Genomic DNA, 101,209 nt, shown 5'->3' on the forward strand with positions numbered 1-101,209 from the left:
TCCAGAAGGAGGGCGAACAAGGTATGCGGCTCGACTCAGGGAAGAGAATGCCCCTGCCTTGCATGGTTTTGTGGGCTGCGCCATTTGAACAACCAGGCAATTTTCATGATTGGGCATGGAACACAAGCTCAGGCTTGATCACCCTGTAGCTGGCCAACTTTGAGGAGGGTGTCTAGTATTGAAAGGCTGAAACACCCCCTGATTCATAGGTACACTACTGATTATGTGTCCCTAAATTTACATCCTTCCCATGTCTGAGAAACAGCTCCCACGCCACTCTTAATATCAAGGCAAACCTCATGTGACTACCATCCATTGGCACAACAGACAGTTTACCATCACGTCCCATGTTTCATGATTCTTTGAATTATATGAGTAACAGAAGAAAATTCATCTAATATAATATTTGTACAAAAAGACATTAGCTAACCGCTAACATCAGCATATCAACATGTCCAAAGTGACAATGCAAACAAGCTGATTGCTAATAAGCATTAACCATGGTGCAAAGCATGATGGTAATATCATTTTTTTTTTTAGGTACTCGGTCATAAACTGAAGTATTGGACAAATTTAAGTTTTGATTTCATGATGGCATGACATGAAAAGTCATGCCACTGTCACCTCACAGCTAGAGGTCCCAGTTTGAATCCCGCTGTGGGTGGTGGCGTGTCCTCCACCATGCCTTCGGTGCCTGCTGCTCGAGGAAAAAAGGGCCTCTCTGTGTGGAGATTGCATGTTCTCCCCGTGTTCACCTGGGGTCTTCTCCTTAAATAACCCCCACTAAACCCCCACTGCAAGGGCTTTCTTTTGCGACAAACTCACATACATTGTGTGTAATAATTTACAAACAACAATTAGCTTTCCGGAGTGAGAGGAATACTTGCGTTGCCTAGCAAATTTTTTATCATGTGAAGGCCCCTTTACTTTGGTTCAGAGCAAGATAGCTCAACAACTGCTGACCACTGACTTTTGCATGGGGATTCATGGTCCCTGCAGGATAAATCCAAACCAGGTTTGCGACCCTCAGAGCTGTCAATCTCATACTGCCACTTGACCAACACCCTTGGATATCCATGGTACCCACCAAATGAAGCCTAATGATTTGACCCTTCCTCTAGCATCAAGATTGTCACAGGAAAATACAGGATGTCTGAGTTACCAGACGTACCATAGCTCACATTAGAACCACTTTTCATTTTTACAAGGACTCAGTTAAGGTGGTTGGGGCATCTGAATAGACTTCCTCCTGGAAGCCTCCAAATGTAGGTATTTCAGGTAACTCCAACCAGGAGAGGGAATTATATCTCCCATCTGACTGGGAATTACTGGGATTTATGTCCATAATGAGCAATTCTGCATGTCATGGTTTACTTTCAATGCCAATGATCAGTGTCAGTGCAGGAAGAAGTGTTCCCTTTAGTACCAATGTAAAAAACAGGGTGTGAACATTGGGGATTCATTTTCCTTTGTATCAAGACCTGCACACAGACCTGCAATTAATGTTCACCTTTTTATTAAATGTTACCACAATGGTTCCCATACCTTAACCAAATGTTTTAATTGCCTATCTAACCCTACCTTAACCAATGCTTGCAGGATTTTCTAATATTAGTGTACTTGGTGATAATGTTGTGAAAAGGATACTATGACAAATCAACATTTTATTCACCACTAAGATGTTGTGATTGCTGTTTGGGACAGACCAACAGAGTCCTCAAGTCTCAAGTCAAAAAATTTTAATGGCTCAACTGTCATTTTTGAGGGACGTTTCCCACAAGCTGGGATGTAATCAAATGGTAATAAGAAAAAGGAGAGGAGAGGGTAGGAGATCATGATAGACAGACAGAGATAAATGGTGAGGAAAGTCAAGAGAGGGAGAGAGTCAGAGTGCAAAGAGTCAAGCAGAAAAAAGAGGAGAGGAATTCACAAGAATCAGCAGGTGAGTTTTGCCCAAGGTGTGTAACACTGTGAGATGTTAGTCAATACCTGGCCAGCTCTTCCATCATCCTGACAGCAAATCATCTTGGCATTTGAGCTGCACCTCGTTCTTCCCAAACCTATATCAGGATCTATCTTGATGAGAAGCTGCTTCTCTCGGACCTGGTTGCTCTTTTTTTGTTCTTTCCTTTCTCATCAACTGTACAAGTGCCTTAAAAGAGGAGTGCTTTCCGTTGCTCATCAATTCCTTCTTCTTTCCCTTGCTCTATTTTTCTCTTCTCAAGGCAACATATGTGTAGATTGTTATACTGACCCTAACTTACAATAAGCCACAGCACTGTAGTGTTCTTAATCTTCTTGCCATTTAAAAGTTTCACCTGATGACCTGGTCCCATGTCTGCACTGTTACACAGGCATATGAGGATCCATCTCGAAGAGGCTACCTGGAACTGAAGTAATATAAGAAGTTTCCACACTGGAAAAAACTGCTCAAATCTAAAAATCTAAAGCCATACTTGCTAGATCAATCAATGTCTATTATACCACTAATTCCTTCAGGACAAATTTTGATTTATTTCAATCTGGTGTACATCAACTTGCCTACTCACCTACTCTATTTACCTCAAAGTCAGGGGTACCAGGCCTTTATCTGAAGCAGGTTTATATTAGTAATAAGAGTTAATATATAGCCTGTGTGTCAGTTTTCGGTGTTTTAAACTTTAGCCTGCAGCTGTTCATTTAACAGCTCCTTAGGGCAGCTCAAATAAGGACGAATAAGAGTTTAAGCATGTGAAACGTAAAATTATTTTATTGTATGTCACCTTTGTGAGCCTGTGAAAAAACTGTATGAAAGACTCAAGTTTGTAAATGTGCACAGAATATTTGTAGTTGCAGAAGTTTTGTGCACAAATTAAATACAGAAACTAGGACTGAGATTTGGTGCTACATAGGAAAGCAGGGCCAAATTTTCACATGCACATATACATTTTTTATATGCGTATACGTAAATATTTGTGCACATGTGTAAATTCAGTGCCATACACAATGTCGGAACTGAGTGCAGAGTTTCACACACAGTTGTGCGCCTTTGAAAATTCACAAAAGTTTTTTGTGCAACCTTGCAGTTTCTATTATTTCTGGACATTTAGATGCGAAAAGGGTGATAACCACAACCTTCAAACCATTTTGAATAATTTCTGTGCAAAATTGTATTTCCTTATTTGAGCCCATAACATGGTCTTTATTTGACCATGACTTACATCTACAGTTACCAAAGTTTTAGCTACATAGACCTAACTTTAAAATTTGTAATGTATTTAAATTCTAAACCCCAGCCTAATCCTTAAGTTCCCTCATTTTCTGACCCTTGTGACACTTGATCCTTTAACAAATATAACACACACCTGCAGGTCCGCTCTACAAAGATCCATCAGCTACACAGCCCTGACAGGTTCTGCAAACACTGTCACCTCAGATTTGAATTTAGTATTTTCTGTAGTGTGATTTCTACTTTAGAGCTTATTCCGTGTAGATGCACATGATGTATTGGGGTCACTAAACAGTACACCTAGTCTACCTTCTTCTGGACTCAGGTTCATGACTGACAGACGGCAACAATATTTACCCACCATGCAACAAATCCCTTCCTCCTCTTTGTATGAGCTGTGAGTGAACATGAGTGGAATAACTTTGTTCCGCCCCGTCAAGCTGCTGGGTGAAAGACAAACAGCCGCCTCTTTGCCAAACAATTGATCATAAAAAGTGATGCATAGACACAGCAGCACACAAAGACAGCTCATGGTTTGAGTTCAGTCAGGTGGAAGACACAGAGTGAAACAGATGTCAGTGGCTTTATGCACGATGAAACCTGCCGCCCAACAACGTTTGGCCTCAGTGTTACCGGCAAACATTTCCCGGGTGATTCAGAGGCCAAGGTGACAAAACATGCTCACAGCACTCACTCACTCACTGGGCTTTCATCAGATACCTAAAAATAATGATATGAAGAAAAGAAGAAAGTTATAGAAAAGTGCTTCATCAACAACAAACAGCAGTAAGTTAAGTACAACATAAGCAATGAGAAACTCTAAGGCTCCGTAGCCACCCTAACAGCTCTGTAAGGTTATACTGGTGCTTCAGGGAAAAAGAAAAAAAGAAAAAAAAAAAACAGGGAAACAGTTATTTTGACTTGAGAGTGTTGAGCACTATTTTAAATAATTGCCCTCACTGCTAACCTCATAGTCACAAAATAAAAATAGCCTATATTATCTGTTTTTATCATATTTGTAGGAATCCAAGTGAAACCAGACACAAACAAAGAATGTGTCCCTCCTGAATCAACAGATGATGCCCTGTGCACTGCTATTAACTGTGATGTAGTGGAGGAGGGAGGAATTGCCAGTGATCATCTGGTTACATTGATCATTCAGAATTTTAACTAGGAGGCTGACATGAATGCTATTTCACAATCAGTTACTCATAATTACACCTGAATGATATGGCATGAACACTGCATTAGGCACAGTGGTGAAATGCTTGGATAAGTTGGTGAGACACTAACAGAAATGTGATCTTGTTGTGTCCCCTGCTACAGCGGTTTAATGGAACTGAATGGAGAATTAGCTCTACCAGCAGTTTATCTCCATGAGGGGACTCCTATTATTCATACAACAATATGGAGGAAAAACACATCAATTTGCATTTTCTTTTACATCTCTTATATTGTGGAAACAGTTAAAATTTGAGCTACATTTGGATAGAAACTTGACTATTTTGACTTTTCAGATAAATGAAAAGAACATGTTTAATTAGAGTATTAATGGCTCGGCTCAAGTGTCTCAATAATAATCATGACAGTGTGACAGTGAGAACAAAACCAGGATCCTGAAAGTGAAGCGGCTAAAGGCATTCAGACATCATTCACACCAAAATTATCTTACTGTAGTGCATCTATTCGTCATAGTCATGTAAAAGGGTATACCTGAGAACAGAGACCACCAGCCCTTGAGGATTGACAATGAAAGAGCGGAATGTGAATACACTGAATACAACAGAAAAATAATGAGTAAATAAAAACAATGTAGCAAGTCTAGGCCAGTTTAGCTAGTCATTTGTTCCAGATCAGCTTGTTGGTGATGCATTTTTTAACACTTAGTTGAGTTATGAGTTGATAATGTGATTCAGTCAAGGTCCTGCCCAGCTTCTGTGCAATGACTCTTCAGTCCAGCATTTTAAAAAAGGCAACAATCTTTTTATTTGATTTGAGATTTAGAGGTGATTTAGAGAGTTTTGATTTGATGTCATGACTGTCAAACATCTTCTAAACTTCAAAACTGTATTTTAAGAAGGAATTCCAAAGTGATTGAGGCATAAACATATGATTTTGTTTGAGACCATGTCAGTTATGAACCTTACAGTACTACATATCCATGTTCTTTATTTTGTGATCTGAAAAACATTCTGTAGCAGGAACATTTGGTGCAGTTTGTGAACACGACACATTTCATGCCAAGAAGTATGGTGTCCTGACATAAGATTTGAAAGAAAACCTTTATTACATGATGTCACCTTTAGACTTTTTTGAATTATTTTGTGATTGACAGACACTCTTTCTTTCAATGTATGGCATTTCATCCTGTGGCAGCGTGTCAACCTGTCAGAATGTCAGTTTATTTGTATGTGTTAGAGAAGATTAAACGTTAATCTTCTTTGGATGTGACGCTCAGAAATAGAATGTTGAAGAGTTTTGGAAATACATATACAGGGCTGTGTGTCGCAGTGAAGAACAGGTGAGGTTTGCTTGTTAAACATGAGTTAAAGCAGCTTCGCCTCCTCACACGTCTGTAGATTTGATCTCACTTACAGGAATGCTAATCCTCACACATGCCACATTCTTGGTACTCTCATGTAAATATGAGATAAATAGTGAGTGTCTGTTGCTGGTGTCCTCAGGGCTCCACTCGGGGCCTGCTGCACTGAGCTGTGAGATAGTTTCTGACAACACAGCATTTCTCTGCGCCTTATCACCGTGGTAATCTACCATCACAGGTGTGAATGAACAGAGCAGTCAATCTGGCCAAGCTGCCACTCATGCACAATTTACTTCTCTACCCTGAGGACAACTGTGCTGTCAGAAGCAGCCCTGTTGGCTGAACCTGAGCCAGTGGCTGACACTTCGGTTTCCACAGATCCAGGAGCAAACTCAATTTCTGCTCAGCTCTGTAACCTGTTGCCCTCAGTCACATTACTACCATAGTTTTCCTCACCTCAGAGAGAAACACTTCGTCCTAATTGAGAGAGAGTCTAAGGCAGATGAACAGCTGCCAGAGGGCATGCAGGTAGTTGTGCACACTCTCCAAGTTTGATGGCTTTCACCCCCTCTTCTTTGAAACCAGAGCTGTCACTCTTGACACTTCTTGTCAGACTTTTTTTTACCTCTTTATGCACAAAGTGGTAGACTTGAAAAGAGGCTGACTGCACTCTCTAAAATAATGTGCCAAAGCTTTATCTTCACATATTATTCACACCGATTACTTTCAATAGTTAAATCTGTTATTGAAAAATGAAAATGAAAATGAAAAAGAAAAAGAAAAGATTATTATTTTAATGATAGAATGTTCACTCTATTTGTACCACAGATGTGATTTGTTACAAAATTCCAGGATTGATTTAACATTATCCCAACAGTATAAATTCCTGGAAAAGATTTGGAAATTTAGAATTTGTGTTAAAGTTTTAAGACTTTTGCTGGACTGTTTGCTCACTCCATCTTTATTAAGAGCCAGAGAACCAGCTGCGCTATAAGAGTACATTCACTGAACCAACTCATGTTTTAGGTGATTGGCAAAATGAATGTATCCATTTGCAACTAATGAGCATGAACATACGCATTGTGTTTTACAGCACCCAGCATGGCTAGTGCAACTGGCAGCTATGAATATTTGAAAGAGTTTTATGAAATGTGACTTTGAACTTCAACATTCAAAATTGTTAACTACAAAAGTTTTTATCTTATCACAGATGTCTTCTGTGAAGTATGAGCTTGTACAACACTGATGTTAGCACTGTGAGACTGTGGAGTGTATGTGTATGCGTTTATGTGACAGCTCAGCTTCTGATCTCCAAATCTGAAACTGACCAGGACCCACAGTTCTTCCCTGCAGACCCCTTAACTTTTCTTCTTGTCTGGATGTGTTCATTAGCTGGAGTAATACAGCCTCAGGATCAGCATAAAATTGTTGAAACAATTGTTGAAACATTTTCAACTTGTGTGGATGCGTCTGAACACATTATTTCGCCCAGAGCAAATTCACATCTGTTCATGTCCACTCACATCTGATTTTGTCACTTTATCAGTCACACCACCTCCACAGTTTTAACTCTTTCAGACTCTGATAGCTTTTGTAGTTTAGAGATCTCCACCTCCACTCTACTTCTCCCTCTCAAGTTTATCCAAAGTCTAATTCTAGTCTTTATCAAGAAATGTTCAGTCCTGTTTGTTGTTTGATAATTTCTCTCAGAAATCTCTCCAACTCTGCAACAGTCCCACTTGAATCCAAATTGCCTGGTTCACAGTCTGTATGAGGGCTGGCTGAGATTAATATTACAGCTGTTCTATTTGTGTTCTGTTGACGAACTTTCACAGATGAATTTCTGTGAGAGCTCACTCACTAAAATCTAGCTGGCTAACATGCTAATAAACATTAATTAATAGACTTAAAAGGATGATCTGGGTTAGAAGCAGCTCTGGATATATCAAACAAAACATCACCAACAGAGAATTTGCTAAAATTCAGACTATTTTCTCATCTTAATAGAACAGTTTTTATTGTTTTTGTTATTCTCTGAGGTTTGTAGTGACCCCCTGTACTGCCTTCAGGTACTCATGAAACAATAAAGAAACAACCAGCTTACTAAAAGCCCCCAACTTGCCGCTGCCACCTTGTGGTGACGGTGCTATGTTTCATATATACAGTATATCATTTTAAAGCACTACCTGACTTTAAAAATATGGAATCTTCATATAAACTCAAAAAGGAAAGAGACGACATTATTTGAAAAAGCAAAACTGAAACCTAATGAAAGGACACAAGGATCTGGGGCATAAAAAGGAGGATAACCATGAAAAGAAAAAAGAATGATAATCACTTGCCCCAAAGTCAGTTCAGTAATGCTATCAGAAAATATGAAGTCACTTGCAGAAGTAGCTATATATGCACATTTTAATCTTTCAGATCAAAAAGACAATTATTACAAAGAGACATCTGTGAAATTACTATTTTTTTGTAAACGTCACAAATACTCCAAAATGACTTCTTATCCAAATTTTAGCCGTGATGAGAAGACTCTGACCCAAAAAAGCCCAAAGAGCATTCTCAGTGTCTGTACCAGGTGAGGAGCTTCACCTGGTGCAGCTTCACCCTTCGCCGTGAAAACATCAGACTTGTGAGTAAAGGTATCAGCTCCCCCCGCTTTAACAAAATTAAGATTTTCTGAATCCTAACTGACACTCATAGAAAAGATCAGAAATCCAAATCCAACCATTAAATATCCCTTCAGAAACCTGAACTACAACATATTGAAAAGAATTACACATAATTTCATGTTCTATGTGATTTTCATTATTACTGCGACTACTGCAGAAAATTGAGAATGAAGATTTATTATGCAGGATTTCATATTTTTGCCAATTTAAGACATTGACCATACACAGTCCAGCCATATGGGTTCTGACTTTGTCTTTTTGTTTTTAGCAAAGGATGATGCATAGAAGTGTTTTCTGATAGGAGGAGACGTTGGGGCGGGGGTACTCTTCAACAAGTCAGAAAGGCCATTTGATCAGAGCTGGATAACACATGCCAAGAGCATCAGCAGCTGACTGACAGCGAAACTACCAATCACAGCAGCGAGTTTAGATCGTCCCTCCGGCTGACCCAATCTAGCACCAACCCACCTTACACATCTATAGAATAAACTCTGGATGGCCTTGGGTTCTGTCCAATCACAAACAAGAGGTGTTGTGCCAACCATTCCTACCAACCATCCTTTCTATTCAAAGGCATTGAATTCCATAAACCATAAGTCTCCCCTCACCACTGCTGATGGGTGTTCAGCATCAGACCAATATCGAACAAAATAGATTCGTATATCTCTTAATAAACATTTTGCATCTGCTGGTAACCTGTGACTCATACAGGACCCTCTCTGTCCACTCCTGGTCCTGACACTCAGGTAATGCCATGGCCTCCTGTTATGTTACAGCTGTTCTCTTCAGTGACAGGGCCAATGCACGCTCTACTCTAAGCAATCAGACTTCACAGAAAAACACAGCACTGTTACTTCTGCCACTCCTGTTTTAAATGTCATTATTTGAGCAGAGGATGATCCTGCTTGCTTTTAAAAAGACTTCACAATATTGGATTTGATAAAATTGCTTATAAGTGGTTTCAGAGCTCACGTATAGAAATCAGTGTGTCATTGTTGGAAATGTTAAATCCGAATTTGTGTAAATTCCCTGTGCATAGCTTTGTCTAAATGTAAGAGATATGTAGACAGTGGTAAGGCTGGTGGGACGGACCAGGGCGGGGCATTGTTGACAGTGTTGACAGGGATGATACTCTCATCATCTGAGTGGTATGACTATTAAAAGAGTCACAGAGTTCAGGTATCTTGGAATTTGGATTGATGAGAAGGTAATTTTTAAATATCATGTGACTAAACTGGTGAGCATATTAACAATTCTAAACAATTTTCACTTCCACAAAACATGTTTTCCTCTGCGTTGTAGAAAGGCATTTATTGACACGACTTTCCTATCACTCTTGGACTATGGTGACATGCATACATGCATGCGTCAGCTGTGACTCTGAAGCCCTTCAATGCTGTTTATTAATGGTGAGATTTATGATACTTGTCATTGTGAGCTATAAGATTTTTCAGTTTTAATTGCTTTGTCTGCTCTGAAGGTTTTATTATTTTAAATTCTTATCACTGCTTTAAGCTAAGCTTCCTGTTTGCTTTTCTTGTTGTCTCTGTCTGTTTTTTACTCAGTTATACTGTAAAAGACATCTCTGCCTTTCCAAGTTTAAAATGCACTTCCAGAGCAAACACTGCTGTACTATATGAACCTAAGATCCTGGCTGATCAGCAGGGCCCATTCTACAGTCTGTCACTGCATGAGGCCCCTGCAGCCCTGTTGTGCCCTGTAATATGAGTTGTTTCCCCAACTTATGAGACTGATTTGTTTATTGTTTTATAAAGAGCTACTTCTCCCCCTCTAATGAGTACATTTGAATCTGTGGAATCATTTTAGGCCAGAACTTGCACTGAAACCTAAGCCCCCACTGTTAAACATTATTCATTAATAACAGCAGGCTCCTGATGACATCAGCAGCACACAGGGAAAAGAGCTCTGTCATAAACATTACAGATGGCTGACACCTGTCCACAGCTACATTAGCTACACTGCCAAGATTGTATATGAGCTGCTTGTCCCTCTGTTACCCCCTGCTTCAGGTGAGTCTGAAAGACATCTGACACACTGGCTGGTGGTTTATACCATGTAAGCTGTAATTATGTGTTTCCTGTATTCCTTAGCAACCAGGTCCATATTTGGAGCACAAACTAATGCTGAAATCCAGAGCACCCGTAACTATCCACTGAGGTAGTTGAAAAAGATCAGAGCCTACACTACAGGAATTTCTTTAGACACATGATTACAGTAGATTTCGGGTCTTAAATTGTTTATTTTATTTAAGATACGTTGGAACAAAAAAAAAACTTCAAGATTGTTCAAGTGTCATTTGTTTGACACAGTGGCAGCAACCTGCTGTCTGGTTTCTCCTCCTGAGAACAGGCAGTGGGGCAATCCAAAGCATAAACCAGCTCCAGCCATGTCTGTGTCTGTTTCTGTCTGAAGGAACTGTTGAAGTGATGTGGTCAGGGAGAGTGAGTGTGGGGAGCAAACAGAGTCTTGGTCAGAAGACATCAATGGCAAAGAGTGGAGTGATGAAATTAGGCAAGGGAGGAGGTTTCAATGCAACACCGGTGGCTTTATTGATCTGTGATTTGATGGATTTAATTCAGGAATATCTTGGTCATGGCTTGTTTGCATGTGCTGCTTCAGGAAAGAGATAAACAAAGAGACAATATGATTAAATTAAACAACATAGTGGTCAACCAAGCAAGAAGAAAAAAACCAAATAAGTCTATGTGTAAATATATACGATTCACATCTAAACAGTCAAACGGTCAAGCAAAAACAATCTTCTTACATGGCTTCTGGCACGTCTGGGAACAAAGAGATTAGAGCAGCAGAGCACATGTCATCAAAGCAAACTCAAAAGGCCTACAAATAACAATCAAAATGATGAATTGACCACTCACATTAACCTTGAAGACACACACACATCAGGATATGTACTGGAGGGCTGACAGGGAGTGCAAAAGGATGAATGGCAGGGTGAGCAAACAATTTATAGTCTCCGCCCCCTTACCCAGCAGGTGAGGTGGGCGTGGTCAGGTGCTAGGTTTCCTTTAGGTTCACCATATTTGGAAACAAAGGAGCTGAGAGAGCACATGGCCCAGGGAGTCTTTTCACTGTCACAATGCCACATACAGTGTCATTCCCAAGTGTGGATGAAAGGATGAATGGATCAAATGATTATGTCTGATATGAAAAGTGGAAAGTGGAATTATCACCATCTCTACGGGTTGTTTCATTTAGTTCTTTTTGTTTTGTGTTGTGTTGTTTTTTTCATTGCTTTGGCTCTGAAACTTCCAGCAGAAACCTCCAGCAGAAACAGGAAGCTGCTTTAACTGAAAACACCTGCTCAGCAGCAAACAGCAGACGGCCAGCTGGTGAACACTGTCGATCATTTAACACGTGAAGAACCAGATCAGTTGGTAGAGACCAAACTAGAGCTAAAAAGAGAGTGACTGTTGGCTGACATTCATCAGGTGGACCCAAATGAGCGCTCATACTATTGCAACTGTTTGCCAGCACACTTTCATAGCACTTTCTACGGGTGATAATATGTCAGTGTTGTCTTTGTAGCTTGCTCTGTTACCCCCAAGTGAAAAAATAAACTTTTTTACCATTTCTTTTAAATTTCTGAAACTATTCCATAAGTGGAACATTTTCGACAGCTAAAGGTACCAAATTTGTCTTATCACCTTTTAAACATCACGTGTAAACACATCAAATTTATGAATTGCGTTGCAGTCAACATTCATGGTTAATTCATAGGAGGCTGTGGCTCAGGAGGTAGAGCAGTCGTCCACCTATCAATAGGTCAGTGGTTTGATTCCTGGCCTTGGCAGTCACATGCTGAAGTATCCTTGGGCAAGATACTGAACCCCAAAACCGCCCCTGATGCTGTGCCATCAGTGTGATCAGTGCTTTGAGTGGTCTTCAGACTAGAAAAGTGCCATACAAATACAGTTCATTTACCAATTTCAGAGCAGAAAGAATATGAGGCTCATTCACATTTTCAAGCTGATGGTGATTTCTAAAAGGAAAAGTGAGACCAAGTGTTCATATGCACAGTCTGCATAAATAAACTGGGAGCATTTTTTGTCTTTTGTGCATGTGCACAATAAATGTAATTAACAACTTGATTAGTAGGCTGCAGTAGTGACTTCTTTGTCAGTAGAACAACCCTACCTACAGCTTGGTTGTGAGGCATGTGATAACAGAATATAGTCTGATACGTGGAATGAAAGAGCAATCTGCACCATCTTCTTCATATTTAATCTTATCTTCTAGTCACGAGTAAGCACAGATGTGGAACAATGTGTACAGCAGTTCAGTCAGTCTCAGCGCTTGCTCTCCTCAGTCACTGTTGAGGTGAGGAAGTAATGAAAGCTCTGTAATGATGCAAGTATCTTATGTGTCATCCTGTTTTATGAAAGTTTTCCCAAAGATTGCAAAGGTGGAGAAATCACTTTCAATAAGTTTTCACTTCAAGCACTTGTGTCTCCTCTCACAATCCCAGAGCGGTCACATTGTGCAAAGGCATTACATTTGCTCCATGTATTGATTGGTTTGTTATTAGTTGGGGGATAAGTATGGAGCTCTAGAGAGGAGAGGGGAAAGGTTTTCTAATAAAGATGTGAGCTATGAAGACTGAAACATGTTCAGTCTTCATAGCTCACATCTTTATTAAGACTGAAACATGTTGACTAAAAAGACAGAACTTGTAACTGATAAAGTCAACTTTGATGTTCCTACAAAACTTTCAACTGCCTACAGTTAAAGATTGTTTTGAGCCAGTTTGCTGTTACCTATGGAAATCATACCACCTGTGACAGATTTTTCATCATCAGTAAATCATTATGGTCAAAACAAGAAAATTGAGGATTAAAGTTGGTTTGGATTTATTATGTGCTCTGGCCCCCAGTTTGTCTGTCTGACCAACACTTTGGTCCAAAGTCGACGTCTCGACATCCATTCATAGCCATTACATTTTGTAACATTTTGTTACATTTTGTTGGATATTCACTGACCTTTATTTTAGCCTAAAATGTCCTTGAACAGTTTTACTATTCACAGAAAAATACTGTGATTTTTCCAAAGGGAAAAAAAATTGTAAAGAAAAATAATATTTTATCTGTTTTTCAACAATTAAATAAAAGAAAATTAATGAAATGGGGAAAAAAGCTAATGATACCTGCTCATATAAAACCTGCTTATTCAACTCCATCACCACTCAGTAACCTTGATATTAGACAATTCTCCAAATCACAGGATTATATTCAATTCTAACACTTTTTAATATTTAAGCAACATTTCTTAAGTTTTTTCTTTCTACAAAATCTATGCAGTGGAAAGACAGGTTAGCAAAAGCTTGTGGTTATGGCAAACAGAGGTAAAGATACATGGTACACAGTTGACTTAGCAGGACACATGTCAATCAAACTGTACTTAATACGACATAATTTATCACACCCAGATCTATAAACATCAGAATGAATGTGCTGTCCTTATACTGATTTTTAGTGAAAGTGTATTTGATCCAAAGATTTCATTTTGATCGGTGGATCTCATCTAATTTCTTTGTTGGCTAAATCAATAAGGGGAATTATGAAGTTACTGTCATGGATGTCATCTGCCAATCAAACCTGCACCCAAATGGTTTGTTGGACTCATGAGAGAAAATCAATTTAACATGTTTTTTAACGATTAGCTGTCACTCTGTGCTTTGTGAATGTGATGAGTTTCTGACAAGGCCTGAACAATCACAAGTCATTGGAGATACTTCCATGGAACCCCCCTCCAAAAAAAGTAACGTGACCCTGAGGCTACATAAACAGAAGAGTTGAAGTGAAAGTTGGATTGCACAGTGCTCTTTCATTTGAATACACATGGTCCATATTTTCTCCTCCAAATCCCACTTAGGTGCTTCTCAAACAGAGTTCTTCAGTGTGGAAATCCCGAGTTAGATACACAGGGAGGGTCCTTCCTGAAGCCCTTGTCCCCCAGACAAACTCAGCCTCTTATTAAAGCATTAAGGACATGGTAGCAGTGAAAGCGTCCTCAGGCAAAGAGTTTGGCTTTGAAATGAAAATATAACAAAACAATAGAACAAAACTGAGGGAACATGTCACCCCTTGTATCATTTGGAGAACTGGGGAAGCATCAATATGAGTCACTGTACAATATATTAATTGCATTTTACAGTTTGCTAATGAGCTAATTAGATTTTATTGGATAAGGAATGAAAGGCCAGCATCTATCCAACAGTTTGGTCCAGTCCAAGCAGTGTTGGCTGGGGCCTGTTGCAATAGATGAAGTGTCCCTGCCTACACACACACACACACACACACACACACACACACACACACACTCACAAAAAAAAGAAAACATAATAGACTGGGGTGAACCTCCACCTCACAGAAATGACATTGTTTAATGCAGTATCTATTATGATAATCATTTGTCTTACTGTAATGAGTAGGTGATTCGTCAGTCCAAAATAAATAAAGACAAAACAAACAACAAAGGAAAAAATCAGACATCCACAAACAACAAACAGATGCATCCACATACAGTAAGTACACAGACACACAGAGACAGTATGAGGACAGAGAGAAGAAGACAGTCAGACAGACGTGGAAGTGCCAGAATGAAATATGAGGTAGTGTAGTGCAGATTGTGTGTGTGTGTGTGTGTGTGTGTGTGTGTGTGTGTGTGTGTGTGTGTGTGTGTGTGTGTGTGTGTGTGTGTGTGTGTGTGTGTGTTGCAAGTGTGTGTTTAGAGGGATAGAAAGAGAGTAGAAAGGAAAGAGGAGGGAGAAAAAGAGGGAGAATGAGTGTTAGTGCACAATATAGAGGTATGCAGAAGTGGTCGAGGGAGAACAATGGAGTTTATAAAAGTTCCTCTCCAGACATGGATTAAACCCCTAAAACCCATGTCTGTTCATCATACATACATTTTCCCTGAAACAATCCCTTCATGCCTTAGACTGGCTTGGGTGTAAGTCTACACCTTTGCCCTCATGCAGTATGCATGAATCTAAGTAGACTCTCTATCTCCACCCACCGCTCCACCCTACAGGTTCCAGTCTCCTCATCAACCACACAAACCTCATCAGCAGTTTAGCTATCTGACAAACAGGTTTGAGTAACGTTTGCTGTAACTTCCTTTATCAACGCCCTCAAGCCATATGAAGTGTCCTGTCAGCACCTGACATGAATCATCATATAACTGGGCAGTCTGACATGGGCCAACATATTTCAGCACACTGTAATCACAAGATGTGAAGTTATAGAATCAGGGACTAACAATTCAAGATCCTAGAAAGAACTTTTATTGTAGTTATTTTTTTAACTACTGGTTAGCTATTTGCCCTGCGATCAGCTGGCGACCGGTTCAGGGTGTACCCCGCCTCTCGCCCGTTGACAGCTGGGATAGGCTCCAGCCCCCCCACAACCCCAAAAAGGGATAGTCGGATATAGACAATGGATTGATGGATGGTTAGCTATTATCACAGGTTTGTACAACTTAATGTGCAATAATTTTGAGTTTTGGGAGGAATTTAGGGAGAAATTGTACTGCAATTATTAATTACTGCGTATCTATTCTGTTACGATTACAGAGTAGGCCACAGTATGACCATAAAACAACAAATACCCACACCAGCAACTGCCACACCATCTGCTGCTGTGGCTTCATACAGAGAGGCCCGACCTGGGAATTGAACCTGCAACCTTCTTGCTGTGAGGCACGTGCACTACCTGCTGCACCACCGTGCAGCCCCAAATTAATCTTTATTAACATGCTAATCACTAATCATGATGGAAGCTAATTGCTAATCATCCACCATGCCATACAGCAGTTATGCCTCCATAAAATATGGAAAAAATGGGAGGGTCTGCACCATGTTAGGCACTTTGGCAAGAGGGGGAGAATATAAACTCACATGGTTTTTGCTGTTTAAAGTTAAATGCCAAAGAAAAATGTAGTTTTAGATGCATAGTTTTACTCTGTATTTTAGCAAGTAATGTGTGTCAGTGAGTTTATATTCTGTATTAATTCTAGAGCACAGTACTGTTTTTTGTTGAGCTGCAAGTCATGCTCAGATGGCTGCAGCTGTGAAAGCCAGTTGACCACTCGCTGCACTCACTAGCCTCAAATCCTGTTTGTGTGATATTCTCCTGCGAGCTTTGACATGCATTTCTGATTAATATAATACAATATATGTGTGTGCATATACACATATATTCTTGTAATCCCAATACTGCTAATATGCTAAGTCTCTAGCTGGACTCTTTTCTTCTGTGGTTCCCAGGTGGTTGAACGAGTTACCAAACTCCATTCGTTCTGCACAGTCCCACGCAATCTTTAGAAAAAGACTAAAGACCAAGCTCTTCCCTGAACACCTTGTTCTTTAATTAAAAACAAAACAAACAAACAAAAAATCGACTTTTTGCACTACTTCGTAGCATTGTCTTGTAGCACCTATGTCCAGTTGGACCAGAAAGTTGTGTTAGGGCACTTATTCTTGTTGTTCTCTCCCGTCTAGAGCCTTGCTTGTGTTGTATGAAAATCTCATATGTACATCACTCTGGATAAAAGCATCTGCCAAATGGTGAATTGTTATTGTAATTGTAATTGTCCCTTGTAAATGTATGTTGACGATGCACCTCAGCTGGACGTTTTCTAAGATAACAAAACAGCCTTCATCCTTCATACATCCTTTGTACGTACAGTGACTGTGCAAGAGCTGAAGCAACAAGCTGAGATTCCTCCTGTCTTTGCACATGGATCACACACACTTGCCAAGGGATCTGGTGAGTAAGACTGGAATACAGATGAAAAGATGTGCTCTTTCCAAACAGGTGGAAATACTTTAAAAAATTATTGGTTTGGATTGTCTGTTCTGTTACCTTATTTGACAGAATCCTAAAGTAAAATGAAATAGCTGTAACATATTCCTTGAACTGAGATGCCTTTAGGAACCCCTCTGCACAGCTTAACCTTAGCCATGTATAGTATTTAAATTAATAAGGATTAATTAATTAACCTAGGACTTTGATTAACCTTTAAAAGCCATGATAAAGTACAAGGTTTTTACTTCAGCATGCTGGTTGCAACACCATGTTTTTTGCTTGCATTTGACACTCAAACGGGAACTCAAACATTCACCTTCGTCCATAGCCAGTGCTGGTAAAGGAGGCCTGGATATGCTTTCTGCAGGGACCCTGAGCAGCCTGGCTACCTCAGCTCCTGCCAGAAGTGCCTGCAGTCACCCTGAGCTCCTGGATCACGCAAAGCTTCCCCATATCCCAGCAGATGCTCTGACCGCCTGTGAACTCCATCCAGATGCTCGAGCTCTCAGCTTTCCTATCAAGATCCACACTGGAAGGACCAAAAGTTCAAACATCTACTGCTGCCTGATCTTCTTTGTATCTTTGCTATTCCAGCATTTATGAATCTCTTTGAAGTTTGACTATGGGTTCAACACCATAAAAGAGGTGTTTTGATGTGTTAGAAGAGCAGGAACTTGTACAAACAATGCTAACTTCGAAGGGTTATCATGATGAAATGCTAAAGTAGTTCTTGAGTAACCCTGAATGGAGAACTATGTAGAAAATAAGTTGAGTTATTAGAGAACAGACTGGGCAGTCCTATATTAAGTCATTCAGTAATGATTAATTCATAAATATCTGTGAATCAACATACAGACCAATTTCTTCATGAGTATTTTATGATCAATATCACCAATCAAAATTTGCTTTAATAATACTTCCAGTTTCAGAATTTAGCTCGTAAAGTAAAAGTTTGAAATAGTTTGGGAGCTGGAAAAGCAAACATTTGGACATCACAAGGGGGTCTATCGACAGACTTGAAGAGCTGAGACTGTCAACCCCAGACAGACTAGAGACCATCCTGCAGTGAGATCTCACCAGCACCCGTCAACATGTTGACACGCCCACCCATGAGTGTTCAGTGGTCATAACTACATTATTAGAAGAGTACTCAGTACTCGTTGGTTGTACCACAGCCATCATTGAACTCAGCCTTCATTTTGATCCCAATGACACACCTGTACAGTTTCATGACTGCATCTTGTAAAATTGTGATGCCACTGAGTTGACAAAATCTATCCCAAGACAGACAGACAGACAGACAGACAGACTCATGTTCTTGCCAACAACTAATCATTTGTCTCTTGCAAATAATGACACATGCTACCTTCACAACCAACCATCTTTAATGTTGTATCAAAGGACACAGATGAAAACATAGATTATAAGATGACCATGTGAGGATGGTTAGGTAGACAGTTCACCTGTTTCACCTGTTTCACCACGTTCACTTCTCTCATGTCATGTGTTCCTTTGTACCATACACACAGGGTTTTTCCACAGCGACATGGAGCAGCCAGCTGGTGGAAAAAAGTTGCCAGCTAGAGGGGTCCAGAGGCTTCTCCCCCCGGAGGAAAATGTTGGCTATAAAAGCCCAATTTTGGTGGCCTCTGGCACACTGTAATGCCGCATCATACACACTGATCTTAATCACTGCATATTGTAATGAGTTTGGCTAGCTGATTGTTAACATGTACTGAAAGGGAGAACTGGGCTTCTTGTGCTCAAAGCTTTTGTACTGACAATAAAATGTATAATGAGGAAAAACATAATATTTGATTATACTATATTCGAGTGCAGGAAGTTACATTACATCATATGATTTCTTTAAAACATGATTTGGGGAATCTAACATTAGTTTGCATCATTGGTCAGTGACAAAAAAAAAAGTGTTCCAGAACATTTTAAACTCTAAAATGACAGTGTGAGGCTAAGGCATAGTCTACATTTTCCTCATGTGACAACATTGCCTGTTCCATTGTGTGTTTGCCACACGTCTTAGAGATGACTCTGCTGTAAATTAAAATTTAAAATTAAAATTAAAGTTCAATTAAAGTTTCTGCCACTGGTGTTTTCTGAAGCAGCTCATATAATGAGGATGTTCCCTGTCTGTGCAATCAATGCAATCCTTATGTCTTTCTGTTTGCCAGTCATCTGTCGTGTGTTGAGTTGGACTACTATAGTTAGGAAACTCATTGAACTAGCCTGAGTTTATCTCCGGCATTTATGGCTTTGTAATCTGTTTGACTGCAGCTTCCCGGTGGTCATCAGGAATTTTTATAGGTCAGTTGACCCATATCACCCAAAAACATTTTCTTCCTGCATTTCTCAACCCCATTTCTCAAAGTGTGCATGGCCATAAAACAATAGGGGTAGGTTTGAAAACATGCTTTTGGGAGGATTTAGGTGGTCTGACCCTTTAAAGCTTCTGTTTACATACAAAGTTCCCAGATTTTTCCATCTATGCATTCTTATATGCATAATGTAGTAAATATACTGGTGTAATCTATACAGTGTAAAATCACAACAATGCTCAACAGATGTAGCAAGTTCACTGCAATCAGTGCTAAAGAACTAAAAATTTCAACATCGTTGTGTGGCTGCTGTTAGCTTTAAACTTCTGTTTTGGCTTGTACCATCTGAAGGACAGGAGGACATGAAATGTTTTGAAGAATGGAACAGAAAAGTACAAAAATTCAATAACACACATATGATTTACATTCAGTCCTTCTTGGGAGAGTGATAAATAGTCTCCTAGAGTTTAAATATTTTCCTTCATTTAAAACAATGAAATTGTCATAGCTAGTAGTAGTACATTTGAATCAATGATTTCTAGATCTTTAAATGATTTTGGGTCTAGAAGATAAACCAGGTGCAATAATAGGACCAAACAACATAAATCCAGTACCTTTTGATGGTACCATGTTAGGAAATTGACTAACCAGCCCCAGATTTACATTTTATCCCAAATCATTTGTCATATGGTGATTGCACATAGCTCTTCTCTTATTACTTATTACAGTAAAAAAAAAAAAACAACTGTCCTCACCAGTGATGATAGCTAGCATAAGTAAGTTACCTGCAAGGTTAGTTAGCCACACATTCACCCTGGGACCAACAATGGCGCTCACTAATGAATCCAACTAATGTTAATGTCTTAATTATGTTCTATTTGTCAGAAAGGCCCAGTGAAGAATGAAGCGTCACTTATTTATGTTGCACTGAATGTGTAATTTATGCAGACAGCAGTGGCTTTCATTTATTGCATATTCATATAGTATACTGTATAGTTGTACTTTTTCCTGTTTGTTTGATTGAAGTGCAAGTAGCTGTCTTACGCTCAGCTTCCATTCACAGCCAGTGTCACTATGAGCAAGAGGAAGGGCAGCCGTCAGTTCACTGGGCAGCCTCAGAAAGTAAGTTGAGAGCAGTGAGAAAATGAGTGTGTGTTCCACGTTTCTAGAAGTGTAGCCCACAACTGAAGGTCCTCAGCCAATAAAGTGAAGGCAGCTATTAAGTCGTTTGTAATTTGTTGTTCATAGTCCGAGTGCTCTGTGAGGACACCGGAGCCAGAGGGTGAAAAGGGGCAGTATCCAGATATCCAGACATAACCAGAAAAGGTTTGTGTGTGTGTGTGTGTGTGTGTGTGTGTGTGTGTGTGTGTGTGTGTGTGTGTGTGTGTGTGTGTGTGTGTGTGTGTGTGCCTAAGACTTTGGACAGGATTCGGTATTCATTCCTGTGTGTCTATGTGTAAGGGCAGGAGGAGATAAATTGAGAGAGGATACAAAGCACAAACAACGTAAAGTTAAAAATCGCAAATCCAAAAAAAGAAGAAGAATAAGAAAGGAGCCAAAAAATAATTCATGGTATATCATAATGGGTTTCCCCATACCCTAGTCGTCTACAGTGCACGTATATTCACAGCATGCCTGGTTGATTCTAACTGGGAACCTTTGTTGATTGTCATTTCTCCTCACTCTGTCCTCATGTTTCCTGTTTATATACTGCCATATTAACCCCCGTTTTGCATTCTTCATATGGGATGGAAATAAAGTAACATGGCTCAGCATGTCCATCAAAGGTCAGTAGATGTAAAGCAGGAAGCCCTCCATGATAAGGGTACGAATCAACCAATACAGCTGTGCTATTCTGGGTTTGTTTGTTGTCTAATGCAACACCTCCATCTACTGGTCATGAAAGCATTCAGTCTCTTGTCCAGGCTTCTTACCGTTTCTCTGATATAATGTTCCCCACAGCAGTCACATGTGTGGACTGGTGTGATGTCACACACCTGTCCAGTCTTTCCCTCTTTCTATCTGTAGGGTGTCGAGCAGAGATCTGAGCATGTTGAAGAGTTTGTGGAAAGTGCTGACTCCTTGTGACTTAAAAACTCTGGTTACATAATACATGTTTGGACAGCGCAGCTCAGAAAAAGCCAGTAAACCGATCCCAAAATTACAGTGCACTTCCATGTCAATGAATACTTAAGATTTAGACCCTTAGCAGTGGTGAAGTTGCTGCATTTGTCCTGTGGGTGGCACTAGAATAAAGGTCATGGGGTCAATAAAACAAGTGGGTTCCTTCAAGGAGCATCAATGTCCTCAGCAAATTTCATCATAATGTCATGTTTTTTAAATCAGTAAATCTCAGCCAGGGGTAGAACATAGAAAATAGAAATTATGACTTGGTAAAAAATATATAGATTTGTGAATTTATGTATGGAAGGAGGTGAAGCTCATTTCATATGTTGTTGGAGTAAAATGATGCTGCGGAAATGGGTCCACCGGAACCTGAACATTCAAATTGCATGTTGCTTTAACGGCTTTGAATAATTCAAAGATGGAAAACATGAAACACTTTGCTCATTCAAAGCACTTTGTTCACACCAGTTCAAACATAGTCTATATATCATCTGTTCATTGAATTATTTCATTCTGTCTTAAAAAACAATAAGATGCAAAAATATGAGACATTCAGATTCAGATGATTTCTGAGTTCTGTGTTCATGTCAGAAATGAACCTTTACTATCTGCTTCACCAGTGTTGACCGATGGCCTGTTGCTTGTGCAACAATTACTATCACTGGGCATCATTACAGGTGCTGGTCAAAAAATTAGAATATCATGGAAAAGTTGATTTATTTCAGTAATTCCATTCAAAAAGTGAAACTTGTATATTATATTCATTCATTACACACAGACTGATATATTTCAAATGTTTAATTCTTTAATTTTTATGATTTTAAACTAACATCTAATGAAAATCCAAATTTCAGTATCTCAGAAAATTAGAAATTATCACTTAAGACTGATACAAAAAAAGGATTTCTAAAAATGTTGTCCAACTGAAAAGTATAAACATGAAAAGTATGAGCATGTACAACACTCAATACTTAGGTGGGGCTCCTTTTGCCTGAATTACTGCAGCAATGCGGCGTGGCATGGAGTCGATCAGGCTGTGGCACTGCTCAGGTGTTATGAGAGCCCAGGTTGCTTTGATGGTGGCCTTCAGCTCTTCTGCATTGTTGAGTCTGGCATCTCGCATCTTCCTCTTCACAATACCCCATAGATTTTCTATGGGGTTAAGGTCAGGGGAGTTTGCTGGCCAATCAAGAACAGGGATACCATGGTCCTTAAACCAGGTACTGGTAGCTTTGGCACTGTGAGCAGGTGCCAAGTCCTGTTGAAGAATGAAATCTGCATCTCCATAAAGTTGGTCAGCAGCAGGAAGCATGAAGTGCTCCAAAACTTCCTGATAGACAGCTGCATTGACCTTGGACCTAAGGAAACACAGTGGACCAACACCAGCAGGTGACATGGCACCCCAAACCATCACTGACTGTGGAAACTTGACACTCGACCTCAGGCAACGTGGATTCTGTGCCTCTCCTCTCTTCCTCCAGACTCTGGGACCTTGATTACCAAAGGACATGCAAAATTTACTTTCATCCGAGAACATGACTTTGGACCACTCAGCAGCAGTCCAGTCCCTTTTGTCTTTAGTCCAGGTGAGACGCTTCTGACGCTGTCTCTTGTTCAAGAGTGGCTTGGCACAAGGAATGCGACAGCTGAAACCCATGTCTTGCATACGTCTGTGAGTGGTGGTTCTTGAAGCACTGACTCCAGCTGCAGTCCACTCTTTGTGAATCTCCCCCGCAGTTTTGAATGGGTTTTGTCTCACTATCCTCTCCAGGGTGTGGTTATCCCTATTGCTTGTACACTTTTTTCTACCACATCTTTTCCTTCCCTTTGCCTTTCTACTAATGTGCTTGGACACAGAGCTCTGTGAACATCCAGCCTCTTTAGCAATGACCTTTTGGGACTTGCCCTCCTTGTGCAAGGTGTCAATGATCGTCTTTTGGACAACTGTCAGGTCAGCAGTCTTCCCCATGACTGTGTAGCTTACAGAACTAGACTGAGAGACCATTTAAAGGCCTTTGCAGGTGTTTGGAGTTAATTAGCTGATTAGAGTGTGGCACCAGATATCTTCAATATTGACCTTTTCCACAATATTCTAATTTTCTGGGATACTCAACTGGGGGTTTTCATTAGTTGTCAGGTATAATCATCAATATTAAAAGAAGTAAATACTTGAAATATGTTGGTCTGTGTGAAATGAATGTATACATTATACAAGTTTCACTTTTTGAATGGAATTACTGAAAAAAATCAACTTTTCCATGATATTCTAATTTTATGACCAGCACCTGTACAGCAAAAAAAATCCTGTGTTACAGACCAGCAGGCTGATCACTGCAACGAAAGCCAATGTGTTATCACTACAGTTTGTCTGGCATGACAGTATACCAACTGAACTGGATTCTCTCTGGAGATTCATTCATTTGATCATTGTTCTCCATTGCAATGATAAAACTGTAACATTAAATAATGCCACCTGGCAGGTAGCAGAATGAGGGTGCAATCAAAGTACAGATTTATCATCTTAAACACTACAAGCCAACAACAGTAACAGGAGGGAGAAAACAACCAACTGGGCAACAGATAGACATCATTATATTCTGCTGTTACACAGTACAGCACTAAGGAGAAGGCACATTACAGCCCTGAAGATATAATGTATCCAAACACAGAAACAGGTGAGTCAGTGATTAAACAGCTCATTGGCTGCTTCAGACCAGGTCAGCACCTGGGACAGAAGCAGGATCAGGAGCGGCGTCCCTCCTCCACAGGATGATGACATGAGATTTCACTGCTCTCCACATCACATCTGCAGGTACATGCTGCAGGAGTACTGAGCATGATGTCTGTTTGCTGAACACCCAGCAGCTACAGTACTTCACAAAGGCCGAACACTGATCGAACAGGTAAGGCAGTCAGTACATGCTACAGTATGATATGGTAGTATAGTCTTTTATTTACCACATGATTGTCCTGTTTGTACTGTTTTGTTTTCTTTTTGATCCAGTTGGTCTTTAATCCAGACAGGAACCCGAGTGCATTTCTTCTTATTTGGAGCTAATTTGACCTCCATTATGCATTTCTTTGTAGCAGACTTGCAGTAAACAGATTTGATCTGGTTTCAGACTCAATCACAGGTTGTGCCGTTCAGCTGCTGCTGCTTCCTCGCATTCCAAATATTCTTTAATAGTCTGTGAATTTTGCTCAGAGTGATGTGTTTTTGTCACTGTCTCTTGACTGCAGTGGAACAGAGAGCAGTCTAACGCTGCCTTTTGCAGGTCCGTTTTCCACAATGGAGTACAGACATGATGTGGCTTTGGAGGACCTGTGTCCAGTCTGTGGAGATAAAGTCTCTGGGTACCACTATGGTCTGCTCACCTGTGAGAGCTGCAAGGTGGATTTTCTTTTCCTGCTATATCGTTCTTGTTGCACTGTCATTGTGTACTGGATAGATAAGTTTTGCAATAGTTTTTCCCCCGATTAGATCGACAGCTTATCACACAGTTGTTGTTGTTTTGTAAACGGCTAGACAATAGAACTGCCTGATTCAAGTGAGTCCTTCCTCTCAAACACTCGCAGGGTTTTTTCAAAAGAACGGTTCAAAACAACAAGAAGTACATCTGTGCTGAGAACCAGGACTGCAGAATTGATAAAACTCAAAGGAAACGATGTCCATTCTGCAGGTTTCAAAAGTGTCTTCATGTTGGCATGCGACTGGAAGGTAAGAGGGCGTTAACGTACAGGTTTGTGGAATAAATCGCCTACCATCAGTTAATATTGATTGCACGTATCCACTTAGACAGAAGTAGTTATTAGAACCACCAAATATCAGAGAAATCATTTCAGTTTTCTTGTTGCAAAGTTAGTCCTAAAAAACGTATTGAGGAGGCTGTGAGGAGCGTATGGAATAAGAAATGGTGTTGTGACGCATGTCACACGCATGTGTGTGTATATATATATATACACGTGTATATACACGTATATATGTATATATATATACATACATATATGTGTGTGTGTATGTATATATATATATATATATACACATATGTATGTGTATATATATGTATACATATACATATGTATGTATGTATGTATGTGTGTGTGTGTGTGTGCGCGTATATATATACACGTGTATATACACGTATATATGTATATATACATACATATATGTGTGTGTGTGTGTGTGTGTGTGTGTGTGTGTATACACGTATGTATGTATATATATGTATACATATATATATGTATGTATGTATGTGTGTGTGCGTGCATGTACATATATATATATATATATATATCTCCGCATGTTGCGGATTATGGTGAATGTCATCATGATGTTGTTTCATCTCCAAGAATGAGCAGCATAAGGGGTTATCTGCTCATGAGGACAGTGTGTGCATTTATCTATGAAGATCAGCTAATAACGCTCTAAACAAATCAACCATTTTTGTTACTAGCTGTTCGTGCAGATCGGATGCGAGGTGGCAGAAACAAGTTTGGTCCAATGTACAAGCGTGATCGTGCCCTCAAGCAGCAGAAAAAGGCTTTGATTGAAGCTAGTGGATTCAGAAGAGAGAGCAGCTCACCTCTGGTCTCAACTCAGAGAGGCTTTATCTGTACCAGTGGCCTCCACCCAGTTCCCATTCTTCATGGTGCCCCACTACCCACAGCACAGCCTCCATCACTCTGTTCAGTCCTGCCCTCCAGTTCACCTCATGCCACCCAGTACCAGTGCACCTCCTTCTCAAACTGGACCATCAAGTCAGAGTACATTAACAACTGCACAAGCTCACCAAGCTCTGCTGCAGGAATTGGCTCAGGTGAGCTTTACTCAAGACCTTTCTCTCCGGGAGGTCCCAGGATGCCTCAGCTAGTGATGGAGTTCCTGCGCTGTGATCCAGATCAACTGCAGCTGCAAAATAAGATCACTGCTCGTCTCCTGCAGGAGCAGACAGGCTGGGAGAAACAAGGAAACCCCAGCACTTTCAAACTGATGTGCCTCATGGCTGACCAGATGCTGTTCACCATCGTAGAGTGGGCTCGCACATCCATCTTCTTCAAGCAACTTAAGGTACAATCCCACCTGTGCAGTTTGGTTTTCACACACACACACACACACACACACACACACGCACGCACGCACGCAGGCACGCACACACACACACACACACACACACACACACACACACACACACACACACACACACACACAAAGCAAACTACAAGACATACTCAGCCCACATCATCCTCTTCTGTTTTACAGTGAAGAATAGACACATATGTATGTTTATCATGTGTGTGTCCATGTCCATGTAGCTTTCTGTTGTTCCACCATCATCATGATTAATTTGGTTATTGCAGGGTCATATCTGTCTTATTCTACCAGCAGTGGAAAGCAACTAAGTACAGTAACTCAAGTCCTGTACTTAAGTACAATTTGCAGATATCTGTATTTTACTTAAGCATTTCCATTTTCTGAGACCTCCTACTTGCTCTTTTTCTCCACTGCATTTATCTGACAGCTGGAGTTGATAGTTTTGAAGATTTTACATATGAAATATAAACAAGAAAGAATAAAAACAAGCAAACGAACAAACAAACTACTAGCATGCAATTAAACCACTGCCAATCCCTTCTAAATATAACTCCAACGCGTACCATTTGTTATCCACAAAGACACTGAGATGGTAACATTTAGGTGTTAACACTGCATGAGAAACAGTTGGCTCTTTCAGTGGCTGTTGATGGCTGTTTTTTCAGGTCTTTGTGTCTGGTTTTAAAACTGATGTGTGCTAATCCGTCACTGTCTTCAGTCTGTAACCCAGTAGGTTTCCCAGGTGTAATAGTCAACTCTGTCATGATTGGCATCTACTTGCACGTATGTACTGAGTTTTCAGGCTCAGTCATACTTGCAGCACAGTATTGGCATATGTTGCTGGCTCCCTGTTCATGTAACTGCATGGTAAAGAATGCAGAGGGATGGTGCACGGCTGCAACCTATAACTTTACTTTGGTTTACCTTTGGTGACTAAGCATTGTCATTGTGAGCATGCCAGCTGTGTAGGTGGGAGCTTGCTGAGATTAGGGGAACCCGTACTTGAATCATTTTAAATGCTTTCTTTCTGCTCCAAGGTGAGTGACCAGATGAATTTGCTGCACAGCTGCTGGAGTGATCTGTTGCTCCTGGACATCATTTCCAGACAGGTCCTGTACGGCAAAGAGGGCAGCCTGCTCCTGGCCACTGGGCAGGAAGTGAGTCATCATGGCTTTGCTTGTCTTCTCTTGCTACAAAGCATGGGAACATGTATATCTGTATGTCTACATTAGATTATTGTACTCCTCTGAGATTTATCCAGATCCAAATATGACAGCATCCATGTTGTTTAAAGTGAGCATGATCCACTTATCGCATTTACTAGGAGGGAATTCTCCACCTTTAGGGGAAAACATCTGATTTCCATCACATATAAATCCCTTACTATGTGCATTTATTGTGTAAGTGCTGGTGGTTCTGTTTCATAGGAGTTTTGATTATTTTGGAGTTTTGAGAATTTGAGATACAAACCACTTCTTCATACAACTTCTTCTGTTATCAAACCAAAGTACAATATCTTACTCTCTGAAGTGATCTCACACCCTAAAATATCTCCTCAGGTAAAACATATATTCTCAAAATATGTTAATCTTTTTACGTGACCATGCAGAAGAGTTGAGAATGATTAGTAATCATGTGACCACACCCATAATGTTATTTTTATTTTATTATCTTGTCTTGTGTAACATCCATGACGTCAGTACATATGTGTGTTCTTTGCTTTAGATGGAGCTGTCAGACATAGCCACTCATGCTGGTCCTACCTTGTCCAGCCTAGTCCAGAGAGGACAGGAGCTGATTGAGAAGCTCCATATCCTAAAGGTGGACCGCCAAGAGTTTGCATGCATCAAGTTCCTTATCCTCTTTAACCCAGGTTAGTGATAACTGATGATTTTTATCCAAAAAGCTTCATACATAAAAAAGAATCTTGAAGTTGCAGACATATGTGATGTTCTCTCGGTAAAGTATTTCATACATGTGCTTTTGGCCAAGGTACCTTTCAGTATCTAATAATGAAAACAATCATACACAGATCACTGCTGCCTGTTTGCAATGAAAGATCTTTTCGATGTGCAAAGGAATAGTTTCAGGATTGTACCTGTAGTTGGTCCAGAGGAACCAGGTTCTAAATGAGGTTGCTCAGCCATAGTTCCTGCACTTCCAGTGCTTGAGATCCATCAAGAACATGCTGTTAGTTTCTCTGTAGTTATGTTCTAAAGCAGAAATAATAAACAATAAAACATAATAAGCAATAAAACACTCAGCAGTTCATGTTGTGGTGGTGCTGTGGAGTTGTCCATGTTGTCTTCCACCTCTGCATGTCTCCTTTTCATTCATTTATTACATTCACTCAAAGAGTTGGACAACTCCTAATGTGCCTAATCTGTACCATTCCTCAGCTCAGAGTTTAGTTTTGATGCTCCAAAGTTCCTGGAACTATATGTAATTCAAGGGTTCTTGATGTGGTTCCAGGGGTTTTATTATCAAATGTAATGTCAATCATGCTAGGTAGAGGGGAAAAAAAGAAACAAAACATTGATCAAAATTGGTACTTTATTATTCCCCAGATCTCTACTCCATTATATGAATAGGTCTGACAAGTTTTTGTTAGTGTACATTCACATGTACATTGGTTGTGACTTCCTGTTTCCCTCACTGACCAGATGTGAAACAGGTGGACGACCATCAGTACATAGAGAGTGTGCAGGAGCAGGTTGAAGGAGCCCTGCTGGAGTACACACTGTGCACCTCCTCTCACCGTCTGGGACGCTTTGCTCATCTGCTGCTGTGTTTGTCTGAGTTACGCTCTCTCAGCAGCCTCGCTGAAAACTACCTGTACTGCAATGACCTGAGCGGTGAGGTGCCCTGCAACAGCCTGCTCATTGAGATGCTCCATGCCAAGCGCAGCTGGGTGTGAAGGGGCTCTGGGATTGTACACACACACACACACACACACACACACACACACACACACACACACACACACACACACACACACACACACACACACACACACACTTGGAGCATTAAAGGTACAATGTGTAAGATATGGCTAGAATGTCAGTTTTAAACATTTAAAAATTGAGCTACTGTTACAACAATCACCAACTCTAGTTTGGTTGAAATAAACCCTTAATACACAGTCAGATGTGAAAATCCCTGCTGAGCCTTCCTCTTCCTCTTCTCCTGCTCCACACCTCTCACCACACCCCCGCCTATCACTTTGTCATGCCTGAAGTCAAAGTCCTGGTCAAATCTTACATATTACACCTTTAAGGAGTGATGCATATGTAATACAGTAAGTAGCAGATTGTCAGTGATATTGTTTTGAGCTTTAAAACTTAATTTCAGCAATAATATTTACAAAAACTATTAGAAAAGAGAAAATGTTACTTGGAACTAGAACGTCTGAATGGCAGGTTTGTTTGAACCATACATCAGATGGTACGATTGTTATCAGTTTAATCTCTGTGCTTCTTGTACAGGTGTGGAATGTTCAAATATTAGACTGCTATTTAAAGATAATGGGTTATAATTAGACACAATTGAGCTCCGCTAGGTCAAATTCTTGTACATCCAGCAGCAGAGCTGGGCTTTATTGTGATTAGAATATCTTTCAAATTAACTTGAAAATGACTCCAGTCTATGAAATGTTTTCAGTGCATTCATCTGTGTGTGCCTGGGTCAGAGCTATGGGAGAGATGGAGCGCTGAGCATTTCAGAGTGACATTCTTAACACTGTCACCAGATTGCATCAGTGTTAATATACATTGAGACCCTACTAGACACAAAAGACTATACAGTCTAAAAGAAAAGTTGTTCTTTTCAGCTTTACAGCTCACATGCCCATTCTGTGGATTATTTTGTTTTGCATTCAATAAAGCCATTTTAAAATTTTTGTTGATTTATGTGTGAACATTTTGTTTGTGTATTGTGGAAGGGTTAGGGTAAAGCACTTTGCATTCAGGACCTCAAGATAACATGACATTTCAAGGCCAGTGGTTAAGAGTCTGTCATGCATTACAATAACTTTTCTACATGGTGCCTCAAGACAAAGTGAGATAGTTACTTGTCAGACTGCAACTGAGGTACAGGAAACACATAGCTCTGTGTTGTACCTCAGCAAAATGCCTTTGAATAAAATGCACAGCTCCAGCATTTCAGCTCATAAATTCGGGGTCCTCTGCTCTCTATTTGGACAGCTCACATACTGGGTGATGTTGGACAGGGTTGTTGACCTGGTAACGTGGTATAAGTCACCTGCATGCAGTTAGGGCACTCAGGTTGAGTCTGAAGTCGAGGTATTGAGGCTGAGGGTTTGATTTGAGGGGTATTCAGTTGGTTCCTCACCACTAGCTGCCACTAAATTCTAGACACGGGTCTCTATTTAGCTTGATATAACAGCTCCTTCAGCCACTTGGGGTCAGCAGAAACAAGCTGTAAACACAACATTGGCATATCATAACCATTTATGTTGATATGGTAAACTTTAGCAAACAGTTACCTATTGACACACCCAGCAGACACAGAGCACCATGATCATTCATGTGGAGGTGTGTTCTTGGCCACCTGATGAATGTAATTCCAATATTCACTTCACACGCTCTTTTAGCCTACTGTTTTAGCTTCCATAGTGTACCTGAGTTTATCAGAGCTCTCTCAGTGAAAACCTGAAACCCAATTAATGAGCGCACTGAGAATGAACCTCAGCAGTCAAGTTACAAGCTGAAAAACCAAACGTTTGTCATTATAAGTGACTTCTTACACATGCAAGTAGTCATGTGATTCATTGTTCATGCACACATATGGATTTTAACTGCTTTCAGAATGTTAGATTTTTCAATGTGTGGCATTGTGGCCTTTTGATGCTCACATTGGAATGTTCAAAATCAAGACGATATTTTTTATGAGGGTACCATTACATGATGACATTACACCTACAATGTATCATTTTCCTGAAAATTCAGCATATACATATGTGGTATTTTATAACCATACTGAATTTCAAAAAAAGGTTAGTAGTTTAAGCAATGCTTGGCCACAAAACGTGAGTTCTGATTGAGCCACTGATCAGCCCAGCGGGGATGAAGTTGAAAGGTGCACATGAGCAAAACTGTAGTTTTGGGAAACAAGCTTGTTTGCTGAAAATCTTCAACACATCCTTTAGGAATATACATGCTGTGATATTTGAAGCTTGTGAATTAATCCAAGAAAATTAGAACATGAAGGCAGTGGATGATGAGAAAGCACACACACTTCCTGCAGGTTAGAGCACATTAAACCTTTGTTATCGGTCACTGAGATCCCACCGATTACACCTTCAACCACCTGTTATGCCCACTCTGCTTTAATTAAAGGCTTAATCAACATAATGCACCCATCTTATTGTGTGGAGGCGCCCTATCTGATCTTTTCCACCTCACTGGAGCCCATTTCCTAGTCAACCTTGATATCCAGCTGGCATCAAGTTGGCATACGTCCTGTTCAAGGACAAAATATGGCAGAATGATTAAATACGCAGCCCTGTTACCAGCCCAAAACAGGCCATCTCCTGGGATGAAGCAGAATCTGATTCATCAGTACACTTGACCCACTGCAGAAAGTAAAAATGAAAACAGTGAGAAAAAAAAACAAAAAAAAAACTGGTACTAATATTCATTAATTGAAGTGAATGATTTATGGGAACCTGTTAAAATATTTTTGTGTGTGTTATATTTATCATAAGTGACTTTATCCATTTTTTTAAATTGCACATAATAGGAATAATAGGAAACACATAAAAGAGTGCAGGTAATCTGAATTATAAACGTTTGTTGCCTCAAGTCAAATGTCATTGGTTTGTCTTGCAGTCTGGCGTTAGAGAAACTGACATATTGTCAGAGGTAGAGATGAGGAATTTTCTGAGATGTGGACTCCTTTCTTACACTTTATGGATGACCTAAACGTACAATTGCCTGTGACCAGACAAGGACTGGTGCCACCACCATCATCGTACCAAGAATGCCTGTGATTTGCTATTTCACCTCCAATTATACTAATATGAATTAACCCCCCCCCCCCTTTTTTTCTCTTTATCTATGATTACTTACTCTTTTACTTGATTTCATGGAGATTGGATTTCTAATTTTATTATTTTATGTGTGGTTTTATTTTTATTTATTCATTTATTTATTTTTTATTATAATTTATTGATTTCTGTCTCTACAACTCAGCCTAAGACTGCCACTTTAACACCCCCCCGGTCATTGCAGTCAGAATCACTGACAGATCTAAGACAACATCTAGTCTAAGAAGCTAGTTGTTGGCAGAGGACTATGGATCATACCCTTTTGCCTCCTTTTGTCATGAATTTGACTAACAAGATGAAATGGAGAAGTAATTAAAGATTTGATGGATGATAGGGATTTGGTCTGTATGAATGACGGTAGAGGAATGAGGGTAAACATAACTGGCACTGAATGGAAATTAGATATTACGTTTGTTTCTAATACCTTGACTGGAGGTGGTAGCTGAGAAGTTTGGACATCTACAACACTAGACAACAATTACTACCCGGTCTCCAGCTTGATGGCAGAATGAGTGGAAGTGGGGGCAGGTGGTGGAAAAGCAGGTCTTTGGAAAAACACAGTGGGATAAAGGAAACAATGACAGGGACAGACATCTCTGGATATAGAAGAAAAAGCAGGTAACTTCAGCAATTACTATGGCAACAGACAGATTTGCTAGAGCAAGTTTTTCATTTTTGAAAAGAATGTATGTGGCCTTTATTAGATCTGTGTTGGATTATGGAACTGTAGCCTATGGGTCAGCAGCCAGGTCGCTCAAAAGGAAATTAGACGTGATTCAGGCACAGGCATTGAGAGTGTGCTGTGGGGCTTCTAAAACAAAATAATACCTGCCCTGCAAATAGAAATGGGAAATGCCATTGGAACTGAGAAGGATGCAACTGATGGCAAAATACTGGGTTAATTTCTACGGACACAATGATTGTGACCGCACAGAAGGAGTGCTGGGAGAATGTACAGTGTCAGAGGGAAAACTTTGGTTGGGTACGGAATGACACTGCAAAAGAATTTGCCATGTTTGACCTGAGGATAAGCTCTTTGGTAGTTTATCCAGTAGTGGCTCAATGGATACTTGTGTGGCCTGATATATGTAGGTTAGTATTTGTTAGAGAATGAAAAGAAAGAAAAGAAAAAGATCAAATTGATTTGACAAGTGTGTTCGACTATCATTGTATGAAAGATTATAGTGGTTTCAAACAGGATGTCAAGATGAGATGTACTGTATGAAGGGCTCTCAGCCACTCACAAGAATAATTACTCAGGGAGGTCAGGTAAAATTTCTGAATTCCACTACATGTACGAGTGAGAGGGAATGAGAGAGTGGATGACTTAATTTGACATTTGCTCTTACAGTCATGTCATAATTATAGCAGTTGAAATGGGTGTAACCTACATTCAGCAATAAAAACAATGTAATATCAAGGTGAAAGGTCATTTAGGAATATGATTACACTAAGATTTTTTAGAGTCCTCCTGCCACCATTGTCTGTATATTTCAGCTGAGTGTCAAGCCTCTTTTACACATCACAGGCCTCAAAAAGACTCCCGATACACCTGTGCATCCTCGCTCACAGCCCCTCCAGAAAGCCTCCTCTCTCCGTCAGATGCATTTTAGGAATTGGGACATCCTTCAGATCGATTTCTGGATCACAGGCAGGAGGACAGAAGTAAGACGAGAAGGAGGTACAAAATAGAGAAATGAGAACAGCCTGAAACATTTCCTCAGCTATGGAAACCCAGACTGCAGTACAAATCTCATACTTTTAGTCCTTAGAAAAGTATGTACTGTTGTATTCAGTATTCACACAGCTGAAACATCTTGAACTTTGGCCCACTTGCTCATACATCTGTCACAGTCTATACAATGGAACTTTAGTAAAATGAAAAGTATGCGATTTGGAATGGGTGCCAAGACTTTGTATGAACCCTGCTTTCGGCGGCTCAGTTGACATGCTGTATTTCTGGTAGTAGCAGGGCATAGAGTGCATAAATGCAAAAAAAAAAAAAAAAAAAAAAAAAGGGAAAAAAAAAGAAAAAAAACAGGAAGGTTAGAGAACAAACAAAATAAAAACCCCAAAACACTGGGAAAGACTGGTAAACTTACAAGAAGGCTGGAACACTTCACACAAGAGGTACAAAGACAAACTGGCAAAGACGAAGAGAAACACCCAGACTGAAGGGAGGAAGATTAATGAGGCACAGGTGAAAACAAATGAGGGACAGGTGACACAAATCAAACAATCATGAGGTAGGAAAACACAGGAAGTAATGCAAAAGATGACGCATGAGGAAAACTTTCAACATAAAGCAGGAAAGAACCCCCAAAAAACAACTAACCTGATAATAACAGGTGCACTGAGGATTGTGCGTCACAATAGCCAGAATAGGATGTTGGCTTGTGTAGTGAAGAATGCGACCAGATGCACTATGACATTCTGGTATTTCTGGCGTACTGCATTTGACGTACTATGCACTGGGACATACTAAAGCTTTTTCTGGCATACAAAATAGTTTGCTTGACCTAGTAATGGAACGCAACGCAACACAACGCAAATGGACGTGTTTTCAAGATGTCCGCAAATGCAGCATCTCTAATGCCGTTTCCTTTACTTCCCGGAAACACAAAGCTTCATTCACCAAGATGGCGACATTGACAGTGAGACGGCCAGCGTTTGGGGGTTTCAGTTTCGAAAACTGCAAGAGGTAACCGCTTTTTAGTGAATGAAAATCAGGCGCCAATGACTACATCACTGAGATTTCGATGTTTTACCTTTGGTGTCTGGGTGTTGTGTGAAAAAGGCGCGTATAGATACGGTTTTCCCAGTGATGTTAGCTCGTGGTAAGAGGCATCCGTACAATGACTCAGGCATTTCCCCACGCTAGCATTAACGTTAAGGTTCACTTGTCGTCTGCTCTTGAGCATGATCAGTGTTTTCTGTTTAAAACAGATAGCTATATAAGCTATGTTTTTTTTAGAATCGCAACAAAATACTATTGTACATTGCTTGAATATATATATTTATTTATTTATTTATAATGAAAACAAGAGGACGGAACGTTTCTTCGCTTGATAGTCATCCCGCTATCTTAGTTCAAGTCACTTTATCTCTACTGTTTTACGCAAAATGCAGATGAAAATACCTTCTGGAGGCACTGTGTGAGAAGATTATGCTATAAATTAGTTAGTTATGTTCACGTTGATATAGTTCTGTGGTGTAAAAGTGGTTTTGTTGGGGACACAATGTTGTGCACCAGAGGTCCAGTTAAAAGTCTTTGACGCGGAAAATGAAATGTAATCAGAAGTTTACTTAGATCCACTGTGTCATTATTAAATGCTGAAAATACTTTAAAAAGATTAACTCTAGATGGTCCTGTTAGTGAACCCAGATGGACAAATGAAAAGCTTTCAAAAGCGTAATATAGTTTGAATACAAGAAATACTAATTGATTTGACATCGTCTTAATTTAGCAGTAATTTGGTGTCACTGTGGTCTGAACCTGGACGACAAGACGCTGTTTGTGCTCAGAGATGCCCCAAACTGAAGAGTCATGGTGTTGAACAGCTGATGGTCTGTGTACAAGATTTATTGCTAAGATGTTTCAGTATGAAGCTTATTATGATGACAAGTGACTTTACTGTCCAGGCCAGTGAGGTCATTTCCCAGAAAATCATGGTGCAACCAATTCAACACCTGATGTAGTTTCAAACTAGCAGTCCTAACTAATCCTCTAATGCTGACTTTACAACCTAAGTAAGGACAACTTCCACATATCTGGTGCATCCCAGGGCACGATATTAGCAGAGTTTAAGATTTAGTAGAAATGGTTGCGCTTGTTTTTTTCTCTTTGTTTTTAACAGTGCCACAGGCACTCAGTTCCAGTGCCATGTTGATTTTTTTATGACTGTTATTTTCAGAAATGCAGTTTTGGAAGGGGAAGCTAACAAAGTGGGATGCAGCCTGCCTGCTGCTCGGAAAACAGGAACGACCATCTGCGGTCTTGTCTTCAAGGTGAGTGACACAAACAGTGCTGCTTAAAACGAGTGAACTGGGCTTAACTGTGGTTACATTATGAGAATAATGGTGGTAATGTTTTTATTTTTACTTCACACAAGCACATACCCACTGCCCCCTCAGCAGTCTTCCACAAAAAGCCACTTGGAACACAGTGGTCAATGCAGCTTTTTTCTGGCCTCTTTCTTACTGTGGAGGACTTTGTGCATGCTACCAAGGCATAATCAAGACAGGCAGGCATATACCTGGGAAGTGTAATTGTCAAAAGCTAGAAACAGATCAGAAGGTCTCACCAGACAGGCTAATTGTTAGAAGAAGTATTGTTTTTACTTTTCTGGAAAGCACTTATGTAGGCAGCGTTATATATAACAGTGTAGCATAATGATGATTTGTGTTTTCCTGTGAAGGATGGCGTTGTTCTCGGAGCTGACACCAGAGCCACTGAGGGCATGGTAGTGGCAGACAAGAACTGCTCCAAGATTCACTACATCTCCCCCAACATTTAGTAAGTGACAGGAGCTCAGGTTTGAACTGCACACTGAAACCCTGTTCAGATCTGACAGTTTTGGGTGATTTGCTCAGGACTCACATTGTCCTCACGTTGTTTGACATGCAAACTTTGTGTATTCAATAGTGCTGTCAATTGATTAAAATATTTAATCACGATTAGTCACATGAATGTCAACTTGTTAACTCGGGATTAATCGCACATTTTTATCTATTCTAAATGTCCCATTAATTATCATTTTAATACTCTTATCAACATGGAAAAGTGGATAGGCTTGCTTTGTGCAAATGTTTTTTAACTGAAAACAACGTGTAGTGTTATATTTCACACTAACATTCTCACTTTGAGCAGTCATTCACATTTGAATGAATCAAATCTCACACAATTTAACACTGTCAATAAACAGATGACAAAAAAATAAATACTTGGTTACAAAAAAGCCCCTTCAACAACCCTTTCCAAGGGATCAAAACAGGGTGATACAAGATAAAGTTACAAAGTGCACATCATTGTAAACTAGGACTCAGGCTATAGTGCAGTTAAACCATGGCTTAAACTTTCCTTTATTAAGTTTCCTTTCAACATAATAGCATCCATATGCTACAAGACAAGGAGGCGGCAGAGAATTCGCATTCGCCGTGTGTTTGGCCATCAAGTGCTATTTCAGACTGGATGTGTTACGTTGATAATTCAGTTCACACCGACAATACACACAGATAACTTTGGTCTTGTCAGTCGTCCCACCTGGCAAATTTTTGAAACTAAACTTTCCATTCAGAATCTTGTTCACATCCGTTTCGGTGTTTCACGCTTGACATCCACACAAACCGCTCGCCTAATCCTCTACAGCTAGCGAGCAGGCAAGACCAAACCCACACGTGGGGCGTTCCTATTGTTTTGTTTCCGGTTTACAATCGGATCCTGTAGTTTGTCTTACGTTACTAGCAGTGGCCATGGTAGATAGGTCACAACGAACGTTAATCTCGCAATAAAAACAATGACACTGTTAAAATTGATTTGTGTTAACGCGTTAATAATGCGATAATGCGATATTTTTGACAGCACCAGTATTCAAATGAACTAAGATGAAATTAGGTGATATGTTTATATATCCAACTCATAGTGGCTTTTAAGAGAATATCTGATTAGTACAGTTTTGTTCTTTTCAGTCTTTATGTGCTGGAGCTGAGGTTATGTACAGCTGATAGACTGCTGTGTTGTCTTGTTGTCCAGCTGTTGCGGAGCAGGAACAGCTGCGGACACAGAGATGACCACTCAGATCATCTCCTCCAACCTGGAGCTGCACGCCCTCTCCACAGGCAGGGTGCCACGTGTGGCCACCGCCAACCGCATGCTCAAACAGATGCTCTTCAGGTACCTTCTTCAAGCTGAATCAGTATGGATATGGTGCATGTTTCTAGAAAAAAACAAATGAGAAGCTGTTGACAGGTAGAATAATCAGTGAAATACATGACAAATTGAGGCACTGAATCACATTGATGCAATAATTTGTATGCCATTTAATCAAAAATCAGTTTTAAATGTTTTATGCTTAGTATGAAATGCTGCTGTGTGTGTGTCTTCAGGTATCAGGGCTACATCGGCGCTGCTCTGGTCCTGGGTGGAATGGACTGTAATGGCCCCCACCTCTACAGCATCTACCCTCACGGCTCCACTGACAAGCTGCCCTACGTCACCATGGGTCTGTTTCAAACACAACATGCCACTGTTTCTACGTGTTTCCCATATTTCAGTTACGGCTTGACGTCTTGATGGGTTTACAGTGAGGAAAAGCAGAGACTTTGATCTCCACGCTGTTATTTTAATCAACCGTATCTTCTTAGCATTTCTATGAAATTTGAGGAAATTTTATTTGTCCACTTATTTCATTATCTAGCTATCATTACACATCAGGTTTCTGTCATGAAACTGAGCCTGACCTTAGTAGTAGAGAAGGGTTAATGCATACAATACATGCAATGCAAAGATGCATGGCATTTCTTTCTCCTCTGGCATTGATTGATTAAACCCCTAAAAACTCTCTTTCCTTAAAAATTACATATTTAGAAGTTGTTTTTTTATGAAAAAAATCTCTTCATGCATTAAAATGGCTTCGATGTATCCCTTTGCCTTCATGTAGTATGCACACAGCTATGAATATGCAAATAGTCTCCACCTCTATCTCCACCCACCCCTCTGCAGCTCCAGCGTACCTGCTCACCTTCCCTCTGCTAACCAAACATAGATGGCACATTCTGTCAGGAAGCCCTCCAGGAATACGAGCCATATGCCCTTGAATTACCTCACCTTATCCTGCTAATGCTGTACTTGCAGCTCCTGAGGACAACCTTTATCCTGCCATGCTTTCTTACCGAACAGCCCCAAAGTCATGTGAAGTTTTCTGTCAGAATTATCAGAATGAACATGGCCATCATCTAATCCAGCATCTTAGCTAGCTGATAAACGTTGCTTATTTCACTTATGATATATGTTGTAGCATATAAAAACATCATGTGGACATGTTGGCAAGGTTTCATTGGACTTCTTTTCAAAAGGCTCTGGGTCTCTGGCTGCCATGGCAGTGTTTGAGGACCGCTACAAGCCTAACATGGAGGTGAGTACAGCGCTCACATGCAATTCATAGCAACACAACACAGTCCTATAAGCAGTTTGATACTCTAACAAGTGATTCAGACCTCCTGTAATAGCACACTGGTCTTCATTTGAGCATCAATGTTGTTTCTTCACAGGAGGAGGAGGCCAAGCAGCTGGTGCGAGATGCCATCGCTGCAGGTATCTTTAATGACCTGGGCTCTGGCAGCAATATTGACCTGTGTGTTATCACCAAGGGCAAGGTGGACTACCTCCGGCCCCATGATGAGGCCAACAAGAAGGGTGTCAGGTGAGAAAAGGGATGCTTCTTAAACTGTGAAACTGTACTTTATTTTCATCCTCAGCTCTTCATCCACATTATTTTCCTTTGATTCCTGACATATTAAAATAACCTGGGTGTAATGTTTTACTTACCTTGACTAATTTGGAGCTGTGGGACTTAAAATCACCAATAGTAAGCAAATTCACCTGGGGTCTGCTCCAGAAAGCAGGTTTAGGGAAAACAGAGTTTTCCGTTCCTGAAACAGAGATCACTTAACTTTCTCTGAGTCACTGTACTGTAGTTCATCACCCTGAAAGAACCCAACCTGCTGGCCGGCAGCTTGTCCTCTACAAATGCTGAGTTTCTCTCTGCCCGCCCCTCCCACAGAGCCTGAAGGAGCCGTCTGATACACGGTTTCACCCTTAGCTCGAAATACATTGTAAATGAAGTTCTTTTTTTGGACAGTGGACGTTCTCTCTATAACACTGTGACTCTTATGTCTGGATCAGACCGCATGACTTTTTTTTTTTTTTGACTTTGATAATGGTCACTGTGTCAGATCTAACGATAACAGTGGATAAAGTCTTGCTCTGTCTCAGTCAGGTGACTGGCAAGATGACACATATGACCCTGACTAATCACAGCACATCTTATTTCACTGTCATGCACAAGTTCAGAGGTCATCAGGGAGGCGGCTGAAGCAGCTGATGAAGTGCCTCTGCTATTTCTCACCAACTTCTTTTTTGACTCCGTCTTCCTCCCTTGAGGAAACGTTTAGGGGTACTGTTGCCACAGCTCAACAAAGTCTTCCTCTCTTTTGTTGTCCCAACTGACAGCAGCAATGTCAGCATCCCTCCCCCCCCTCCTCTTTGCCATGGTTACCTGACTGCTAAACGCTCAGGAACATGTCGTGGGAGATGTCATACCAGGCGTGTCAAGACAAAAAAATTTGCTAGACTTTTGGTCAGGGTGTCGTGGCGCTGCACGACAGGTCTGATCCGAGCATTAGAGAGCTGTCAGGTGTGACGGGTCGCACTAATGGAACAGTGCTCTTATCATAGTGAGAGTATGTGAACATTTCTGAGTGAGGATGGCTGTGGTGCAGCTGAAATGACTTTCAGATTTTTTTTAAAACAGGCTGCATGCAGTCTCCAATGTGAATTAACAACAATTCATATGTAAATAGATGTCTAAAGACAACTTTTACGCTCAGATTTAACCAAAGATGCCTTTTCAACTGCAAATCCCAGACTGAGGTTACAACATACATCGTTGGTCTCTTAACACATCATCTCTATTTGAGCTGTATTTTTGTATTTTGTCCTCATTCGCTGCCACCTGCATTTTATCTGTCAGGTAACAGCTGAATGAATATATAGAAAAAATAAGTAAGAATCCAGTTCGTTATCATCTGTTAAGGAAGTCTGGTAAATGATGAATGAGTGGACTGCACAATACAATGTAATAATGTTCATTATTAGCTCTTTTCTCCACACATAATGTCATAATAGTTCCCACACACGCCTTAACATTTCTATAAATCCATAGGGTTATAATAGAATTATTTATCTGTTGCCATGGTGAATTGTAGTATCAGAGTCCCGATGTTGGTTGCTTTTTTTATTCACCACACAAACACTTAACTCAGACACAGCCCAAAACTCTTGAGCTTCCTGTCACAGGGTTCATCAGGTTCAGAGTCAGAGTTTGTCAAACCTCCTTTCTGGTTGTAATCATACATTTTTTAGTGAGCACAATCCAACAATGTTGACCCAAAATCAACCAGCAGCTATACAATAAACAGCGAAACGTCAGTGTTTAAATGCTCGTCCTTCCTGGAATGTATTTTCATGTTGCACGTTGGAAAAGATTTTCCAGATTGTGACATTAGGAATTCAAGATGAATGGCAGCAATTACCATGTGTCGAGTTTGTACGGCACAGGTGGATGCTGTTGTGTCTCCACCTCTGCTCAAACACAATGCATCATGTCATGTCACATCATACAGAGCATGTTGGGACGTTGCACTCATGATCACTAAGCCATTAACTTCCCATTACTTGTTGAACTGCTAGATGACTTGTTGTTTTATTGCTTGTTCTGCTTGAAGAGTAAATGAGAGTGAAGCCTTGCAGCAGTGAGTACAGATGAAGTTGATGTGGTAGAGTGCAGACTTAACAGCCACCGCCCCTCACGCTGATCTGAATTTGCTACTAACCAGCTTTGCTAAATTTGACCGCCTGTTCAGCTTGTCTTTGCATCACTAATGTGCATGGCTGTATCTGGTTGTGGTATGCTGTGCTGATGAATCTGAACTCTCAGACGTGTGGAACCACATTAAACAAGCTGCACCAAAAGCTTGTCTAATGTAACTGATCAGGCCTAGGTTTGATTGAAACTTACTATTTCATGTGTCTTATTTTCTCCTGACGTAGAACTGGTGACTACAAGTACAAAAGAGGGACCACTGGTGTGTTGACAAAGGTGGTGACCCCGCTGGCCCTGGAGGTTGTGGAGGAAACTGTACAGACTATGGACACCTCTTAAAATACTTGCTCTATGTGTTCCTGGATGTAACTCACTACTCTTCAGAATTCCTAACACAAATGGCATGTTTTTTCCAAGATTTACAATAAAAGTGTTTGAGTTGATTTGTTTGTGACTGTCCTGAAGTTGTTTGTCTTGAAAGTTGTTGCTACAAATAAAAAGGCTGAGTTGGTTTTAAAAGGACCCGTTAGATAAAAGCTGCTTGATGTCTGAGCCGGAAATTAGTCAGATGCCTGCTGTGAAATACTTTTATCTGGCAGGGGCACTTAAAAACAATTTAAGATTCTGTTTTCAGTGTTTTACCTGCATAGAATAGGTTGACAGTGAAGATACAGACAGGAAAGCTGAGGAGAGAGAGGGAGCAGTCGACCATACAACAAAGGTCCCCAGACCAGAACAAACCAGGGGTGTTCGGCTTCCTCTGTCAGTTTAATGAGGGAAGAGAGAAACAACTGACTGCAGCTGAATGGATATTAGTATGAGATTCTCTCACTTCATCTGTGCATCACAACATAAGAATGTTTTGGAATCTATTGTCTGTATCATGAAAATAGTAGACAGTCCGTAGACATTCACAATTTTTCAAGCCTGTCAGTAGCCAGGTATTCATTTTAACACTGAAACATTTGTCTTGCTGTCATCATTCGTCCTGTGGACATGATGCAATACAAATTCACTGTCCTCTCCTTTGTACAAATATATTTCAAAGCTGCTTTAACAGTCTGAGATAATCAAATCAAGTGGGTACTTTCCGAAGTTGCAGTCTTATAAAATTGCCTCCACTGCAGCCCAACAAGGAAACAGAGAATTTTGCATGTGAAGAGTCTGTAACTTAGAGACACTCACTGGATTTCTTTAACTTTGAGTGCTGATGTCTCTACAATGTAGAAAACATTTTCACTCAGAGGACTGGATTTTGTCCTCCATCACTGGCCAGTATGAACACAAGGAATGATCACAGCCAGCAAGACCTGTTTCAGTGTCCATGTGGACACCTGACCATTGTTTTAGGACAGACCTGAAAAAATGCAACCTATAGTTAATTGCAATATGTTTGTTATTGCCAACTAACAGAAAAGTGGGGAATGCCATTCAAACCATGGGTCTACCATGCTGTGCAGAGCCTTAAACACTTAAAACCAAAAAGAAACCAAAGTTTTCATGAAGGAAAAGCATGCTCAATATAAAATCATATGGTGTTACTCATGTGTCTCCACTCATTTCTTCAGATTTTTCTTTCATTTGCCACCCATCTGTACTTGAGACATACAGTACATGGAGTCATAAATATAAATGTTGCCCTTATCCTCCAGGGGGTGCAGCACATCCACAGGACAGATGCTGCAAATATTCCCTATCACCAATATTAAGAGGCCTTTTACTGACGCATGAAATGTCACCTCCAAAATAAAAGACCTCCACAGACTCCACAGTCTTCCCTCCGCAGGTTTGGTCACTGTGTCTGTGAGTGTGTTGGTTTTACAAACTACTCATTCCTTTCATGATGTTTGGGCCACATGACAACAGGACAACGTGGAGGTTATTTAGCTTTGCATTGCTTCATAATTTAAATAAAACTGGTACAAAACTCAGTTACTGGAATAAGAGCTTCTTCTGCTTCTTTAATTTTAAAAACACTTTACTACAAATGCAAAACAGGAAGCACTTGACGGAGATTCCACAGAGCTGAATTGATGCCATGCTGCACAGAAAAGTACAGTTGTTAAAACATAATGGAACAATACTTTGAGTGAAAAGTCACAATTCAATAAGTACAGTAGATGGAAGATAAAGATATGAGAAATACATTGTTTAAACATGATGAAAACTGAACTTTCCCCTTTCCTGTGTATGTAATACATTAATTTTATTGGCACAGAATACAAGCTGTCATTACCAAATGAATAAAACAATGTTCAGTTATTCTGTGTGGTAATGTGCAATAGATGTGCTCCTCAAGGACTTTTTTAAACATATTCTGGTTTAGTGCTATCTATCAAAATGGCTTTCACAGCATCTAACTTGCACGGTCTTTACAGTTTCACAGTCACAATGGTCTTTACTGCACATATAAACACTTTGAACAAGATCATAAACTGCATTCTGGCAGTACATCTCAAAAACATTTTTGGAACACTTAACACCCACCACCATTGCACCATTACTCTAACAAAACAGGTTTGTAATGAACAGATTCAATAAACAATATTGTGCTAATTCTTCAGTTTCCTGGGCATAATGGTGATTTTTATTGCAGTTGTCATTTACTCTAACAAAAGATGCTTTTCTTTCCTTCTTAATTCCACTATCAACACTACAATGATATGCATTAGAGAAGTATTTAGGCAACATGAAAGTTGTTACAAATTCAAAATACACTTAAAGGTATACTATGCAGAATTTCCCTTAGAAACAATGTACAGACTCATACAAAAGTAATCCTATGCATCATCACCTTGACCCATTAGGCCTGTATTTTCTGATTTCCTCTTATTTTACTCTGTTCAGAACATTTCTGGGCTGCACCCTTTGTGCAGTCAGAGAGTAGCCCCCAACCAACAACAACACACAGGTCAGGTCAGGACTTTATAAAAGCTAGCAAGCAGGGTGCATCCAAGAGGAAACAAATATGGCCGACACTGTGACAAAAGGGCAATTACAGCAAAACGCCAAGCAGACAAATCTTGTTCTAAAACGATTCTGGGTCAATCTGGGGTTGGCTTTCATTGTGAGCACTGAAGAGAGGAAGGGGATGAAGAGCGATGTGAAGTTGGCCTGTTTTCTGTTTTGCAGTTAGCTTAGCATGCTAAAGTATTAGCTTTTCCATTACAACCAATGTAACATTCCTAGAATAGTAGCTTGCAGTGTACATACAAGCAGTTTGCTTCTGGTGGATATTTTTTTAGGCCCATTATATAAAGATCACAATTGAACTGTCTTGTTACAGAGAGGCAACAGTGTGACCATGACTTAAGGGTTACTGCACTTCTACAATGTTGGGGGACTTGCAAGACATTTTAAAAAATGGCCAAACCTGAAGCAGCAGAGCCTGTGATACCCTGACTTCTAGTCTACAGAACGGGTGAAGCTCCACAAGCACTGGATCCTATGTTTCTCATAATGCAACTCAATACAATCACTGCCCTGTGTTTCAAATTCTGTAACTCCAGTTTTTAACTCAGGCTTTTTGTCATTATTTGCAGTCTGCGTGCAAGATAATCCTGATGACCTGTATGATCTGTATCATCTGTAACTGTATCATCAGGGTTATTTGCTCTGAGTTGATAAAGCTCCTTCAGAGGACATTATACTGTTGTTCATATAACTGTTTTCACAGACTAAACATCAGTTGACTGTGTAAAATCATTCTAAATATCATGCTTTTCTATCAATAACTTTAAGAAATCCTTCTCTAAAAATGTATGAGACAGAAACCATTTAAAATATTATCATGTCTCGTAATCTCACCACCTCAATAACATTTAATTACTCTTCCCAGCCAGACTGTGTGTGTGTGTGTGTGTGTGTGTGTGTGTGTGTGTGTGTGTGTGTGTGTGTGTGTGTGTGTGTGTGTGTGTGTGTGTGTGTGTGTGTGTGTGTGTGTGTGTGTTTCTTTTACTGTCATCTGGCAGTTCTTATGACTATAAAATCAAACTGAAAAAGCACTTGAGCTGCACTGAGCCATGTGTTTGTATTTGTGTGAAGGACAGGGTGGCCTCATTGTGCAGCTGTGTCCCACTGAGCTCTGATAAACCTCCACTTTCTACAAGTCTTAGCAGGCACTTGGACACCATAGCAGCTACTGCAAATCTGTCACCAAAGTAGCCACTTGACCTCTCGTAAATACTGCAGTTGTTGGTATTAGGATGGTGCAAAGTAGAAGACCAGCTGGTGAACTTAGTGGAGCAGCTAAGAGTCAGATATTTTGCTCAGGAGTTGGTGGAGATCAAAACAGAGCTAAAAGAGAGTGAATATAGGACGTATAAACACCACTCCACATAACAGCTCATGTTCTGTGTCTGGTGGATGTTCAACAGGAAACTGTTTGCTAACATGATCCCTGTAACAACTTTATGATAAATATGTCGGTGTTGTGTTTACAGCTTGTTGTGCTGACACAAGTGACCAAAAAAGTCAGTGAAATAATTAAACAATTATCTCGAGATACTGGACCTAGAAAAGCTAGAAATCGCCACAGTCACTCTATCTTCCATACAGAAGAACTTTTTGTTAGGAGCTGATCTCCATCACAATTAGACTCACTGCTGGCAACAGTTAGATAAAGCTGCATTCTTTCAGAGATTGAAATCTGACTTAGTAACTGCTAATAATTATTTACTGATTTTCCATTTAGACCATAACTGATGTAATGAAATTGACACAATAAAAAAAATGTATATGATTATATTGACAGACAATAGATTGATAAATGTTCAAATTGCCCAGTTCTACAGCACACTTATCTGATACAAATGGTACAAACTTGGAATGCAGCCCATGGAGTTATAGAAAAAAAGCTTGAAGAAATCTGCGATCATAGTGAGACACAGCTCTCTATATTTAGCTAAAGAACTGGCATAAATGCGATTGCCTCTCACATGAACAAATGTGGTTTCATAAACTCCACTCTCCACGAGTGCTACACCACTGATGCACTTCTTCACATCCTCCATGACAGAAAATAAGTGGGCATTTGGATGTTAAAACATCACAGCTCACTTGTGCAAGTCTTTCCATGGCCTCCTCCTGTCGAGATGAGGGCAAAGCAAACGATGTTCTGCAAGACCAGGCAGAGCTTACTTCTAGTGGTTTGAGATCCTCAGACTGAGCAGAGCGTGGGCTTAGAGCAGAAATGGTACTCAGGTGCTGGAAGTCCACATGTGCATCTGCTTGGCAATCTGCAGCACAAAGACAATGTCCGGCCGCTGGTCTGGGTCTGGGCTGATGCACATGCTAACCAGGTTCCGCAGCTGTGAAAAGTTAAGTATCTTAGCTTTATTAGCTTCAAGGATAACAATGGCATTATCCTACATTCTTCTCATTGTCAACAACTCCCAAGACCAAAACCAACAATCTGTTAGTCAGTCTCTAAATACTATCTGATTGCTCTACCCTGTATGTTGCTGCAAGACAGTAACTGTTAAAAAAGCCTCAGAAATATGTCAATTCATCTTTAAAAAGGTTCAGTAATTTCATAAAACAGCTGGTCACTGCAGTTTTCATTACTGAAACAGGAAATACTGCATTAGTTCGGGACTATATTGAGTAGTGGATTGATCCACATGTAGTGCCCTGCTGAGTATTTGAGTAAGCAAGACAGTGCATGTGAGAATAACACACAAGGAATGCAGAAATCCTGTTGCCATAGTGCAGATATCAGGTATGACAAATCATCTCTGAACAGCATGTAGTTAACATGCACAAGACATGACATAACACAACATAAATAAGAGTTTTAGAGTTGTTGGAAAGCAGTTTTTTCTGCTTTTGATCGTGCTGGTCTAGCTGTTTCCAGAGTGGGCTAAGCTAGGCTAAACATTTAATTGCATATGCCAAATATGACATACATATAAACAACCACAAAAAACAAAACAACTCAACTCAACTCAACTCAACTCAACTCAACTCAACTCAACTCAACTCAACTCAACTCAACCATGGTATGACTTACACAGTAACTTATACAGTAACTGGCCTCCAAATTTTAATGACTCAACTTTAAAGCAATAGTGATTAATTAAAGACAAACAAAAAGAACTGTATTCATGCTTATTGATATTTTGGTATTAGTTTTTAACTGATTAAGTATCTGTATTCACAGTACATTTTTCTCCCTGACAATGATGTCAAATGAGGCCAAACACTTAAGTTTGGTGTTGCTCTACCTTCTCAGAGTAATGGTCAGGTGGGAGTGGAGGGTAGTCACACTGCTCAATCTTCTGGCAGAGGGAGAGGAGGTTCATCTTGTCCCCATAAAACGGACTCTGCAGCGCTGCCATCTAGAGAAAGAGGAAGACAGTCTGTGTGAGAGAAATAAACTGTGGGGAGAAGAAATAAATAAATACTAATATGAGGGTAGACAGTGACCACTGGAAATAGAAACTATTCAAAAGTTAAACAAGGATGACCAGCAATGCCCTAATACAGTAATACCCTAGTAATATTGCTCTTGACTAACATCCAAGAGATTAATGCCTTAAGCAATGAGGAAGAATGTACCACCCAGATAAGACACCTAAAGTCCTGGGCAGACCGACATGACATTCACAGTCCCCAAAATGATGTCATGTAATTATTTTGTCAAAGTTGGTGCGATGATATCTTTCAAACTTGAGAACACAAATCACTGTGAATATTCTTGGTCCCCAAATGATCATCATGATTGAATGGACAGATTAGTTTGTGCTCCTCAGAGGATTACCAGTCTCTATGACTCCAATACATCTGCTTTCTTCAAACACCATATTACACTCATGTAGCTCAATACAGAGTATAAGATGTTCAGTATTATGGGCTGCTAGCAAGCAGGGCTTTAGACAAAGGGCTTTTCAGTTTGACCCTAGGAATGGATGCCGACTACATACGAAGATAGTAACGTACACACAGTAGTGCTGAGTTTTGCCCCTGACAGAGTCATCCTGTGACTTCTACAAGTCGGTCACTACAAATTAAAAGTTCATGTAAATAGCAACACTGACAACACATAAGATTAAGCATTTAAGTGGCACATTTTATGTTAAAATGCACTTGTGCTGGGACAGTAAACTGTGCAATTTAAAAATGAAAAAGTAAAAAAGGGGTTAAGTAAGAGTATAAAGGGAAACAAAAATGTGGAAAAATGTCGGGAAAGAAGAAAGGAAGGTATGAAGAATGACAAAGTATCTGGTGTCTCATGTGGTCAATGTGGTGATGCAGCCAAAGAATAAATGAGACAGACACATAATGCTGTTCATTCAGCCTGTCAAAACCGCTCACATGCACACAAAATCTCCACAACACAGAGGACTGTGAAACCATTGTGTAGGGCGATGACTATCTCCACAATAGCTCAGCATTCCAGTGAAACACAAGAAAAAATATGACTAATAATAAGAGTTATTATATTCACAATGGTGGCAAACTGAAATGACATTGCCACAGCATTTCTGCTTTGTAAATAACTTGTCATGTGTTCTCCTTTGAGAAATAAAACATGATATTGAACATGAAATTCATATTCTATATAAAGGTTATATAATAGTTTTGCTTTTGATTACTCAGAATACTGTTAGTTCTCCGATGTAACTGAAGAACTTGTTACATACAGCCGATCAAATGGCTTCATTTTAAATGCATTTGCATCAATACTGCATTAGGCAGTGCAGACAGACACACAGGCAGACAGCAGCCTACTACCAAGCAGCAACCTCCGTGTTTGAAAAGTGAAGCCAACGTGAAAGTGCCAGAAAGTGCCCTTCCTTGAATGGTCGCTACAGATGCCTATAATAAAATGTCTGTTTACAGCAGAAATAAACATGTTTACAGCCTGGTACAAAAAATTGTGTTAGCTAGCCTTTACGTTTAAGCCCAGCTTTTGACTTTTGTGTTAGAATACTGACTTTTGTTGTTGTTTGTGGACTGACACCTTTGCTTTTCCTATTATACTTCCTGGCTCTGACACAAGCATAGCTCGACATCTTTCCTGAAAACTTGATTGTCTACACGTTACAAATGCAAAAAGAGTTTCTGAATGTCTTCACCTTGGAAGGAGTTTCCCAAAAGCTGTTTTCATTTACCTAAAACTGTGTTTGTGTCAGGACAAAAGGCCAAAACCAATAGAAGGAGCTACATTTAGAAAACTACCCGCGTATGTATGGACTAGGCAAAGGTTGCACACAAGCTTCAGAGTGGTCAGTTGTCAAACAGCTTTGGGAGGGGCTGCACACACTCTTCATGTGTGAGAATATCTGTTATCTCTGCCAACCCCTGGCTTATAAGATAAAGGACATGTTTGTTTACTTTGTCTCATGTTGTCCTGTTGGAGCTCAACCTGCTGGCTGCTGTCAATCAAACACAGACATGGACACACCACTCCAGCTGCTGTCAATCAAACACAGACATGGACACACCACTCCAGCTGCTGTCAATCAAACACAGACATGGACACACCACTCCAGCTGCTGTCAATCAAACACAGACATGGACACACCACTCCAGCTGATGCCAATCAAACACAGACACCGTTATGCAAAACCGGGATGGTTGTGATTTGAGTTCAGTGTTTAAAATCAGTGTTGAGGTGGACATTTATCAATTTGAACCCGTCTGCTTCCTTCCACAGAGGATGTTGTCCCCCCCAACCTCCCAATTCCTGTCTCTATTAGTTTTAAAGAGCAAAAACAATGATAAGACCTGCTGATAGCCTGTGATAACAGCAATATGTATTCTGACCACTTCAGTTATAATAACAGGAAAGGAAATTAAGTTCCGCACTTAGAAAATGACACCATGAAAGCTTTCTGACATAATAAAAATAAAGTCATGCCAGTGACATTGATATGGTTAAGTTAAGTAAGTAAGAAAGTAAAGCTTTATTTCTATAGCACTTCTTGAAACACGCAGTTAGACGTGCTTCACATGTGGAGAGATGAGAGAAATGGATGGAGAAATGAATCAACAAATAAGGTAAAAATATAATATAAAACACAGCACAATGAGAGAAACAAAAAGCTCAAAAACTTAAAATGATTTCTGTTTTGACAGGGTTTTAGTGTATGAAATTAAGAGACAGCCACTCTTTGGGGGCAGCTAAGTACTAAAGGTCAACACAATGGGCTCTATTTTCGTCCCTGCCGCTGGCGGGGCGCAGGGTGCGCACCCGGCGCAGTGGTATTTTTGTGCAGCACAGGCGGGCGCACAGCACACTTGGTATTTTGGTAAAATCGTCACCAATACCTCACAGGCAGGTTTCCACAGTGTCTGGCATTTCCCTGCGATCAATAATTAGCAATAGCCACAATTCAATGCAACCGAGTCAGCACATACAGTCAGACCTAAATTTGTATATTTTGATCAGTATCTCATCTGACCACATCGAAAGCGCGTTCGGCACGTGTAATGTTCACTCAACCTGACCGAATGTACACAGGTGAAACAGGGATGTCTGGTGATCTGTGACTCAAATTGCCTGGTGACAAACGTGTATGCCACTTTCCCCGGGTCGGCACATGACTCGTTCATCGTGGCGAATTCTAGCATCCCTACAGTCTTTCAGGGGGACACCCCTCTGGATGGGTGGCTGCTAGGTGATAATGGCTATCCACTGAAAACGTGGTTGATGACGCCATATATCACACCGTCAACAAGACGACAGCGTGGTTTTAACGGTGTTTTCAGCAGTGCTCGGTCAGTCATTTGGGGTTCTCAAAATGCGTTTTCGATGTCTGGGCCAGACAGGTGGTTCATTAACATACAGCCGTCAGAGTGTCAGTGCATTCTTCGTGGCATGTTGCGTTTTACACAACATGGCTGGACGACGTGGATGTCACTATGAACTCACGGAGGACACATTAAGGGACTTAAGACGGAGTGAGGCCGAACTGCATGTGCCGCGTCAACTGGGAGAGCAGCAGAGCGCACGGGAGAGGAGGGAGCGCCTCGCCGCCCAGCTTTGTCATTAAGTGAGTATTTGTGGTTACATCAGTTCAAAAAACATCTGACGATCAATAACTTTCCACACTAAACAGATGGACAGTATTGAAATAAATTTTGCGAGGCCTGGCCACTGCGAGCCTGGACCTCCCGGACCAGAAAAGCTGTCTCCTCCTGGGAGAAGTTTGGGCGTTGGACACGTTCCTGTGCGGGTTCAGTCATCCTCGAAACTCGCCATGCGCCTCGCCAGCGGCGTTTTTAAAGCTGAGGGGAGGAGCTGGTGTGATTGGTGAAGATTGGACTCGGCTGTGTCAAACCCACTCCACGCCTTCTCCCCTTCCTCCTTCCGAGTTGCGCCGCTGGGTGGGACTGAGATGAGAAGGGGGAGGAGATGTGCCGGCAGCGCAGTGCACGAAAATACCAAAGTCTGCGCCGCCACATCACACCGGCGAAGAGTACCTGACTTAACGCTGTGCCTCCGGTGCGCCGGCAGCAGAATCAAAAATAGAGCCCACTGTGTGAGAGTACAGTGCAAATCAAACACCTGCGTTGTGGAATACAGATGCATGGTTTCATGGGCATATATGTACAAAATGACTGAAAACATGGCTAAAACACTTTGTTTGTACGCTGTTACAGTGGATCCACGAATGGTCGTTGTCAGTATGTTTTTGTTGGTAGTGCAACTTTGCAGCCTCCAGCGGCCACTAGCAAGGCTGTTTTGCTTGTGGTATGAGGAAGTTATCAGTTATCAGAATCATTCACTGTCAATAAAGCTCAAAGTGTGTGTGACCTTACCTCATACAGAAGACATCCCAGGGACCAGATATCTGACTTGAAATTGTATCCGTTCTCATGGATCCTCTCCGGTGACATGTAGTAAGGTGTCCCCACTGGGACAGAGAAAGCAACAAATAAATAAAAAGGTACTTTTGTACAAAAGTTTAAAATAAATATTTTAGAATGAGAGTTCTGTCTTATTGAAGCAATGGAGTACAAATTAGCTGTCACTGACTCAGCTCTTATTGATCATTGCCTTAACACACTAACACATAAAATTTACAAAAGGTTTACATGCTTTAATGTTCAAAAAATACATTTTCTAATGCACACAGTTTCTGATATATATTGTTTTGCATGACCGGCACACCTCCATTAAGAGCCAATATAAAAGAAAAATAAGTGCACTGCATTCATGTACAGTATGTGTACGTTTGTATGCTCTGCATATACAGTACGTGTGAATGTGCTTTACCTAACGAGTGTGCTGCTGTGGTTTTAGAGCTGAAGAAGCGGCCTAATCCAAGATCACCCAGCTTTACCTCCCCTGTGGCTGTTATGAACACATTGGCTGGCTTGATATCTGTTTAACACACACACACACACACACACACACACACACACACACACACACACACACACACACACACACACACAAAATTACCTGGGAACATGTAACATTCCCACCATTTTTCATTGAATTCATACTGTACTTCTGGACTAAACCTGAAATTAGCAGAAAATTTGAGGCTGTAGAGAAAGATGAAGATTGCCATGCTCGCAGTCCGTACACTATGTTATATACAAACATACATATTGCCTAAAAATATGATGCAGTACAGATGAGTTAACATGATGGGTAGAGCAGAGGGATGGATGACAGGATTAAGTATATCAGTTGAAACAAACACAGAGATGATGAAGTGTGCATGGTGTACATGAGGACTGAGAGGAGGGTGAGTAAATCTGTGAGTAGCTGTTTACCACGGTGCATTACTCTGCGTGAGTGCATGTGCTCCAAAGCACTGCAGAGCTGCACAAAATATTTCCATATAGTCCTCTCTGGAATGAGTCGCCTCTTCTTCTTGAAGTACTAAACAGATAAAGTGAAGTATTGTTAGTTCATACCATGACACAATTCTTATCTGAAAGGTGCTACATGTAGCATATTTATGTGGAATTGAATGGAGAACTTTAGAGAGGTGGTTTAAGAAATGTGTCAAGTTTAAATACTGTTCTTCTCTCACTCTAATATGATTAATATCTAAAGTATGAGTCCTGAGAAAAAGGGGGACATATTCAACTCAAATGCTGACACACACCAGTAATCAGCTTATCTAACACATATTCTTATTCCTGGATGTGACATCTGTTGAGTTTGGGCTACTTTTCTGCATACAGTATCCGTGTACTTATTTAATCTGAGATAAACCTGTGAGTCTCAGAGAACATTGTTGTGATTCCTGACCTTTATCATCTGGGACAGATCTCCAGCATCTGCCAGCTCCAGAACAATGTTGAGCTCATTGTCTTCAATAAAGGAGTCTAGGTATTTGATTACATTGGGGTGATTCAGTTGCTGCAGTGAACGAACAGAAGAAAAATGGTTGTTTCAGACACTTTGAAATTGTTATTTCATTTTAACACACATACAACAGCTCCAATAATCAAGCAGTACAACTGAGCTCAAAGCGATAGTGTTGATTCACGCATCAGATCATCTGCACCAGTTGATATGGTGTAAACAAGCATCAAATAAGCATTCAAATGTTGTCTGATCTTTTATTTTCCTAAACACAAGCAGGAAAACCTCTCAATAATATATTTTGCTCACTGACCAACTCAACATAATGGCTGTGGTTCACCAACTTTACCTTCAGCAGATCTATCTCTTTAATGCAGTCCTGACGAGCCTTGGCATCCATCATCTCAAAGATCTGCAGTAACAAAGATACAAGTTAATATGAATGTATTCTTATTGGGTGGTTGCCCAAAATGATCTGAACCAGAAGCCCAACCAATAAATCAGCAGTAGCTCATCACAGATATATCAGTCACAAGAAATGTCACCAAAGTAATGAGAAAAATGCCACAGATATGTCTGAGATCATTTAGAAACAGAGACATAGTTGTTCACTACAGAGCAGATGATTTTTTACACTGTAAAATGTCTCATTCATTACATATCTTGGACAACATTCTTTAATAACTCTTTAATAATACATTTAAGGGATTTTTAGCATTCTTTTTAATGTTATGTGTTCACGTAAAAAATGTATATATCAGTCGATATATTAAAGTAGCAGATGTTTTAAAATGATTTCAAAGACTGTTAAATATCGGTATCAGCCTCAAAACTCCAGTATCCGTCAGACTTGGATCTGAATTACTGAAATCAAAGCCTTGACTAGAGCTTGACTGACACTGGATTTTTGAGTCCAATACCAAGACATACCAAGACAAAAAATATGAGGAATCCACTAAATTTGGCCATTGCAGTAATTGTAACAAAGATGTGGGGTGAGTGGGATATTTTACAGTGCTCTCTGGTGGACAAACTATGTAATGATGACAGTTTCTAAATGATCCAAAATATATCTTTGGAGTTACTGAAATTCTTTGTTACTTCTCAGACAACAAACAACGTCATGATTTGTGATGAGATAAAATCAGTCAATACTGTAGTCTCAACAATGCCAATATATTGGTCAGGCTCTATAGTTTATTTTATCAATTTTGCCACAAGTAGTCAAATCTTGATGATAGATAAAATATTAACAAAAAAATAAAATATTAACAATACTGAACTGGGCACTTGCTAAAACCACAAGCACTGTGCTAAAAATCTTGATAAGTGCATCTGTATGGTCAGGATGTTTAAGAGTAGTCCTAGTACATCTGTATGGTCCGTTATAAGAGTAGTCCTAAGGCAGTATCAGACACACTCCTGAGTACTGTACCTGGACTTTCTTGAGTGCAACCAGCTGTCCCTCCAGCAGGTATGTGGCTTTGTAGACCTCACTGAACTGGCCCCGACCAATCTTCTTTTCAATCCGGAAGTTTGCCAGAGTGCAGCAGTACCTATAGCTTGGCATGTTTTTCTGTACAAGAAAATTCTGTATTAAAGCTTTGACAAGGCATTGCATTATAGTGCAATATAAAGTATGTTTTAGCCATAAAATTGGATTGTCGGAGTTTAGAAGTGAGGGGGAAGCTAACTGCAAGAATCAGTTGTGTTTACCTACTGTCTATGTAATGGAAATGAGAAAATATTACACACGCATTTTAAAAAATGTAACATGCAGCTTTTTACTATTTTAAGGACTTTTTTACTTTACGGACTTTGTCTGATAACATCCTGGTTTCACATCCTACCTGATCCTCTTGTCCAGCTATCTTGTAGAGATTGTTGTGGTTGTCTAACGTGGGCTGGTTGTTGTTCTGTGCCTCCATGGTGGCATCACACCTACCCACTACTGTAACAAAGAAGACAAATGTTAAAATAGTATCTGATTAACTGTATTTCTTAAAGAAACTTAAGAGGGCAAAATGTCCATGCCAAGTTCATGCTAACTTTTATAGTGGAGCAATAGAACGCATCCTGACTGGAAACACTGGATATTGACATGAATGATGGACCAGGTATATGAAGCAGGTATAACATTTACCACATTCATCATCTTGTTTTAGCGTGTTGACGTGCTAACACTTGTTCATTCATGACTAAACACAAATACAGCAGATACTGAGGGGAATCTCATTAGTTTTGTAGGTATTTGGTCATAACCCAAAGTACTTGACAAATTTAAGTTAAAACGCAAATGTCAACCTCATAGTGGTACGAAAGGAGAAGTCAGAGGATCACAAAAGTCAACAGGATTCCTCCTCCAGGCCCATGAAAGTCAAAAACAAGCTTTCATGCCAACCCAACATACTTGGAGCCATGCTGCTAGTGTAGCTAAAATCTGGCACAAATCAGCAAAACTGAAAGGACAATCAAACACCACATGAACAACATGCTTTTTGTGTCATTCAAACATGGACCTTATTTAGCAAAGGCTGAATGAAATGTGTAGGAGACCTGGTGAAAAAGTTCAGGTGTTTCTCTGTGGGCAGAGGTCTCAAAAAAAACAAAAAACAAAAAAAAACCTGGCTGCGCCCACCGACACTAAACAGGTTTCTTGTTGCTGTTCAGGCAAAATTCAACCTTCCAGTACACATCAAGATCCTCCATTATAATTTTTGACCAAGGTACGTAGTGAGCGGGACATTTTACAGTGTAAAAATAAACTTGTTGGAACTCTCTGGTGGACAAACTATGTAATGGAGACACTGTTTCTAAATGTCTTCAAACACCTTTGACATTTCGGTACAGACATATCTTGTATTTCTGTGGCCCCCTGCTTATTAGCTACAATCTTAGCCTCATGTTCATATGTGTGGATAGTGCTTAGGAAATAATTTGGGAATATCATGGCACAACCCTGAAGCAGGGATTAAAAAACAAAAAGAATGAAATGATAACAGCTTTAGGATACCTCAGTTACAGTTACACTGTGAACTAACTAACTCAGAGACACACAACAGTGCTAAGAGCTCTTTTCTGACAGTGGAGTTGAAGCTTGCTGGGCGCCTGTGGTGATGACTCATGGATGGAGACCTTGCTCTAGTTTCAACTGGAAATAATAAAGCCATTTCCAAACAAGTGGATCACTGAAAGCAAGTCACAGAGTGGGCTTGTGAGCAACACCCCCCACCCCCATCTCTACCTGAGTCACCTAAGCATGCCTCCTCTCTTCAAAAGCCCATTCTTTATGAACAAACACCTCATTAACAAGTGATTCTTGGAGTTACGATTGCCAAGTACTGAAGTATTGATGACTTGTTTTGACCACAAATAGCTGCTAAAATGCCTAAGCTGGGTCATGTTGAAACCTGCTCCCTATCCTAAAACATTACAAGACTTATTCTTCAACACCCCCCACCCCCATCTCTGATGAGTCAGCTTTAAGTATTTAGGTGAGTGTACATGTGTTAACTTGCACTCACCTTAACCTACTCAGCTCTACTAACCATTAAAATGTTAGTAATGCCAAGCAGGCCTCATGGCATGACTTAAGTTACACCACAGGAACAGATCTGTGCTGCACACATATATCAGGCTGCTCTTAATTGTGGTAATGAAGACTGTGCTGTTGTTGGCATTCAAGGCTAGGAAATCTCTCAACATAGCCTTGCCTGACTCTACAAGTGATCTACAGACCTCCAGTGGTATGATTTTCCACTAAAACACACTGAGATACAAAAGCTGGGTGGAGGACTCCTGCTGAGAAAATAACTCCCCAAAAGGAATCAACTCTCCTGAGAACAACTGCCTGAGATTTATGAATTCTTCTAATCCAGTGATTCAGTGGTCCACGAGCCTGTCTGCTCTCATAGCATGCCTGGCTCTTGCACAATGTTTCAGCCAGAAAACTGTAAAATATATTTTGGAACAGGGCTCTGTTTCAATTACTCCCTGTGAACATAGTTTCAAAAGCTGCCTGAGCAAAACAGGGAAAGATCAACATGGGGAATCCTAAAGAAACAGAGCCCATATGGATGCAGGGGTGGGAGGATGACTTATCAAAAATGTCTATAATACATGTATATGTCTATTTGTTTATATACAGCATATGGCTATGCCTCAACTCTTTGCAATAAATAAATTACATTAAACTAGTGAGACCAAAACCAGCCCTGCATTAAAGCAGTGCAGGGGGCTGCGCTGGTGGGTACGTGTTGTTGAAGGTACTGGTGAGACATGAAATATGATCCAGGAAGTCCAGTTTGATTAACATATGAATGTAACACTCCAAAACACGGCACAATGGTTTAAAACTCACAGACAGGATTTGATAACTCTGAATCAGCCTGGTTATCACAGTGGCAATTATTTTATCTTTCATCCCGACGATCATGAGGTAAAACATAGAAACCGAGCATTATAGTTACAAAGTAAACCACCAGCACAAATTTACAGTTGCATGTATGTGATTGGTCGATGCAGCACATTGTCAGATGATGTATTGCATTTCAACTCTGCATTTTGCGAGAGCCTCCTGTGTTGGCTTGACTCCACTCCACTGAATGACAGGGCTGCATTTTTTCATGCAGGGCTACTGTTTGTCTGAACATAGCCTAAAAGTCTACAGCCATGCTAGCAGCACCTTGAGGTTGTGCTTTGAAGTAAGTGATTACATCAGCACGCTAACATACTCACAATGACAATGCTGATGCTAAGCAGATATGATGCTCCTACTTTGTTGATGTTACTTTGGTATTTAGCTATAAACACAAAATACAGCTGAAGCTGATGGGAACGTCATTGGTGTTGCTGGTGTTTGGTCACAAACAACACTGATGGCACTCGATGGGTCAAGGGATGGCCAAAGGGGTTGAATGATCAGACAGTTATTAAGATACTTCACTCAAAACCACAAATGTTAACCTCCTGGTAGCGCTTAAAGAAAAGTCAGAGGATCATCAAAGTAAGCAGGATTTGTCCTCTGGGGACCATGAATGTTTATATCAAATTTCACACCAATAAATATTTGCTGAGATTTTCCACTATGGACCAAAGATGTGGAACAACCAAGCCAATGCCACTAGCATGGCTAAAAAAAATTATGGTATCATTTCCGTCCCAATTTTCAAACACAATGACACAGTCATGTGTAGCTCTTTGTATTTCGGTTAAGCACTGTAAAGCCTGCCACAGTAGTTCATGAGCCATCACAAAGAAGTACTCCTAAAGCAGAATTTTTGGCATAGGAGCTTAGTTTAGCTTAGTTTAGACCCTGGTTCCTCTAGTCCAAATCCAGCCAAGGTTCCTGAGTTCCTGATCCATTATTACAAGATAAGTGAATTATGCAATTCCAGCTGGTGCATTCAGATGTTAACAGTCAGCTCCTGTATTCAGTCAGTGTGACAGATGGTGGACTTACAGGATGTTTTGAAGGAGCAGATGGAGGCAGAGCTGTGACCCTGTGCTTTGATTTAAAGTAACACTGAACAGATCTGTTTGACTGAACTGAGTCCAGCCGATCAATACCCAACTTTAAACCAACTTCCACTCAGTGCAGACATATTTAGGCAAAACGCGTGTCCAGCTTGTGATCAGGCAGTCTACTGCTTGAATAGGAACTCCAAATGTTTGTTTTTTTCACAACATGACCAGCTCCAGCTTTACTTTTACTAATGCTACATTATTTTGTTTACAGTAACTGGGGTAAGATTATAACAGGAGCCACTGCATCCATCATCAGAGAGGTAATGCTGATAAACTTTACTGTACCAATCGTTTTCTTCAGGCCATTTACCTTGGGGTCTTTGCTGAATGTCAGTAAATGTACAGCCAATGTACAGGCACTCTTGGTAGGCTGAGCAGAGGCTGAGGTACACAGGGGCACATCAGAGGTAGATTTAGCAGGCATACATGTATACCTGCAATAGTTTGTTGGCTAGCAATATGCTTGATATTTTTCTTTGGTGGCATTTCAAAATGCTTTCCTTTCACTGATTATTCCGGAAAAAAAAAACGATTCTCTCTTGCACGGCTCCTATTCACCAATTCCATTCACAGCTTTAATTGTTGAAATGAATTTGTGCGCTGAGGATTGGCCTTGCTGCAGTGAAGCTAGCGTGGTTTCTTTTGTTTATATCTGATTTCAACATGGATTCTTTGTTCACAATGTAGCATTATCAGGGGAAAAAATATGTGTGTCCCATGGACACGTCAATAGTGAGGTTACTATGTCTTTTAGGTTCTTAGCACATCACAGACACAGGACGAGTACCTTATAACATCACTGCCATCTCTATTTCCAAATCCAGAATCATTCCAAGAAGAAAATGTGACTGAAAAATGTGACTGAAGCCAGAACCTGCGAGGTCCTCTCAAGCTACTCTGCCTATGACTTTTCATTTCTGTTGACCCTGTGCTCTAAACCCACACAGCTGTTTCCTCTTCCTCTGTCACAATGAAAAACAGCTCTGAGCCTCTTACAAACTCTACAGAAATTTCCAAAGAATTGGTAGCAGGGAGATTCTTCACATTACAAAAGATCAGACAGAAAAAAGTCTCATTTTCTTTACTCTTGGTTGTCCATAGGTCTGAGTATGAGTGCCAATATGTTTGAGCATATGGGTGTAAACTCTGCGAAAGACTGGCAGCTGGTGAAGGGTGTACAAGGAAACCGAGTCATGTGTTTGTCTTTTGAGTTAGATGTAATTAATGTAACTGAACCACCACAACATCACAGTGTCTCCACAGTAGGGCTGTTGATCAATTCACATTTACATTTGAATTGTAAAAAAAATCTTAAATTTGAGTTTTGTAGTTTTCTTGTTGGTTTTTCTTTAACAGGAAAATCTGTTGAAATCCAACATATTTAAGTCTCTCTAGTCATAATGTCTGGTGAAAATAATTCTGAGTTCAATGTGAAAATATTCCAGCTCCTCGTGTTGTTTCCCCTTCTGCTTCTCTAATGTCCGCCCTCTCTCTCGCTTACTGGACAACAGGAATGGGTTTTGTCACTCCTGCAATGCATTGCTTTCGAAGCAGATTAATTTTCACAACTGAATGTAGGTATTTTTTTACAATTCAAATATAAATTTGAATTTAGAATATTAGTTGACAGCCCTAATGTACAGGCTACGCGCACTGCAGCCCGTTTCCATTGCAGCCCATTTTGTGGCTGCTGGCTGCAGCACTCTCGTTCAATACTGAAAAATCTTCAAAAATTGTTGTCTCCATTAGTCATTCTTACACGGAAACATGGCACAATAGGGTCCATAATCAAATAATATCTAACCGGAATTCTGCCCATTTGTCCAGGACATTGAAGTCTTCCAGGATGTGTGGACCTAAACAACTGTGCACACACACATCACTTTCATTGACTGAAAAGTAAATGTATATCAAGCTTATTTGGTAATGTGTAGGTATGTAGATGTTTAAAAAAAATATGTTTATGTTTTTGTCATCAGTTCAATCAAGACCCGAAGGTGAAGAAGAAGATGATGGGGGTGGGGCCCCAGGGATTTCTTGCTTGGAGCTCCAAGAGTCCCTAGCAATGCCACTTGGTTAGTGTTCAGGATGTTCATGTCGCACAAGTAGCGAATCTATGACAATCATTGGTCTGCAATGTTTCCCTCCATGGTTTAGCATCGGCTCAGCTTGGTAGGAACTTTGACCCAGTTGATACCAAAAAAAGTAAAATTTATCAGGTGCTATCCACAACTTTTGACAATGGAAAACAAAAAAAGAGTCAATAAAGTAAAGTTGAGTAGAGCCAATCCATGCAGTAGAAACATGGCATACTGAGGGTTTCTTTTTGACCTACTCAATAGAAAAGATCAAACCTTTGACACTCACTAATTAAGAACATTTTCTTCCTTGTCAAAACCTGGTGCCTAAATGCAGCCAAATTTGCTGAAGCAAACGGCTACTTTTTGTTCTTGACAAATAATTTTCACAAACATTTTAGATAAAGATCCCTTTAATTTGTTTTTGTTCAAAGAGTGAGTGACCAAGAGTTTTTCCAGAGTGGGACATTTTTACAGTGTAAATTCAAACTCATCAGTGCTCTCTGGTGGATGAACTATATTATGGCAATATTTCAAGGTGTCTTTGATCTTTACTGTAGTTTGGGTTGCAGCGGTAAACCGCTTCCTTCGCACATAGATAGATAGATAGATAGATAGATAGATAGATAGATAGATAGATAGATAGATAGATAGATAGATAGATAGATAGATAGATACTTTATTCATCCCCCATCTACTATATTAATGCTAAAATATATATAGGATATAGTATTTTTTGAAATTACAATAAAGTATTTGTTCAACAAAAATAATGATAATGTTGTTTCTTCAGAGTCATTGTGATAATTCTAATAATAATTATGTAATACTGTACACCATGATACCGCAAAACTGATAAATCTGTGATAATTCAAAATCAGTTGATAATATTGTCCATTGTTGTATACTGTTCAGGCTGTAGTTCATATCATATCTTATCAGTCTGCTGCACATTTCTCTTAAATGTTAAAATGCACATCATGACCACACAAGGCCAACTGTCACCAGCTTAGCTGAATATACCTATCCCTTCATTAAAACTGCTCTGCACTATTGCTCCTCTGTTGCAGTTATTAAGCATGGAAGCTAAAGCCACTCCTACCAGCAAGCATGACTGACATTTGGAACAATGACTTTTGACACATATGTGTCAGAAAACCTGTGGCTTAAAACCTCTATCCACAATCAAGTGTCCAGAACCATGCTGCCAAATATAACCGCATTCAGCTTTTACAAACTATAGAGAACCTTCTTCTCAACCTCAAATGGTAAAAAGGGCAGAGAATAACGGAAGAGCAGCGTGTGCGGACTTTCAGTGAGGATGTGTGAAGGCATGGCTTCCTGCTGGGTGGATACTAACCAGCCCTCCCAGTCACACAGGACACTGGCTCCCTGTCACAGCTGACACGTGACTAATTTTAGCCAGTTATTTGACCTTGGATGCCCAGGCATCCTCATAACCACCCGTTCAACACCGTCCACCCCACACCCGGCCCCCCCACCCTGCAGCCAGCACTCACCCCTGCTGTTAACATTTTATGTGATGCAAGTAACATTCATTTATACCAACAGCCACACACCACAAACACAGGCACTCTGCTTTCATGTAAAATGTATCATGTTAATGTGCTATTTTCCTTGCTGAAGTGTGTGTGTGTGTGTGTGTGTGTGTGTGTGTGTGTGTGTGTGTGTGTGTGTGTGTGTGTGTGTGTGTGTGTGTGTGTGCAACATAACTCAGCATTAGCTAGACTCTGCCTCTGTTCCTTTAGATAATATATATTATTACAGCAGAGGCCATTTTGACTCCCTTATTAACTAAGTTAAAGGAAAAGGAAAGGGTGGCCAAGTTTGCACTGTAAGTAAATGAGAGTGTGACTCCTTTCATTCAAAAATATTCCAGAAAATGCCATTTTGACAAAAATGAGCCAGTGACCGCAGAAGTTAACGATGCCTGCAGGGGTTTCCTGTTATGAAAGAATAACCTACAAAGAGGCAATAAATATCTCAATAGCTCGATCATGTTGTGATAAACAGCAGCATAACTTCAGCTCCAGTGACAGGCAGCAGAGCACTGAAATGACCTGGCAGCGGCCACATGTGAACGAAAAATGTGACCAAGTTATGCGATATTGTTCTAGTTGTGTGCTGGTTTTCAGTCCACAACACATGCGGCGCAGAGCACAGCGCTTTGTTTCAAACTGAAAAACACGTTCAAAGCAGATCGCAGCGATCCACGCAGCCGCGTCTCCAGCGGGCAGATCTCATTTCCATATGGTCGCTCTGAGCGGCGGCTTAGCGGCGGCGCTAACTCCGTGTGCGCCGAGCAGCTTCTGCAGCGCTCCGACACGAGTAAACAGGCGCTGCTCGGTCAGACGTTTCATGCAGAAACACGAGTTCATGTCCAAAAAGTTGACTCTCACATAAGCTCTGCATGCTGTTTAAACGGGTCATCGACAAATCGGAGATGGTTATTTATAATGAGCGCGTCATGTCTTACCTGAAGAGGCGTCAATAATGTCCTTCTTGGAAGCTTTGAAATGTTTCTACAAGTTACATTGGTCCGTGTTATTGTGCAACTCCTCACACCGACAGACAGACCCCCTCCCCCGTGTCTCTCTCTCTCTCTCTCTCTCTCTCTCTCTCTCTGCCTGTCTGTCTCTCTGTCTGTCTGTCTGACTGTCTGTCTCACTGTCTGTGGTTGGTGCCACTGCTGCCACGCAGGCTGCTCAGTGAGTGTGCTGGCAGCTCGCTGAATGAGAGGAGGGACACTTCAAAGTCTGTAACCTCTGCATAGTAAAGTGAGGTTGTGAAGAGTGTTTGTTGAAAAGTAGGTCAGGCGTCACAGCTCCCTCTCTCCTCACTCAGCCCCCATGCTTGAGGGATGGGGCCATTGTTTGATGACATGTGATCTTAAAGTATTTACACACGTGACAGAAAGGAGGCAGAAGCATCCGGTGTAAATCACTGAGTCTGATCTCAGAGGTGAAACAACTTTTTGCATGCATCAGATGTAGAAAGTAGTGTACTTTTTACTGAGTCAGGGCTGAAGCCAAGATTTCAGAAATGGGGCTCCCCCTCCCAGCGAGGGTTACAGGAATCCATTCTGCCAGTAAGATTTGCTAAATTCTCATATAATTTGTTCATATAAAGAGTAACTTAAGAGCTAGCTCAAACACTGTTTCACTATGCACTCTGTGTGTTGCACTTCTGATTGTGTGGCTGAGTGTAGACAGAAATGTGCAAAATCACTGTTATGTCACAAAGTTCTGACACACCCCAAAGTGCACGTCCAGATCACTGCAGCAAGGTGAGAAGTTAAAGCACTCGAGGTCAGAAAAAAAGAAGAAGAATTGTAGAAGAAGAAAGAATTGTGTTACTAAATAATTCAAAGTAGCATGACAAAATGCTGCATACACATTAATCCATCATTAAAATACATTAATGCATCAGTTACTGGCCCATTTCTACACACACACACACACACACACACACACACACACACACACACACACATTTGAATAAATCACCGACAGTGTCACCAGCAAAGCACCCCCACACCAAAAATTGAGGTCTTTGGCATCAACTCGACTCGCCGTGTTTGGAGGCAGAGAAATGGTGACTATGACCACAAGAACACCATCCCCACTGTCAAGCATGGAGGGGGTAACTTCATGCTTTGGGGAGAACCTCCTTCCCTTACCAAGAACACTGAAGATGGGTCGTGGATGGGTCTTCCAGCATGACAATGACCCAAAACATACGGCCAAGGCAACAAAGGAGTGGCTAAAGAAGAAGAACATTGAGGTCATGGAGTGGCCTCGCCAGTCTCCAGACCTTAATCCCATAGAAAATCTGTGGAGGGAGCTGAAACTTCGAGTTGCCAAGCGACAGCCTCAGAACCATAAGAATCTGGACAGGATCTATAAAGAGGAGTGGACCAAAATCCCTCCTGAGATGTGTGCAATGTGTGTGTGTGTGTGTGTGTGTGTGCGTGCGTGTGTGCGTGCGTGCGTGTGTGTGTGTGTGTGTGATCCTTCATAGTTTGGATGAATCAGGCCTCGATGGTTGAATTGCTGCAAATTCGAGATAGATAGATAGATAGATAGATAGATAGATAGATAGATAGATAGATAGATAGATAGATAGATAGATAGATAGATAGATAGATAGATAGGTGTGTGTATACACACATATATATGTATGTATGTATGAATACACACACACACAGTATATTATGCTATTTTACTGAGACACAGTTTCGCAGTTGTTTCCTTCTTTTATTGATTTATAAAAGATCATTTTGATAGTTGATGGCTGTTTGATATTTAAATAGTTTTTATGCCTTCAATTGCTGTGTGTAAATTAGATTAAACAAACTATATACACAGATACAAATAAAGTCTGAACCAAAAATCTCTATAATCTCTCCTACTTTGTTGTAGAAGAAGAAGAAGAAAGAAAAAAGAATCCTGTCCACACAAGCACTGTTTTCCAAAAATTCTCTCACCATATGAAAATGCAAAAACACAACTGAGCGTGACAGTCAAGATCATGTCAAAACAACAGCCATATAAGCCTAACTCTAAAGCTCCAGAGGCCATTCAGAGGTTTACCTTTACCAGCTACCTGCAGCCAGAGATCTGATCCTACTATAGTGCAGACATGATGTGCCTTCAACATGACAACAGAGCAGATAATGGTGCACACCATTCAACAGGGTTTTTCTGGTGTTTCCTTTCTCTTAGTTGTAAGTTAAAGATTAGCTGTCATTTCCGTGCATGTGTGTGTGTGCAGTCTTGGAAGTAATTGTTACAATTGCAAAAGCTTCCAAAAGCTCTGTTTTCAGTGACATAAAACTCTGTGTGTGAACAAAAGGCCAAAGCGCATACATAAAGCTACGTTTCACATGCAACTGTCTATTCCCTTTTCTAACCTAACAGCACCATGACACCACATGCTCTCAAACAAAACCACTTCAAACTCTCACTTCACTTACCTTGGTTGTGTGTTGATGCTTGTGCACATGGAACATAAGGAGGGGCACAAAGAAACATAGGCATTCACTCTGACACACACGCTCTCACATACACATGCACACATAAACTGCCAATTGTTACAGTATTTAGTTAAGTGCATTTAATGAGATTACACACTGTATGTTTTATTAGGAGCTGGGCAGCTTGGCAGCTGGAACCTCTTGTATTTGCCAATTTTAATATTATTCTTGATCTTGAGGAGGAAATCAGCTTTCCCATGAAGAAAATTAACAAAACTTTGCACAGGTCCAGTTTTATGCCATACTTCCCCAACTGGCATTGTGGCAAAATAGTCCTGATGGTGGTGCAACAGAAACAATTCGTACAAATCAGTGTGTATGTGCTACTGCTTAGCAACTTTCTAAAAATATGGGCCCAGTGTTTGGAAATGTTCAGATGCTTTGAGCTGGCAGGAATTATGCAGTCTGTCATTCTGTTTTTCTTAAAAACTGTAAAACTAACTAAGCTTATCTCCTCCAACAAATTTACTTTAACTCTGGACTTGAGAGAACAGGTGTTTTTATTTATCCTAATCAATTTGAAATAAAAGTCCAAGTGGAAGATTCAGACACACAATAGAGGGATTAATGATGATGTCCAAAGGACCAATGAACCAAGAGAAAAGTTTCCTAGATTCACTTTCCAAGGGAGGTCTTTAGAGGAGTCATACCTTTTGGCCAGGGCTGCAAACTGGGGCAGGGGTGTGGTGACGGTTGGACTGTGATAGGGTGGAAGCCCGAAGAAGGGCAGCTTGAATAAAAGCCATCCTGACTTTACAAGTTGCACAGAGGGACAGAAGTTCCATTTATCTTCGTGTCACACATTTCATAGAATAAATCAAATTACTGAAAAGGGTCATTCACATCACAATGCTGCAATACCAATCAATACAAATGTTGCTGTTGGCTCACCCATTGCTCCTATACGTGCTACCAGCATTGTTGCTGCTACCACAACTACTGCTGTTACCGCAAGTCCTACTGCCATCACTGCTCCCTCAACAATGAAAGCAGTAAGCAGTGACAAAGTAGCTCATTAGGGTAATGGACCAGTTCCTTAGATTATTTAATTTAGGTTGGCCTTTCTTTGACGTGTATTCCTGAGCTCTGCCAATGGCTGCATACCAGTAAAAAAATCTCCATCAGTGCAAGAATAAAGCAATAGATGAGCTCCATTGTTTCATTATGCAGTTATAACATTTTATTGGAGGTGATTTATAAGGCATGAGTTTAAAAAAAAAGCTCACCAGCCACTTTTTCTGTCTAATCTGTAGATGTTATTTCACTCTTATGTTATGTCACTGTCTTTGTTTTTGAAATGCCACAGGCTAGAGGAGCATAGACTTTGTGTATTATATACACATAAAGTATGTACATCACACTACTTACTGTTCATTACATGGGAGTACAATATGTGCAACATATAACTGCAGTGTATTTGTCTGCTTTTACATGCATAGACAGCTGTTCTTGCATATCTGATGGCTGTGCAAGTCTTAGTGTGAAGCCCTCCCATTTCTCTGCAGAACACAACATGCTATCAGTGGCAAAGTTTGTGAGTTCAAGTCCCAGGCGATGCAGAATGAACATCATGTACCTGCTGAGGCACTGTACGGACGTCAAGGCTGACAATTTTGGTCCAGGCAGTTCTGCAGATGGAATTCTGTTTAAGGTTTGATAAAATTAAAAATAAATGTATAGCACTTCATCACCAATATTGTTTCAGGGGTCCTACTTTCTGAAACCTAATGGTGGAAACCCAAATGTCAACAGGTATGCTATTTCATATTACTTAACTACGTCAGCGTCCGTTGTTTTAAATGACTATAAAAGTAATCATTATTAAAGAGTTTATATTTGTTCCTTTTTATTAATAAATAATTACAATAATAATAAGTCAAATTTTGAGGAACAATAAGCCATACTAGCTCGAATAAACTCCACATGCATCCTTCACTATGTAGTACGCATAGAACTGCTCCAGGTAAAGTAAATAACGGCAAATATTTCTAACAAATGGGCTGATATGTCTTATCACGGGACCTAATCGTCGTCAACGACACGCATTATGGGAGCTGTAGTTTATAGCACTAGATTGCTTCGTATGAAAGACTTACATGTCTTCCACAATAGAAATACAAGTCCCAGACTTCATCGCGGGGCGGAGCGTGATCTACGCGTGTAGACAGACCATGGCGTTGTATAGGTCTGTGTGACAGTTTAGCATCCGAAAAACACCACTGGACAGACGCGTCTGCGCACTGAAATCCACTGCCGACAGCGACGGCAGGGAGAGGAATAAAGATGGGGTCCCGAATCAAGTAAGAATGTTTATCCGCTGGTTCCACCGCGGCTGTGAGCAGCCTGCTGCTGTGGTAGCTTGGTTACAGTGACTCACTGGGCAAGATACAGTGCAGTGCAAGGCCATGACTTGTTGCGACACAGGCTAAAAACCAAACACTGGTGGTGCCCCGCTTGCTGGACCAGAAAACAAAGCTTTTTAAATGTGTCGTACGCTTTCAGGTCTGCTAGTCATTCACAGGCTGATGGAGTACGAAGCTTACCGGAAACAAGTTGAGACAGAGATGACTGGCAGTCAGTCAGTCAGTCAGTCAGGAACATGTTTCTGTCTGAGCAGCTCATGTAAACATGGCAACTGTGTCAGAATGTCGTCCCATACCGGATGCTAGTTTTCAGGACAGAAGTGGAAGACCGGAACGCCGGGTTTTGACAGAAAGCCTAGTGCTTTCCTGTAGCCTAATGTCACTCCTTCGACATCATGTTACTGTTGTAGGCCTACGACTAATGTGTCATTAAGTTTTGGTAAATTAAGATTTGCAGTCCATTGTTTTTGATGGTGCGTTTGTGGGGAGGTAGCTAAGGATAATTGCTAATAATGATTGCAGGTAAAAGATCTGTTCCATCACCATAGTGATTGTAATACAGTAAGATCAGGGACAGTGAAACTAAACAAGCCATTTGACAGAACTGAGTAGTTAAAGAAAGCCTATTGGTAATTTCTACCGTTCCACACTGCAGACAATGACATGCTTTAATAATCACCTCGTGAGGGTGAGTATGGAGTCCCTGCTGTGACAGGGTCCCAACTTTGTGCGGGACATGTCCATGTGTGTGTTTCTTCAGATTTTGTTGTTCTTCAAACAACACAATGTCTCATTCCTAAACACCAGCATGCTAATTATTGGATTAATCTGTAATCTGTAAATGTCACCTTGTATCCAGCAAGCCTCTGTAGACTTTCACAACTGCAGCACTGAACAGGGCAGCAGCTACCACAGGGGATACGAAGGTCACCTCCTCGGTATTGTTTTTTGGAACTTCAATTCTAGTGAATGAACAACACTCTGTACCTTTTTTGATACCACAGTAAAAAGAAAAACAGTCCAAGGCACACAAAATAGGATGATTTTCCTTTCTTTTTATTAATAACCTGGACTCCTGTCCGGTACAGGAAAAGTCAGTGAACACATCCTCACACATTTGTAATAATGTTAATAGTAATGATTTGAGGACCAGTTGATTCTTCCCTGTTGTTTTATCTGTGCAGCCTTTCATTGAAAATCTAATTGTAGATCTGTTTTATTTACAACTTTGGTGCTTCCAATACTATCAAATATGTGAATGGAGATAGTATCATTTTGAACACATAATATCAAAAAAGTATTGATATTTTTGACAACCTTCTGTTAAACATAGCGAGTTTTGAAGGCTGATTCTGATACTTGTAGACAAAATGGTTTTAAGTTTGACTGCAGGCAAAAATTGTTAAAATCAAAATATTATTGAAGTGTGGAGAAAACATTGAAACACCATAATATATTAATATAATTATACAATGACTTCAGTATTTCTAAGTTACTCTGTAGAACACTAACGTAAATATTCAAGTTTTATTGTCTTCCACATATTAATTAAATAAGTAAATAAATTCAAATTCAATACCCGTTTTTTATTTTTTTTATCTTTATAGCAGTATTCCTATGAAACCAGCAGCCTGATCCACTTCACTGCTCCTTCCACCTGATAGCAGTCAGTCTGCTGTAGATACAGTAGTTGTCTTGCAGCTGTTTGTTTAGCAGCAGCTGAGCAGAGCTGTGGTGCTGAAAGGACAGCGGCAACCCAGTCATGTACAAATACATGTACAAAGTAAGTACAAATGCGGTGAATAGCCACAATATTTGTTATTTGTAAATCAGAGTTCCCACACATCCTGGAAAATAGTCGATCAGTTTTGACCGAAAAAGTGAAATGTGCTGGAAAATCTTGTGTTTCCTGGAAAATTATTTCAGCATTCTCTTATTTACCTTTAGCTGAGAATGAACTGCTAGGCTATCTGTCAGAGCTGCCCAAAATGAATAACACTGTCATCTGAAAGGGATAAGTCATGTTCAGGATCATGTTAAGGTTGAAATGGTAGTTTATGGACGAAGGTGTTTTGAATAGGTTTTTTTCGGTTCTGTTGTGGAAATGACGTGAACACACCCCCAAGTCACATCACATGATAGCACATGCAGCTTGAATGACTTTTAACTTAAATGGCCAAAACTTGAATAATGTACATTATTACTATCCTTCAAATGTAAATATTAATCACTACTGGCTGGTAATTGTAGCAGTTTTTGATGGGTTTTGATTAAAGTCGTTTTCTTCCACAACTTAAATTGGTTAGGATGTTTGGTTCAGTTGCTAAAGTTGTCATGCTTGCTAGCTTGGTTTGCCCACAAAGGTTTAAAGGTTTTATGTATGAGATTTTGAATGTTGAGGGCGGCACGGTGGAGCAAGCAGGTAGTGCGCGTGCCTCACAGCAAGAAGACTGCTGGTTCGATCCCCGGGACGGGCAGGGCCTTTCTGTGTGAAGTTTGCATGCTCTTCCCGTGATTGCATGGGTTCTCTCAGGGCACTCCGGCTTCCTCCCACAGACCAAAAACATGCTCAGGTCCTTAGGTGTGAGTGTGAGTGTGAATGGTTGTTTGTCGATATATGTTGCCCTGCAGTCAGCTCCAGCCCCCCCCAACCCCGAAAGGGATAGTTGGGGTATAGAAAATGGATGGATGGATAGATTTTGAACGTTGATATAGCAGCAACAACTTTTTTCTGTGTAAAGATACAGTATAGTGCAGTAAAAGCATCCTGAGCAGAGAATCAAGTCACATTACGTTGAATGTGTTGCAATCCAAACTTCTCTGTTTTTTGTTTCCGTAGCCGGGTGCGTGCGTGCATTTTAGTACATGACTTCCTCAAAGTGCATCAAGTGACACGGATGAAGAAAGCAGATTTAATTCAGTAACAATCAAGTTTATAGTCAACATTATGAGTAACCAGCATTAACACTGGTGCCAGCAGGTTTGTGGACTGCTAAGTCTTGAGTTTTGCCATGGACTCCTGGCACAAACTAACACAAGAATAAAATGGACACAGTGGACATGACTTTTTCAGCTAACTTGGGTTTCGACTGCTTCATGTGTAGTGCTGCTTGTCAACTTGTCTGAGTCGAACAGTTGTATGGTAAAGTTGTTTACATGTTATTCTGAATACTCCAACCTTCAAGTCGACTTGCCTATCTCACCGAATCTGAATTGCCTAAAAAGTTGGTCACTGTAATGAGTAGGATTTTAGTTAACAATAAGAGTAACTAACCAGTGTTATGCTTGCAAAACAGAGACCGCATGCTTTTGACGGAGCAGCAGTTATCCTCAGTCTGATGCGTTAATAGTGACATACTGAAACCAACAGCCTTATTATGCACATCATTTAAATAATGAATAAAGTTGCTATAAAGGTTGAATTTCATTTAAATGTTAATTATCCCAGGTACGCAATGACATTACCTTCACATCCATTCATAATGCAGATGCAAATCCCTGCATGATGGGTGGAGACTGTGCAGCCATCAGCCGCTGTTGGAGCCAAGCTGTGCAGACAACAATCATTTGTTCTATCTCAGAAACAAGTTGCTGCTGTCTGCTGATAAATGCTGTTGTGAAGTGTTGTTTTATTCAGTTTTTTTTAAATTGAGCTTTTTAAATACTTCTGGATATTTTTAGTTGATACATTTTTTCATTTAAAATAAGTGCCCTGCAGAGAGAGTGCAGATCTACTTAAGCAAACAGAGACAGTGCAGACAGAAGCTTTAGTTTAAATAAATATTCATTCAAGTTCAGAAATAATGGCTCATTTGTTATTATTGGAAATGCATGTATACACCTCTCCAAGTTATCATTCAGTTAGGACACATTTGTCTCCTTACTTCTGATCTCTTCAACAGCAGCATGCAGATGTAAACACAAGTAAACCATGATGGCTCAGATATATTTAAACGTCTCACACTTTGAAACATACTAAGGAGTTAGTAAGAAGCTACAGCTGCTGAGGAGGTCAGATGGGAAGTAAATGGTCTGTATTGTTACTTTATGTTGTTGGAATGGATGTTCCATCATTAAGAACTCCAAAAGCAAGTTAAGCACATATTTTGAACTATGCTAAAGTAACCTTTTTTAGTTGCTGCTCTGTTTTTATTAATTACCACAAGTGATCGTGTCAGGCAGTACTTTGCACGGTGCCACTGTACATGAATGAATACATGCATGCATGCATGTGAAGATTATTATTTGCTTCATTTATTTGTTGCATAATGATGAGGTTAATATGAGACTTCTCTGAATGAGCACCTTGTGATGCACACATGTTCTTTATTGATGTTTTACGTATTATACTGAGGGGCAAAGGGGAAGCTCAGTTAACATGTCACTGACTGGTCCAGAGACAACTTTATTTCTGAATGAAATTTAGCTGCACCATGGTTTCAGCCAAAAGCCTAACAACCATTCTTGATCAGTGTACAACAAACACAACCTTGGGTTAAAATAAGTACAAATTTCAGATTTCTGACAGATTGAACACTACTGTGGAATTACAGTGGCATTGTTTGTTTAGAAGTTCAAAAGTTTGAGGCTAGTGGAAAGCTCTATTATATGATAAATATTTCTTTACTGTGCCTGATGTTATGTTCTTTAACATGTAAAGATCATAATTTCAAGTTTTTATCCTCTGTTTCAGGGAGAGCCCTGAGTCCACTTTTGAGGTGTATTTGGAGGTAGCCCATTCAGGCACATGCAGCTCTGGTAAGTCTCTCTCAGTATATATATATGTATGTATGTGTGCGTGTGTGTGTGTGTGTGTGTGTGTGTGTGTGTGTGTGCGCGTGCAACATAACTCAGCATTAGCTAGACTCTGCCTCTGTTCCTTTAGATAATATATATTATTACAGCAGAGGCCATTTTGACTCCCTTATTAACTAAGTTAAAGGAAAAGGAAAGGGTGGCCAAGTTTGCACTGTAAGTAAATGAGAGTGTGACTCCTTTCATTCAAAAATATTCATATACATATATATGTGTGTGTGTGTGTGTGTGTGTGTGTGTGTGTGTGTGTGTGTGTGTGTGTGTGTGTGTGTGTGTGTATGTATATATATATATATATATATGTATATGTGTGTGTGTGTGTGTGTGTGTGTGTGTGTGTGTGTAGCCAGGTATTTATCACGTTGTGGGGACAGAAATCTAGGTATAGGGAGGGAAAAATCATTCTTTGGAGGAGTTGCTCCCAACTAGACAAATGCAAACTGTAGCAGGGTTCACAGGTACATAATGGCTCATCATGAGGGATCAAAAGTTGGGAACAGCTGGTTTATTACTATATGATAAATGATAGTTGTTTGATATAATGTTGATGTGTCTTGTCTCTCTGAGACTTTTTTATTTGCAGCATGTGACTAATTTCCTGGGTACTGAGGAGAGGTTGTCGGCATTATTTCTAAGAATTTCTTCCTGTTGGAGTCTTGTGCCTCTCACGGTTTCCTGTTCCGTCGTTAAGATGCAGTATCAGTCTCAGGTCTGACTGTTCATAAAATGTGAAATATTTCGGACTTTGTTTCAAAGAACAGTTTCACACATTCACTTGAGACCACCACTTTGTTCTTTGTACACATAATTGAAGAAATAACTGGGCCATATGTCAGTATTTTAATGAATGAAAAGTATGCACAAGAGTTTGATACGTGGAGGATCACTTTTTTCCCTAAACATGCATAATTTTATTTATTCTTGCCAAAATAAGCTATCTTTCTCAAAGTATGACGATTACTATGGAATTTTATGTACGGTGGTGATGTCTAACATGTCTTGTGTTTCTGAAAACCAAAATCCTTTTACATATTTTAACACACGTAATGCAACAGTGTGTGTGTGTGTGTGTGACCCTTAGCATGTTGCAGTGCACTCCTTAAAGAGGCCACCTGCTGGAGAGAGCCTGCAACCACAAACACAGCAGATTTTTTTTCTTTCTGTTTTAATTGATTTACTCCATTTGTGGAAAATGGACATGCAGAATTTAGTAGCAAAATAAAGATAATCTGTATTTTATACATCCAGAATATTTCTTTGCACATTCAACCATCTTTAATTACAAGCAGCACATACTCAGAATGCATCTTGGGAAATCTGCACTACAGGGCCAGAAATATGTGGACATTGCACATATGAGTTAGTTGAACACGTGATTATGAAATCATAGCTGCAGTCTGCTGCCATAACAGTCTCCACTCTGCTGTGAGGGCTTTAGCGGCGATGTTTGATACCAATAACAATATTTTGGTTTTGGTTTTGGTTTTCTGGGTTGTTTTTGTTCTGTTTGTTCGTTTGTTTGTTTGTTTGTTTGTGCACAGGAGGACAGACTTTGTAATGGGGCCAGGTTTTATATGTGACCTCAAACCAAGTTTAACATTTCTGGACTGACATATGTTGTGATTGACTGGCCAACCTATACACAAATGCCAATATAAAAAGCTGATATCAGCTGATATATTGGCCTTGCTTTTTAATTGGTTGAGCTGTTGAAGGCTCTCCTCCAGATGTTTTGACCTGGCTGCAGTGAAATGCATCCATTCAGACAAAAGAACATTCATGAGGTCCATCGCTAATGCTTGGCGTTAAGGTCTGTCAGTGCTCCACGTTATCCCAAAGTGCAGTCCAGTGAGTTCCACAGCAATACCATTGTTCATCATGGAAAAGCAAGTCTTTAGGAAGCTGGCTTTGTACAGAGGCCATTGTCATATTGTAACAGACAACATGAAACTGTTGCCACAAAGTTGGAGTAACAGTGGAGTATGCTGTACAGGCAATGGGCTCTGTAGCATTTTAAGGAATCCTCTTATCAAATCCAAGTCAATTACTGAATTGTATTAGGTTTACTGTTTAAGATTTAAAAGTAACACAAAGATATGTAATCCCCCTTTATTGCCTGGGAAGGTAGAAACACCACTGTTTTTAGGGGCAGCCTAATTAATGGTCACAATCTGTCATTACATGCTGAAAATGAGATGAGCAACAGAATACATGAATTATTCATGAAATCTATCTGGCACATTCAGTGAACAGCTGTGGCCTCCTGTTCTCCTCCAGCTACTGACTCCAAATCCTGTTGGCCCTGATTCACAACTATGAAGTTGATCAGTTTCAATGCAGATCTTATCTGAATCAAAGTTTAACTTGGAGATTGTTACAGTGACATGACATGATCAGCTCTTCACCACTCTGTTGAGCTACAAAAACACACAGTCCGCTATGGGTTATAGTGATGTTACAGAGTGATGTGTCTCTTCACTCAGTATAAATCTTTGTCTGAATACAGACACCAGCAGCAGAAAGCACATTAACTAACTAGTGCTCTCATTTGAACCACTGACAGCTACCGTCATCTTAATATGAGAAGCTGCTACTGGTATGTTTTCCATTGCTCTTTGTGAATAAAAGAATAGTAGGAGAGATAAGTTGATAAGAGATTCACTAGCATCAGAGCTTAACAAATCTGGATTTTTTGCTGACCAGAATTCAAATTCAAAATGGAACTGGCTGTATGAACCCATCCCCAGCTGTGTCTTTAGGAGCTTCCTTTAGACAAGATAATCCTCTATTCATCCCTCAGTAGGGAAATTTTAGTGTTACAGCAGCACAATGGCAGAAAAAATAAAACAGAGGCTACGCTAGAGCAATTGAACTCAGATTCAAATCACAGACAATAGCAGTACACATAGAGTACCGACACCAGTGCTGTACTTGAACTAATAGTGGAATACCATCTCAAGCAATGATTGACAGGGACAGGGCTGCCGCCATCATCGGTATGTACAACAGCATTTCACCAACACCACAGAAACTGGTTTGCATTAGGGGATTTCCTTGTGCACATTCCGTGCACTCCACACACCTTCAAGAACTGCACAAAATCAGCTGATCACAAGGTTCCTTACTGTGAGACATTTAATCGTTGTCAAGCTATTGCAGTTTTATTTATAGAAAGGTGGAGCGAAAAATACTGCCACACAGAAGAAGTTGTATGAAGAGAATGGAATCTCCTCCCAAAGTGTGGAACTTTCACAATATCAGATGATCTGCATGGACACACGAAGCGCTGTTGAAATAGGAAGAATAGTGGCAGCCATTGAAATACAACTGGCTTGTTTCCAAAATGCATCAGGATTGTTTCGATGTTCCTTTCCTTTGCAGTGAGGATGCAGGAAAGGTTTTCTTCTGTTGACTCCTCCATGAAGCTCATATTTGTGGAGATGTTACTGCACAGTGGAACAGTGCACCTCAGTCTTCTTGAAGTTCTTCTGCAGTCAAAGGGGGTTGATTGGCTGTTTCTAACAATCCTACGAGATCTTCTTTCAGGAAGTTTTCTTGGTCTTCCAGACCTCCGCTGTTGTTAACTGCCATTTCTTCCCGTACCAAATGATTCATGGTGCCGTTAGATTGTTGCTGGAATGCCCCGTTAATACAGCTGCACTCCTGTGTTTGTGTGCGGAAGGCCAACAATTATGGATTGAAGCAGAATATTCTGATAGACGTAAAAATGTTGTGAATTTTGGAAATGATTTCATCTATATTTTCGACTTTACAAAAGAAACAGTTTTAATTTAATTTAATGTTTACATTTTTTGTAATTGATTTTGACCCCAACGCCCCTTATGAGTCCATCCTCTTCAAATCCCCTCCCTGGATGATAACCGGAGCAGGGGCCCCCTGTATCTCTGGCAGTCTACATACTAATTTCTTGAGTAGAACTTAATTTACCAGTCTAGAAAAGGCGAGGTTTTTGTTTATTGTTTTTCTTTCCGTTCCCTTCTCCAGTCATTTCATGTTGTCCGTTTCTCATAGGGCCAGAGGTGCGAAGACAGTACCCTGAAGACTACACAGATCAGGTCTGAAAAATAATATACTCTACTCCAGTTTGCTTTTCTCTCTGTCACCCTCCTCATGCAGTTCATTGGTTTCTTTCCCATTTCCCCCGTCTGTAGTTGTTTCTTTCTTCTTGTTCTCATATGTTGTACACAGGCTTAACTCTAGCCAAAGCATCTTCCACTGTTGTGTACTGCTTATTTATGTCAGAGATGGAAAACTTCACATTACATTCCTTTGAATGTTTTCCACTTTAATGCTAAGCAATATTATTTGTACATATAGATGATAATACATGTAAATACTGTGTACGTCTGTATGCTATTGTCCTTCATCTGTGCTCTACAGGAAACTATCCAGACTGTGCCCAAGTTCTGCTTCCCTTTCAGCATGGACAGGTATACACACACACACACACACACACACACACACACACACACACACACACACACACACACATCTCTCCACTTTGGCCCACACAAGTGCTATAGGCGGGGAAATCTCAGAGTACCTCAGAAAAATATCATTTTGCTCAACTTTGTCCAGCCTCAGATCAGCATTGAATCATAAAGTTGTCTCTGAGATATCAGTTTCATCAGTGAGCCATGTATATAAATTAACTTTTGCTATGCTCATATTTTTGCAGTCCTATAAAGGAACACTGTTAAATACAGTACAAAGGACTCACATTTTCAGGGTGACAGCAGAGTAGATATGACATGCACTGTTAAGCGGATCATCAGTAAATCAATGTCTCTCTCTGCTAGTTGAGTATTTCTGTTTTTCACTGCGCTTCATACATAATACTGTGTGTTAGTGAGTGCATTACAGACAGCAGTGAAATGAGTGGATGTCCTAGAGCTCCTTTCTGCCCTCCACACATGACAGAGCATGGGAACCTGCAGGGGTCCACATCCCTTCATCTCTCTCCTCTCTCTCTTTCTGCTCTGTGAACCTCTCTCACCCTGCAGGCTGACAGTCAGCCAGGTTGGCCAGAACTTCACATTTGTGTTGACTGACATTGAGAGCAAACAGAGATTTGGCTTCTGTCGCCTCTCCTCGGGTGCCCACACATGTTACTGCATTCTCAGGTGAGTCTGTGGGTGTCGATGGGTGTGTGCAGGCAGTGCAGCCTGTAGCTTCAGCATGTAATCAGCGGATAGTCTAGTAGTATCCATCGAATAGATAAGGTTTTGGGAAAAACAAAGCACCTATATTATTAAGTTATGGTGCAGGCGGTATGGTGGAGCAGCAGGCAGTGCGCGTGCCTCACAGCAAGAAGGTCGCCGGTTCGATCCCCGGGTCAGGCGGGGCCTTTCTGTGTGAAGTTTGCATGTTCTTCCCGTGCATGCATGGATTCTCTCCGGGTACTCCGGCTTCCTCCCACAAAAACATGCTCATTAGGTTAATTGATGACTGTAAGTTGTCCATAGGTGTGAGTGTGAGCGTGAATGCTTGTCTGTCTCTATATGTTGCCCTGGACCGATTGACTGGCGACCGGTACAGGGTGTACCCCACCACCCAGGCAGGGTGTACCCCACCTCTCATCCATTGACAGCTGGGATAGGCTCCAGCCCGAAAGGGATAGTCGGGTATGGATGGATGGATGGATGGATGGATGGATGGATGGATGGATGGATGGATGGATGGATGGATGGATGGATGGATGGGCTTTTGGTGCAATCTAGTCATCAGCTCAGTGACTCTATTGGTATATATTTTAAATATAAAAAAATCAAACATCAAAAAAACATTTTTTTTCTCAGCTATCTGCCCTGGTTTGAAGTTTTCTACAAGCTGCTTAATATCCTGGCGGACTACACCATCAAAGGTCAGGTAAGTGATGGACAGGTGACTCATCTTGCTATGGGGACATTATGTCACATTACTTGACTTTAGTCAGCAATTTGCTCACTAAATGTGTGGCTCCCATCAGTATTTTGCTTTTGAGCTAAATAAAAAAAATCTTTTTTTCAGCTGCAGTTCTGCCTCAGTTCGTCAGGTTGGCTTCACATAATGAAGAATTAGAAAAATGAGAAAAGGAACAAGTGTTAGTTTCAGCTGGTTTCTGCTTAAATTGACTTAAATTGATCTGTTACAGTGCTAAATTGATTTACATTTAACAGTTTTCAGATGAATCTGCAGTAGACTCCAGCAGAATGTAAATGTCTCATGTTTATGCTTCTTCACAACTGGCTGCACACTTGAGAGATAAACCGACAGCAGTATAAACAGTCACGCTGCTGTCTGATAATAACATGGCAGAGTTTTAATAGCAGTACCAAGTGACATTTTCCTGGATGACTTAGCCGTAATTATTCTGTGCAACTTCTCTACCAAATGATTCATTTGACCTTGGAGTTCTGTTTGTGTGTTTTTACATGAGACTGTGTATTTTTAAATTGGCCATTGCATGGATTTTGGATCTTCTGAATGTTTCAGGAGAGCCAGTGGCAAGAGCTCCTGGTGTCACTACACACACTCCCTATCCCTGAACCTGGAGTCCCTGTTCATCTTGGTGTGGTGAGTCTGACTTCAGTTTCAGCTCAGTTTCAGCTGGAAACACTGCAAGTATCTGTTTTCATGAAGGAAAGTAAAATTATTGCAAGCTGAATCACCCTGTCAGAAAAGTGCCTGTATACATCACCACATGTCTGTTTCATACAAGTAGAGGAGTAGTGTTGACTGCACAGTTTCTCAGTCTCTTGCAGTGCTTTTTATTTCTCTCTGCCACTCTGTGAGGGATTCAAACTATAACTGATCCTTTCGTTTTCTGTTTTCTCCAGCATTCATTCTTCACTGTGCCTGACACAGAGGAACTCCCCAGCATACCTGAGAATGTGAGTGTTGTCATTTCCAAACTGTCAAACCTCTAAGCTCCATTACATTTGACCAGAGCTATTCAGATCTGTTTCTTAAATAAAAGTACTAATACCACACTGTAAAAGTATTCCGCTATGAGTAAAGTATAAAACATAAAAGTACCCAGAAACATGGCCCCTGTGCCTGTTCAACTATTATATACAGTATTATATGCTTAGATGATGATTACTCATGTAGGTAAGTTAGAAACTATAGTTGGAATTCCAAGCAACATAATCAGTGAGATGTGTGTGCATGCAAACAAATCGCAATGACTAACAGCAACAGGAGCTTTTTTTTTGCCTTAAACTGCATGAATCACCAGTAATGGGTGGAAAATGTCCCATTATTTTAAGATGGATACCTCCTGGTTTGCTTAGAGTACAGAATTAACATTTAGTTCCAGCAGTCTGGTCAGAGTCCTGGTTTCACATGGTGCAGAGTACTAGAAGGTGACACAGAGTCTGGTTAAGAAGGAATGTTCCTTTTAAGGTCAGGCGGTTCACATTACATGTTACTGTCTGTTCATGGCTGTTAAATGAACTGTGCAAACATTTGCCAGGCTCTATGATCAATACGTAGCTGATCAGTTTGATATGTGTTCAGAGTTTCACTGTGTGACTTTATGACAGCTGATCTATGTGGCTGATAAGTCCTGTCTTGACAGTTTCTTGTGAGAGAAGCTGTACCTGTAGACACTTGTGTCATATATCTGACAGAAAATGCAGAATTTTCATCCATGCAATCCGTCTATAGCTATTTCAAAATAAGATCTCCATTTGTGGTAAAATTAAAAAAAACCCACTGGGCATGTATGTGGACTAGATAAAGCAGCCTGCCCTAAGAGGATCTTTCTATACTCTAGGTTTGCTGAATGAATAAATATACAAAAAATGTTTAAATGTACAGTTCTTTAAATTCTAACAAGTCTTTCTTCATGTTGAATGGTGAAGAAAGACTGTTTTAATGAATGTTTTAATATTCCGATATTGCAAGATAAATTTATTCTGAAAGCTAAATTTAGCATCTTAAAGCTATAGTATTGTTTTCAGTTGACAGAGTGTCTCAAAGCAGCTGAACTATGGCTGTATATTTGGTGCTTTCACTTTTGGAAATGGGTTGGAGCTGAAGACTTCTAATTTAATGAAAAAATTCTGGGTGCGTGGACTTTGACAGTGAGTTTACCAGACCTCTGTTTCTGCTCCACATCCATTCTTTGACTCCTCATGATTAAGGCAAGAAGCTCTAGGCTCCATTAGCTGCTGTGAGTAATATACGTGCCAGGTTTGAAGAAGGAGGAGTGGAATAAAAAGATGATGTCTCTTTTTCTGCTGCACCAATTTTGATCCCTTTTTTAATCTGTCTATTGTGAGTCTGACACTGTTATAGCAGTGCAGTGCTAAATCTATGGAGCCCTCATTTATGACCAAAATGTCAGGAGTTTGATAGTGTGGTGTTCGTGTCTTGTGTAAACTTTTTGGTAACAGATACTGTGGATTGGTGAAAATCTGTATGATGAACTGGCAAAATATCAAACTGACAAAGTCCAGTTGCGATCGATTGAGTGCCCTGAAGCTTACAATGACCTGGATGAATGAGAATATTCACAGGCATTTTACCACCTGATTTTCACAAAACCATATGGAAGCCCATTCCAACAACAAAACTAAATAGATACATGAAAAAGATTAGATTAGATTTTTCGCATTTGTGGCACATTTTACTAGTCAGTAGTTGAATTTAGAAAGTAATCAATTTTGACCTAATAAATGGTAATGATGTGATAGGAAGTACATTAGACCAACTCTGCTGTAGTTATGAGCAATATTTTTCTTACCCTGCTGCCTTCACTGTCCCACATTTAAAATAATGCATTGCTGTTTGTCAGTTGAAATAGTTCCTTGATAGTTTTTGTGCAATACTGTTTTATGACTTGAACCACAGTTTATGTCATTCAAACTGAATTGTGGTCTTTACCTTCACAACTAACTCTCTTGTTTTTCTCTTATTGTTTTTGACCCTTGCAGAGAAACCTAACAGAGTACTTTGTAGCAGTAGATGTCAATAACATGCTTCACCTGTATGCTAGTATGCTTTATGAACGTCGAATCCTCATCTGCTGTAGCAAACTAAGCACTGTAAGTAGAGTCCACTTCCTGTTTCTTCTCTCTTCTACAGCTCTGCCCATTTTGGTCTCTTAAATCTTTCAGTAATGAGCAAGTCTGTTAGAATCTATTGTTTACAGGACCACAGCATTTCCCCTGTGACCTTTCAGAAAAGAGTTCAGAAAATGTTTTCTTTAAATGGCATTTTGAAACTTTAGAATTAAATGTGTTTTAGATGTTTTTTTCCTGACCAGAACTGTCTAATATGAATCATTGTAAGCAACCCAGAGTTGGAAATTGTCTTAATGTGAACTAAGTTAATAGTAATCAATCTGGATATCCGTAAACTCAACACAAGACAGTACATCTGTTTATCTGTATTCATTTTTCAGTGAAGGACTTAAACAGGAAATGATTTTGAACTACAGAATAGTTGCTGTACCACCACAGCTTTGACCATGCAACAACTATAAAGAGTTCTATATGTTAGAAAGTTGAAGAGGCCTCGACCATAAATGGATTTATTTGCCCATCAGTTCATTTCAGTCATCTTCTTTTTTCCCTGTAATGGTGAATGAGCTTTTATCTACAACAATAACATGCAACCAAATATATTTTGTATGTATATATTATAATATTTTGTTTTATTGGTGGTTTTTCCACAGTTAACAGCTTGTGTCCATGGGTCTGCAGCCATGTTGTATCCAATGCACTGGCAACATGTTTACATTCCTGTCCTGCCTCAACATCTGTTAGACTACTGCTGGTGAGTATGCTGGCTGCCATCATGCTCCAAACCTGTTGTGTTAAACAAAGGGTACTTTGCATACAATTAGGTCATTGATGACCAAGAGTATACACACAAGTCAATCCAAGTCAGTCTTTATTGATTTTATTGATCTATATGTCCTTGCAAATAGATAGATAAATAGATAACCTCATAGATCGTGGTTATATGTCCAGGAGTGAGTGATTAAGTCCACGTCTTGTCTGCGTGTAATAATGGTAAGGTGAGGTAACAAAGTGCTTAAGTGAAAACCAACTGTAACTCTCAAATAATTGCTTTTACCAGACAGAATCAGACCTACATTACTGTTTTGCCCTGTTTTTATAAGTTTTAATTGCATTTCATCATATTTTGATAAGATTTAGATTGATTCTGCTGCTCCTGTTTGACACTTCCCCCATGTTTATCTTGAAAAATTCCAATTATTTTTCTCAGTGTTAAAGGGGTATTTCATCACTGGAATGATATCTGTTTAGTAGAAAAGACACAAATATTTTTGAAATTGGTGCTGTAAGACCAGAGAAAACAGAAAAAGGGCTGTGGTATTCATTCGCTCAAAAGGAACCACCACCAGAATGCTCTGCATCGTACCAGATCACTAAACGCTTCCCCTGGTGGGTGAAACTGCAAGCTGGGTGGTGCTTGGTTTCAGCTTATCCGGTTTCAAGCAGCCTGGTCACAATCTTTCTTGTATTACAGCTAAACAGTACACTAAAATATGTTTCTGAACACATTTATGGCGAGAAATAGGCAATGCAGTAACAGAATCATGATGCATATTTGATGACCACCTAGTTTCATGGTTTGATATGCATTTCCTGTTGCCCATCTCTCCATCTGAGAGAGAGAGTAGCGGCTCTGTCTCAGATGTAGAGAGGGGCAGCTTCCATGCACTTGTGTCCGTGGAGGTGGACACACAAACATCTGAAGTCAAATGTGTCGTTCAAACATCCTACAGCTGGCAAAAAACCCGACAGATGACACATTTCTTTTGTCAGCAATGAGTGGGAAGCTCCAGGTGCAGGCAGCATGGAGGGAAGTTTAACATTATTCATTTGCATACGCTACCCACTTTGTAATGATACAAAGCTGGTTGAAAATCAGCAAGTTCTCCCTCAGTTCAAATGTTTAACACTGAAAATGCAGCTCAAAGGCTATTTCATCAGGTTATTTGCAGCTCTTGAAAAGTCTTAAAAACCACTACATTTATTTTCCAATAAAAGCCGAACATTTTAACAGAACATTTTAAAAATTCTTAAATTAAATGTATAAAAGTCTTTAATATGTTGTGTTGCTTGCTGTAGGCAGTAGCGTTATTTCTAAAATGTGTCTGCATGTGATTGCGGCTGTCAGGAGATGTTGCACATGGGGTGGTTGTGACAGTGGGTTGTGCTGCTGCTCAGAAATGCTGTTGTCGTCAGGGTACATTTGACCTGCACAACCATGCCACTGCGTTGTCTACCATCATTAACTGAATAATAACGATGCTAAAATATTCTAATGAATTATTCTAATGACATGTCACTTGATCTGTGAATGAAATTTGAGATTAGGATTTAATATCTGCCTGGCAAAGTTTGACAGGCTTAGACTACTGAGTTTAAGTTCCATAACCCAGCTGTTGTCTTATCAATGTTTAACCATGAAACTGACTCTTTTCTCAGTGCCCCTATGCCCTACCTCATCGGAGTACATTCCAGCCTGATGGAGGTAGGTGTATATAACTGACATGAAAGAACCAGGACATTCAAAACATTATTATTATTATTATTATTATTATTATTATTAGTAGTAGTAGTAGTAGTATTGTTATTATTATTATTAGGGCTGTCAGTTTAACGATTAGATTAATTAATTACGCTGCAAATTAACGCGCTATAAAAATTAACGCAATTAATCATGAGTGGCAAGTCAATGCGCAAGCATTTTAAATTTGGCCCTTTGAGTGACCCGTAGGCTGCAGTGAGGTCGCATCCTACCTGCGCCACTAGTCAAAAGCAGGGTGACAACAGACGTGGATGCGACACCGGAGAGCGAGGCAAGCCTACTTGGACCTTTGAACGGCAAGTTTATTTATAAAAAGAACAAAGACGGGACTATTAACAAGAACGCGGTGATTTGTACCTTGTGTAAAAGTCAGGCAATTAATTACAGGATTTGTAATTAATTAATCTAATTAATCGCATTTTAATCTCATATCTGCTAAAGGTCCCCAAATAAATAATTTGAATTCTAGGACATTACAATTCACTGACATTCACATTACAGCTGGTGAATTCTTTTCATCACTGTAGTTCTCGACGGTAGCTGGAAATTAGAGTCAGATGACGCTATCTGAAACGCCTCTTTTAGGCCCTCGTCTTCCACGATTGAAATCGGCCTGCAATCAGCAGCAACCCACTTTGCGATTGAGTTTGTCAGTTTTTCTGTCGTGGCTTTGCTCATTCGTTTTCCTAACTCAGCAAGTGTGGGTTGGCGGAGTGAGCTCACGGTAGCACTAGCGGCACTAGCAGCAACTACATGTGTTTAGTGTTTAAATGATAATTCAGGCTGGAGCTGCTACGGTGATAAGAAAATTCTTTATTACACAAGGTACAAATCACTGCGTTCTTGTTAATAGTCCCGTCTTTGTTCTTTTTTAGAAATAAACTTGCCGTTCAAAGGTCCAAGTAGGCTTGCCTCGCTCTCCGGTGTCGCATCCACGTCTGTTGTCACACTGCTTTTGACTAGTGGCGCAGGTAGGATGCGACCTGCCACTGCAGCCTACGGGTCACTCAAAGGGCCAAATTTAAAATGCTTGTGCATTGACTTGCCACTCATGATTAATTGCGTTAATTTTTATAGCGCGTTAATTTGCAGCGTAATTAATTAATCTAATTAACGCGTTAAACTGACAGCCCTAATTATGAATAATAATAATAATAATAATAATAATAATAATAATAATAATAATAATAATAATAATAATAATTTAAATTCAGAAATTCAGTGAACATTTTACGCTGCTTCATCTGGTGCTGGCAGATTTAAAGTTGTATAGTATCCACCTGTTTCACAGGCACAGTGACTGCATCTTTAGTTACCTGTTATTATGCTCTGTCTGTTGCTTGTAGAAAGTTCGAGGGTTGGCTCTAGATGATGTGGTGGTCCTGAATGTGGACACAAATACCCTGGAAACCCCCTATGATGACCTCCAAAGCCTGCCCAATGATGTGGTGAGGAATTACTGTCCTGCACAGTGTGTTTTGGAAAAAAAAAAGTCCAGTTTTAATATAGATATGAACATTCGGAGATGAAATTGTGTCCTAATGACTTTAAATTCATGTCCCACAGGTTTCATCTTTAAAAAGTCGACTGAAGAAGGTTTCAACAACAACTGGGGATGGTGTGGCTCGAGCCTTCCTCAAGAGTCAGGCAGCTCTGTTCGGCAGCTACAGAAATGCTCTGCAGATTGAGTCGGTCAGTACATTCTGCACACCACAGACATGAAGGATGCAGGGAACAGCCAAAAATAGAGTTGACCTTAATCCTTTCATGTGAGTTTAGCCAAGATGGCAAAGCCACATCCTTGGACAACAAGGTCAAAGGCCAGGACTACAGGGCACTGAAAATACAATGTTGAATGTGTCAGGGTTGGTCTGTTTTCCTGCATTTTTAGGGTGAGCCAATAACATTCAGTGAGGAAATCTTTGTGAACCATCGTTCCAATGCCATGAGGCAGTTCCTCCAGAATGCCATCCAGCTGCAGTTCTTCAAACAGGTACACACACACACACACACACACACACACACACACACACACACACACACACACACACACACACACACACACACGAACACACCTTTATTTCACCTACCCTCTTACACTCCAATACATTTTGTGGTTCTGCCTGCAGTTCATTGATGGCCGTTTGGACCTGTTGAACTCAGGAGAAGGTTTCAGTGACATCTTTGAGGAGGAGATCAACATGGGCGAATATGCAGGTGAGTCAGTATGTGTTACTTTTCAGTCAAGTCCATTGGTGCATGGAGTGCACCTATACTGTGTGCTTATCCATTTAAAGGGGAATCATTCCAATAGCAGCAAGAGTCATGATCAACAGCACGGTAAGTGTGTTGTTGTGTAAGCATATGAACTAGACCAGGCAAATTACCCGTGTTTGGTTTGTTCCGTTTCCTGTTTTGTCCCTTAACTTCTGGTTGCTAATGCTGGCTATCCAAAGATTGGTCCTGATTGGTTCACACAGCCTGATATACATTTTCAAAGTCGGAATTACATGTCCACATTTATGAGGAAGTCTTACTGAAATGACATTACAAGAACAGAAAACAGTGTGTGTCCAGCACACACTAACATGTAATCTTACAGCACCACTTCCTCCACCAGGAAGATTAAACAGACCATCTTTGAACAAAGTTACAGTGTTATCAAGCCAGCTGTGTGTTGGAGTACATGTTTCTTTGTGAATTTTTCAAGAGCTCTGATCTTTAACTTGTTAGTATGATAATATTAAGTTGTTAATATCGTTTGCAATCGTCACAATTACTAAACCAGGTAATTGTGACACTGCTGTTTGGATAAAGAAATATTGCATTAACATATGTTTTGAACAACCACTCTAATCAGCTGATCCCAGAGCTGTACAGGAGAACTGATCTAATAAATGCCACTATGTCAATATCAGGATGTTTATGAGACTGCTGTAGACAAAAGTCTCTCATTATCAGAGGCACACTAGTTACACACTGCAGTGGTTTTACATCAGCTGTCAGTCTGGATTTTTTTTAGACCTTGTTAACTAGTACCCAGTATGCCCACTACTTGATATGGTTGACCTTTTATTGTTGTGACTCCTCCACGCCCCACCCCCACCCCCACCCCCACCCCCCAGGCAGTGACAAGACCTACCACCAGTGGCTGTTCACTGTTAAGGTGAGATGTCTTCAGTGCTATTACCCTAAAGAATACATTGAATACCTTCTTGGTATTTTTGTCTTTTGTTTTTGCCCCAGTAACGCCACCAAATAGTGTGGTGTAAGTGCATACTGCTATGTCTGTCAATCTATCTATCCAAAACTTTTGGACCTGGAAAAAGACCAACAATTACTGACCAGATTGCCCAAAACTGACTATGGATATGGTTTCTCACCAGAAGATGATTCTTTATGATTTTGATGACTCCCTGATCCACACTACCACTACCAGGTCTAACTTCCTCTTGGCTAATATTTTGATCCATGAGGTGTCTTGACTAATAGTGGACTCTTCTTGATGAGTCCTACTGTTTTAGGTAACCTCCTCCATGTCCTTCAGGGTACATCTCACCTTTTAAGCTTTACTTGTGGGAAGCCTATAAGAGTCATACAAATAAATGTAATGCATTCTGTTTGAAAGTGTTGTTTTGCATCTGTACTGAACACTGCAGCCTCTGGGTGCTGCTAGTGATGCTTCAGACCTTTACTCGTGCTTTATAAAGTATGTCCGTTCTAACAGAAAGGTGGCGGGGCTATCTTCAACACCGTGAAGACCAAGGCAAACCCAGCCATGAAGACCGTTTACAAGTTTGTAAGCAAATTTTTGCCTTCTGTTGGCTTTAGAAATTGGAAAATGAACCGTTAGTTAGATATCAGAATGGCAGTGATCTGGCTTTGTTTATGTTTGTTTCACAGGCTAAGGACCATGCAAAAATGCGTATAAAAGAAGTCAAGAGCCGGCTGAAGCAGAAGGTAGCTCTACACTTGTGACCAACCATTCTGTATAATTCCTTCCTTTTCCTTGTAAAGACTGTTACACTGGTCTGTACATTTGGTCTGGTCTGACAATTCTTGGTCTCTCCCTCACAAAAAATACCTTAAACACTACCTCGATTTACCTTAATTGAACCTCACCACCCCAGCCACGGCGTGCAGCCTCCCTCCCCCTCCCCTTCCCCCTGCTGTACCATCAGTCCTTTCGCCCATGTCAACCTCCAGCTCCCTGTGCCCCCCCTCTGCAGGAGCAGGCAGAAAATGGCTTCTCTACAGCAGGGTCAGCAGTCATCGATGATGACAACAGAGTGGGCTTTACCTCTTTCACCAGTGCAGTCAGTAGGGAGGGGTCTCTGCGCACCTTGGATGATCAGAGGCCAATCACTGTGCACTTTGGACAGGTGAGCAGGAATGAGGTAGGTGATGACAGAAGGAATTTCACAGATAAGCAGCGTATAAATAGTGGTTGCACAAGGGCTTGGTGATAAAACTATATAGATATACACCATAGTCTTGCATAGCCAGACCTATCACCAGACCCCAGCTCTGTAGGCAAAAAAAAGAAAGCAATCTGCCTTGTTTGTATTTCTTTAAACCCATGACTCCTTAGAGGGTTGTTTTGGTGGAGCATTTGCATGTGACCCTGGAATTAAAATGGCTAAATCCCTGCAAAATAAAAGGTAACAGGTGTTAGCTTGTTTTTACGTTCAGACTGTTAGTGATCAGGTTAGAGTTGTAGTTGTTGTTTCCCATAGCAATGGGGATTTTGAAAACATTAACACACACAGAAGGAGAGGAGAATGCTGCCTGACATAAGTGACCAATGACAGGCTTATACTCACAGTCTGCATCTGATGAGTCTGATGAGTCAGTGATAGGAAGCAAGCATCCTTCACAGGGACTGAGATGGGCTTTAAAGATCCACTATGGTCAGATGATTCTGTGCAATACTAGAAAAAAAAATATGATATTTGAAGCATTATTATATATTTGTTTGCTGTCATGAGTGCAACTTCGTGCTCTCTCAAAATGAACTTTATTGGTCCAGAATGTGGACTGCGAAGTGGTGATTTTAGTTCTATATTATTTCTTCACTTCCACAGGCACGGCCACCAATGCTGTTGAAGAGACCGAGCAGCAATGTGAGTCTGGAAAGCAGCGTTGACCAGTAAGACTACCTCCATGATATATATCCCATTGTCCATGATGAAACTATGAAAGGGCTTTTACATATTTAGATTGCCTGTGCATGAACTTTCCCATAGAGTGCCTAAAACTGCTGATAGGTTACTTGGAGTTTGTAGACAAGAGCAAGAAATGTAACATTCCAACCCCATATAAGCTTTCTGAACACAATGGATATTGTTAACTAGTGAGTAATTTAGGAGTGAGTGTAATCTAAATTTATATTTCAGTCCAGAGTTCCTGTTCTCAATAACTTAAGTCCCCTAACATGCAAAATCCCCTGTTAATGTCACATTAGGTCAACATTGTTCACTACAGTTGAAAGATAATGGAGACAGCTAATGAGCATTGGTGACTGTTCAGCTCTGTACTGCTACAAATACAGTTCCCAAATACAGATTTGAATGTTTTTGCATTTATTTCAGCAATTCAATAGATTTTGTTCCTTGGTTTGTTTGTTTGTCCAATTGTGCTCTAACTTCCTTTTCAGCTAACTGCACAGCTTCTTGTAGGCTAATTCAAATAAATATATTATACTGTTCAAAAGTTTGGAATTGCCTGCTATCAAAGCTTGATTTGGAACAGTCAGGTGGCTGACTAATAAGTAATGTTTTGTACATGGAGGTTCAAGCGCAGGGCAGAAAGCGGCAAAGATACCTCTGAGTAGTTATATATCAGTTAAATAAAAATATAAGAAATCACCAGTCTTTGGTGAAAGAAATTGGAAGCTTAGCATCATTATCAGTGCACAATAATGCCTTTAACAAGCTGGAATTAACAGACGTCTTCCTTTAGCAAAGGTATTCTTTGAATTGCTAAATAGAAAGGAGGTTAGTCTAAGGTTAGCACGAGTATCAGCTGAACACGCCATGGACTGAGCAATCTTAGTTTAAACCTATTCAATCTAAGCAGTGAATAAACTACAGAGGGCCCAAAGATAAGGATGTTCCCAAAATATTTAGAGCCCAATTTTACCGTTGTGGTTCAGTCACGATATAGTAGCTAATGTTCTTGGGTCACTGATCGCTTTTCTGGACTGGAAAAGAAATTCAAAAACAAATAGTTACAGTTATATTCTCCTGTGATACAACACTGTGGGACCATCAGCCGAATGGACATTTTAATCATTTATGTATTATTCTTCATGCCAAAACTATTTGAAATGTAAGAAATACATTTGGGGTGTGAATTACACTGTTTTTATTCATGTTAAAATAGACGTTATTGAGGAAAGAAGAAAATATCATCATAACAGGTGATTCCAAACATTTGCATGGTAATCTAAATGAATGAATGAACTAAATGCAGTAACATAATAATCCTAATGCACTATGTAAATGAAAATAAAAACTGCTGCTCTTAAGTTAACTAACTCAACCTTCCTTTTCTTAATTTTCCTCTTCTGTTCCTTTTTAATGGAAAAAATTAACATGTCTCTAATGAGCTTTGAATGTCCTGTTGTCTTCCTTGTCCACCTCGTAGCTCTATCCGTCCTACTCGTCACTACACAGTTTTTCTCTCTGAGGATTCGTCCGGAGACGAGCTCCAGTATGACGATGACTCCATCTCTGGGTTCCCTGACAGCTTTCTCTTCTCCGTCCCTTTTGAGTGGTCGCCTCTGTATGCATCTCTCTGATTGGCTTTGCGCTATTGACTTATTGATAAGCCTTTCTCAACTCATCTCTTTTCTTTCTAATGAAATGTGTGTGTGCTTGTGTACATGTGGTCTAAAGCGTCACATAGGGGACATTATAACTGTACTGTAAATAGTCTTTTCATTTTCATTTCAATACTCTCTCTCCTTTCTTAATGAAAACAATTAGCCAGCCATTACAGTAGAATTTAAACATTGACCTCTGAAGCCATCTGGCTACATTGCTCTCCCTGTTTGAGCTAGACAGTTAGCTAGCAATGTCCTTTTTGCTCCCAACAGAGCAAAATGTAACTTTTTTTTTGTTGTCAACTAATTTCATAAAAACCCATAATGAAAAAAAAAAACACTTTCTTTGCTTGTACCAAGCCCCTTGGTTCCTACTAAATATGTACTTTCATTTTTCAAAAAAGTAAAACTCAAATCTAATTTCCTGAAATAGGTGGGCACTAGCAAACCTACCATTTGTTGTGGACTATTTTCATCCATCAATTAATACACATTTGGTGTGGTAGCAAGTTATTTGACTCTAATTTAACTGCAGTGTCCATGGTCATCCTCATGAAGACATTATGGATTTGTGGACAGTAAGAAATATTTAGACGCTTGCCAACCTTATCATTTAACTAAATGAATACAGTAAAGTCAGAGAGTGTGGAGATAGGCACATCAGTTTATATTAGTTTGTATTAAAGGTCAGTGGTTCTTCATGGGTTGAGTACAGAGATTTAACCCATGAAGACCTCTAGTGTGTGAGAGAAATAAATGACCATAAGTCAAATGCTGTCTCTGCAGGCCTCAGCCATATCGCTCCCTGAAGGAGGTTGAGTTGATGGAAGGGGATGACCCTGCTTTTGGGGCAGAGAGTCACACTGCCCCTCCCAGTCCAGTTAATGAGAAGTTCTCCAATGTCAACCTGCTGGGTGACATCTTCGGTTGCCAGGACGAGCCTGACAGCCAACCAATGACCTTGGCTAAAAGTCTCGAGGACCTGAGGACTCCCAAAGATTCTGAGGAGCTACAAATGAAGTTCACCTACCAGGTCAGAGATCGAAATGTTCTGTTGCCAAAAGTTGTGTAATATAGTCTTAATAGTGTTGTTTCCTAAAAGATTTGATCCTGATTCCAGGTTTGTAAACCATTCATTGTAACTAACTTTTTATAGTTTATAGTCTTTATAACTTTCATGTCTGAAGTTTATTTGTATTTCCTGCTGAGTTTCCAAACATCATAGCTTAAGAATGAAAAGCTATGTGGCAGCTGAATGGCGAAGTTGTTGTCAGACCTTCACTTCAGCACATAAATGCACCAGCAGGAAGGATTCATTGATCACTCTGCGATTTTAACACTAATACAACGCTAAAATTATTAATGAAATGATGATGAAATGCAGTGCAGATGTGTGTGTGTTTCATTATGATGCATTAGCTGTGTTGAGTCAACTGTTGGTTGATTTTGATTGTATATTTAAATTAGCTGAAACCATTTGGCCCCTGGAATGTAGGAAAAACACATTTAACCATACCAACTGCATGTATTGGTCGTCAGTAATGTAGGTTGTAAGTAGTGCTGTCAGGCGATTAAAAAAATTAATCTAATTAATTACAGGATTTGTAATTAATTAATCTAATTAATTGCATTTTAATCTCATATCTGCTAAAGGTCCCCAAATAAATAATTTGAATTCTAGGACATTACAATTCACTGACATTCACATTACAGCTGGTGAATTCTTTTCATCACTGTAGTTCTCGACGGTAGCTGGAAATTAGAGTCAGATGACGCTATCTGAAACGCCTCTTTTAGGCCCTCGTCTTCCACGATTGAAATCGGCCTGCAATCAGCAGCAACCCACTTTGCGATTGAGGTTGTCAGTTTTTCTGTCGTGGCTCTGCTCATTCGTTTTCCTAACTCAGCAAGTGTGGGTTGGCGGAGTGAGCTCACGGTAGCACTAGCGGCACTAGCAGCAACTACATGTGTTTAGCGTTTAAATGATAATTCAGGCTGGAGCTGCTACGGTGATAAGAAAATTCTTTATTACACAAGGTACAAATCACTGCGTTCTTGTTAATAGTCCCGTCTTTGTTCTTTTTATAAATAAACTTGCCGTTCAAAGGTCCAAGTAGGCTTGCCTCGCTCTCCGGTGTCGCATCCATGTCTGTTGTCACACTGCTTTTGACTAGTGGCGCAGGTAAGATGCGACCTCACTGCAGCCTACGGGTCACTCAAAGGGCCAAATTTAAAATGCTTGCGCATTGACTTGCCACTCATGATTAATTGCGTTAATTTTTATAGCGCGTTAATTTGCAGCGTAATTAATTAATCTAATTAACGCGTTAAACTGACAGCCCTAGTTGTAAGCATATATTATTTACTGGGTTGATTGTGAAAAGCTGCTGTTCCTCCTCTAAAGTCTGAATTTTTTCTTGTGTTTGCAGCGGATGGATTTGAGTGCCAGCGAACACTCTCGAACACTTCCAGGCCTCAAGCTCTCCAACCCTTACAATAAACTGTGGAGTATAGGGCAGGATGAAACAGCCTTGCCCGTTGGCGTGCCTCCTCTCTGCGACAGACCTCCGTCTGTCCAACTTCAAGCGCGGACAGAAACCCACTCTCCGAGCCGAGAAAGCTCCGGCCCGGGCCCAGATCGTTTGGAGCTTTCCACCCCTGGCAACATCACCATTCCACGCCCCCATGGAAGGAAGACGCCTGAGCTTGGTAGTGTCTTGGCACCCCCCGTGGCCCAGTCGCGCTCCAAAACAGCAGGAGCTGGTGAAGGAGGGACTACATCAGGGGGACAAGAGTTTAGGCAAGCTCTAAGCATGACCACAGATGGAGACCTGCTGAAGCCCAGCAAGGGCCCTGGGGACGGTATAGATCTGATAAGCCTTCTAGACCCCCTTAACAGCTCAGCAACAACCAGTTCCACTTCACTGAGTGATGGGGTGGATATTGTTGGTTCGTCATCTACCTGCAAACCAGCACTACCACCTAGGCCTTACCCACAGGGTTTGCCTCCTTTCCCACTGCATCCTCACATATCACTCAACCCTTTTGCCCAATCTTTGCAGCACACCTCCCCCCAAATGCATTACTCACCGACTGTAAGTGGAAATCCCTTCAATGCAGTCTACGGGCCTCCAGCAGGCTCTTACTTACACACTCCACCCCAGCCACAGTCCTTGTCTACACTACCGGGGCTCTACAGACAGCATTCACCAGGCAGTTCAACCCTGCCACCTACCTATGGACTGCTCCAGTCAGCCTTCCCCTCCTCAGTCACATCCCTGCCTCAGTCCTCTGCCAGCAATCACGCTCTTTCTAGCCTGGCAGACTCGTCTGTTCCATGTACAGCCATGAACACGCTGACAAAGCCACTTCGTGCTGAGGGAGACACCCAGGTGACTCAGGATCCTTTTGGGGATCTGGTGACTATGGCCAAGCCAGCTACACCCCAAAAAAAGAAGGTGGAGGACCTTCGGAGGAGGTGGGAAACATTTGACTAAAACCTGTGAATTTGTACTGAGGTGTCCCTCTTTGTCAGTACCCACACTTACCCTCACTGCTGTATCAGGACCTTCTGTTGCAGTACTACTCTACTCTGCTTATGCAACTCACATAGTAGAAAAATAGCTGAACTGTTTCAGCTATTTTTAAAGACATTCTAAGGAATGCAAGTTGAGAGTCTGTAAGAATCTTCCTAATTGTCTATTCCAAAATGATGACTGATTCTGTTTTGTATGTCTTTTAAACCCATGCTGAGGAATGAAGAAAAGAGTTGATCACAATATATGTGGGCTATGCCAGTTTTTTAACCTTACGTAATGTCACAGCTTATATGCTTGAATCAATCAGAAGATATAGAATACAAATTACTGATTTCCAGAGACAGGAAATACATAGCTTGGTTAGGAAACATTAGCTAATTAGCCTTACATTATTCCCCCTGCAAGCTTAACATTAAACATCAATGGTACAATGGTTTTAGACAGCAAGCCATTGCTGCTGCTGCCATCATTGTTTCCAGTGTCAAGTCAGCAACCGAAATAGGCACCAGCAGCAAGGAGAGAGAGGCTGTCTGCAGCTGAACATGTACACTTATTTGCCACTGCACTCTGAGATGATGGTAGCTGAATGTTTTTTCTGCTTGCTACTGTAGCTGTCCCCGTGTGACCATGGCAACCATAGAAACCGCACAGAAGAAAACAATGCAGGAGCACATTTTACGAGGATCTGACTTCACTGAATCCTCTTCAACAGCAGTAAACAAATGGTCAGACCAAACAGTTCAATACAACTTGTAAATGCTTTCAGATGTAGCTGCAGTGGTTGCAGCTCCAGCAGTGCGTCCTGTTTGCGCCCATTTGAAATACATAACTGTTGTGTGTCCAGGTGGTAGACAGAGTGTCACCGCTTGCTATCTGAAAGCACCTCAACTCACAAGCTAATACCCCAAACTCATGTTATAATCATTAAGAGTTTCATCAGATCATTGACCCAATTCTTTTGAGAAATTTGAGCTCCACTCATTGAATGTATTTGCATTCTATTATCACCTCTCTATATAGTTATTTTTATTGTTATTGGGGGGGTCTGTCTGTTTGTCCAGTGCAGGATTCCAATTGTGTAACCATGCAAAAGGGGTTCACAGGAAACTACGCATGCACGTACTGGGCATGAAGCAAAAGACAACAGTGGGTCAAAGTTTCTGGTACTGTGAATATCTAAGTGAGTTAAAGATGACCTGATTTCCAAAAGTCATGAAGTTGAAGATGACACATTTCTTTGATATTTTAAGCAAGACTGCTTTTATATTATATCTATCTGAGACTTTGATTAAGGTTATCTGAGAGCTCAAATCTCTTGGGGTGTCCAAACTGTTGCATTGCACTGTATGTTCACTGCCCCCAGTGGTTGATGCAGGTGTCATTTCACTTGCCATTAGCACCAGTAACCCCAAATCAACCAGGACTGAAATCTTAAAGATTGTAACTTGAAATATGTAGCTTTTATTACCAAAACATAGTTTGTAAGTGGTACATTCAAGTATGATGAAATTATTTTTTATAGTCACATTAGTCAGTTTTACTGTGATTGATACTTTTGCTCTATAGCAGGGGTTCTCAAACTTAATCACTCAAAACCCACAACTGACTGTTATAACAAAATAACCTTTGATCAGTGAACAAACATCACATCTCTTGTGATTGGGCCCGCACGAATCCAAGGTAGACAAGGCTCAGTTAGTCCGGATTTATTTCTGACTCACATGTATTCTTACAACTACATTTACACTAATTATTACCTACTACCTACTCTGTGTCTGCAATATAGGAGCTGATGACAAATTATTGGGTGGCTGTGGAAATGAACTGCATTAAAACTCCAGCTACATTGTATATTCAACATATACTTTACTGATCAACAGAAATTTTATTTCAAATTAGAAAACATTAAACTTCATTATGTATTCTAGCCCACTCATAACACAATGTGGCTGGGGTCCTCAACCACATTTATCCAATAACCAGACAGACAAGGTGGGGGGCAGACTTCAACCAACTTTACCACTGAATGAGTCCCCATTTCAACAAAAAAAAAACTCCTCTTCAGGAGGCAAATAAAAATACTCAGTTTGAGACTCAATACAACAGTTGGCCAACAAAAATAAACCTAAATGAATAGACCATCTTGTCTCTGATAGACAACTCCTGAGTTCCCTCTAGTCGTCCATTCAGTGTGCTGCTGTCAGCTCCAGGGAATGTTCAGCCTGGAAGCCGAGTGGTTTGACGGTGGGTCCACAGAGTAGAGAGGATGGAGTTGGACAGTAATCTCATTCTGTAGAATGGGTGAATTCTGTGTTACTGGCTCTCTGCCAGGAGTTGACAAGATAATCAGCGATCGCTGTCAGGACGTACTGGGCCTCTTCCACTGGTGAGTAACATTAGATGTGCATATTTTCTGATTTCACTGATATTCTATGGAACCGATGTGGCCAGTGGGCCAGCGGTTAACAGTCACTGAGCTATGGTCTGATCAAGGATGTGGATCAAGGTCCAGACTTTGAGAAGAATGACGTGTGTGTTGTGCATATGCGTCAGAGATGATGGGTCCTCTTAGTACTGCTACAGAAGTTCCTGATCCAGTTGGAAGGAATGGTTATGTGGTGACACACATGTGCACATACATTCCCTCCCCACCACCATCAGCTCTGCTTTTGACAAATAGGAGTGTGTTTCTGCTGAACAAACGGGGGCTCTCTCATCAGCCCACAACACTTGAACCACCTGTATCTGTCCAAGGATCGTCTGAATTTAGATGTTTTGTTTCCTTTTCCCGCCATTCAACCCAGGATATCACACAAAGCAGGCCTTGCTTCAAGACATTCAGATGCCAACAGTTCTCAGACCGTTGCCATTCGCTAACAAATTGCTGACGCAATTCTTTGCACAGCAGCCTCTTGTGTCATCGGTCTTAAATGCCATCACATTAGCATATTGCTCAGTATAGATCAGTGTAGATTTGTGACTTTGAAAATAGCACGCAGTATTTCCTGAAAGAGGATATATTACACACTCACAACAGCATATGTCTTAATGATGTCAACTTCTACGATTAGCTTGTGTTATTACCAGTAGCTAGTCTGCTATAGTTGATGAACATCCTAATGGTATAATGGTACTGTAGCTGCAAAGTCTGGTGCATCTCAATCACCTATAGTTCACCTCTTGATGTTTTTGGTAGCTTCATGCACAGTGCTTTTTTTTTGTTGTTTGTTGCATTTTTGGTTTTTTTGGCCTTCACAGTGAATCCTTCTTTGGTTTCTCTCCCTGACCTGTGAACATCTGTTGCCTCCTACTGTTTTTTAAAAAGAACATTTTTAAGAAAACCTGCAAGCCTAAAATAGACTGCAATGTCCCTAAACTGATTTTAAACATTTGTGTCTAAATATATAGGGACTTTGAAAAAAATATATTGTATATTTGTTGTTTTAAAGGGTCCTTTCGCCAATTCTGCTGCTGATATATGCACTCTTAGAATTACCTTCTGTTGTTTTTTGTATTACTTTGTGTTTGATGACAGTAACGGGCTAATGAATTACAGGCTGCTTCCACATTGTGATGTCAAGTGTGCAGAGAGAGCAGAAATAATGGTTCTCACAATCTTGCCACTAGTTTCTATTTCAGCTATTCTGACTTTCCACCAGTAGAAATTGTGTGGGTGTCACGCCTCGTCAGCCTTTACTGTGTTCCAGGCGATCTCGGAGCGTTCATGTATGGTGAATGCCAAAAAGTCCTAATCGCTTCAAAGTGCTGTACAGCTCTAGTTGCTGTTGTGTGTGTGTAGAGATGACACTATATTTGTTCTAAGACTGATTAAAGAGTGGTGACTAGACTCATACTGCACTTGATTAAAATACAGCTATTTCATCATCACGTCATCTTCACTTGATTAAAATTCCACACCTGACCTGTATTGTGTATCATTACTTTTTCACAGTGCACTGTGTAGAAGTTGTGTAGAAGAAAACTGATTTGCACAAGATTCCCAGTTCATTTGATTGTCAATAAAATAGACACACTGACAACACTAGTTTGTCACCTCTGCAGGAATCAAGACCAATATCAATTTCATTCGTTGAATGTGATTAGCGTAGCTTAGCATGACAAGTGAGACCTGGAGGAAATGGTCTGTGTCAATAATGTAATTATACAGCTTAGAGTGTTTCTGGATCGGACTGTCAAGGAAAGCAATACCATGAATGGATGTCCTTCATCTCTAAATCACTTTTCCTGAGGAAAGACTTACTAGCTACTGCAGCTACTTGTAGCTCCTCCCCTGGTCCTGCATAATGCATGATGGGATAGGCTTTAGCCCCCTGTGTCTCTGAGCAGCATTAGTGGTGTAGATTTTGGATAGATAATCAGAGGGTATGACACTTCACAAGCCAGTTCATTTTATTGCATGTTTACAATACATTATGAATAAAATATCTTGATTTTGTACATCAAAATAAAACAAAGAAAACACTGATATACTGTGCAACCAAAAAACCTAAATTCTTGCTAAATGAATACTTTTGTCTTAAAGACTAATACTGTACATCACATTTTTTTATGTTCTAGCGTGTTGCAGGATATGTCGTGTTGTTTCCTCTCAAATTTACACTTTCAGAAGGTCAGGGAGGTCTTTTTATTCCTTTCATTATTTGTT

General features: G+C 40.3%; 4 protein-coding genes across 13 annotated transcripts; 3 read left to right on the plus strand and 1 right to left on the minus strand.

Annotated features, from left to right (window-relative positions):
• The first annotated feature begins 25,020 nt into the window (after window positions 1-25,020).
• LOC139348602 (nuclear receptor subfamily 5 group A member 2-like) lies at window positions 25,021-29,740 on the plus strand. Its single transcript, XM_070988851.1, has 6 exons — window positions 25,021-25,122; window positions 25,308-25,449; window positions 26,186-26,799; window positions 27,861-27,980; window positions 28,549-28,696; window positions 29,487-29,740. The coding sequence occupies exons 1-6, from the start codon at window positions 25,021-25,023 to the stop codon at window positions 29,738-29,740; spliced, it is 1,380 nt and encodes a 459-aa protein (XP_070844952.1).
• Window positions 29,741-35,502: 5,762 nt separating this feature from the next.
• Window positions 35,503-42,935, plus strand: psmb7 (proteasome 20S subunit beta 7). The gene is made up of 8 exons (XM_070988633.1): window positions 35,503-35,591; window positions 36,805-36,898; window positions 37,309-37,406; window positions 38,643-38,783; window positions 38,996-39,111; window positions 39,965-40,023; window positions 40,160-40,311; window positions 42,720-42,935. The coding sequence occupies exons 1-8, from the start codon at window positions 35,530-35,532 to the stop codon at window positions 42,829-42,831; spliced, it is 834 nt and encodes a 277-aa protein (XP_070844734.1). The 5' UTR covers window positions 35,503-35,529; the 3' UTR covers window positions 42,832-42,935.
• A 1,491-nt stretch (window positions 42,936-44,426) lies between these two features.
• nek6 (NIMA-related kinase 6) lies at window positions 44,427-65,011 on the minus strand. Of its 2 annotated transcripts, none has more exons than XM_070988631.1 (10): window positions 64,868-65,011; window positions 56,617-56,717; window positions 56,202-56,342; window positions 55,116-55,178; window positions 54,710-54,820; window positions 54,226-54,334; window positions 53,717-53,824; window positions 53,260-53,354; window positions 48,717-48,830; window positions 44,427-47,801 (listed from the first exon to the last, which is right to left on the minus strand). In XM_070988631.1, the coding sequence occupies exons 2-10, from the start codon at window positions 56,692-56,694 to the stop codon at window positions 47,691-47,693; spliced, it is 930 nt and encodes a 309-aa protein (XP_070844732.1). In that variant the 5' UTR covers window positions 56,695-56,717; window positions 64,868-65,011; the 3' UTR covers window positions 44,427-47,690. The 2 variants fall into 2 exon arrangements, with proteins under 2 accessions (XP_070844732.1, XP_070844733.1); XM_070988632.1 differs by lacking the exon at window positions 64,868-65,011 and adding an exon at window positions 63,530-63,660 and having other exon boundaries at window positions 47,561-47,801.
• Window positions 65,012-69,569: 4,558 nt separating this feature from the next.
• dennd1a (DENN/MADD domain containing 1A) lies at window positions 69,570-100,390 on the plus strand. 9 transcript variants are annotated; one of them, XM_070988299.1, is made up of 23 exons: window positions 69,570-69,726; window positions 74,483-74,547; window positions 78,637-78,680; window positions 79,006-79,055; window positions 79,629-79,748; window positions 80,424-80,493; window positions 81,100-81,180; window positions 81,444-81,497; window positions 83,547-83,657; window positions 84,290-84,390; window positions 86,076-86,121; window positions 87,525-87,626; window positions 87,745-87,870; window positions 88,070-88,171; window positions 88,308-88,395; window positions 89,304-89,344; window positions 89,906-89,977; window positions 90,082-90,138; window positions 90,408-90,575; window positions 91,263-91,327; window positions 92,827-92,964; window positions 93,791-94,037; window positions 95,434-100,390. In XM_070988299.1, the coding sequence occupies exons 1-23, from the start codon at window positions 69,710-69,712 to the stop codon at window positions 96,499-96,501; spliced, it is 3,033 nt and encodes a 1,010-aa protein (XP_070844400.1). In that variant the 5' UTR covers window positions 69,570-69,709; the 3' UTR covers window positions 96,502-100,390. The 9 variants fall into 9 exon arrangements, 7 of the variants coding, with proteins under 7 accessions (XP_070844400.1, XP_070844401.1, XP_070844402.1 ...); XM_070988300.1 differs by having other exon boundaries at window positions 69,574-69,726; window positions 90,408-90,560; XR_011603398.1 differs by lacking the exon at window positions 95,434-100,390 and having other exon boundaries at window positions 69,574-69,726; window positions 91,263-91,301; window positions 93,791-93,885.
• The last annotated feature ends 819 nt before the right edge of the window (window positions 100,391-101,209 follow it).

This window comes from Chaetodon trifascialis, chromosome 20 (genome assembly GCF_039877785.1).
Source record: "Chaetodon trifascialis isolate fChaTrf1 chromosome 20, fChaTrf1.hap1, whole genome shotgun sequence".
NCBI classification, from domain to species: domain Eukaryota; kingdom Metazoa; phylum Chordata; class Actinopteri; order Chaetodontiformes; family Chaetodontidae; genus Chaetodon; species Chaetodon trifascialis.

Bases quoted from the DNA above. Each gene is read 5' to 3' on its own strand.
- LOC139348602 (XM_070988851.1), top strand. From the start codon at position 25,021: ATGGAGTACAGACATGATGTGGCTTTGGAGGACCTGTGTCCAGTCTGT. The intron at 26,800-27,860 runs GTACAATCCCAC...TTCTGCTCCAAG, and splicing joins TCTTCTTCAAGCAACTTAAG to GTGAGTGACCAGATGAATTT. The intron at 28,697-29,486 runs GTTAGTGATAAC...CTCACTGACCAG, and splicing joins CCTTATCCTCTTTAACCCAG to ATGTGAAACAGGTGGACGAC.
- psmb7 (XM_070988633.1), top strand. From the start codon at position 35,530: ATGGCGACATTGACAGTGAGACGGCCAGCGTTTGGGGGTTTCAGTTTC. The intron at 36,899-37,308 runs GTGAGTGACACA...TTTCCTGTGAAG, and splicing joins TCTGCGGTCTTGTCTTCAAG to GATGGCGTTGTTCTCGGAGC. The intron at 40,312-42,719 runs GTGAGAAAAGGG...CTCCTGACGTAG, and splicing joins GCCAACAAGAAGGGTGTCAG to AACTGGTGACTACAAGTACA.
- nek6 (XM_070988631.1), bottom strand. From the start codon at position 56,694: ATGGAGGCACAGAACAACAACCAGCCCACGTTAGACAACCACAACAAT. The intron at 53,355-53,716 runs GTAAAGCACATT...TCTCTGTCCCAG, and splicing joins CACAGCAGCACACTCGTTAG to TGGGGACACCTTACTACATG. The intron at 48,831-53,259 runs GTAAGGTCACAC...CTCTTTCTCTAG, and splicing joins TGGGATGTCTTCTGTATGAG to ATGGCAGCGCTGCAGAGTCC.
- dennd1a (XM_070988299.1), top strand. The intron at 83,658-84,289 runs GTAAGTAGAGTC...GTTTTTCCACAG, and splicing joins GCTGTAGCAAACTAAGCACT to TTAACAGCTTGTGTCCATGG. The intron at 84,391-86,075 runs GTGAGTATGCTG...CTCTTTTCTCAG, and splicing joins CATCTGTTAGACTACTGCTG to TGCCCCTATGCCCTACCTCA.